This window comes from Dendrobates tinctorius, unplaced genomic scaffold (genome assembly GCF_039654945.1).
Source record: "Dendrobates tinctorius isolate UK_male_01 unplaced genomic scaffold, ASM3965494v1 ptg000111l, whole genome shotgun sequence".
In the NCBI taxonomy this organism is placed as follows: Eukaryota; Metazoa; Chordata; class Amphibia; order Anura; family Dendrobatidae; genus Dendrobates; species Dendrobates tinctorius.
This window is the reverse complement of record NW_027361779.1, coordinates 20,010,416-20,154,594: the sequence shown is the minus strand read 5'-3', so window position 1 is coordinate 20,154,594 and position 144,179 is coordinate 20,010,416.

Sequence of the window (144,179 nt, the reverse complement as noted above, 5' to 3'; positions counted from 1 at the left end):
TGCTGCAGTGATCATATGCTGACCGCTTGTAAATGAATTTGGGGAGGACCGTTGGAGCATTAATGCTGGAATGTTGGAAAAAAAATTTTTTATTTTTGATGTTCCATAACATTTTGATCTGTTCTGTTAAAAATTTTAAAAGTTGGATACCACTGGGATTTTTCTTGGGATATTTATTTTTGGACTTTTCTACGGAACCCTCAGAGTATATTCACACAGAGATTTTTTTTCATGAGCATTTTGAAGTGGATTGTGCTTCAAAATCTACATTCAAATACTTTTTGAATAAGGCCATATTCAGACACCCATGAAGTACAGTTCAAACCATGGTTTCCAGACCCGAACTCAACAGCTATATCATGGGAATAGTCAGGAGACATGCAGACCGTCACGGAGTCATGTCTGTACCTGAGTATCTATTTCCTAGCTAAGCTTCCTATTGACATGAATGGAAAAATGCTTGTATACTGAAAATGGTGCTGTTTTTCTCAAATGTTACTTTGAGCGTTTCTCATTATAATCAATAGGAAGTTTGTTCAGAGAGTATTTCAAGCGCTTTTTTGATGGAGCAGAATCACATTTAAAACCTATGTAAAATCTCTGTGTGAACATATCCTTACTCCTTCAATATATATATATATATATTTATATATATATATATATATATTTACACTGATTTCCATTGGTGAGCTTCTTCCAATCTATTTTTTTCTACATATGAAGGTTTCTTGGCTTGTTGCATGATGTGGTATTGCACCCACAGCATTAGGACTGTTCTGCTATATTAGCTTGATATACACTGCATTAACATACCAGGCAACCGCCCCCTCCATGTATTGGTAGGCTGTGAGCGGTTGTTTCATCGGTATTCTTGCACCTGTGTTGCCATCTTAATTATATGGGTCCACTGCATCCTGATAGTGCATTTGTCTGGAGGCCTGGACAGGTAAACCTTTTTGTTCTTTTGCTGTTTACTCTTGATATACACTGCTCAAAAATAAAGTGAACATTAAAATACCACATCCTAGATATCTCTGAATGAAATATTCCAGTTGCAAAATTTTATTCATTGCATAGTGGAATGTGTCAAGAACAATAAAACATAACAATTGTCAATGTAAATCAAAATGAATATCCCATGGAGGTGTGGATTTGGAATGATACTGAAAATCAAAGTGGAAAATCAAATTACAGGCTGGTCCAACTTCAGTGGAAATGCCTCATGATAAGGAAAAGATGCTCAGTATTGTGTGTGGCCTTCACGTGCCTGTATGAACTCCCTACTGTACAACACCTGGGCATGCTCTTGATGAGGCGGCAGATGGTCTGAGGGATCTCCCAGACGTGGACTAACGCATCCGCAAACTCCTGGACAGTCTGGTGCAACGTGAAGTTGATGGATGGAGTGAGACATGATGTCCCAGATGTGCTCAATCGGATTCAGGTCGGGGGAACGGGCAGGCCAGTCCATAGCTTTAATGCCTTCATCTTGCAGGAACTGCTGACACACTCCAGCCACATTAGGTCTGGCATTGTCCTGCATTAGGAGGAACCCAGGGCCAACCGCACCAGCATATGGTCTCACAAGGGGCCTGAGGATCTCATCTCGGTACCTAATGGCAGTCAGGCTACCTCTGGCGAGTACATGGAGGGCTGTGCGACCCTCCAAAGAAATTCCACCCCACACCATTACTGACCCACTGCCAAACTGGTCATGCTAAAGGATGTAGGCACCAGATCACTCTCCATGGCGTCTCCAGACTCTGTCACGTCTGTCACATGTGCTCAGTGTGAACCTGCTTTCATCTGTGAAGAGCACAGGGCGCCAGTGGCAAATTTGCCAATCCTGGTGTTCTGTGGCAAATGCCAAGCGTCCTGCACGGTGTTGGGCTGTGAGCGCAACCCCCCATCTGTGGACATGGGGCCCTCAGGCCATCCTCATGGAGTCGGTTTCTAACCATTTGTGCAGACACATGCACATTTTTGGCCTGCTGGAGGTCATTTTGCAGGGCTCTGGCAGTGCTCCTCCTGTTCCTCCTTGCACAAAGGCGGAGGTAGTGGTCCTGCTGCTGGGATGTTGCCCTCCTATGGCCCCCTCCACATTTCCTGGTGTACTGGCCTGTCTCCTGGTAGCGCTTCGAGCCTCTGGACCCTACGTTGACAGACAGCAAACCTTGCCACAGCTCGCGTTGATGTGCCATCCTGGATGAGCTGCACTACCTGAGCCACTTGTGTGGGTTGGAGAGTCCGTATCATACTACCACAAGTTTGAAAGCATAACCAACATTCAAAAGTGACCAAAACATCAGCCAGAAAGCATTGGTACTGAGATGAGGTCTGTGGTCCCCACCTGCAGAACCACTCTTTTATTGAGGTTGTCTTGATAATTGCCAATAATTTCCATCTGTTGTCTATTCCATTTGCACAACAGCATGTGAAATTGATTGTCAATCAGTGTTGCTTCCTAACTGGACAGTTTGATTTCACAGAAGTTTGATTTACTTGGAGTTAGATTCTGTTGTTTAAATATGTCATGGTTTGAACAGGGTTCTTGCCCTGCACTCACAGGGTTAAGTGTACGTGGCCTCTTTCTGGATCTGGGAGGGGTATTTATACTCACTCTTTACCAGGGTTCTCTGTCAACTATACTGTTGTACTGGCTGTGTGTCTGACCCCCCTGGTGTGCGTGTATACTGCATTGCTTGTTTGCTTCCCGTGTATGACCTGGTCTGTCCCCTCACTCTGTACTCTGTCTCTCGTTTTGGTACTATTGTCTTCTCCAGTTCTGACCTCCTGGCTTGGCTATCGTTACTCCGTGAGTTTGTCCCTATTGTACCGTCTATTGCCCGTTCTTGTTTCTGATCTATTGCTACGTCCTGACTATCCATTCTGTCTAACCCTTTGGTACTGTCGTGCTTTGACCTCGGCTTTATCTGGTTTCTGTCTCTGTCTGTGCCCCTTGGTAACATTGTCCAGTAGTTACCCTTTTAGGAGTTTTCCTCAGCTCCTAGCTCTCTGGAGTTTAGACCACGCCCTCAGCAGTCACATGCTTCAGGTCCTGTGAGACTGGAGCATGCATCGTCACCACTGCTGCCCTGCTCCACAGGTATCTTTGTGCACAGTTTTTGTACTCAGGACACGCGCACTGGCTCAGTGAGCAAGTGCAGTGCGGTGTTCCTGACAAAGTGTTCCCTTTATTTTTTGAGCAGTGTATATATAGATATATTTATCTATCTATTAAGTTTATTATATATTCATCAAGTTTATATATTAATTCATTTTCTGGAAAAACCTAGTTAGTGAAACCTAAAATCAGAGCTGTTACAAGTTTGATTGGTAAAGTGACACCTATATAAGCTGTTAGGATGTTAAGCTGAGTGGCCCCAAAACACACTTGACATGGACATTATCCTCACCAATCCCAGTGAAACTGCAGAGGTAGATTGTACAGCAGGAAGATGTTTGTGTCATGTGCAAAGTAGGTCAGCTGTGGAACAGTTGGAGGCACAGAGGTCATCTGTCCCACAGGGTCTGGCATCCAGTGCTTGAATGAACCTTATAAAGGCAGATGCAGACAAGGGCAATCCGACAAAACATTCAACCACACTTGGACCAATATTATGCTATGGGGCAGTGTCCTACCAATCAAAAAAATCGCAGCATGCCTGAGTTAATCTTATACTCGGATAGCACTTGGCCATGTAAGTCAATGAGTGCATGGGAAACATCGGACTGCAGTTTCCACGAACTGACACAATGGAGACAATAGAAACATTTTTTTTTTGATCTTCTCTTTATCCAAGAGAATCAGATAGCACTGTCAATGCTAACACATTGTTTAAACTGTGATCAGAGTATAATTTGCTTAATTAGCCTGATTCTGTTGGAGGAGATAATATATGACTGTCTGTAGGAGCCCTAAGAGTGCTATAGAGGGGTCTCAGTACAGGTAGAATTTGATTATTTGCCTTTACAGGTTAGTTTGGATTTAACAAGTGAAGCGGTGCCATGGGACCAGGCTAAGGTGTAATTTTTTTGAGACCTAAAATAATTAAAAAACTGACCAAAGCAATTTCTTTTTGCATAGATGTTTACTTTTATGCCATTTACTTGACAGCACTGCAAACATATCTGTGGACTCAAGAAGGCTACTGTCTTTTGTTCTACATTACATGCATATAATGCTAAATATGCTATATATATATATATATATAATTATCACATATGGATCATTGGTTCAACTTTCTCGACTAACCGCTATCAAATACAACATTTATATGTGAAAGGTTTTCTTTTTTGGGTCTCAGGTAAATTTCTGCAGCTTATGAAATCCTGACAGTGTGGATGATGCATACGCCAAGGATTCTGCTCTTTTGCCTATTTAAATGCTCATCATGTCTGCAAATATGAGATTTGTATTCTTGCAGTCACGTGACAACTAGCATCTTTTCCTGCTGCTATAAGTAGTTTTAATGTTATGGGTGGTTGGATTAGGTACATAGTCAAAAGCTTCTTGGTTATTACTGTGTTAAAATGAAACAAAATTGCTGAAAGAAGGAAATGAAAAAAAGAATCCATGCATCACTTCCTAAATGTGGTTTTTCTGGAATATACTGTGCTCGCTGAATAGTATGCAGTACACAATTAGAACCAGTATGGAATGTATGGTATTGCTTGTGTCTTTGTAAAATCTTTTTTGCATTGTCAGGTATATAAAAGAAAAATAAAAAGGGAACCTGTCATCTCATCCATGCTCCCCAAACTGTGGACAGGATGTATCAGGCCTTGACTGTGTGATCACCGCTATGTATGTTTGTTGTAGCGTTAAACAGAAAAACATACTTTTAATAGCTATTGAATAGTCATACAAGTGGATCCCAGCTGGCTTTTCTCTGCTTGCTGACAGTGGCTGGCAAGTATCGGCCTATACGCGATCACTGATGATCCGAGATCTCAACCTGCATCATCGCCGCCAGTGGCTAGGATGATGCAGGAGCAAACTTTGAATAAGGAAGAGGATAAAGACACCAGATGCAGTGAGGCGCTGTGGCAGAGCAGAAGACCCTAACCTAATGTATGGAGACCAAAACTTTTAATGATGATTTTAAAACAACCAGGCTGTGGATTTCTTCACTGAATGTATGTTTTAAATCAATATGACAACACCATTATGGGCATACCTTTAGGTTAATGAGTAACCCTAAAGACAGGTTCTCTTTTTCACACAGACCAAATGATTTGGAAGTTCAATTTATAAAATGTTAATGTCACTTGGTTACCACAACAATGTGGAGCCAGGAGACCGCAGTGTCTGATTGCTCCTACTCCGGCGCTGAGAAGAAGCACTTCATTTTAATGGTGTTTATTCCTTCTGGCAGAACAGGGGTTAATCGGCCATGTTGGAAATCTCAAGGCTCACAGCTGAGCTAAGGTAACCACTCCTTTCCCCTATATAATCTGGGCTCTGCTGCTTTTCAGAGATAGCATTTGCTGCATGCCTAATGGGGGGAGAGAAGTTCATATGAGAAGGAGAGTTGCAGGAGTTATCTATGACTGTTGTTTAGTTTGTATGCGTGGTAATTCCTTATCCTCTGTTTTGGTTTATTTCCCTACCTTCACACTCCGGTACATTCCTCTGTTATATGTGAGTGAGTTTTCTGTTATCCCTTGTTTGTGTTGCCTTGTTTGTCAGGTTGGTGTACTATGGTTCACAGTAGCCCATCTCTTCCCTGGGTGGGGTAGAGAACAGATGGAGGGCTGCCTCAGGAGATAAGTCAAGGGTTGAGGCCCTGGCATCTTCACCACCAGAAGTATCCTGAGGAATAGGGTGAGCTAGGGCACCCCTAATGTTAGTGACAGGGAAGGAGCCACTGGTCCTGGGTCACCTGACAGCTGTGTCGTGACAGTTAATAAGCCAAATATCAAAGTTTCCTTATTTCAAATTTCCTATTCACACAATTTCCTACTCTCTAATGCATCAATGCATTTATCCTACACCATAATACATTATATGTTTAATTTATATGTATGGGTAAATATTTTCTAAACTTTAGGTACTGGGCATTACACTGTAATGTAATGGACACAGAGCTAACTGACTCCCTACATTAAATTTTTGCTTTGTACCAAGCACATGATTTACCAATAATTCCAAAGCCCTGTATACAGGTGCTTCTCACAAAATTAAATATCATCAAAACATTAATTTATTTCAGTTCTTCAATACAAAAAGTGAAACTCTTATATTATATAGAGTCATTACAAACAGTGATCTATTTCAAGTGTTAATGTTGATGATTATGTCTCAAAGCCAGTGAAAACCCAAAAGTCATTATCTCAGTAAATTAGAATAATTAGCAAAAAGACACCTGCAAAGGCTTTCTAAGCATTTAAAAAGGTCCCTTAGTCTGTTTCACTAGGCTGCACAATCATGGGAAAGATTGCTGACTTGACATGTCCAGAAAGCAGTCATTGATACAATCCACAAGGAGGGTAAGCCACAAAAAGTCATTACTGTTCACAGAGTGCTGTATCCTTCCTGAGTGGAAGGAAAAAGTGTAGTAGAACAAGGTGCACAAACAACTGAACCAAATAAACACAGCCTTGAAAAGATTAAGAAAAGGCCATTCAAAAATGTTGGGCAGATTCACAAAGAGTGGACTGCTGCTGGAGTCAAGAGCCACCATACACAGATGTATCCAGAACATGGGCTACAAGTGTCGCATCCCTTGTATGAAGCCGCTCATGACCAATAGACAAGGCCAGAAGCTTCTTACCTATTCCAAGGAGAAAAAGAACTGGACTGTTGGTGTTCTATTCAGATGAAAGTAGATTAATAAAAAGATTTTCTTGCACGATGAGTGCAGATGATATTTTCATCTTTTGCATTGGACTTCTAAGTCTGTATCATGGTTGGCAGAGCACCTCCTCATTAATGGTAGAACTTATCTATGCAGGTAGCATCCAAATGAATAACCCTTCATCTAAACTTGTGCACTGGATACTAATTGAATAACTTTGTGAGGGTTAGAAGATGGCGTTCCACCTCTCTGACAACTCCCAATTGCTATATATGTATGTAAATGTAGTTCCTGCAGTCAGGGCTGACGAGTTAACTGAAGGGTCTGCCCATGTTGGGGAGGAGGATTTGGGGATCTATGGGTAATGTGAGATATAGGAAGTAAGAGAAGAGGAGGATGAGTGTGAACAGGAAGAGAAAAGGCTCACAAGGGGACTTCATCACTGTTAAGCTGTTACATGTTGGGTTTGTGGAAAAGAGAGAAGGTGGATCCAGGGTAGACAGGTAGCAGGAACAGTAGGGGGGTAGCAGGAGCTCCCTTACGTCAAAGTTACCAGAAGATGGAGTTACCCTTAGTGGCACTGCAGTTTTATGTATTGTCAAAACTGTGTCTGTGATAACTGGAAATGTGCCGCTATACGTGACAAGAAAAGACAAAGAAAAATGTGTTGCATTCTGTTCCTTGTACCTGAATGTGTTTATTAGTAAAAGGCAAAGCAGAAGTGGGTATGGAAGTCTCCTCCACTGAAACACCACAACACACACACTCTGGAATCTAATGGCCCCCGGGTAGTTATATGTCTGAAGTGTGCCAGGATGCCTTGCTACCCATCAAATCTTGATATGATAAATTTATGATTTAGCATTTTTATGACAAAGTGAGGATTCGAAAAACTCCACACAATGGTGTATCATGTTCACTTTCCAGAATGGATTCTTCAGGGTTACACAGAGCTCAACATTCAGATTATTGGTAAAGCTACAGCAGGAAAAAAAACAGGGATTTTAGCAAAATGACAAAAAGCAGTCCAGTAAGTGAAAAATTACTGGAATTAGGGAAAATGACAGAATGCAGTCCAGTAAGTGATACATCACAGGAATTAGGGAAATTGACAGAAAGCAGTCCAGTAAGTGAGACATCACTGGAATAAGGGACTCTCACCCTTTTTTTGCACCAGCTGCTGATATTGACATCAGGGGCTTATCTACAGCATTCTGTAATGCTGTAGATAAGCCCCCGATGTAACCTGAAAGATAAGAAAAACACGTTAGATTATACTCACCGGAGGGGGCAGTCTGGTCCAATGGGTGTCGCGGTCCAATCCAGCGCCTCCCATCTTCATACGATGCCGTTCTCCTCTTCCCTTCCTGTAGAGGCGCAGGCGCACTGCTCTGTCCTGTTGAGGGCAAAACATAATACTGCAATGCGCAGGCGCCAGACATCTCCCGACGCCTGCGCACTGCAGGACTTTGCTCTGCCCTCAGCAGGGCAGAGCAGTGCGCCTGCCAGAATGCTGTAGATAAGCCCCTGATGTCAATGCCGGCAGCTGAAAAGCAAAAAAGGGTGACAGACTCACTTTAAGTAATGCTGCTCTCAGATGAGGTAGCCACAACCTGGTGACTGATTCCCTTTAAGCAAATTCAGCAAAGTATGTTAATAGTATTTTTTTCTCCTTCGTCTCATAGGGGGACACAGGTACTGTGGGTGTATGCTACTGCCGTCTGGAGGCTAACACTAAGTATACAAAAAAGTTAGCTCCTCTGCCGCATACACCCTCGCCCCGATTGTGGGCGGAAACCAGTTTTATGCTTAGTGTCTTTAGAGGCACACATGTCTGGGTTTCTCCAGCCTGTTTTTTTTTCCATGAAGATAAGACAGGGGCGTCGGACTCGATCTCCCCAAACCATCAACGGACAAGCACGCGTTGAGTATCGTCTCCGCATATCCTTTCCCGCACTGAGGGACATCGCTGGGACTTTTCCCCGGACATCTATTTTTCTTTTTTATCTTATGAAGATAAGACAGGGGCAAAACATCCTATTGAAAGGATCCGATTTCCCCAAACCATCAATGGGCGAGCACGTGCGAGTGTCCCTCCACGTATCCTTTCCCGCACCGTGGGACATTATGCCATACTTAGCCCTGTCTACCCCTAGGTATTAAAACTATGGGCTTGCACAGAGGCACAAGACTAGTCTGTGCGGCCCCCACTGCTCCACCAACACAAGACGGCGGTGCTGCATGGCGGCGGACAGTTCCTCTCCTTGCCCCTGCAAGGCGGATGGAGCTAGGGTGCCTGCACAATCCAAAATGGATTACCTCATGGCTCTATTGAATGGAGCAGGTATGGATGGCTGGGGAGGGCCCTGGGCAGGAGAGGCTCCAGGTCAGCGGCAAGGATTGTCAGGCAGGTTTTTTGGGGGGGCTAGGGCTGTAATCCAGCAGTCTCCATTCCACTCCCTCCCCTCTTCTCCCCCCTCCCTATACCTGTATGCGGAGGCCGCAGATGGAAAAGACACCCAGCGGTGGTGAAGGAGAGAGGTTCAGGGAAGTGCCGGTGGGATCGCTGGGATAACGGCCGCCAGTGCACGGGCGGGCGGGCAGTGTCTAATTTAGCCTGCGGCTTTGGCCTAAGCCACGGGTGGAAGTTCCGCCCCCGGCGTGACGTCACATCCGGCGCCACCCCCATGGCTAGGGCAGGCGCCGGACAAATTGAGGCCGCGGCTTCAGTAAGGGGTAGGCTGCGACCAGGAGAGCATCATCGCCGCCAACCCAGAGGTGAAGGAGCGCAGCAGAGGCAGGGCAGAAGCGCGGGAGGGATGCAGGAGCAGGGTAAGTGCGACCCCGTCCCTGGTGCCACACTACATGCAATAAAAGGTTACCCTCCTCCTCCTCCTTTCCCCTCAGAATCGCATAGATTGGGCCCAAGCAGCAATATGTCCGGGAAAGGAAAGACGCACACGTTCCTTTATGCCGCATGCGTCTCCTGTGGGGTTATGTTCCCACGAGCGCACACTGTTAAGTTATGTGAAGCCTGTGACTCCGAACGCGCCCAGGAGCCCTCCCCTGCGACGGAGCCCAGGGGTCTGGACCCCCCGGAATGGGCGTTATCACTCTCGTGGTCCATGGCTTCGCTTACGAAGGCGATCGAGACCCTTCAGGCCCGGATAGGGGCAGAGACAACGGCTCTCCTGTCTGGTAGGGTTCATCCACCTCACAAGAGCCTCTGGCCTGCAGGGGCCGCACTCTCTCTAGGCAGACGCATAGGAAGAGAGCCCACACTGCATCTCCAGGCCCCTCTGGTGCTTCGGCATCCGTGAGTGCGGCGTCTCATTCACCGTCACCATTTTCCGGGAGTGAGCAGAGTTCAGATTATGACGTGGAGTAATCCCTGGACCTGGATACCCCGGGGTGTCGGGAGACCGTAGACAGTCTCATTGAGCTGTCAATCAGACTTTGGGTATTGAGGAGGATGTCCCTCTAAGCTCAGGTCATAAAGTATCCATTAAGAAGGCCAGGTGACCGCATAAAGTGTTTGGCACTCACCCAGAGTTCGAGGACATAATGCAGCGTCACAGGGAACGTCCAGATAAGCCTTTTTCGGGCCAGAAAGTGCTAGAAATGAGATATCCATTTGCACCAGAGCTCTGTAAGAGATGGGCAGAATCTCTGGTTGTGGATCCCCCAGTGTCACGCCTGGCTTCAAAGACTTTACCAGTGCCTAGTGTTTCGTCCATTAAGGACCCCACGGATCGCCTCATAGAGAGCTTGGTCCGCTCGGTATATGAAGCATCAGGATCAGCACTCTCCTTCTTTCGCGGCAACATGGGTAGCCAAGGCCATGATGCCATGGTCAGATTCTTTAAATAAAGTCCTGCAGAATAGAGACCTGCCGACGGAAGTGTCTGAAATAGCAGGTCAGATCGCAATGGCTGGTGACTATTTAATCAATGCATCCTTGGATGCGGCTAATTGCACAGCACTAGCAGCAGCGAATGCAGTCACCATTAGGAGAGCCCTGTGGTTAAGGCTATGGCAGGCTGATTCGATTTCCAAGAAATCCTTGACTTCCCTGCCTTATCAGGGTAGCCGCCTATATGGGGACAAGTTAGACAAGCTCATCTCAGATGTTACAGGGGGGAAAAAGCAGTTTTCTCCCACAGCAGAAGGTTAAGCTGCCATTTCGTCAGCCTCAGGCACGCTTTCAGGCATTTCGCAGCCCCGGGGGATGGCAGCGGCCAGTTCTTCTGTCCCAGCTCGCTACAACCAAGACAAGGATCGTCAGGTCATGTATAGAGCCAACCTGCTGGGCAGGATGCGAGGCCGCCTGCCCAGGTCAAGGGGGGCCAGGTCCCAGAAACCCTCAGCTAAATGACTTGGGGCATCCGTTACCCGAAGACGGCAGAGTGGGCGGTTGTCTACTCCGGTTCTGCCACGTCTGGTCGCGGTAGCACGCGACGCATGGGTGGCGGAATTAGTGTCGTCCGGGTACTAAAATAGAATTCGTCAGTTATCCTCCAAGACAATTTTTTCTTTCCCGGCTTCCCAAAGCGGAATCCCAGGCAGAGGCATTGCTAGGGGCCATCGAGATACTTCAGCGCAACGGGGTCATTGTCCCTGTACCAGAGTGCGAGAGAACTCAGGGTTTTTATTCCAATCTGTTCGCGGTCCCCAAGAAGGACGGGACAGTAAGGCCGGTTTTGGACCTAAAGCTCTTGAACAGGTTCATCAGAATCAGACACTTTCGAATGGAATCCCTCCGTTCAGTTATATCGGCCATGGAGCAGGGAGAATGCTTGGCCTCGATCGACGTCCAGGATGCTTACCTGCACATCCCTATTTTTCCTCCTTATCAGAGGTTCCTGTGGTTCGCAATCAATGGTCAGCAATTCCAATTTGTAGCTCTGCCATTCGGGTTGGCCACTGCCCCCAGAGTATTCACAAAGGTAATGGCGGTCGTCATGGCCATTCTACACTCTCGGGGCATAGTGGTCTTGCCGTACTTAGACGACCTTTTGGTGAAAGGTCCGTCTTTTCGGGCATGCGAGGAAATGTCAACATCATGCTTGATACCCTATTCCGCCTAGGTTGGTTGGTTATCGGGAAGAAGTCATCCCTTGTTCCAGCTCAGAGGATTTCGTTCCTAGGGATGGTTTTTGACACCTCCCGAGGGTTGATAGTTCTCCCTAGCTCAAGCGCTCAGGCAGGGAGTTCGGAAACTTCAACAGCGAGGCCATCACACCATTCGGTTCGGGATGAGGGTCCTAGGGAGGATGGTGGCGGCAATGGAAGCAATACCGTTTGCCCAATTTCATCTTCGTCCCCTGCAGCATGCTCTCTTGGCATCCTGGGACAAGAGTCCAATCACGCTCGATCATCAGTGCAGGTTGTCCTCTCGAGTCAAATGGTCACTACAGTGGTGGACGCGCGACTCCTCTCTTCTTCAGGGGAAGCCCTTTCCCCCAGATCAATGGTTGGTGATCACAACCGATGCGAGCCTCCTCGGTTTGGGGGGCGGTTTTACACCATCACATGACTCAGGGGTGGTGGTCGCAACAGGAGGCACGCCTCCCGATCAACTTGTTGGAGATACGTATGGTGCGATTTGCACTGCAACATTTCCAGCACTTTCTAGCAGGACGACCTGTCCGGATTCAGTCGGACAATGCCACGGTGGTGGCATATGTGAATCATCAGGGGGGCACGCACAGCAGGGCAACCATGCGTGAGATAGAGCATGTACTACGTTGGGCCGAGGGGAACCACTCGGTGATTTCGGCAGTCCACATACCAGGCGTGGAAAATTGGGCAGCGGACTTCCTAAGCCGGCAGGGTGTCATGTCCGGGGAATGGTCACTACACCCCGAGGTCTTCCAGCAGATTTGCCAATGGTCGGGGACACCGGACGTGGATCTGATGGCCTCCAGAGTAAACGCCAAAGTGGCCGTGTTCGTCGCTCGGTCTCAAGACCCGTGAGCGATCGCGATGGGTGCGTTGGTTCTACCATGGAGCCAGTTCCGCCTCCCGTACCTGTTTCCCTCGCTGCCACTGATTCCAAGGGTCATCAGGAAGATCAAAACAGAGGGGGATCCGGCAATTCTGCTGGCCCCAGACTGGCCCCGTCGAGCATGGTACGTGGATCTAGTAAAAAAAGAAAAGAGAAGCCAGCGTTGCCAAGGTCAGAACGCATAACATAAAGTGCATTTGCACATAACATCTAACTGTATTCAAAATGAGATATTTAGCAAAAAAATTGATCAATTCAATTGAGCCACCCCGCCGCTCCAAGGCAATCTCATGTGGGGGGTCCTACTCTACGTTTTTAATAAACACTGTGCCATTACGGCCTCCTAGATACATTAAAAGCAAGACCACTTTAAATGCAATCCGTACCTGAGCATTTCTGGATCGCTCCCATGATGCCAGAAAAGGCAAGTGCGGATGAAGGCCAACCAGGTCTGAATACAGACGTGTCAGGTTTTAGCCTCCACACATTGCCTGACCAGCAAGCATAGATGAAGGGCAATGCAGGTTCAGATACAGGTGCACAATTAAATAAAGCTTGGGGCAGGGTGGGGCTGCTGTGTATGTGTGCACAGCAGCCTAGATCCATCACAGTGAACACAGAAAAAATGGCGAACACAACCCAGCGCGCACGGCAACAGTGGTGGTCAGCCACATACCAATGTACAAAAAAAGAAAAGAGAAGCCAGCGTTGCCAAGGTCAGAACGCATAACATAAAGTGCATTTGCACATAACATCTAACTGTATTCAAAATGAGATATTTAGCAAAATAATTGATCAATTCAATTGAGCCACCCCGCCGCGCCAAGGCAATCTCATGTGGGGGGTCCTACTCTACGTTTTTAATAAACACTGTGCCATTACGGCCTCCTAGATACATTAAAAGCAAGACCACTTTAAATGCAATCCGTACCTGAGCATTTCTGGATCGCTCCCATGATGCCAGAAAAGGCAAGTGTGGATGAAGGCCAACCAGGTCTGAATACAGACGTGTCAGGTTTTAGCCTCCACACATTTCCTGACCAGCAAGCATAGATGAAGGGCAATGCAGGTTCAGATACAGGTGCACAATTAAATAAAGCTTGGGGCAGGGTGGGGCTGCTGTGTATGTGTGCACAGCAGCCTAGATCCATCACAGTGAACACAGAAAAAATGGCGAACACAACCCAGCGCGCACGGCAACAGTGGTGGTCAGCCACATACCAATGTACAAAAAAAGAAAAGAGAAGCCAGCGTTGCCAAGGTCAGAACGCATAACATAAAGTGCATTTGCACATAACATCTAACTGTATTCAAAATGAGATATTTAGCAAAAAAATTGATCAATTCAATTGAGCCACCCCGCCGCGCCAAGGCAATCTCATGTGGGGGGTCCTACTCTACGTTTTTAATAAACACTGTGCCATTACGGCCTCCTAGATACATTAAAAGCAAGACCACTTTAAATGCAATCCGTACCTGAGCATTTCTGGATCGCTCCCATGATGCCAGAAAAGGCAAGTGCGGATGAAGGCCAACCAGGTCTGGATACAGACGTGTCAGGTTTTAGCCTCCACACATTTCCTGACCAGCAAGCATAGATGAAGGGCAATGCAGGTTCAGATACAGGTGCACAATTAAATAAAGCTTGGGGCAGGGTGGGGCTGCTGTGTATGTGTGCACAGCAGCCTAGATCCATCACAGTGAACACAGAAAAAATGGCGAACACAACCCAGCGCGCACGGCAACAATGGTGGTCAGCCACATACCAATGTACAAAAAAAGAAAAGAGAAGCCAGCGTTGCCAAGGTCAGAACGCATAACATAAAGTGCATTTGCACATAACATCTAACTGTATTCAAAATGAGATATTTAGCAAAAAAAATTGATCAATTCAATTGAGCCACCCCGCCGCGCCAAGGCAATCTCATGTGGGGGGTCCTACTCTACGTTTTTAATAAACACTGTGCCATTACGGCCTCCTAGATACATTAAAAGCAAGACCACTTTAAATGCAATCCGTACCTGAGCATTTCTGGATCGCTCCCATGATGCCAGAAAAGGCAAGTGCGGATGAAGGCCAACCAGGTCTGAATACAGACGTGTCAGGTTTTAGCACACACACGGCAGCCCCACCCTGCCCCAAGCTTTATTTAATTGTGCACCTGTGTCTGGACCAACATCAACCTTCATCTATGTTTGCTGGTCAGGCAATGTGTGGAGGCCATTCCTGATATGTCTGTGTTCAGACCTGGTTGGCCTTCATCTGCACTTGCTTCATCTGGCCTCATGGGAGCGATCCAGTAATGTTCAGGTACAGATTGCACTTGATGTGGTCATGCTCTAAATGTATTTAGGAGGCCGTAATGGCACAGCATTTATTAAAAATATATAGAGTAGGACCCCCCATATGAGATTGCCTTGGCGCAGCGGGGTGGCTCAATTGAATTGATCAATTTTTTTGCTAAATATCTCATTTTTGAATACAGCTAGACATTATGTGCATATGCACTCCAATTTATGCGTTCTAACCTTAAGCAGTGCTGGCTTCCCCCTCTATTTTCTTGTTGTTGGTTTGTGGCTCACCACCACTGTTGCCGTGCACGCTTGGTTATGTCCGCCATAATTTTTCTGTGTTCATTGTGATGGATTAGGCTGCTGTGCACACACACGGCAGCCCCACCCTGCCCCAAGCTTTATTTAATTGTGCACCTGTGTCTGGACCAACATCGCCCTTCATCTATGTTTGCTGGTCAGGCAATGTGTGGAGGCCATTCCTGATATGTCTGTGTTCAGACCTGGTTGGCCTTCATCTGCACTTGCTTCATCTGGCCTCATGGGAGCAATCCAGTAATGTTCAGGTACAGATTGCACTTGATGTGGTCATGCTCTAAATGTATTTAGGAGGCCGTAATGGCACAGCATTTATTAAAAATATATAGAGTAGGACCCCCCATATGAGATTGCCTTGGCGCGGCGGGGTGGCTCAATTGAATTGATCAATTTTTTTGCTAAATATCTCATTTTTGAATACAGCTAGACATTATGTGCATATGCACTCCAATTTATGCGTTCTAACCTTAAGCAGTGCTGGCTTCCCCCTCTATTTTCTTGCTGTTGGTTTGTGGCTCACCACCACTGTTGCCGTGCACGCTTGGTTATGTCCGCCATAATTTTTCTGTGTTCATTGTGATGGATTAGGCTGCTGTGCACACACATGGCAGCCCCACCCTGCCCCAAGCTTTATTTAATTGTGCACCTGTGTCTGGACCAACATCGCCCTTCATCTATGTTTGCTGGTCAGGCAATGTGTGGAGGCCATTCCTGATATGTCTGTGTTCAGACCTGGTTGGCCTTCATCTGCACTTGCTTCATCTGGCCTCATGGGAGCGATCCAGTAATGTTCAGGTACAGATTGCACTTCATGTGGTCATGCTCTAAATGTATTTAGGAGGCCGTAATGGCACAGCATTTATTAAAAATATATAGAGTAGGACCCCCCATATGAGATTGCCTTGGCGCGGCGGGGTGGCTCAATTGAATTGATCAATTTTTTTGCTAAATATCTCATTTTTGAATACAGCTAGACATTATGTGCATATGCACTCCAATTTATGCGTTCTAACCTTAAGCAGTGCTGGCTTCCCCCTCTATTTTCTTGTTGTTGGTTTGTGGCTCACCACCACAGTTGCCGTGCACACTTGGTTATGTCCGCCATAATTTTTCTGTGTTCATTGTGATGGATTAGGCTGCTGTGCACACACATGGCAGCCCCACCGTGCCCCAAGCTTTATTTAATTGTGCACCTGTGTCTGGACCAACATCGCCCTTCATCTATGTTTGCTGGTCAGGCAATGTGTGGAGGCCATTCCTGATATGTCTGTGTTCAGACCTGGTTGGCCTTCATCTGCACTTGCTTCATCTGGCCTCATGGGAGCGATCCAGTAATGTTCAGGTACAGATTGCACTTGATGTGGTCATGCTCTAAATGTATTTAGGAGGCCGTAATGGCACAGCATTTATTAAAAATATATAGAGTAGGACCCCCCATATGAGATTGCCTTGGCGCGGCGGGGTGGCTCAATTGAATTGATCAATTTTTTTGCTAAATATCTCATTTTTGAATACAGCTAGACATTATGTGCATATGCACTCCAATTTATGCGTTCTAACCTTAAGCAGTGCTGGCTTCCCCCTCTATTTTCTACGTGGATCTAGTGCAGCTCCTAGCGGACATTCCTTGGCGGCTGCTAGAATGACCAGACTTACTGGCTCAGGGGCTGATCTGCCACCCAAACTTAGGGGCCCTGTGTTTGATGGCATGGCCATTGAATCATGGATCCTCACCCAAGCGGGGTTTGGGCGTGAAGTGGTTGCTACAATGGTTAGCGTCCTGAAGCCTACCCCGGCGAGAATTTACCATCACACTTGGAAGGTTTTCTTTGGTTGGTGTCGAGAGTACGAGGTTGCTCCACTGTCTTTTTCAATTCCCAACATCCTTGCCTTTCTTCAGTCAGGCCTAGACTCAGGGTTAACCCCGAGCTCCCTTAAGAGACAGATATCGGCCCTGTCTGTCCTTTTCCAGCGAAGAATCGCTACCAACATGCTGGTCAAGACATTCATTCAAGGGGTCTCACATTTAGTACCCCCTATAGAGTGCCCCTGGACTCCTGGAACCTTAACCTGATCCTGAGTGTCCTGCAGGAAGCTCCTTTTGAGCCGTTACGAGAAATTTCGTTATCGTACCTTTCCAGGAAGGTCGTATTCCTGGTAGCCATAACTTCCATTAAGTGGGTCTTGGAGTTGGCAGCCCTATCTTGTAGAGCATTGTTTCTTACCTTCTACAAGGATAAGGCAGTTCTTAGACCAGCTCCCCCCTTTCTGCCGAAGGTCGTGTCCTCTTTTCACATTAATGAGAACATTGTCCTGCCTTCATTTTGTCCAGCGCCAGTGCAACAGGTGGAAAAGGAGCTCCACACATTGGACCTAGTGAGAGCGCTCAGAAGGTATGTGTCGCGGACAGCACCATTTCGCCAGACAGACACTTTGTTATCCCCGAAGGGCGCAGGAAGGGACTCGCAGCCTCAAAATCGACCATAGCCAGATGGATCTGTCTAACTATTCAAGAGGCTTGCCAGATTAGAGGCGCACCAATTCTGGCAGGGATAAGAGCGCACTCTACTCGGGCAGTGGGTGCCTCTTGGGCGCTTCAGCACCAGGCTTCGGCAGAGCAGGTATGCAAGGCAGCAACCTGGTCCAGCCGGCACACTTTTTCTAAGCATTACAATGTGCATACTCAGGCTTCGTCAGATGCGAACCTGGGTAGAAGAATTCTCCAAGCAGCAGTGGCGCACCTTTAGCAGCTGGTGCATGTGGCTTGGATCGGTGAGTCAATCTCCCACCCAGAGACTGCTTTAGGACGTCCCACAGTACCTGTGTACCCCAATGAGACAAAGGAGAAACATGGATTTTTGTGAGTACTCACCGTAAAATCCTTTTCTCCGAGATGCTCATTGGGGGACACAGCACCCACCCTATTAGCCAGTTGGCTCTTGTTTATTTAATTATTGTTTCCTTTTTAAACTTAGGGTGGTCCTTTTTCAGACATATTCTGCTTGAAGGCTAGATTGCTTTTTGTGTTCTCCTACTGCTATTGCACTAAACTGGTTTCCGCCCGCAATCAGGGTGAGGGTGTATGCGGCGGAGGAGCTAACTTTTTTTGTATACTTAGTGTCAGACTCCAGACGGCAGTAGCATACACCCACAGTACCTGTGTCCCCCAATGAGCGTCTTGGAGAAAAGGATTTTACGGTGAGTACTCACAAAAATCCATGTTTTTACTACACAAAAACAACCATCCGTTGAGTCTTTGAGTTGAGTTTCCATACACCCATGTTGCTCTCAGATGGTGTAGCAAAAATCTGGGACAGATTCCTTTTAAAAATCTGTGTAATGAAGAACAAGCTGTGAGCAAGATCACGCTACTGAATCTACTGTCATCAAATCAGCAAGACCTTCTTTACTGCTCTACAGTCAAAATAGAATAGCATCCCTGAAAAATGTATCCACAACATTAAAACCTTTCCTCGGGCAGTGCTGAAGGCAAAAGTAATCCTACCAGCTATTCTGTAGGGATGTCTAATAAGATGCGAGCGCGGAACAGACAATGAATCTGCTGACTTTTAGTGATATTGAGACACGAGACAATTCAAGAGACCAGGTCTAAAATTCCTAGCATCTTATAGATAGTGCACACATTATTTTAAAAAAAGTGTGCGTGCATGTTTAAATTTTAAGTAAAAATGGTAGATTTTTAAAGAGCGAAGCAGTAATGCCAAAATTACCATCACATGGTTGATCAGACATTACTGTCTCCGGATGATCAATGGCTCTTTATAACCATTCCGTCATAAAAATTGTATTCTGCAGAAATAATTATGCAAAGAATCCGTGACTGCTACTTTTTCACAGATTAACATTTCACACTACAACCTAATATCATTAACCGTGAGACATGGGCTGTTTTGTTAAAGGCAACACATTATACATCATGAAGTAGTTTTCATTACCCATGCCACGTCTTATCGGTAAAGATAATAATATAGAGAAGGAAAGCTGCATATTTGTGGGGAGAGCATTTTATCCAGTTTGCGAGAATATTTTTTCTTTTAGATAACACTAATATGTGTGTGGGGTAGGGGGACTATAACACTTTGATTGTTGCATGCGGCCAGATCTCTTTATAAAGAACCTAATACTTCTTTGCAGTTGAAGGAGAAAGCCTTTCACATTTTTTCCTTTGGCGGATTTACTTGTCCAGTGAAAATGACCGATGAATAAGAAGCTGGCTATCATAAAAGACAGAACTGTGGGGATCCTCATTAATCTGCTAATAGTTTTTTCTGTCATGCCTCTTCAAAGTTTCATGTCTTGCAAAGAATGCATGTCGTGGCAGCAAAGGCAGGCTGGCCTTCCACTCATCACCAACATCAAGGCACATTACAACAAAGCCAGTATGCCCTTTTAAATTGTCTTCTGCTTAACTTAACCATGGCTGGGGTTAACAGCCTTGAAACAGAAGGAAAAAAAAATAATCTGTTTATTTAACTGTACTCACAATCCGAAGAAAGTACAAAAAGCACCTATTTTAGTGAGTAAGTTAACAAATAAGCTTAAGAAAGTTACTAATTCCATGTAGGATTATGCTTGAGTTTAGAAAGAAGAGCGGAGTGTTCCTTAACTAAGTGCCAGCTGTTTAACTGTCATGGCTTCCGTCATGTTATAATCAAGGATTATTATGATAGCCTCTCTGTAGGCTTATGGTGTGTACAAAGTCATGTAAATCTTATAAAAAAGTGAGTGTTCAATGAAGAGGTCATGTTCAATGAAGTGAGAGGAACCATATGGGTGTGCACTTTAAGAAATTATTACAGTATGAATTAATTTAGTGAACTGAAATATTAAAATGCACTAGCAAATCAAATATAGATAGAAAATACTAAGGCATATGGTAGCAGTCCATTTATATATGTATGTCTGTCCACGGAAACCCCCAGCAAGTAGCAACAGCAAACCAGAAGAATTCCAAGGGACTAGATTCAACGCCAGCAAGTTAAAACTTGTTTTTATTGTAGTCCATGTAAAAACATACACAAGTCTAGCCATTCAGTGCATATAAATTATCTTACAGGAACAACAAATTCCCGGAAAGGCATAAGATTAGGTTGACTTGTTTCGAACTTATACGGTTCTTTCTCATCTTATAAGTTGATGCAATTTGAACCTATACAGTTCTTACTCACTTTATGAGTAAGTAACAAATAGGTTCAAAATGAGTGAATGTTTTCTGTGATACTTGGATGTCACGCCAGTATCTGGGTACTCAGATGTGCTCGTTACTTGGTGAGCATTGGGTGGTATTGATTTAAAACTCGAATCCCCGCCCCACATTTTTGACGCCTGTTACACAGCCAATAAGTATGCGGGGATTGCCTCTGCATCACTATAATGCCGTAGCCATCTTGGTAGTGGCGTTACTGTGATTGGCTTGCCGTGTGACATCATCAGGGGTTATAAAAAAACTCAGCACACTAACACCATTGCACAGTTTTGTGACAATTCATATTGGAGGGAGAGAGTGCTTGTCTAGGCCTGTGCGTGCACATTATAATGAAACGGAGTTCTGTAGTGTTGATACTGGTGCTGAAACTGAACCATCATACTAACAACCCTTCTAAGGGCTAATCATTTGCTTTGCTGTTTGTATCACATACATTCTGCATTTAGTCTAGGGAGAGAGAGTTGCAGGAGCAGGGACAGTGGCAGAATACAGTCAGTAGATAGGGATTAGGGCTTTGCAGTCCCTTGCAAAATATATAGCTGCAGTATTTTTTTTGTAGTGTGTAAAAATTAATATATTGTATGATCAGTTAAATATTACATGCTTTGTGTCACATTTTGGTGTTATACAATGCTCCAAAATACTATTTTTTTTTCTAAATTAAGTCTATCACCCATACAGTATTCCGTGGTCTGGGGTACATTACTGTGATATCTATCACTGCAAGAAAGAGTTAAAAAATTTTGCTTGGTTAACGTTCCCACTCATACAGTATTCCATGGTGTGGGGTACATTTTTCTGATATTTAACACTCAAAAAAGTGTATCTTTTTTGGCTGGGTTAAATTTTTTAGCTTGCAGTATTCCGTGGTATGGGGTACATTTATGTGATATCTAACACTACAAAAAATCATTTACAAATTTTTCTGTGTTCACTCACCCATACAATATTCTGTAGTGTGGGGTACATTTCTGAGATAACTAACACTTCCAAAAAGCGATTACATTTTTTCTGGGTTAAATTACTTACACACACAGTATTCCGTGGTCTGCGGTACATTACTGTGATATCAACCACTTCAAAAAAGTGTTCAAAAATTTTGCTGTGTTTAAGTTTCTCAGCTATACAGTATTCCATGGTTTGGGGTACGTTTTTGAAATATATAACACTTAAAAAAAAAAGTAAAATATTTTGCTGGGTTAAATTACTCACCTATACAGTGTCCTGTGGTCTGGAGTACATTATTGTGAAATTTATCACTCCAAAAAAGTGCTAACATTTTTTGCTGTATTCAATTAGTTATCCATAAATGGCAGAGCCACGCGAGACTCCAAAGGGACTGACCGGAGGAATAATGGAACCAGAGAAATCTAGCACAACAACAGAGGTGGCAGAAACCTGTGGTCCAGATACGGATGATTTCCCAGACCACCAAGGTCCAAACTCAGGCCGCATCCTTTCCCGCTGGGGTTCATGCAGACTGCGGATGGGACAGCGAGGATACAGGAACTGGTGAGCAGACTGCGAGGCCTACGCTGGTCGGAAGAGACAAGGAGGCAAGCCAGGACTAGGTCTGGAGAAATGTTATCGGGCCCGCTAGGCTCAAGGTACCTGTAGTTTGCCTCCCTGGGTGTGGTCATTACTTATGGCCATCAGCATAAAAGGGGGTCCATTGAAAAGTTTGGGATCAGTCATCACATCTCGTTCAACCATCTGCAGTAATGACAGAACACTTGCCTCAAAGGTACCAAGAGCTGATGGCTGTAATCAGGGTAATGCTTCTCAAAATGGAGGTGCAACATTGCTGATATGCAGTGGGTGTGATCTCAGAAGGAAGGGAGCAGGATGAACCCTTCTTGAGGAATAAATGGGCCTGGGAGAGGCTCCTTGAGGTGACTCAAGGTAGGACTACTACCATTCCCAAGAGAGTGTACTTTCCTTGGAACTCCCCATCTCCTATGAGGGAACAGCCAATAGTGCAGGTGACACAGGGGGCTGTTGCCCATTTCTATATGTCGGGAGCTCAGGCGCTACCAGAAGCCAGGTCACTTACAGCCCAGGCACTTGGAAATCTAGCTCCAGGAAGATGGTGTATGCAGTCTTCCCAGCCTCCCGAGGAAGGAGAAAAAGAAGCGGACACCTAACAAGGGCTATTGTATTATCTTCCTTATAATTTTATCCTGGCTTTGCATTTTCTGCAAAGCCTTTATGAGTGTAGAAGTACAAAAACTACACTTTCAAAATATTTATTTATTGATTCAGTTAGTCATGTATACAGTTTAGCATGGTTTTTGGTACATTACTATGCTAAAAGTAACCAAAACAGTGATAAAATATTTGGCTGGGTTAGATTTTTCACCCATACACTATAAAGTGGTCTGGAGTACTATTCTTTGATGTATACAGCATACAAAAACTAAAAAATTTTGCTGGGAATAAAGATTGCCGAGTGCAGTGAATACCGGCGGAAGTTAATGAGCAGCCTTGGAAGCAGATGCGGCCGGGAGACAGCGGGACAGGAGGACGCGTCACTGGACAGGTAAGTATAATTATGTTTATTATTAACTTTCTGCTTTTTTTTACAGCTCCCCTGCCCCATGCCATATCTGTAAAGTTCGAGTTCAGGGTTCGGACGCAAGTTCGTGTCATCTTCAACCCCGAACTTGAACTTTACAAAAAAACTAGGGTGAACCCGCCGATCCCAAACATCAGGGAGTTCGCCCATCACTATTTATAACCCTCCAAAAAATTGATCAAAAATGTATTGGTATTATCATGCTCACCCATATAGTATTACATCTTCTTGGGTGCATTTCGGTGGTATCTAACCCTCCCAAAAGTTGTTCAAAAATGTATTGGTATTATATTGCTCATCCATAAAGTATTATGACTTCTTAAGTACATTATGGTCATATCTAACCCCCCCAAGAAATTGTAAAAAAAAGTATCGGTATTATATTGCTCATTTATAGAGTATTACATATTCTTGGGTAAATTTTAGTGGCCTATAGCCCTCAAAACAAGTTTATATTGCTCATCCATAGAGTATTACACCTTCTTGAGTACATTTCAATTGTATCTAAGCCTCCAAAAAATTATTCAAAAACGTATTGGTATTATTTTGCTCATCCATAGAGTTTTATGTTCATGGGCAGATTTTGGTGGTATGTAACCCTTAAAAAATTATCGGTATTATGTCGCTCATCCATAGTTTTTCATGTTCTTGAGCATATTTTGGTGGTATCTAACATTCAAAACAAGTTGTCTAATTTTTTTTGGTATTATATTGTGCATACATACAGTACTACGTATTATGTATTCTTGGGTAAATTTCAGTGTGTATACAGTAACCCTCCAAAAAAAGTCAAATGTATTGGTTTTACATTACTCATCCACAGATTATTATAAGTTTTCGGGTACATTTTGGTGGTATCTAAACCTCCAATACTTTTCCAAAAATTTACCAGTATAATACTGCTCATCTCTAGAGTATTATGTCTTTTTGGGTGCATTTCAGTGGTACCTAACTCTCCCAAGAATTGTTACAAAATTTATCGGTATTATACTGCTCATCCATAGAGAATAGCGTCTTCTTTTTATATATTTCAGTAGTATCTAATCCTTCAAAAAATTGTTTGAAAATGTGTCGGTATTATATTGCTCATCCACAGAGTATTACATGTTCTTTGATAGATTTCGATGAAATATAACCCTCCAAAAAATTGTTAAAAAATGTATCTGTGTTATATTGCTCATCCATATAGTTTTACGTGTTATAATGCTCAAAACAAGTTGTCTAATTTTTTTTGGTATTATATTGGTCATCCATGCAGTATTACAGTGGACCTACACCAGCAGATGACATGGCTCCCCAAACCATAACTGATTGTGGAAACTTCACACTAGACCTTGGAAATCAAGGTTCCAGAGTCTGGAGGAAGAGTGGAGTGGCACACAATCCCAACTGCTTGAGGTCTAGTGTGAAGTTTCCACAATCAGTGATGGTTTGGGGAGCCATGTCATCTGCTGGTATAGGTCTACTGTGTTTTATCAAGACCAAAGACAGCCATCTACCAGGAAATTTTAGAGCACTTCATGCTTCCCTCTGCCGACAAGCTTTTTGGAGATGGAAATTTCATTCTCTAGCAGGACTTGGCACCTGTCTACACTGCCAAAAGTACCAATACCTGGCTTAAAAACAAGAGTATCACTGTGCTTGATTGGCCAGCAAACTCATCCGACCTTAAACCCATAGAGAATTTATGAGATAATGTCAAGAGGAAGATGAGAAACACCAGACCCAACAATGCAGACAAGCTGAAGGCAGCTATCAAAGCAACCTGGTCTTCCATAATACCTCAGCAGTGCCGCAGGCTGTAATTGCATTGATGCAGTAATTGATGAAAAAAGGGCCCCAACCAAGGCCCTTATTGAGTCCACTTCCTAAACATATATTTCAGTAGGCCAACATTTTGGATTTTAAAATAATTTTTCAAGCTGGTGTTATAAAGTATTCTAATTTACTGAGATAATGACTTTTGGGTCTTCATTGGCTGTAAGCCATAATCATCAACATTAACTGAAATAAACACTTGAAATAGATAACTCTGTTTGTAATGACTCTATATAATGTATGAGTTTAACTTTTTGTATTGAAGAGCTGAAATAAATTAACTTTTTGATGGTATTCTAATTTTGTGAGAAGCACTTGTATTACATCACAAATCTCCAACCATACAGTGAACTGTGATTAACCCTTACAAATGTGCAATTGTACCTGGCGACACTTATCCAAATTCCTATTATAGCTTTTCTAACTCAGAGTAAAAACAAGATACACTAGTATGTTCCGAATTCTTCAGCAGCTAAAGAGTTTAGGAAATTTGCATTAATAAATCCATAACTGAGGATTTCAGCAGTAGGGGATTCACTATTCACATCACAAAGAAATCTGAGGATTGAGTAATTATCATTAGTATGTATTGAACCTGATCTTTTTCTCTGTGTGAAACAGTTCACAAATCCATATTAGGTGAGACAGGTGCAGTAAAAACAGGGATATGCAAAGGTTTGATAACTCTATATCAGTTTATATTTGAAATAAAAAAAATCTAAGAGAAGTCAGTATTACTAGAGTTATGGGGTTGTGAGGGATCAACAAAGACAGGCCAAAGAAGAGAGGGGTTCTCTCAAGAGACACATCTCTGGGAATAGCAAACTTCAGTTCCATCTGACATCTGACCACCAGTGAGTGAAGAGGTGGCACAATTTACCCTTTGATGCTCTGGAACTCAATGGGCTTGTTCTGAGACCCTTGGCCTTCTGTATGACAAACCTCACTGTAGCATTTGCAGATGGTAAACTCAGTCTTACTCCAAGAGCAATGTACTACTGAGGAATAATAGACTGATTTTCGGTGCTTGTCCATATACTTACAGTCAAATGACCATGACCTTCACCATCAGTTTCATACTGAACTTTCTGTCCAAGTCAAGGTCATATGAGTACACTTCATTCCTCCTCCTTGACTAGACTGGATCAGTATAGCCACTGTGGTGAGTCTGCTCACCAAATATGTGCCTGCACATGAAAGCTGATGCAAGAGAAATCTCAGTGCCAAGGTGGTTCTGGGAATGCTAGTATAGTTGCACAGGTATTTTCCTCTTTTTCTGTAAAATTATTGCATCCTATTTGTATATCTTACCTTGAAAAATCTGTTTTGCTTAAGGCCTTTATTGATTGTGGTTCCAATGCAAATTTTATTGATGCCAAAGTGGCAAAGATCCTGGTTTATCTTTGCTAAATTGTTTTAATATACAAATTACAGCTATTGACAACAATACACCTCCTATCCAGGTTGTAGTGAAGTATATTATTAAAGGGAATCTGTCATCACCTCATTTTCAGCTTATCAGATAAAAATATCATTGTATTGATTGTTTTCTATACATTTTCCACCTAGTTTTGAATTCCCCTGACTCCCCATGTATCACCCAAATATACCTTTTTTCTTGGGGTCCAGCACGCAAGCATCCCATAAGCAAAGCATCACTGAAGATAAGCATCCAGCAAAACGGCAGTTATACATGGCATGGAATTAACATTCATCTTCTCTCTTCACACAGGTAATCAACTGAGCCACCCTGCATGTATTTACTCCATTCACTGCTAGCAAGCAGCCTGAATGATACAACTTCCCACCTCTGCTGCCTCTATTCTCTGCTGCTATATATCCAAATGGTAATCAACTGAGCCACCCTGCATGTATTTACTCCATTCACTGCTAGCAAGCAGCCTGAATGATACAACTTCCCACCTCTGCTGCCTCTATTCTCTGCTGCTATATATCCAAATGGTAATCAACTGAGCCACCCTGCATGTATTTACTCCATTCACTGCTAGCAAGCAGCCTGAATGATACAACTTCCCACCTCTGCTGCCTCTATTCTCTGCTGTAATATATCCAAATGGTACAACTCCATACTTCTGCTGCTTTACCATTTTGCTGCATATTTAAATGTGCTTGCTAAAGCTTTGGTATAATTCATTTGTTGCACTGTATGTAATACTTACTGCTTTAGATCTGTGACTGGGGCCTTTCTAGATCTTATCAGGTGGAAGGTGCTATAGCATATTGCCACATCTTGGTCTAGTGCCTTTGATCATCTAACCATCCCCTGGTGTGCTGTCCCCAGCTGCCAAATTATACCCAACCAGCTCCCACAATCCCTTTCTCCTGACCCTGTAGTGTGGCCTATATATGTAGTAGTTGCTAAGGGGAAGCACGCAGTGTGGGGTCCAGCACGCAAGCATCCCATAAGCAAAGCATCACAGAAGATAAGCATCCAGCAAAACGGCAGTTATACATGGCAGTTAGTCAGGGCAGGAGTCAGGTAACCCACACTTTGCCTTCCCCTTTAACCATGTGCTTTATTTTTATCCTCCTGTGTTCCCTTGCCATCCACATTCATCACCCTATCCCCCCTCCATCACGGCTCATACACATCAGCCCCTCTATACTTCCTTCTCCCATGTACAGCTCCCACACACTCCTCACCTTCCTGAGAAACCTCAGCCCATCTTGCCCAAACACATCGCAGAAAAAAACTACTTACAATTCCAACAACTATTGGCTCTTTATCTTCCTTCTCCTACTGATTTCAGGGGACATCTTCCCCAACCCTGGTCCACCATCCCCCAACCTCAACCCTTACCCTACCTCATATCGAAACCACAATAATCTGATTAACATTACTTGCACTCCCTCATCTCAATCTTTTAATTGTGCCCTCTGGAATCCACGGTCTGCTTGTAACAAGCTTCCTTTCCTACACAACTACTTTCTGAACAACTCTCTTAATCTGTTGGCCCTCACTGAAACCTGGATTCAGGATTCTGACACTGTCTCTCCTGCTGCCATTTCCTACGGTGGCTTACAATTCTCTCACTCCCCGAGACCCACAAATAGACCTGGTGGTGGAGTTGGCATACTCCTGTCCCCACAATGCACTTTCCAGGTCATCCCCCCAGTCCCATCACTCTTATTCCCTTCTTTTGAGGTCCACACCATCAGGCTCTTCCGTCCCCTCTCCCTCAGGGTAGCGGTCATATACCGGCCCCCAGGCTCACCCACCCACTTCCTTGACCACTTTTCAGCCTGGCTGCCACACTTCATGTCCTCAGAACTACCAACCCTCATCCTGGGAGACTTCAACATCCCCATTAACAGCCCTAATTCCACATCTGCATCCCAGCTTCTATCACTAACCACCTCTCTAGGCCTCTCACAGCTTTCAACCTCTGAGACACATAAGGACGGTAACACCCTTGATCTGGTCTTCTGCCGGCTCTGTTCAATCTCCCACCTAAACAACTCACCGCTTCCACTCTCTGACCACAACATTCTCTCCTTCATGCTCACAAATCCTCGCTCACCCCAGCTCATTCCTACCTACCACACAGTCAGAAATCTACAAGCTATTAACCCTCAGACACTTTCAGATTCCCTACACTCATCTCTGTCCCCAATCTCCTCTCTTTCCTGTCCTAATCTGGCTGTTCATCACTACAATGACACTCTTAGAAGCACCCTTGACCAAGTAGCTCCCCTCACCCTCAGAACCTCCAAACACAGAGTAAAACAGCCCTGGCTCACATCGCAAACTCAACTTCTCCAGCGATGCTCCAGGAGTGCTGAACGCCTATGGAGAAAAACCCGCACACCAGAAGACTTCATCCACTTCAAATTTATGTTAAGAACCTATAACGCTGCCCTTCACCTTGCCAAACAGACCTACTTCACCACCCTGATCTCCTCACTAACCAACAACCCCAAGAAACTTTTTGACACTTTTCACTCCCTCCTCCGGCCAAAAGCACAAGCCCCGATCACAGACATTTGTGCTGATGACCTGGCCTCCCACTTTACAGAAAAAATAGATAATATCCGTCAAGAAATCTGCTCCCAACCACCAAGTGCTGTGACTCCCATCCCTTCCTGCATCTCCCCTGGCTCACTCTCCACATTTGATCCCATCACAGAAGAAGAAGTCTCCAGACTCCTCTCTTCTTCTCGTCCGACTACATGCACTACCGACCCCATTCCCTCACATCTCCTCCAGTCTCTCTCTCCAGTCGTCACAACCCACCTAACTACAATCTTTAATCTCTCCCTCTCCTCGGGCATTTTCCCATCCTCCTTCAAACACGCCATCGTTACTCCATTACTAAAGAAACCTGCTCTCGACCCATCCTGCACAAACAACTACAGACCAGTCTCCAATCTCCCCTTCATCTCTAAACTTTTGGAACGCCTAGTTTACTCCCGCCTTACCCGTTACCTCTCCATTCACTCCCTTCTAGACCCTTCACAGTCCGGCTTCCGCCCCCTACATTCGACTGAAACTGCACTCATCAAAGTGACCAATGACCTTCTGACAGCAAAACGTAATGGTGACCACTCTCTGCTCATTCTTCTTGACCTATCTGCAGCTTTTGATACTGTTGACCACCATCTCCTACTCTCTAGGCTCCAGTCACTAGGCATTAAGGACACTGCACTCTCCTGGTTCTCTTCCTATCTCTCTGACCGCTCCTTCAGTGTTTTGTTCTCTGGCTCCACGTCATCTCCTCTTCCTCTTGCTGTCGGGGTACCTCAGGGCTCAGTCCTTGGCCCCCTTCTTTTCTCTCTCTACACGGCCCCAATTGGACAGACCATCAGCAGATTTGGCTTTCAGTACCATCTTTATGCTGATGACACACAACTATACACGTCTTCCCCGACCTTACCCCCGCTGTACTACAGAACGCCAGTGACTGTCCGCAGTCTCCAATATCATGTCCGCTCTCTATCTGAAACTCAACCTCTCCAAAACTGAACTTCTTCTGCTCCCGCCGTCTACTAACCTCCCTAAATCTGACATTTCCCTCTCCGTGGGTGGTACCACAATAACACCCCGGCAACAGGCGCGCTGTCTGGGTGTTATGTTTGACACCAATCTCTCCTTCACATCCCATATACAATCCCTTGCCCGCTCTTGCCGCTTACACCTAAAGAACATCTCTAGAATCCGCCCTTTTCTCACTATGGAAACAACAAAAACCCTCACTGTTGCATTGATCCACTCTCGCCTGGATTACTGCAACGCTCTATTAATTGGCCTCCCCGTCACTCGACTATCCCCTCTCCAGTCCATACTTAATGCAGCGGCCAGGATCGTCCATCTGGGTAATCGGTACTCAGACGCGTCCGCTCTTCGCCAGTCCTTACATTGGCTGCCCATTCATTATAGGATCCAATTCAAAGTACTTGTTCTCACCCACAAAGCTCTCCACAGTGCGGCACCCCCTTACATCTCTTCTCTCATTTCTGTCTATCGGCCTAGCCGATCGCTGCGCTCTGCAAACGACTTTCGACTAACCTCTGCACTAATCCGTACCTCCCACTCCCGACTCCAAGACTTCTCCCGTGCTGCTCCTATCCTCTGGAATGCTCTACCCCAAGAAATCAGGACTATCCACAATTTGCATAGTTTTAGGCGCTCCCTCAAAACACACCTGTTCAGAGTGGCCTATCACATTCACTAATCAAAGTCATTCTCTGTGTAAGTGTGCGTGTGTAGCCCATTCACTATCTCCATCCATCCTTCACTCCCGCAAGATGGCTGGACCTTCATTGTAAATACACCATTGTAAATACACACCTGTACTCTGTATCTCCCCCACCTCATTGAAGATTGTAAGCTCTCACGAGCAAGGTCGTCTTATTTTGCTTTAATTATTGTATTGTTAGCGTTGTTACTTATGACTTGTGTTTTGAAACTGTTAAACTGTAAAGCGCTGCGGAATATGTTGGCGCTATAAAAATAAAGATTATTATTATTATTATTATTATTTCACCCGCGCTGTATGTAAGTTAGTTGGGTCTGGTCCAATGGGCGGTGTTTTTGCTCCTTCCCTCCACCCCTCCTTTGCCGCTGTACGCAATATTTCATGTAACTTCTGTAGTTTCCATCCTTATTTCCCTCGTGCACATTGCAATGTCCATTCGCGCGTGCGCAGTATGCTTTGCCCAACTGCGGGCAAAGCCGAAAAGCATTAGTGCGCATGCACCGGTGAACTATGTCCCAGAAATATTTCACTGCCATTTCTGTATTACGGGACATAGTTCACCGGTGCATGTGATTGCGCACTAATGCTTTTCGGCTTTGCCCGCAGTTGGACAAAGCATACTGCGCACGCGCGAGAAGAGATTGCAATGCGCACGCATGATATATGGACAAGAACTACGGAAATTACCTGAAATATTGCATACAGATGCCAAGGAGGGGTGGAGGGAAGGAGCAAAAACACCGCCCATTGGACCGGACTCGACTAATTTACATACATTGCGGGGGAAAGAAAAAAGGTATTTTTGGGTGATACATGGGGAGTTAGGGGAATTCAAAACTAGGTGGGAAATGTATAGAAAACACTCAATACAAAGATATTTTTTATCTGATAAGCTGAAAATGAGGTGACAGATTCCCTTTAAGAAAATGTATCTGGTTATTGCCAAAGAGAGTAATCTTCCCCTATGTTCATTAGCCTGGTCATGAAAGCCCATCTAAGAACCACCAAGCTACTATGCATTGAGCCCCTGTGACAATATCCTATAAGTGTGTTGTAAATATCTCTCATGATTGAAAACCCTTTAACTCTCCTAATGCTCTCATTCCTACACCACATTCCAAATAGTTATGCAAATGCAATTTTTCTCTGATTTTCTGAAATGGTTGATGCGAATGATTATAGTGTACCCAACAGAATTTACAAACATTTTATAGGTTGTAAAGAACTGAAAAGGTAATTTGTTGAATTTGCAGAATTAAGAGGTCACATTTACTGAAATCAAAAGCTTTCTCAATCAAAAACATCTTAACAGGCCAAATTACATGTTATCGTAGATCCTCTTCTTTGATATATGCTTCACAATTCTTGCATCCATTGAACTTGTGAGTTTGATAGTTTCTGCTTGAAGTACTTTGCAGAATGTCAGAATAGCCTCCCGGAGCTGCTGTTGTGATGTGAGCTGCCTCTCACCTTCAAAAATCTTTTGCTTGGTGATACTCCAATGGTTCTAAACAGGGTTGAGATCATAGGAGGAAGGTAGCACAGATCTTCTTTTTGTACCATGATAGAAAGTGGTCAGTCAGAAAGTTTATATAATTTGCCAAAGTCATTTTCACATCTTCAGGGACCTTAAAGGGGTCTACCAGCGCTCTCCCGATGACTCCACCACTTCCTTGCTGATGTCAGAGCCTTGTTGGGACATGGTGGCTATCCACTAACCACTCACCACTCCATCTATCTGGACCATCCAGAGTTGCAAGGCACTCATCAGTAAATAAAACTGTTTTTAAATTAGTCTTCATATATGTCTATGTCCACTGCAACCATTTATTCTAGTGGGGACTATTTAGGCTATGTGCACACGTAGATTTCGGTCCTGCGGATTTTTCCATGCGGATTTGGAAAAATCCGCAGGTAAATTCTCAGGTCAAAAGACCTGCGGATTAGCCTGCGGTTTAGCCCTGCGGCTTCACACCTCTACAATGGAGAAGGTGTGAAACCGCAGCGGAATCCGCACAAAGAATTGACATGCTGCGGATTGTAACCCGCGGAAAAATCCGCAGCATGTGCACAGCGTTTTTCAATTTACCATTGAAAACAATGGTACTGTACAACGCACCTAAATCTGCTGTGGACCTGCAGAGCCTGAAACGCTGCGGATCCGCAGCAGAATCCGCACCGTGTGCACATAGCCTTAGTGGTGGCTAAAAAGTAGGTTTATGCACAACTACACCATGAGGTTCACTGTACTCCAGAGGCAGAAGCAGCTTCAAAAATACCAGTTTGATGCTTTGTAATCGTATTTAGGTAGCTATTCTCTTAATCCGATGAATTATTCTAGCAAAAGCCTTCCTCTTTATGCCTTTATCCGCATGAACCAATTTGAGTTCTGTATCAGCCACAACTCTTTTCACAGTATGATGATCATGCTTAAAGCGAATCTGACATCAGGATTTTGCTAAGTAAACTACAGGTTGGTGCTGTTACTCTGATTAATATGATACTTGGGTTGTAGAAATCTGTCTTGTTGTTCTTGTTTAATCTGTGTTTGCAGTTTTGAGTTACTGAGATGCTCGTGCTTTGGGGCATGCCTATGGGCGGGTCTTATTTTGGTGCTCTGGCCTCATCATCATTCTGGGCTTTAATGGCAGGTCACTGAACCCTCAGTGACCTGCCTCCTATTTTAAATATTGCGCTCACATATTTAATATTGTGGTCTAAAAAAAAATGTTTTCTTCAACAAAATGGCACCTGCGGCAGTGCATGCACAGATTGAAATCATTGCTTGCCGATAGCTGCTACTGCCCACTGTGTTCTGAGAACCAGCACACAAGAAGAGGAAATCGTCACCACTGGACATAGCAACATTACCGCACTGGTCGTTAAAAGAGATTGGGTGGCACATGCGCAAATTGAGAGCATGGCCAGCGCCATTTTGTTGAAGCTAAATTTTTTAATCACTCATTGGTCCTGACTTAGGGACTGGAAAATCACAGGTAAGAAGACCATGCTGACATGTATGTCGATGTGATTTTTTAAAAATAATTTGTTCATTGGTTACCACACAGATTTCTTGATAACTGTATGCCCATTAACAGTCAACATTAAATTACAAATTATTTTTTAGAATGAATTTGAAAACCTTACTGACTGTTTGGTTTCCTTTCTATATTCTAACACTTGCTGCTCCGTTGCTGTGGAAAATGAATTGGTATGTCAAATTTTCACCAGATCCATCATTAATGACATGTCATTAGGTCACAATTGTTAATCCTCTGCAGCAGGTGGCTCACCATTCTTATCTTGAAGGCTTACATGAAAGTTTAATGCTTTGTGATACCATACTTTCCGATGCTTACAGCAAGTATGATTCTACATGTAGACATTTGAACCATCAAGTTATTCATATTGTTTTTACATTTTAAAGAGATTCTCTAAGATTAGATAAAAAATAAGGAATGAAAATAAATGTAATTAAAAATAAATTCCTAAATACCTTTAGTTAGCAAAATCACAATCATTTCATCTAGGGAGGTAATCACCATAGAATTAAAATAGCTGCCATCTTGATACACTGAAATAAACCTGTCCAAAAAAGCCTGTGAATATGTGCAGTAGGAATCTCCTCCCTTCATCCTGCATGTACAGAGAAATATGCCCTGTATATTTGCTGAGGGTAGAAGATGCTGCTCATACTACTGTCCTAACTATTTTTCTAATCTAACACTGGAGCTAGCAGGGATGTTAAGTTAAGGAGAGGCCACTCTTCCCTGTCTTTAAGATGTAAGACTTGAGATACCATGGGCGCTGAGGTAAGAACAAAATGCTCACAATACTGTTCACTCTATCTTTTTTTTTATCTAACTCTAGAGATACAATGATTATTAAGATAAGAATAGGCTGATCACACTGCTGTCCGCCTCAGTAAGAGTGAAAGATGCCTAAAGGTCCTGTCACACATAGCGACTCACCAGCGATCCCGACAACGATATCAACGTGTCAGGATCGCTGGTGAGTCGCTAGATGATCGCTGGTGAGCTGTGAAACAGACAGCTTCACCAGCGATCAGGACCAGCGACGCCTAGCGCGCGGCATCGCTGTGTACTTAGTTACCAGCGCGCTGATGCAGGGAGCTGGTAACTAAGGTACACGGTACACGTGCTTCACTTAGAAACCCGATGTGTACCTTAGTTTCCAGCTCCCTGCATCAGCACACTGGTAACTAAGGTACACAGAGGGTTTTAAGCACAGCACCGTGCTTAGAAACCCTGCGTTTACCTTAGTTACCAGCTGATCGCTGACCTCCCGCCTGTCACACGCAGCGATGTGTGCTGACCAGCGACCAAAAAAATGTCCAGGGCTTTCCAACAGCGATCAGCGATACCGGCAGGGGGGGCCGGTCGCTGATCGCTGTCACACACAGCGATCTCGCTGGTGAGATCGCTGTTACGTCACAAAACTTGTGACTCAGCAGCGATCTCGCTAGCAAGATCGCTATGTGTGATGGGGCCCTTAGCCCTGTATGAGTTACCCTTGAGACATCCATGTCTCTGGCTATCCGGGTTGATTGCTGCTTTGCCAGAGACATAGGGAGACATCACAAAGTACGGGAGATCCAGGGCCAAGGGAGATCAAGTCTGAGTCATCCGAGGAACCCATGCAGGTGGGTGCGGTATCTGAACCTGGAAAACAGTCTGTTGTTCGATGAAAAGGGGGAGTGTGCTTGTACTGCATTAAAAAGGGCCATTTCTGGGGCACGTGTCCTTCCTGATCTGGCAGTAAACAGCCGCTGGAAAACTAAGACCTCTAACCTCCCCACAACCCGGGTGTTCTTATCACCTTTGTGGGTAGGACAGAAGGTTTTCTGCCAGCCGCGTTTCACAGTAGAGGAGATCACTTTTCTAGGATATGTGTTATTGTCCACCTGTTTTCGTATGGATCCGGCAAAAGTCTGGGCGGTACTGTATTGGGATCGTCCTGAGGATTTGAAGGCGTCACGAAGGTTATTAGCCTTCGCCAACTACGACCGTAAGTTCATAAAAATTTTTTCGGAAGTAGTCAAATCACTGACAGATATGACTAGGAAGGGGACAGCATTTTCCAGGTCGTCCAGTTCAGCCAGGGAGGCATTCGATACTTTGAAGAGGTGTTTTGCATTTGTGCTGATCCTCATACAGCCTGACGTCACTCAGCCTTTTATCGTCGAGGATAACATGTCTGAGGTGGGAGTGTGGGCTGTATGGTCGCTCCTGCTGCCTGTCCGTTAGGTAAACTGTTTGCACCTGTGGATTTTCATCTATGAATCTTTAGTGAACCTCATGATTCGGTCTTGGATGGACATCCTGGTAATAAAATCATCACTGATCATTTTACTCAGCGTTTTTGGTGCCAGAGGTTCATCAGGATGCCTAGGAGTGTTGTAAGTTCATTTTCCCCTTCACTACTGAGGCCCGAGTAACTCCCTCTTCTGGTAGAGAAAGGTAGTGAGCCTGATTATCAAACACCTGAGTTTGATGATGATGACTGGCTGAGTGGAGTTACTGACTGGATATAAGGCTGCCGACGCCCTTCTGTCCTGCAGGTGATTTCTCTGTGGGATCCTTGGAGACCAGTCTGAATTCCTGCTCTTCTAAAGCTAAGTTTTCTGCTCGGCTTTTTGCATTGGTGCTTTGACTTTGTTTTGCTTTGTTTTTCTGGATTTCTGCCATTCCCTGCTGGGGTGAGCTGAATTCCTTTAGCTTGGTCTTCTGAAAATACCTGAGTGCTGATTTAGTTTTTGAAGCCTAGCTGCTTCAGGGTCTTTTTCCATATCAGCTGTGGCTTATGTCTTTGATAGGGTTTTGGCAGATTGCAGACAGCAACCTTCCTTTCCTTTTCTGTTTAGTTAGCTTGGGCCCCATCGTTTGCTCAGCCTATCTTTCTATCTGTGTGAGTGTTTTTTCATCTTGCTTCACCGTCATTATATGTTGGGGGCTTCCTTTTACTTTGGGGTCTGCTCTGGGGCAGTTTAGATTTCCTTTTCTGTCTTTAGGCTATTTAACGCTCCGGCTGTGATCGAGGGGTCTAGGGCATCGCAGAAACCCCCCACGGCTACTGCTAGTTGTGTTGATAGGTTCAGGGGTCTGCAATCTGATAGTTGCCAACTTCTCTGGTTTTCTGGACGTAGCTTCTATTTTTGTGTCTGCCTCCTACGGTGACTCAGTCATAACAGAATCACCCGCCATACCGCAGATCCTAGGGTACTCAATAGCAGGAAAGAATTGTAAAAAAAAAAAAAAGTGTGTATATTTTTTCCTCTATATCACTGAGGCCGTAGGGGGAATTTTTTTTTCTCTCAATGGAGATAAAGCAATTGTCTGATCGTGTGGAGCAGCTCGCTGTGGAAGTGCGGGGAATTTCCGCCTACCTTGCTCATTCACATGCTGCTGAACCAAAGATTCCTACACCTGATGTATTTTTTGGGGATCGGTCTAAATTTTTGAATTTCAAAAATAATTGTAAATTATTTTTTGCCTTGAAGCCTAACTCGTCAGGGAGCTCCGCGCAGCAGGTTAAAATTGTCATCTCTTTGCTGCGTGGCGATCCCCAGGATTGGGCGTTTTCTTTGAAACCAGATGATCCTATTCTGACTAATGTGAACGCATTTTTTCAGGCCTTGAGGTTGTTGTATGACGAACCTAATGCCATTGATCAGGCTGAAAAGACCCTGCTGGCATTGAACCAGGGTCGTGATTCTGCAGAATTGTACTGTCAAAAATTCCGAAAGTGGGCAGTACTTACTACCTGGAATGATAATGCCTTGGCTGCTATCTTTCGGAAGGGGTTGTCAGAAGCCGTAAAAGATACTATGGTGGGATTTCCTGTTCCCTCTGGTCTGGATGATTCTATGTCATTAGCCATTCAGGTTGATCGGCGTTTGCACGAACGCAAAGCTGCACGAGAGGTGTTGCCACCTGTTGAACAAATGTCTGAACCTATGCAATGTGATAGAGTTTTTTCCAGAGAGCAGCGTTCAGGAGTTCAGAAGGCGTAATAAGTTGTGTTTTTTCTGTGGAGATGCCTCGCATATTATTTCTGTCTGTCCTAAACGAGAGAAATGCTTTGCACACACGTTTTCTGTTGGTGGTGTTCAACCTAAGTTTCTTCTGGCTATTACTCTGATCTGCTCCCTGTCCACATTTTCCGCCAAGGCTTTTGTGGATTCGGGAGCAGCCCTAAACCTAATGGCCTTGGATTTTGCTAAACGTTGTGGATTTCCAATGACACCTCTGCAGACGCCTATCCCTTTGAGGGGGATTGATGCTACTCCTTTGGCTAAAAATAAACCTCAGTTTTGGACCCAGGTGGTAATGCGGGTCGCCCCAGACCATCAAGAAAATTGCAGATTTTTGGTGTTGCATAATCTGCATGATACTATTGTTCTGGGGTTTCCCTGGTTACAAATTCATAATCCAGTTTTGGATTGGAAATCTGTGTCTGTGGTGAGTTGGGGTTGTCGGTGTGCCTTTAGTGAGGCTCCAGTGTTTTCCACCTCTCCTCAGTCGCATGATGTTCCTGATTATTTGGCGGACTTTTATGATGTATTTAGTGAGAATGAGTCTGCGTCTCTGCCTCCTCATAGGAGTTATGACTGTGCAATTGAACTGAGCCCGGGGTGTAAATTTTCCAAGGGTCGGCTCTTCAATTTATCTGTACCCGAGCACGAGGCTATGCGATCCTATATTAAGGAGGCGTTGGAGAAGGGTCATATTTGACCATCCTCGTCACCCTTAGGTGCCGGTTTTTTTTTGTAGCCAAAAAGGATGGATCATTAAGACCTTGTATTGATTATCGTGCCCTCTACAAAATTACTGTTAAATATCAGTATCCGTTACCCCTGATTTCTGATCTATTCTCCAGAGTTAAAGGTGCTTGCTGGTTTACCAAGCTTGACCTCAGGGGGGCGTATAATCTTATTCGCATTAAGCATGGGGATGAATGGAAGATGGCGTTTAATACTCCGGAGGGACATTTTGAGTACCTGGTGATGCCTTTTGGGCTCACTAATGCCCCTTCTGTCTTCCAGGGCTTCATGAACGATATTTTCCGAGATTTTGTCGATAAATTTTTGATTATATATCTGGATGATATTTTGATCTTCTCCAAGGATTGGGATTCTCATGTGGAACATATTCGGACTGTGTTCCGGATCTTGAGGAAGAATTCCCTGTATGTCAAAGGATCTAAATGCCTTTTTGGAGTACAGAGGATTTCTTTTTTGGGATTTATTTTGTCCCCGTCTACTATTGAAATGGACCCGGCCAAGGTACAGGCCATTTACGATTGGGTTCAGCCCACTTCTTTGAAGGCCCTCCAGAAGTTTTTGGGTTTTGCTAATTTTTATCGGAAATTTATAGCAAAATTTTCTAGTATTGCCAAGCCATTGACTGATTTGACTAAGAAGGGTGCTGATGTGTTAAATTGGTCTCCGGAGGCTGTTTCTTCCTTTCAGGAGCTGAAGCGAAGATTCACCTCCGCCCCGGTTTTGCGGCAACCTGATGTCTCACTTCCGTTCCAGGTAGAGGTGGATGCTTCTGAGATTGGGGCAGGAGCTGTTTTGTCCCAAAAGGATCCTGTAACATCTAAAATGAATCCCTGTACTTTCTTTTCCCGAAAGTTCTCTCCATCTGAACGTAACTATGATGTGGGGAATCGGGAACTGTTGGCAATGAAATGGGCATTTGAGGAGTGGAGACATTGGTTGGAGGGAGCTAAGCATCAAGTCGTGGTCCTCACTGACCACAAGAATTTGATTTACCTAGAGTCGGCTAAGCGCTTGAACCCTAGACAGGCTAGGTGGGCCTTGTTTTTTACACGTTTTGATTTTGTGGTTTCTTTTCTTCCTGGAACTAAGAATGTCAAGGCAGACGCCCTCTCTAGGAGCTTCTGTGCTGATTCTCCTGTGGTGACCAAGCCTGCTACCATCTTAGGCGAAGGGGTGGTTCTTTCTGCCATCTCGCCCGATTTGAGACGTGCTCTGGTATAGTTCCATGAGGACAAACCTGAGCGTTGTCCCAGTGGAAAGTTGTATGTTCCTGACCAGTGGAAGAAGAGAGTGATGTCTGAAGTTCATTGCTCTGCTTTGGCTGGTCATCCAGGTATTTTTGGTACTAGAGATCTGGTGAGTCGGTCTTTTTGGTGGCCCTCCTTGTCTCGTGATGTCAGGAATTTTGTACAGTCCTGTGGGACGTGCTCCCGGTCTAAATCGTGTTCTCGCTCTAGTGGGTTGTTGATGCCTTTGCCTGTCTCCAAGAGGCCATGGACCCATATTTCAATGGATTTCATCTCTGATATGCCTGTCTCTCAAAGGATGACTGTTATTTGGGTGATTTGTGATAGGTTCTCTAAGATGGTTCATCTTGTACCACTCCCTAAGTTGCCGTCTTCCTCTGAGTTGGTGCCCCTGTTTTTACAACAGGTGGTTCGCTTGCACGGGATTCCTGAAAACATTGTATCTGACAGAGGAGTCCAGTTTGTGTCTAGATTTTGGAGAACTTTCTATTCCAAGCTGGGAATTCAGTTGTCCTTCTCCTCTGCTTTTCACCCTCAGACCAATGGGCAGACAGAGAGAACAAAGCAGACCTTGGAGTCATATTTGAGATGTTTTATTTCTGCTGATCAGGATGATTGGGTTTCATTTTTGCCCTTGGCCGAATTTGCTTTAAATAATAGAGCTAGTTCTGCCACCTTGATGTCACCTTTTTTTTGTAACTTTGGGTTTTATCCTCAGTTTTCTTCAGGGCAGGTGGAGCCCTCTGCCTGCCCAGGTGTTGACACTGTGGTGGAGAGAATGCACCAGATCTGGGGCCAAGTGGTGGATAAGTTATCTCTCTCCCAGGAAAAGGCCCAGCGGTTTTCCAACTGACATAGGACCATTGGTCCCCAGTTTAAGGTTGGTGATATGGTGTGGTTATCATCAAAAAATATTGCTATGAAGGTGGCTTCTCCTAAGTTTAAGCCTAGATTCATTGGACCTTACAAGATTTTGGAGATTATTAATCCGGTCTCTTTTCGTTTGGCTCTCCCTGTCACATTTAAAATCCATAATGTGTTCCATAAATCTTTGTTGAAGAGGTTTGTTGAACCTGTTGTTCTGGGGGTGGCACCTCCAGACCCCGTATTGGTTGAAGGTAACATGGAATATGAGGTAGAGAAAGTACTGGATTCCCGTCTGGCTAGACGGAGACTCCAGTATTTGGTTAAGTGGAAGGGTTATGGTCAGGAGGATAATTCCTGGGTCTCTGCCTCTGATATTCATGCCAAAAGATTGGTGCGTGCCTTTCATCGGGCTCACCCTGATCGCCCTGGTGGCATGGTTGAGGGTTCGGTGACCCCTCCTCAAGGGGGAGGTACTGTTGTGAGTTCATTTTCCCCTTCACTACTGAGGCCCGAGGAACTCCCTCTTCTGGTAGAGAAAGGTAGTGAGCCTGATTATCAAACACCTGAGTTTGATGATGATGACTGGCTGAGTGGAGTTACTGACTGGATATAAGGCTGCCGACGCCCTTCTGTCCTGCGGGTGATTTCTCTGTGGGATCCTTGGAGACCAGTCTGAATTCCTGCTCTTCTAAAGCTAAGTTTTCTGCTCGGCTTTTTGCATTGGTGCTTTGACTTTGTTTTGCTTTGTTTTTCTGGATTTCTGCCATTCCCTGCTGGGGTGAGCTGAATTCCTTTAGCTCTGTCTTCTGAAAATACCTGAGTGCTGATTTAGTTTTTGAAGCCTAGCTGCTTCATGGTCTTTTTCCATATCAGCTGTTGGCTTATGTCTTTGATAGGGTTTTGGCAGATTGCAGACAGCAACCTTCCTTTCCTTTTCTGTTTAGTTAGCTTGGGCCCCATCGTTTGCTCAGCCTATCTTTCTATCTGTGTGAGTGTTTTTTCATCTTGCTTCACCGTCATTATATGTTGGGGGCTTCCTTTTACTTTGGGGTCTGCTCTGGGGCAGTTTAGATTTCCTTTTCTGTCTTTAGGCTATTTAGCGCTCCGGCTGTGATCGAGGGGTCTAGGGCATCGTAGGAACCCCCCACGGCTACTGCTAGTTGTGTTGATAGGTTCAGGGGCCTGCAATCTGATAGTTGCCAACTTCTCTGGTTTTCTGGACGTAGCTTCTATTTTTGTGTCTGCCTCCTACGGTGACTCAGTCATAACACAGGAGTATGAAGACACCTCCATTGTCTGTGCACGTTCTAAGACCTCTCATACTAGTCTGTTGGGGTCTCTCCAACCATTGGAGATTCCTAGTTGACTTTGGACTCACTTGTCCGTCGAATTTATCACTAATCTACCAGTGTTTGCGGGGAATACTGTAATTTTGGTTGTAGTGGACAGATTCAGTGAGAAGTCTCATTTTATTGCATTACCAGCTTTACCGAACACCAAGTCCTTTGCGCAAATTTTCATCAGGTAAATTGTAAAATTACACGGAATCCCGACTGATATTGTTTCTGACCGGGGGGGGGTACAGTTTGTTTCCAAGTTTTGGAGAGCATTTTGCACCAGTCTGGGGATCCATCTGTCATTCACTTCTGCATTTCACCCGCAGTCTAATGAGCAAACTGAATGGGGTAACCAGAATCTGGAGACTTATCTTAGGTGTTTTGTGTCTGAGAATCAGGAGGATTGAGTTCCTAACTTACCGCTAGCCAAATTCACAGTAAATAATCATTGTCATGAGTCTACTGGTAAGTCCCCATTCATCAGGGCATAAGGGTTTCATCCTCGGTTCAGCTCATTTAATAAAAAACGTTCTTCTGTATTACCTGAACAAGAACGGTTTTCATCATCTATTACGTCTGTGTGGCAGGGGGTTACTAATAATTTGAAGAAGATGGGGTCCAAATATAAGAGTGTGACTGATCAGAGAGGTTTGGTGGGTCTGGACCTGCATGTTGGTGATTTGGTGTGGTTGTCCCCTAGGAACATTAAGTTGAAGGTTCCAGCTTGGAAAATAGGTCCCAAGTTTATCAGTCCTTATAAGATCATAGCCATCGTCAATCCCGTAGCATTCCGCCTTGCTTTGCAACCTACCTTTAGAATCAATAATGTGTTTCATCAATCTTGCCTCAAAAAATACATTGTGTCTTCTATACCATCCCCGCTACCACAATCTCCTGTCATTGTGGATGGAAACTTAGAATTTAAGTTAGCAAAAATTATGGATTCTCAATTATTTTGTTGGTTGTTGCAGTTTCTGATACATTGGAGGGGTTGCAGTCCTGAGGAGAGGATGTGGGTACCAGCATCTGTCATCCATGCGGCCAGTCTGATCCATTCTTTTCACATGGCACACCCTGATAAACCTGGTCCTGAAGTTTCAGAGGTTCCGCGTATAAGAGGGGGTACTCTCACAGGGTTACTGCCACAGAGACTAGCCAGAAGACCTCAGTGTCTGATTGCTCCTACTCCTGCATTGAAAACAAGCATTTCACCTTTTTAAATGGTGAAATTTCTTTTGGCAGTACATATAGAGAGCTCTGGGAGTCTGAGCTCTCAGCTGAGCACGATTAGCCACTCTTATCCCCTATATAATCTGATTCCTGACTCACACACATCGTCAGAGCTCGCTTATGCTGCGTGGCTGAGAGGATAGGAGTTAGTGGTTATATGAGAAGGCATATGGTGGGTTTATCAGTGACTGTTGCTTGGATTAGTAAGTGTGATAATTCCCTTTCCTCCTCCTACTTTGTTTTTACACCATCCTTCTCTCCCCACTGCATTTCTCTGTTGTAATTGAGTGAATATTTGTATGCCTAGTATTTTTCCATTGCCCCTGTGCGTGTTGCCTTGTTCGTCTGGCTGGTGTACAGTGGTGCACAGCTGCTCCCCTCTTCCCCGGGTGGGGGAAGGAGAAGGGTACAGACAGAGGGCGGATGCAGGAAATAAGGCAAGGTATGTGGCCCTGGCATCTTCACCTTCAGAAGTAACCCGAGGAACAAGCTAGGGCGGCCCCTAGTGTTAGGGACAGAGAAGGAGCCCCTGGTCCCGGGTCACCTGACAACCGAGTCGAGACACTGATTTTCTGATCTAATGCTGGAGATTCCATGAGTGCTGAGGTAGAAAGAGGCCACTCCAACTGCTGTCCACCATGTATTTCTGCGCTATCATTGAAGATACAGTGGTGCTAACGTAAGAAGAGGCTGCTCACACTGCAATCCACCCTGTCATTTGGAATAGCAATGTATTGTATAGTTTTCACCAGGTGACAGCTCAGGACCTACCTACCGCACATGCTTTTTGGCACCTGTACTAACACTGTAGGACAGGTTTTTATCAGTGTAACAGGATGGTCTCCATTTTAATTCTATAGTGATTACCTCCCTAGATTAATCTATTGTGATATAAGGATTTATTTATAATGATAGTTTCTGCAATTATGTTTTTCTTTTTCCATAAAATAATTTTAAGAATATTCAGAGTTTTACAATTTATGGTCCATCAGGCTTCTACGGGTTATTGTGTTATGAATAAAAGAAATTGCACTATACATATTTTAAGAAATGTAAATAGCAGATGAGCATGTGTCCAAAAATTAATGCATTATAGCATGTTGCTTTTTTTTTATGAAGCGCTAAATATTTTAGGGCTCAAACCACATGTGATAAGACTAAGAAGTATTGATATCTGTTGTATTGTTAGGAATGTTGAACATAGCAGCATATTTAATATCCATCTGTTCTGTTTTAGGGAAAGATATATCGGTTTTGACAAGCCCTTAGTTTGATGAATCATAATGTGAAAAGAAGGGAGTTGAAACAGTGGTCAACAAATAGTGCACACCTCATGTTTTCATCCCCAACTGTCAGTTGTAGCTTACATCATACTCTATGTATGTTTCTATATGTGTGTGCAGATATGTAGATATCACTTTATCATGCATGCTTCTTTCCCCATGTGCATTCTCTTATCTAAATATGGGTAGTTATCCCTGCTAACCAAAGAAACAGACGGTTGACTGAAAATCAAAGCAAGCTAAGTTATAAGGTGCCAAAACATATGTGATGATGTTTTTACATGCTGTTGTAGTGTAACTCTAATTTCTTAGTCATCAGTCTAAAATAATTGATATCAGGTCAATGGTTGTATGCAACATACCTTATTTTATGCATTATAAGATGCATTTTTCCCCAAAAAATTTAGGGGGGAAATGGGGGTGCATCTTATAATGTGTATATACCTTACAGGTACCATTGCTGCAGGCTGGGATGAGGGGGTATCTGCCACTGCTGCTCCGAGTGTCCAGTGCTGCGGGGTGGTTCTGCCAACATTTCATGAAAGGCCAGAGCCCCCCACAGTTCCGTGGTTTCCTGTGCGGTGGACTCCGGGAAAATGGCCGCTGGGGGGCAACACATGCACAGATGGAGATCTTGGCATCAAGATCTTGGGAGATGAGATTTCAGCGCTTAGATCTCTTCTCCCGAGATCTTGATGCCGAGATCTCCATCTGCGCATGAGCCGCCCCCGGCGGCCATTTTCCCATAGTCCACTGCACAGGAAACCACGGAACTACAGGGGGCTCTAGCCTTTCACAAAATGTCGGCAGTGCCCCCCTGCAGCACCAGACACCCCTAGCAGCAGTGCCGAGCACCCCAGCAGCACCGTCAGGGACACCCACAGCACCGGACACCTGCAGCGGTGCACTGCACAGCGGACACCCCTTCATCTCAGCCTGGGGCCTGCAGCATCACCCCACGCCTGCCTCCTCCAGCAGCGACCTTGGGACCCCATTTCACTGCAGCCACCACCCCTGGTAAGCAATAAGATGCATGGATTATAAGAAGCACCACCATTTTATTAAAAAAAAAGTTTCCTATTTTCCTCAAATTTGGGGTGTGTCTTATAATCCGGAGCATCATATAATCCGAAAAATATGGTAATTAAAATAAATCTAAGGATATAAGGTAACACTGTACATTTTACATTAAAAAAAAAAATGCTTTACTTGGTAAAATTTGCAGATCATGCTAAACCAACTTTACGCAGTGTTCCCCAACTCCAGTCCTCAAGAGCCACCAACAGGTCATGTTTTCAGGATTTCATTAGTATTGCCCAGGTGCCTGTGCAGGTACTGCAATTATCACCTAGGCTGTCACGTCTCCGTCAGATTTGGGGCCTGCTGTTCCGGTCGCAGCCACTAGGAGGCGCCGGGCCGCCACTTCGCCGTCAGACTCGGGGACGGCTGTTCCTGCCTCGGCCACTGGGAGGCGCCGTGGTTCTATTACGTCGCCGTCAGACTCAGGGCCTATGATCCCAGCTTTAGCCACTAGGAGGCGCCGGTCTGTCACGTCACCGTTGGATTCAAGGCCTGCTGTTCCGGTCACGGCCACTAGGGGGCGCCAGACCGCCACTTCACTGTCAGATTCGGGGACGGCTGTTCCTGCCTCGGCCACTGGGAGGCGCCGTGGTCCGCCCGTGAGTTATGGTGGTGACAGAGAAGTGGCTCCTGCGCAGGCATCTGGTGGGCGCAGGCTCCGCCCCTCTGTCAGTCATCAGGGGGTTACTGCAACTCCATCTGGCCTGGTCTTGGGGGCGGCCCTAATGACATCACCAGCCCAGGAACCTGTGAGGGATGACCTGATCCCTCAAATACCTTGGGACTGGTCTTGCAAGCCGCCGGATATATTCTTGGTTCCCCTGTGTGTTACTTAGTGATTGATTTCTGTTTGACTCTGACCTCAGCCTGGATTTCTGACCCCTCTTTTGCCTGACGATTCTGTACTTCTGCTACTCTCCTGTTTTGTGACCTTGGCCTGGATATTCTGACTCTGCTACTTCCTAACGATTCTGTACCTCTGCCGCCCTCCTGGTTTTTGACTCTGACCTTGGCCTGAAATTGACTCTGCTATTGCCTGCCGTTTTTGTACTTCACTCTGACGACCGTCCTGCTCTGGCCGCTGCTCCTATTCAGACAGTACCTCCTGGGCTCTGTTGTAAATCCAGATCCCTGTATAGGGGTAAAGGGTATCAGTGTTTCTCGGGGTGTTGCCTGGCTGCAGCCCAGAACCGCAGACGGACGTTACATTATATCCGGCCATAAAATTAACTGCTTCTTGTGTATATACCCAACATATACAAAAGCAGTCTCCCTGAACTTTTTTTTTTTTTCTCTTCTTCTGACTGAGCTGATTTTTGGCCTGAACACCTGTTGCAGTGCACAGCCTGGAAGATCTCTCTCATTTTCTTGGACAACTATGCGGCAGTCTGGAGTCTTCAGGGAGAGAGCTGCACCTCAGAGATCCATGCTCCTGGCACGTCGACCTCTGGGCAACTACTCTGGCTATGGTTGCCCAGAGGTTCAGGTATTGCCCGCAGATGCGGCTAAAGTTTTATTACCCATTTCAGTTTCATGTGGTCAGAAATCGCTGTGTTTAAACGCGTATGTGGATAGTGGTTCTGAAGGAAATTTTATGGATTCCTTGACTGCTAGGAATTTGGGTGTAACTCTACTAAAACTTAATGCCCCTATTAAAACCACGGCTATTAATGGCACGTCCATTATTCAGGAGGGGGTTAAGTTTGTTACTGCCAAGGTTGCCATGTCTGTGGGAGCCTTACACACTGAGCTGGTGTCATTTTTTGTGATGGACAATTTAACCTCTGCAGTTATTCTGGGTATGCCATGGCTACGCCAGCACAATCCTGTCATCGACTGGCACTTGGGTGACGTTGTACGCTGGAGCCCACAGTGTCAGAAAAATTGCATATCCTTGGCAGTAAACCAAGTTAAGGTTAAAACCCCCCGCATACCGTTTGCTTTCAGAGATTTTGAGGATGTCTTTTCTATTGTAGAATCTGAAAAGCTACCCCCTCACAGAGAGTATGATTGCCCTATTGATCTGATTCCGGATGCCCGTCTCCCTAAGGGAAGAATATTTAATCTCTCTGGCCCAGAGCGTCAGGCCATGAATGACTATATTGCAGATAGCCTAAGAAAAGGGTTTATCAGACCGTCCATTTCTCCAGTTGGGGCTGGGTTCTTCTTTGTGGAGAAGAAAGATGGTGGTCTCAGACCCTGCATTGATTATCGGGAGTTGAATGCAATCACTATAAAAAACCAGTATCCGCTTCCACTCATCCCTGATCTTTTTAATCAGCTAACAGGAGCCCGTTGGTTTACTAAACTTGACCTCCGGGGGGCATACAATCTAGTCCGCATAAGAGACGGGGATGAGTGGAAAACGGCCTTCAATACACCCCTTGGCCATTTTGAGTACCTGGTTATGCCGTTCGGACTCAGCAACGCACCTGCCGTATTTCAGCACTTTGTTAACGATATTTTTAGAGACATTTGTGGGGTGTATGTCGTGGTGTATTTAGATGACATTCTGATTTACTCTGCTGACCCAGTGACACACTCTCAACACGTCTGTTCTGTGCTACAAAGACTACGTGAACACTCCTTGTTTGCCAAACTGGAGAAATGTGTATTTTTTGCTGAGGAGGTACAGTTTTTAGGATACATGGTTTCAGGTAAAGGCTTCCGCATGGATCCTGCCAAGGTCCAGCCTATTAAGGCTTGGGTGCAACCAAAATCGCTGAAAGCGCTGCAGCGATTTTTGGGGTTCGCTAATTATTACCGCAAGTTTATTAGAGGTTTCTCAGAGATTGCCAAGCCACTCACGGATCTGACCCGGAAAGGGGCGGACGTGGCCAACTGGAATCCTGAGGCAATTCAGGCGTTTTCTACGTTAAAAGAGAGTTTTGTGGCCAACCCAGTTTTGGTTCAGCCGGATCTGGACCGTCCATTTATTGTGGAGGTGGATGCCTCTGAAATCGGAGTGGGAGCAGTGCTATCACAAGGCACTACATCCCTCACTCAGCTTCGTCCATGTGCGTTTTTTTCCCGCAAATTCTCTCCCACGGAGAAAAACTATGATATTGGGAATCGGGAACTATTGGCAATTAAATGGGCCTTCGAGGAATGGCGTCACTTCCTCGAGGGCGCCAAACACAAGATCACGGTAATTACCGATCATAAGAATCTGACATACCTAGAATCAGCAAAAAGGTTAAATCCTAGACAAGCAAGGTGGGCATTGTTTTTCTCTAGGTTTAATTTTATAATCACCTTCCGCCCTGGTACAAAAAATGTGAGGGCCGATGCCCTCTCTCGCAGTTTCTGCCCCTCACAAGCCGAGGACTGTGAACCAGTTCCGATATTGGCCACTGGGATCATTGTCTCCGCAGTGTCATTGGACCTTCTGGAGGAGATCCGTAAATCCCCAGAACAAGCCCCTGACACTACGCCACCCAACAAATTGTTCGTTCCACCTGCGTTTCGCCTACAAGTGCTTAGAGAATCACATGACTCTGTCTTGGCAGGCCATCCTGGTCTCAATAATACCGCCAGATTGATAACTAGGAATTTTTGGTGGCCGACGGTGGTTAAGGACTGCAAAGAATATGTCTTAGCATGTGAGGTCTGTGCCCGCGCCAAGTCCTCCCATACTCGCCCTGCCGGCTGGCTCCAGTCCTTGCCCACCCCCGAGAGTCCATGGACCCACATCTCCATGGACTTCATTACGGACCTACCGTCCTCAGATGGAAAGACGTGTATCTGGGTGGTGGTGGACAGGTTCAGTAAACAATGTCATTTTGTCCCCCTGTCGGGGTTACCTAACTCGGAAACGTTGAGTAAACTGTTTATTGTACATGTGGTACGTTTACACGGTGCCCCGGTCAATATTGTGTCTGACAGGGGTACCCAATTCGTGTCAAAGTTCTGGAGGGCGTTCTGTAAACGCATTGGTATTGAGCTATCTTTTTCCTCGGCTTACCACCCTGAAACCAATGGGCAAACCGAACGTGTCAACCAGGCTCTGGAGCAATACCTTCGTTGCTACATCTCAGAACACCAGTCCGATTGGGCAGAACATCTGCCACTAGCCGAGTTTGCCCTAAACAATCAGTATCAGGACTCCATTAAGTCTACCCCCTTTTTCTGCAACCACGGGCTGCATCCGCGCTTTGGCTCATTCTCGGCCAGAATGTCGGAGCTTCCTGGGGTAGAGAAAAATATACATCGTTTAAAAACCATTTGGTCTGAGGTAAACTCTAACTTGAAAGGGGCCCGGGTTAGACAGACCTCGGCAGCGAACAAACGGCGATCCAAAGGACCGCACCTGGGAGTTGGAGACAAGGTTTGGCTCTCCACCAAAAACATCAAGCTTAAAGTACCGTCTGCCAAACTGGGTCCCAGATTTATTGGTCCATACGAGATTATAGAGGTGATTAACCCGGTGGCCTTCCGTTTAAAACTCCCTCAGTCTTTCAAATTTCCCAATGTCTTCCACAAGTCTCTCCTCAAGTTGTATCGCTCCCCAATTCACCCTGTCCCGTCCCCTCCTCCTCCCATTTCGGTCGGAGGGTCCTTGGAGTATGAAGTCCAGGGTGTCCTTGACTCCCGCCTTGTAAGAGGGTCCGTACAGTATCTGGTACACTGGAGGGGCTACGGCCCGGAGGAGAGGTCCTGGGTCCCTGCGCGGGACATCCATGCAAAAGCACTAATTAGAAGGTTTCACCTCCTCCACCCTGACAAACCAGGTTTTGAGGGTCCGGAGGCCCCTCTTGGAAGGGGGGGTACTGTCACGTCTCCGTCAGATTTGGGGCCTGCTGTTCCGGTCGCAGCCACTAGGAGGCGCCGGGCCGCCACTTCGCCGTCAGACTCGGGGACGGCTGTTCCTGCCTCGGCCACTGGGAGGCGCCGTGGTTCTATTACGTCGCCGTCAGACTCAGGGCCTATGATCCCAGCTTTAGCCACTAGGAGGCGCCGGTCTGTCACGTCACCGTTGGATTCAAGGCCTGCTGTTCCGGTCACGGCCACTAGGGGGCGCCAGACCGCCACTTCACTGTCAGATTCGGGGACGGCTGTTCCTGCCTCGGCCACTGGGAGGCGCCGTGGTCCGCCCGTGAGTTATGGTGGTGACAGAGAAGTGGCTCCTGCGCAGGCATCTGGTGGGCGCAGGCTCCGCCCCTCTGTCAGTCATCAGGGGGTTACTGCAACTCCATCTGGCCTGGTCTTGGGGGCGGCCCTAATGACATCACCAGCCCAGGAACCTGTGAGGGATGACCTGATCCCTCAAATACCTTGGGACTGGTCTTGCAAGCCGCCGGATATATTCTTGGTTCCCCTGTGTGTTACTTAGTGATTGATTTCTGTTTGACTCTGACCTCAGCCTGGATTTCTGACCCCTCTTTTGCCTGACGATTCTGTACTTCTGCTACTCTCCTGTTTTGTGACCTTGGCCTGGATATTCTGACTCTGCTACTTCCTAACGATTCTGTACCTCTGCCGCCCTCCTGGTTTTTGACTCTGACCTTGGCCTGAAATTGACTCTGCTATTGCCTGCCGTTTTTGTACTTCACTCTGACGACCGTCCTGCTCTGGCCGCTGCTCCTATTCAGACAGTACCTCCTGGGCTCTGTTGTAAATCCAGATCCCTGTATAGGGGTAAAGGGTATCAGTGTTTCTCGGGGTGTTGCCTGGCTGCAGCCCAGAACCGCAGACGGACGTTACACTAGGCCATACTAAGGAAATCCTGAAAACATGAACCGTTGGTGGCTCTTGAGGACTGGAGTTGGGGAACACTGCAGTAGAGGAATAAAATGATATGATGCTTAGGACAGAATTGCAATACTTTATAAAAAAAAAATATAAAAAATAAAAAACAGATTTGTGAACCCATAAAACACAACTAATCCTAACACAGAAAATCTGCCACAATGCCATCATGTAACACATATACAGTTAGGTCCATATATATTTGGACAGAGACAACATTTTTCTAATTTTGGTTCTAGACATTACCACAATTAATTTTAAACAAAACAATTCAGATGCAGTTGAAGTTCAGACTTTCAGCTTTCATTTGAGGGTATCCACATTAAAATTGGATGAAGGGTTTAGGAGTTTCAGCTCCTTAACATGTGCCACCCTGTTTTTCAAGGGACCAAAAGTAATTGGACAATTGACTCCAAGGCTATTTCATGGACAGGTGTGGGCAATCCCTTCGTTATGTCATTCTCAATTAAGCAGATAAAAGGCCTGGAGTTGATTTGAGGTGTGGTGCTTGCATTTGGAAGGTTTTGCTGTGAAGGAAAACCAGCGGTCAAGGAGCTCTCCATGCAGGTGAATCAAGCCATCCTTAAGCTGCAAAAACAGAAAAAACCCATCCGAGAAATTGCTACAACATTAGGAGTGGCAAAATCTACAGTTTGGTACATCCTGAGAAAGAAAGAAAGCACTGGTGAACTCATCAATGCAAAAAGACCTGGGCGCCCACAGAAGACAACAGTGGTGGATGATCGCAGAATAATCTCCATGGTGAAGAGAAACCCCTTCACAACAGCCAACCAAGTGAACAACACTCTCCAGGAGGTAGGCGTATCAATATCAAAATCTACCATAAAGAGAAGACTGCATGAAAGTAAATACAAAGGGTTCACTGCATGGTGAAAGCCACTCATAAGCATCAAGAATAAAAAGGCTAGACTGGACTTTGCTAAAAAACATCTAAAAAAGCCAGCACAGTTCTGGTAGAACATTCTTTGGACAGATGAAACCAAGAACAACCTCTACCAGAATGATGGAAAGAGAAAAGTATGGCAAAGGCGTGGTACAGCTCATGATCCAAAGCATGCCACATCATCTGTAAAATGGCGGAGGCCGTGTGATGGCTTGGGCATGCATGGCTGCCAGTGGCACTGGGTCACTAGTGTTTATTGATGATGTGACACAGGACAGAAGCAGCCGAATGAATTCTGAGGTATTCAGAGCTATACTGTGTGCTCAGATCCAGCCAAATGCAGCCAAACTGATTGGCCATCGTTTCATAATACAGATGGACAATTACCAAAAACATAAAGCCAAAGCAACCCAGGAGTTTATTAAAGCAAAGAAGTGGAATATTCTTGAATGGCCAAGTCAGTCACCTGATCTTAACCCAATTGAGCATGCATTTCACTTGTTAAAGACTAAACTTCAGACAGAAAGGCCCACAAGCAAACAGCAACTGAAAACCACTGCAGTGAAGCCTGGCAGAGCATCAAAAAGGAGGAAACACAGCGTCTGGTGATGTCCATGAGTTCAAGACTTCAGGCAGTCATTGCCAACAAAGGGTTTTCAACCAAGTACTAGAAATGAACATTTTATTTACAATTATTTAATCTGTCCAATTACTTTTGGTCCCTCGAAAAACAGGGTGGCACATGTTAAGGAGCTGAAACTCCTAAACCCTTCATCCAATTTTAATGTGGATACCCTCAAATGAAAGCTGAAAGTCTGAACTTCAACTGCATCTGAAGTGTTTTGTTTAAAATTCATTGTGGTAATATCTAGAACCAAAATTAGAAAAATGTTGTCTCTGTCCAAATATATATGGACCTAACTGTACATCTAGGCAGTCAATTTGAACTCCTTATAGTCCTGTGAAAATTATGCATAAAATAATTTGTTAAAAAAAAGAGTCACTAATTTTACTGGGACTAGCCGACCATTTGTTATTTGTTTTTCAGCCTACTTTTAGGTGTTGGGGAGAAAATGATACATCATTTTGAACATGTACAAGCCCAATTTCTTGTTCTAAAAAGAAATAGGCAATTGCACAGTTGGACACTTAACCAAACATCTTATCCTCCCTAAACATTGTTAACAGTTATTAAAAGTGCATAGTCACCTCAAACAAGTTTTCCCCTTCTTTAAAACTGTACTCACCTCCCATACTGGTGGCTTGCCTCTGCACTGGCTACTATGTCCTACATTCGTCTCCTGGCATAAATAATTTCCTGTGATGGCTGTAGTTTTTTATTTTGTCTACATCGGGTCTATAATTTTTAAAGGAAACCTGTCATCTATTCCATGCTGCTCAAACTGCTAGAAGTTTGAATCCTATCCTGTCTGCACAATTGCAATAAAATATTTTCTTATCTGAAAGGGTCTAAGTTTTCAGATAAAGTATAATTTAGAGGTCCAGCCAGGGACCATAGCTGGAGACGAGTCTAGTTCAGCTTAGCTTTGCTTCCTCCCAGTTTTTCCCAGTACCTCGACTGAAAGGTCTCCTCCATAGCGAGAAACCTGTCAATCCCCTTTAGCAGCACTGTAAAAGAGTCGGCTGGGGTCAAAGTTGAACTAGTCTCGTCTCCGGCTATGACCGGTTCTAATTTTTCTCTGAAACTTAAAAGACATTGTCCTTATAAAAGTATGCAGTTTATGTGACTGCAGACTTCTGAATCCTGGCAGTGTCTGGTACGCACGCTGTCATAATGCACAGTACTGCTAGTGAGAGCACTTCACGGAAATTCAGAGCACTTTATGCATTTTGTATATTTGTGGTCATGTGCACACCTAGTTGTAATGTGGCCAAAAGTATATAAATCACCTGACCGTCCACTCTCATTGGCATTATCAGATTGCATCAGGATTCAGAAGTCTGCAGCCATATACAGTGATTTCAGACTTTTATTAGAAGACCAGACAACCCTTTTAATCCATTATTAGTACAGGTTTACTCATGGCTAAGGCTTCAGGTTCTTAATATAACTGGAGCATCTTCACCTTCCCTTGTACAGTGATGCTCTCTAGTGCTGTCCTTGCAGCTTTTGTCCCCATGATTGGAGCTTGGAGACAGTTTTGAAAACAATAGTATATTAATAAGTTGTAACACACTTTCTGCTCTTTGCAGCAAATGTGATTAATGCATTTCAGAAAAGTCCTTCAGAATAAACAAAGATCAGAAGTAACTAAGGAAAAGTACCGAGATGTAAAATGTGCTCACAAAACGAAGGTAACAGTGTTATCGTGTTTTCTGTTCTCATTTCGCACATGGAAATGATTGCAGCATCCATTATTGTGACAAACAATTGTCCTTTATGATATGCTGCTCGAGTATTGTTTGCTTTTATATCTCTGAGACAGAACAAATGAAGCTGCAGGCCCTAAGACAATGCAGAATATGGAATAAATTTACGACGCGTTATTGTCTGATATATTTGCAAATAAAACAAGTTAGAAAGATTTTATTTTGAGCTGTCGGCAAATTTGGTAATTTTTCTTTTTTTTTTTTTTTTTTCACCTATTGTCTACGTGCAAGCTGCTCACGAACAGTGTCAAGAACAGTATAATCTTTATGCTGAAACCCACCTGAGCGGATGGTGTTGAGAAGCACTTTTGAATTGTGGAGATGTCCGGGTTTCTGACAAGCTTTCTTCTCTTGAGTGGTCCAAAGGGAGCTGACGACTCAGATGAAAAGAGGAAAGAAACACTTGATTTTCATTATAAAACCAAAAATGAATATACAGAAGAAATAGAGACTTAACACAAAACAAGTCAATTCATGTGGGAATCCCTTTAAAGGGTGATTTTCCAAAGATTGGTGATTCAGAATAACTTATTTACTTGTTAATTAGATAAAACATTATAATACAACACTGAGATATCTTAAAAATGATAAGAACAAAAATTATTCAGCTGACTGCGTTCAACATTGATAAGCTTTGTATGTAAAAGATCACCTGGATAATGGAAATGATGGCTTAATTCACCACAGGGTATATCGCATGCTCCAAAACATCAAATATGGAACATATTATGTTGTTATAAATTCATTGTGAAAACAGGAAAGTTAATGGTTTAAAAACAAAAAAATATTTAATGGTCAAAGTGGGGCAGCGTGTATCTCTACACCTGTTTTAGCTTATAAGCAAGGTCTGACAAAGTCCATCTGTATCTGCCACAGGCCAGGAGTGGAAAGGTTAACTCCCCTAGTGGAAAGAAAAGCAGACATTGCTGGCAGAAGCCTCCTGGCCGCCCCCTCTCTCCATTGCAGAGCTATACTTTGGGGAGATGAAGTTTTCAAATCTCTAGCCAAAAGTTTCTTCAGTTTAACAATTTCTTAGAATGAATAGGATACTTCTTTGGTTTCAGCAGTGATTTTGCATAATGGAATAGCTATTTGCTCATTTTCTAATATATTAAAGGAAAGAAGTTCTGGAATTCTTTGAATATGTGACAGACTTTGTAGGAGGTGTTGCTCTTATTGTATTACAATCCATTTTTCTATTGTACTGATGTCACTGTTAATTTCCGCAGAGCATCATTATGAATTTAGTCATCATTACTGATCATATAATTCACCACTTAGGGCTCAAGTAGATGTCTAAGGATCTCGGTCTGCAATACACAGACTGGCCGCGGGTCTCCCGACCCGAGTATGACTGTCTCAGAGAAATACATGAAGCTGTCATGCTCCCATCGGAAGACCTCTGACCAATCTATGCATTAGCTGTCCATTCTTGGATCAATTTGCATGGATTTCTGCAAAGGTGTATCTAGGTTTTCTGGCACCTGGGGTAAGAATTCAGTTTGGCACTGCCCCCAAGCACATATGCGATTTGCACACTTAGTCATGTGGAGACGACCTGCTCGCCCTAATTCAGTGTTCACTGAAAAACTGAGAAAAGCAGGAGACCGTATGGAATTCGCCAGCACAAGATTGTCCTGAGAGCATGCAGTGCGTACTGTGAGAATTCAGAAGTCTGCAGTCACATTGAATGACTGGACTGCAGACACTTCAGAAACTTGGACAACTCCTTTAATGCTCCTAACATAAATAAAAAAAAAGGAGAATTAGTCTGTATCACAAAAAACATTTACATCCAGGTACCTGATAGATGACGTTACCTCTGGAGCCGTTCTCTTTCTTTTCTTCTTCATCCTGTCCAGACCCTATGATGATTTTTTCCAATCCTCAACTCATCTCTGCAGACTGCCATGTTCTGTGGTCTTCTGCAGCACATCCCTACATGATGCCCTTAAAGTTAGTAGTGTCATTATAATGCTCCTGAATAAAAAATATCTGCCCTACGCTGACCCCCTGAATAAATAATTGACCCTCACTATATTCCCTGCACAAAATATGACCCCCCCTCTTATGGTACATGTCATCCACACAGCCCTCTCCTTTCCATACTGGACCCCTTCTTCACGCAGGGTCCCCCTATAGGGTCCAGTCTCTATACTATACCCCCTCACCATACTTTCCCGCCTTGGAATGTTGTACCCTTACACTGTTCCTCCCTGCTACCCACCACACAACTCAGTTTCTATTCTGTGCCCACTCACACTTTTCTTTCCCCATACTGCCTCCTCTCACTATTCCCCTCAATAGTCTCCTTACAAATTTTCTCCTCCCTCCTCATACATTTACCCTCTCACTTTCCTTACTGTCTCATCAGTCCTCACACATCCCTTCGACTCCTAATACTATACTATGTTTGCACACATCTCAAAAGCCTCGCTCCCCATACTGTGATCCATACATTTTCACCTCACACCTCATACTATGTCCGCACCCATACTCCAACTCAACAAACTGTCTGCACTCATCCCCCATATATAACCCCCATCTCACCCCTTCCTCCTCATATTGTTTCTTTAAATTTCTACCGCTCGACATATTGTGTCTGCACCTCTCCCCTCTTTGTTCACCAAACTTGTTTCCTCAAATTATCCCCTATTACACTAAATCTCCAGCCCCGTTACACTGAATATCCCATCACAGGAAATCTCCCCAGGCACATTATAGTAAATCTCCCCCACACACAGTAAATACTCCCCCAGTAGTAAATACCCCCAGCCCTGTTACCCCCATCTTTGGTGTCTTCATAGTAACAGTTAGCAAGGTCGCAAAAAAGACATTTGTCCATCCAGTTCAGCCTATATTCAGTCAGAAAATATCCTCAGATCTGCATCCTTCTAAAGAATCTTATAACTGTAAGATACAATATTGTTACGCTCCAGGAAGACATCCAGGCCTCTCTTGAGCTCCTCGACTGTGTTTGCCATCACCACCTACTCAGGCAAGGAATTCCAGATTCTCACTGCTCTAACAGTAAAGAATCCTCTTCTATGTTGTGGAAAAGCCTTCTCTCCTCCAGACGCAGAGAATGACCCCTTGTGACCATCACATTCCTTGGTATAACAGATCCTCAGAGAGATATTTGTATTGTCCCCTTACATACTTATACCTGGTTATTAGATTGCCCCTCAGTCGCTTTTTTCTAGACTAAATAATCCTAATTTTGCTAATCTTTTTTGGTATTGTAGTTCCCTCATCCCCTTTATTAATTTTGTTACTCTCCTTTGTACTTGCTCTAGTTCCATTATATCCTTTCTGAGCACCGATGCCCAAAACTGCACACAGTACTCCATGTGCGATCTAACCAGGGATTTGTACAGAGACAGTATAATACTCTCATCATGTGTATCCAGATCTCTTTTAATGCACCCCATGATCCTGTTTGCCTTGGCTGCAACTGGCTGCTCCAGGTAAGTTTATCATAACTAGGATCCCCAAGTCCTTCTCCATGTCAGATTTACCAAGTGGTTTCACGTTTAGTGTGTAATGGTGATATTGATTCCTTCTTCCCATGTGTATAACCGTACATTTTTCATTATTAAACAGCATCTGCCACCTTTCGGCCCAAGTTTCCAACTTATCCAGATTGATCTTTTGCAGAATACTATCTTCTCTTGTATTGACTGCTTTACATAGTTTTGTATCATCTGCAAATATTGATATTTTACTGTGTAAACCCTCTACCAGATCGCTAATAAATATGTTGAAGAGAATAGGTCCCAACTAGAGATGAGCGACTTTGCCTTTTTTCGGGTCGAGTCGGGTTTCATGAAACCCGACTTTCGCAAAAATCGGGTCGAACGAAATCGGCTGACTATAGGGAAAAGTTGGAGGCCGACTGAAACACGAAACCCAATGCAAGTCAATGGGGAAGCAAAGTCGGCAGGGAGTGGAGGACAGTAAACATACCTACAGTGCCCATTTCAATGCCAAAAACATCAATTCTTATTACTAAAGCTTGTCAACCTTAATTTACTTCATAATAATAGTTGGCCATTGAAAACTGGGGGTTATTTGGCTAAAGTTGTGGGGGTAGGGCTGGTTCCAGGTTTTCGTGTGCCCTGGGCCAAAGAGTGTCAGTGCGCCCCTTTAACACATACCACAACTCATGATGCTCCGATACGGCACAGAAATATAGGTATAGTACAATGACAAATACTTCACTGCTTACATGACATGACTGATCTATTTTAAATTGTACAATAGCTCAAAAAAGGACAGTATATTACTCCATACAGTATCATGGCCACCACATTGTGCGCCATAAAGAATAATGAGCCCCATATATTTCTCCATACAGAATAATTGGTCACATATAATGTTCCATACAGTATATTATGAGCTCCACATAATGCTACAGTATATGATGGTCCCCATGGATGATGCTCCAGTGTCTTATGAGCCCAAATAATGCTCCATATATAATGGACTCCATTTCTAATGCTCCATTGTATAATGGGCCCCATAAATGCTGCTCCAGTGTCTGATGTCTCCCCATTTGGAATGCTCCAGTATATGATGGGCCTCATGGATGATGCTCCAGTGTATGATGGGCCCTAATAATGCTCCATATATAATGGGCTCCATTTCTAATGCTCCAGTGTATAATGGGCCCCGTAAATGCTGCTCCAGTGTCTGATGTCCCCCATTTGGAATGCTCCAGTATATGATGGGCCCCATTTTTAATTAACCCAGGCATGGTATGTGAAAAGAGCTCCATGGAGTAATCTGAAGTGTGTGCTGCTGCATCCTTCACTTTTGGTGTGGGTGAAGGACACAAGGAAAGGGGTTGCTCCTGACCAGAAGCCTGCACTGACGACTCAGTGCTTGCATTTTTTCAAACTTCAGAAGAGGAGGCGATAGAGCTGGAGGCTGTTACAGCAATGTAAGCCAAAAACAGTTCCTGATGCTCCGGCTTTAAAAGTAGTCTACCTACTCCCAGAAAAGGGAGCCTTACAGGCCTTCCAGAGCTACACCATGATGCAGGCTCAACGCCTCCTGCCATAGCTGCTATTGTGTATTTGGCACTACCAGCAGATGCACCACCACCACCATCAGTACCAGGTGGCCCCCCAAGCCCACATACGCGTCCTCTTCCACCATATTTCCTCCTGTTTTGGAAAATGGACCCAAAATACCAGCAGATATATGGTACTGTATCAGAAGCGTACAGCTCTATACAGTCTAGGGATAACAGGAAATCTCCATATATATTTCATGAGTCATACACAGACGCTCACAGGATCAGTGTGGATTACACAATAAAATAAAAACTTGAAAAAGGGTACAGTATCACCAGATACAAGGTATATATAGTATAGTGTAAACATTATCAATCTCCGTATATATTTCAGGAGGCAGACACAAATGCTCTCAGGCCCAGTATGGATTACACAAGAATATGAAAAGCTGTAAATGGGTAATGTAACACAAGCGTACAGCTGGATACAGTGTTGGAGTAATCTTAAAGCTCCAAATATATTTCCGGAGTAACACAGACGTTCACAGGCTCATTATGGATTACACCAGAATCTAAATAGCAAAAAAGGTTAATGTATCAGAAGCGTACAGCTGTATACAGTGTTGGCCAAATTTGAAATCTCGGTATATATTTCCGGAGTCACCCTCAGACGCTCACTCAGTCTGGGTTTGACCATAATAAAAAATGTTGTTAAAAAGGTACTGGGTAACAAGATAGCACGTATATATATTATAGGGTACAATTGAAATCTCCTTATACATAGTCCCATAGTCACTCTCAGATGCTTACTCAGTATGGATTTGACCGTAATACTAAATGTCAAACAAAGGTACTGTATAACAAGATACAAGCTGTATCGAGTATAGGGTAAAAATTGGTATCTCCGATTCACCGTATATATAGAAGGCGTAAACCACACACGCTCACTCACAATGGATGATACCGTGATAAAAAATTTTGAACAAAGGTACTGTATCAGTACATACCAGGTGTATCCAGTCTAGGGGTAATTGTAAATTTTCATCTATACTTCCGAAGTCAGACACAGACACTCACAGGCTCACTATGTATAACACCAGAATTTAAAAAGTAGAAAAAGGGAAAGGCATTCGAAGCGCACAACAGTATACAGTGTTGTGGTACTTTTAAATCTTCATATATATTTCATAGTAACATAGTAACATAGTTTTGAAGGCTGAAGGAAGACCTTATGTCCATCTAGTTCAGCGTATTTTTAGTGCAGCTGTTCTGCATTGTTGATCCTGGGGAAGGCAAAAAAAACCCCCAGAGTAGAAGCTAATTATCTCTATAGTGAAAAAAATTCCTTCCCCTAAGCCAGTCCAGACTGTCCGCTACTGGAAACTACATGGATACAAGTACAGACGGAAAGTCAAGTGTTAGCAGAAATTTGGGAATTACTCATCGCGGGAAAACCTCCCGGTAGATGTTGCAGAGGCGATGCAGACCCTCAATTACTGTGTCTGTGGAGACAGCGAAAACAGTTCTTTGTGAAGAAAGGATTGCTTTATCGCAGTAGCATGGATCACATCACCGTTACTCGTCTCCATCAAATTGTGATCACAGGGTGAGATGTAGACATGGTCCTCTCTGCCTATCATGATGTGTCTGGTCATTTTGGAGTGCAAAAGACAGAAGCCACAGGCCGTAGGTGATTCTATTGGATTGGCATGAGAGGAGACATTGAAAAATGCTGGCAGGAATGTCACACGTCTGTGACTATCACAACTGTGAAAGGTGATCATAAAGCACCACTGCATCCGCTTGTAAGTTGACGTCCATTTCAAATGGTAGCCATTGATCATCTGAAGGTAGAGGCTAGCAGGACAGGCCATAGCTACATCTTAACCATCATCGATCAATACACCAAATTTCTAGTGGCCGTCCCTGTGAAGGATTTAACTGGCCAGACTACACAGCGGTGGAGGAGGGAGAGGTAAGTATTGCAACTTGCAAGTGCTGTGGCCATGACCAAGCAGGGGGGCACACTTGTGGGCGACGGTACTGGCACAGGGCCCCTCATAGTACACTGGTGTGTCTGACGGCGAGTGGGCCCCTCCACCGTCAGAGACACTGTATTGTACTATGAGGGGCGCTGTGCCAGTGCCGTCAGCCATCAGTGGGCCCATCCACCTGTTCAGAGCAACGGCACTTGCCCGGGTGTGCCAGGTGTTGACCCCAGCCCTTGGGGGGTGGGCAGCCCAGTTAGGGAGGTTTAAAAAATGGCATATGTTGATGTGTAGGCTGGACATTCAGCTGCTGCAAATGGCGGAATTGGGCAAGTCCGAGGAAGAGGAGGACAAAAGCGAGGCAGTTTTCTGTCAACCTATGTCTCATCAGGGGAAGGTGGGACAAAATCCTTTGAAACCCATGCATGGTTCATTTTAATGAAGGTTAGATCATCAACATTTTGGGTCGACAGACGGGTCCTTTTTTCTGTCAGGATTGATGCAGCAGCACTGAAGACTCGTTCAGATAACACACTAGCAGCAGGGCAAGCAAGCTCCTGTAAGGCATAGTGTGCCAATTCAGGCCAGGTGTCCAGTTTAGAGACCCAATAGTCAAAGGGGAATGACCTGTGAGGGAGAACATCGATATGGGAAGAGAAGTAGTTTGTAACCATAGTTGACAACTGCTGTCTCCTGTCACTTAATCTATGCAGTATTAGCAGTCGTGTGAGCGGTACTTGAGAAATCATTCCACAACATGGTCATTAAACCTCTGTCTTCCATGCCACTTCGGCTGTGTGCACCATGAACACCTCTTCCATTGTGCCCACTACGGCTCATGGGAGAACCAGCACCGATGCTGTGTGCTGGGAAAGCCTCAAACAAACGATTTACCAGAGTTGCTTGTTTGTTAGCCAATATTATCTCTAGGTTCTCCTGTGGCATGATGTTGTGTAATTTGCCTTTGTAGCGTGGATCGAGGATGCTGGCCAGCCAGTAGTCGTCATTAGAGTTGAGCGAAACGGGTCGAAAAAATTCAAAAGTCGCCGACTTTTGGCAAAGTCGGGTTTCATGAAACGAAACCCGACCCTAGGATGAGGTCGGCCACGAGGTCGGCGACTTACGCGCCAAAGTCGCGTTTCAAAAGTTTGTTTTGCGCTCTTTTTCAGCCAATCAGGATCCACGGACACTGTGGGCAACGTGATGACATATGCACGGGTCACCACCATCTTTCAGAAGGGCATGCAAGTGATTGGCTTGCTTTGGTGGGCGTCACAGGGGGTATAAAAGGGCGTGCACACCGACCGCCATCTTACTTCTGCCGATCTTAGCATAGGGAGAGGTTGCTGCTGATTCTGTAGGGAGAGCGTTAGGCAGGGAAGAAGACAAAAAAACTGCTTCTGCTGCTAGCGATTTGGCCTGCACAACACACCAGTCACTGTGTGTGCAGTGCAAGGGGAGGCTATATAGTGGTGTATCAGTGGTGTTGGTTGTTGGGCTGCCTTCTAAGGCTTCCTGACAGGCTGGCATTGCTGTTTACCCACTGCTCCACAAACTGCTTTTTTAAAAGCAATCCAATCTCCCTTATCCTCTAGTCACTTTGGTCACAGCTGCGCCATCGAGCCTGTCACATAGCGCTCAGATATTCATTGGGCCTCAAACTGCTTAAGCAATCCCAATTTTTTTTTTTGTCCTGCTGAGAAGAAAAAAAAACTGCTTCTGCTGCTGATAGCAATTTGGCCTGCACAACACACCAGTCACTGTGTGTGCAGTGCAAGGGGAGGCTATATAGTGGTGTATCAGTGGTGTTGGTTGTTGGGCTGCCTTCTAAGGCTTCCTGACAGGCTGGCATTGCTGTTTACCCACTGCTCCGCAAACTGCTTTTTTAAAAGCAATCCAATCTCCCTTATCCTCTAGTCACTTTGGTCACAGCTGTGCCATCGAGCCTGTCACATAGCACTCAGATATTCATTGGGCCTCACACAATCCAAAAGTGTCCAGTGTCCAAAAGTGTGTGCAGACATTCAAAATCTCACTTATCCTCTAGTCACTTAGGTCACAGCTGTGCCATCGAGCCTGTCACATAGCGCTCAGATATTCATTGGGCCTCACACAATCCAAAAGTGTCCAGTGTCCAAAAGTGTGTGCAGACATTCAAAATCTCACTTATCCTCTAGTCACTTAGGTCACAGCAGTGCCATCGAGCCTGTCACATAGCGCTGAGATATCAGTGGGCCTCACACAATCCAAAAGTGTCCAGTGTCCAAAAGTGTGTGCAGATATTCAAAATCTCCCTTATCCTCTAGTCACTTTTGTCACAGCAGTGCCATCGAGCCTGTCACATAGCGCTCAGATATCAGTGGGCCTCACACAATCCAAAAGTCAACAGCCGCGGAGACACCATCACATGTTTCCCGTGGTTGTTCCTTCCCGGGGAAAGACCTGGCTAGTCATTGCTTGCGTTGAGAAACATGTGATGGTGTCTCCGCGGCTGTTGATTTACATGCTTTTGCATATTTCCCATAAGGGATGGGGGCATTGCTCTAGATCACTGCGTTGAGAAACATGTGATGGTGTCTCTGCAGTGTTGGATGTTGATCTCCATGAGGTCACTCATCCTTATGTTCATAGCCTTTCACTAGGCATTGCTCCTACTAGCCAGTTTCCTACTCCACACTGATGAGGGGCAATACCCCGAAACAGCTGTCTGTGGATGGATACCATGTTTTGGCATAGGTGGTTTCCTTCATTGGAGACTGCCCTTCCCGTGGTTGTTCCTTCCCGGGGAAAGACCTGGCTAGTCATTGCTTGCGTTGGGAAACATGTGATGGTGTCTCCGCGGCTGTTGATTTACATGCTTTTGCATATTTCCCATAAGGGATGGGGGCATTGCTCTAGATCACTGCGTTGAGAAACATGTGATGGTGTCTCTGCAGTGTTGGATGTTGATCTCCATGAGGTCACTCATCCTTATGTTCACAATCCAAAAGTGTCCAGTGTCCAAAAGTGTGTGCAGATATTCAAAATCTCCCTTATCCTCTAGTCACTTTTGTCACAGCAGTGCCATCGAGCCTGTCACATAGCGCTGAGATATCAGTGGGCCTCACACAATCCAAAAGTGTCCAGTGTCCAAAAGTGTGTGCAGATATTCAAAATCTCCCTTATCCACTAGTCACTTAGGTCACAGCAGTGCCATCGAGCCTGTCACATAGCGCTGAGATAACAGTGGGCCTCACACAATCCAAAAGTGTCCAGTGTCCAAAAGTGTGTGCAGATATTCAAAATCTCCCTTATCCTCTAGTCACTTTTGTCACAGCAGTGCCATCGAGCCTGTCACATAGCGCTGAGATAACAGTGGGCCTCACACAATCCAAAAGTGTCCACTGTCCAAAAGTGTGTGCAGATATTCAAAATCTCCCTTATCCTCTAGTCACTTAGGTCACAGCAGTGCCATCGAGCCTGTCACATAGCGCTGAGATAACAGTGGGCCTCACACAATCCAAAAGTGTCCACTGTCCAAAAGTGTGTGCAGATATTCAAAATCTCCCTTATCCTCTAGTCACTTTTGTCACAGCAGTGCCATCGAGCCTGTCACATAGCGCTGAGATATCAGTGGGCCTCACACAATCCAAAAGTGTCCAGTGTCCAAAAGTGTGTGCAGATATTCAAAATCTCCCTTATCCTCTAGTCACTTTTGTCACAGCAGTGCCATCGAGCCTGTCACATAGCGCTGAGATATCAGTGGGCCTCACACAATCCAAAAGTGTCCAGTGTCCAAAAGTGTGTGCAGATATTCAAAATCTCCCTTATCCTCTAGTCACTTAGGTCACAGCAGTGCCATCGAGCCTGTCACATAGCGCTGAGATAACAGTGGGCCTCACACAATCCAAAAGTGTCCACTGTCCAAAAGTGTGTGCAGATATTCAAAATCTCCCTTATCCTTTAGTCACTTTTGTCACAGCAGTGCCATCGAGCCTGTCACATAGCGCTGAGATATCAGTGGGCCTCACACAATCCAAAAGTGTCCAGTGTCCAAAAGTGTGTGCAGATATTCAAAATCTCCCTTATCCTCTAGTCACTTAGGTCACAGCAGTGCCATCGAGCCTGTCACATAGCGCTGAGATATCAGTGGGCCTCACACAATCCAAAAGTGTCCACTGTCCAAAAGTGTGTGCAGATATTCAAAATCTCCCCTGTCCTATAGACACCTTGTACCTTGTTTTACATTACTATATAGTTTGTTGGATTTTGTCTACATTTCTACCAAAAATGAGGAAGGCTGGTGGAAGAGGCCGTGGAATTGGGCGGGGGTTGGCAGCTGGTAATGATGGTGTTGGTGGTGGATCTGATGGTAGTGGCAAGAGCAAAATAGGACCGAATGCAGGAGGTGCTGACCCTGCGTCATCGTCTGGCTGCATAAGGCCTCGAACGCTTAGTTTTCTAGGAGTTGGCAAACCGCTTTTAAAGCCAGAGCATCAGGAAAAAGTTTTGTCTTACATTGCTGACTCAGCCTCCAGCTCTATCACCTCCTCTTCTTCAGTTGTAAAAAGTAAAAGCACTGAGTCGTCATTGGAGGCTCATGTTCATGAACCACACCTTTCCTTGTGTCCTTCACCCCAACCAAGATTGAAGGATGATGCAGGCCATACTACTGATTACTCCATGGAGCTGTTTTCACATACCATGCCTGGATTATCAAGTGAAATGGTGAATTACCCAGGCCAAGATGAATCTGACATGGAGTGCACTGATGCACAGCCGCTGATGGATGATTCTGCTGGTACATTCACTCAGAGCACTACATTGTCCTCGCAGTGTACAGAGCCAGATTCTGACCCTGATGAGACTCAGGTGCCCCTTCCCGCACACTATACCACCATACACGGTGACACAGAGGAAGGTGCACATGACATAGAAGAGGAGGTGATGGATGACCCAGTTGTTGACCCAGATTGGCATCCATTGGGGGAAGAGGGTGCTGCTTCCAATAGCTCAGAATGGAGCATCCACAGCAGACATCGACATCGCAACAGCTGTTATCTGGCAGGCCCGGAGCACTCCAAAGACAGGTTCCAAACATCAAAAGAGTTGCTGGACAGCTTGTCCAGAGGGTCAAAAGATCACAGCGTGCTAGGCCGCAAAATGTCTGCCAAAGTAGGAAGAGTGCAGTGTGGCACTTTATTGAACAAAATCCTCATGATCAGGCCAAGGTTATCTGTAAGAAGTGCGCAAAGACCTTTAGCTGAGGGAAAAATCTGAAAAATTTGAATACCAGTTGCATGCTTAGACATTTAACCAGCATGCACTTGCAAGCGTGGACACAACACCAAACCTCAAGTGCCACATGTGCAACTGATCACAACGAAGGTAGTCAGCAACGCTACATTGTTTCCCCCACTGTAAGCCCACCGGTTAGCACAGCAGCAAATGTTGAGGTGTCGTTGCAAGACCACAGCAGTCAGGGAATCCCACTGTTATATCAACGAAAGGCTGATTCTAGGCCATCAGAAAGAACACCAACTCCATCACCATCATCAACCCTCTCTCAGTCCGCCCTGTCCACCGCTACTTCCACCATATGCAGCTCTCAAGTCCAGCTCACCCTCCCAGACACTATGAGTAGGTCAAGAAAGTACTCAGTCTCTCATCCGCGTACACTGGGTTTGAACGCCCACATTGCCAAACTAATCTCGTTTGAGATGATGCCCTTTCGGTTGGTGGAAAGCACAGCTTTCCGCGAACTCATGGCCTATGCAGTACCACGCTATGACCTACCCAGTCGCCACTTCTTCTCTCGCAAAGCCATCCCAGCCCTCCACCATCATGTGAAAGACCGCATTGTCCATGCACTCAAGCAGTCAGTGAGCGGAAAGGTGCACCTCACAACTGATGCATGGTCCAGTCGGCATGGCCAGGGCCGTTACGTGTCCATCACTGCGCACTGGGTTAATGTGGTGGATGCAGGGTCCACAGAGGAAAGTGGTGGTGGGACAGTGCTGCCTAGCCCACGGTATAGGGAACAGTTGGCTGTAGGCGTTTGACCCTCCTCCTCCTCCTCCTCCTCCAGAAGCGAAAGCTCGTCCACAGAGCGCAGTCGTACAAGCACTCCATCTGCAGCTGCCACTGTTGCACACGATGTGTCCCCCTATCGAGCAGCTAGTGGAAAGCGTCAGCAGGCTGTGTTGCAGATGATGTGTTTGGGCGACAGACACACCGCCGAGGTGCTGGCCGAGTACTTGAAGCGACAAACTGAGTCATGGCTGGGCAGTGTACATCTTGAGGCAGGCAAGGTAGTTAGTGATAACGGCCGTAATTTTGTGGCAGCCATAGCCCTTTCAAAACTCAGCCACATACCTTGCTTGGCTCACACCTTGAACCTGGTGGTGCAGTGCTTCCTCAAAAATTATCCGGAGTTAACAGCCCTGCTCCATAAGGTGCGAAGACTGTGCGCGCACATCCGCCGGTCGCCTGTACACTCCGTTCGTATGCAGAAGCTGCAGCGATTGCTCCACCTTCCCAACCACCGCCTCATTATCGACATTGCAACAAGGTGGAACTCCACCCTGCACATGGTGGAGCGGCTGTGCGAGCAGAGGCAGGCCATAATGCATTTGTGGGAGGATACACGGCCAGGCACTTTGAGAGCAGACATGGAGTTGACAGGTGTGCAGTGGTCGAAGCTGAAAGACCTTTGTAAAGTCCTTCAGTGTTTTGAGGAATGCACACGGCTGGTAAGCGCAGACGACGCCATCCTAAGCATGAGCATCCCACTTATGCGTCTGCTCATGCAAACTTTGACGCACCTTAAGGAGCAGACGTCTGCAGCCAATGTTGATGAGGAGGAAGAGGAGGAGGGAATCCTTGATGACATTCAGCCATTGTCTGCTCAGGGACCTCTCCTGGACGAGGTGGAGGAAGAAGAGGAGGAGGATGATGATGGGGATGATTACTTAGGGGAGGAGGATGCATCTCGTGGGGCAAGTGAAAATGTTGGCGTGGCAAGGTCTGGTACAGGGTTTGTGCGTGACTGGAGGGATGTGGATTTGCCAGAAAGTGCTCCTCCACCCAGCACTCGCAGTGCATCATTGACACCGGGAACATTGGCCCACATGTCAGATTATGCCTTGCGGATCCTAAAAAGTGACCCCCGCATTGCCAAAATGATGAACGATGACGACTACTGGTTGGCCAGCATCCTGGATCCACGCTATAAAGGCAAATTACAAAACATCATGCCACAGGAGAACCTTGACCTAATATTGGCTAATAAACAAGCAACTCTGGTAAATCGGTTGCTTGAGGCATTCCCAGCACACAGCAGCGGTGATGGTTCTCACACGAGCCGTACGGGCCGGGGTCCGCTTGGCAGAGGTGTTCGTGGTGCACACAGCAGAAGTGGCGTTGGAGACAGGGGTTTCATAACAATGTTGTGGACTGATTTTTCAAATACCGCTCACACAACTGGTAATACTGCATCGATGGAAAGTGACAGGAGACAGCAGTTGTCAACTATGGTTACAAACTACTTTTCCTCCCATATCGATGTTCTCCCACACAGGTCATTCCCCTTTGACTATTGGGCCGCTAAACTGGACACCTGGCCTGAATTGGCCCAATATGCCTTACAGGAGCTCGCTTGCCCAGCTGCAAGTGTGCTATCGGAAAGAGTCTTCAGTGCAGCTGGATCAATCCTGACAGAAAAAAGGACCCGTCTGTCAAGCCAAGATGTGGATGATCTAACCTTCATTAAAATGAATCACGCATGGGTTTCCAAGGATTTTGTCCCACCTTCCCCTGATGACACATAGGGTGACAGAAAAATGGCTTGCTTTGGTCCACCTCTTCCTGGTACTTCACCTATTTCGCCTTTTGCATCAGCTGAATGTCCAACATCAACATATGCCACTTTCTAAAACTCCCTAACTGTGCTGCCTCCCCCCCCATGGCCGGGGTCACCACCTAGCGCACGACACCGTGCGAGTGCTGTTGCCCTGGACAGGTGGGTAGGCCGACTCTTGGGCGCGGGCACTGGCACAGGGTCCCTCATAGTGCAGTCAAGTGTCTCTGACGGTGGTGGTGCACACCCGCCGTCAGACACACCGCTGTACTATGAGGGGCCCAGTGCCAGTACCGACGCCCACGAGTGGGCCCCCCTTGCTTGGGCAGGGCCCCAGCATTTGCAATCTTTACCTCTCCCTGCTCCTCCGCTGTGTAATCTGGGCCGTCAAATCCATACTGTGCCTGACACCGTCTGATCCTACCTCCTGATGTATAGACATATATTTTGAATGTGTACGCTATCCATACATGTTATCTGGGGATACGGTACCCTTTCTAACCTTTGTGCAATCACGTGCAATCCATACTGGGCCTAACACCGTCTGAGCCTGCCTCATGCTGTATAGACATATATTTTGAATGTGTACGCTATCCATACATGTTATCCGGGGATACGGTACCCTTTCTAACCTTTGTGCAATCACGTGCAATCCATACTGGGCCTGACACCGTCTGAGCCTGCCTCATGCTGTATAGACATATATTTTGAATGTGTACGCTATCCATACATGTTATCCGGGGATACGGTACCCTTTCTAACCTTTGTGCAATCACGTGCAATCCATACTGGTCCTAACACCGTCTGAGCCTGCCTCATGCTGTATAGACATATATTTTGAATGTGTACGCTATCCATACATGTTATCCGGGGATACGGTACCTTTTCTAACCTTTGTGCAATCACGTGCAATCCATATTGGGCCTGACACCGTCTGAGCCTGCCTCCTGAGACATATATTTTGAATGTGTACGCTATCCATACATGTTATCCGGGGATACGGTACCCTTTCTAACCTTTGTGCAATCACGTGCAATCCATACTGGGCCTAACACCATCTGAGCCTGCCTCATGCTGTATAGACATATATTTTGAATGTGTACGCTATCCATACATGTTATCCGGTGATACGGTACCCTTTCTAACCTTTGTGCAATCACGTGCAATCCATACTGGGCCTAACACCGTCTGAGCCTGCCTCATGCTGTATAGACATATATTTTGAATGTGTACGCTATCCATACATGTTATCCGGGGATACGGTACCCTTTCTAACCTTTGTGCAATCACGTGCAATCCATACTGGGCCTAACACCGTCTGAGCCTGCCTCATGCTGTATAGACATATATTTTGAATGTGTACGCTATCCATACATGTTATCCGGGGATACGGTACCCTTTCTAACCTTTGTGCAATCACGTGCAATCCATACTGGGCCTGACACCGTCTGGGCCTGCTTCCTGAGACATATATTTTGAATGTGTACGCTATCCATACATGTTATCCGGGGATACGGTACCCTTTCTAACCTTTGTGCAATCAAGTGCAATCCATACTGGGCCTAACACCGTCTGAGCCTGCCTCATGCTGTATAGACATATATTTTGAATGTGTATGCTATCCATACATGTTATCCGGTGATACGGTACCCTTTCTAACCTTTGTGCAATCACGTGCAATCCATACTGGGCCTAACACCGTCTGAGCCTGCCTCATGCTGTATAGACATATATTTTGAATGTGTACGCTATCCATACATGTTATCCGGGGATACGGTACCCTTTCTAACCTTTGTGCAATCACGTGCAATCAATACAGGGCCTAACACCGTCTGAGCCTGCCTCATGCTGTATAGACATATATTTTGAATGTGTACGCTATCCATACATGTTATCCGGGGATACGGTACCCTTTCTAACCTTTGTGCAATCACGTGCAATCCATACTGGGCCTGACACCGTCTGAGCCTGCCTCCTGAGACATATATTTTGAATGTGTATGCTATCCATACATGTTATCCGGGGATACGGTACCCTTTCTAACCTTTCTGCAATCACGTGCAATCCATACTGGGCCTAACACCGTCTGAGCCTGCCTCATGCTGTATAGACATATATTTTGAATGTGTACGCTATCCATACATGTTATCCGGTGATACGGTACCCTTTCTAACCTTTGTGCAATCACGTGCAATCCATACTGGGCCTAACACCGTCTGAGCCTGCCTCATGCTGTATAGACATATATTTTGAATGTGTACGCTATCCATACATGTTATCCGGGGATACGGTACCCTTTCTATCCTTTGTGCCATCACGTGCAATCCATACTGGGCCTGACACCGTCTGAGCCTGCCTCCTGAGACATATATTTTGAATGTGTACGCTATCCATACATGTTATCCGGGGATACGGTACCCTTTCTAACCTTTGTGCAATCACGTGCAATCCATACTGGGCCTAACACCATCTGAGCCTGCCTCATGCTGTATAGACATATATTTTGAATGTGTACGCTATCCATACATGTTATCCGGTGATACGGTACCCTTTCTAACCTTTGTGCAATCACGTGCAATCCATACTGGGCCTAACACCGTCTGAGCCTGCCTCATGCTGTATAGACATATATTTTGAATGTGTACGCTATCCATACATGTTATCCGGGGATACGGTACCCTTTCTAACCTTTGTGCAATCACGTGCAATCCATACTGGGCCTAACACCGTCTGAGCCTGCCTCATGCTGTATAGACATATATTTTGAATGTGTACGCTATCCATACATGTTATCCGGGGATACGGTACCCTTTCTAACCTTTGTGCAATCACGTGCAATCCATACTGGGCCTGACACCGTCTGGGCCTGCCTCCTGAGACATATATTTTGAATGTGTACGCTATCCATACATGTTATCCGGGGATACGGTACCCTTTCTAACCTTTGTGCAATCAAGTGCAATCCATACTGGGCCTAACACCGTCTGAGCCTGCCTCATGCTGTATAGACATATATTTTGAATGTGTACGCTATCCATACATGTTATCCGGTGATACGGTACCCTTTCTAACCTTTGTGCAATCACGTGCAATCCATACTGGGCCTAACACCGTCTGAGCCTGCCTCATGCTGTATAGACATATATTTTGAATGTGTACGCTATCCATACATGTTATCCGGGGATACGGTACCCTTTCTAACCTTTGTGCAATCACGTGCAATCAATACTGGGCCTAACACCGTCTGAGCCTGCCTCATGCTGTATAGACATATATTTTGAACGTGTACGCTATCCATACATGTTATCCGGGGATACGGTACCCTTTCTAACCTTTGTGCAATCACGTGCAATCCATACTGGGCCTGACACCGTCTGAGCCTGCCTCCTGAGACATATATTTTGAATGTGTATGCTATCCATACATGTTATCCGGGGATACGGTACCCTTTCTAACCTTTCTGCAATCACGTGCAATCCATACTGGGCCTAACACCGTCTGAGCCTGCCTCATGCTGTATAGACATATATTTTGAATGTGTACGCTATCCATACATGTTATCCGGTGATACGGTACCCTTTCTAACCTTTGTGCAATCACGTGCAATCCATACTGGGCCTAACACCGTCTGAGCCTGCCTCATGCTGTATAGACATATATTTTGAATGTGTACGCTATCCATACATGTTATCCGGGGATACGGTACCCTTTCTATCCTTTGTGCAATCACGTGCAATCCATACTGGGCCTAACACCTTCTGAGCCTGCCTCATGCAGTATAGACATATATTTTGAATGTGTACGCTATCCATACATGTTATCCGGGGATACGGTACCTTTTCTAGCCTTTGTGCAATCACGTGCAATCCATACTGGGCCTGACACCGTCTGAGCCTGCCTCCTGAGACATATATTTTGAATGTGTACGCTATCCATACATGTTATCCGGGGATACGGTACCCTTTCTAACCTTTGTGCAATCACGTGCAATCCATACTGGGCCTGACACCGTCTGAGCCTGCCTCATGCTGTATAGACATATATTTTGAATGTGTACGCTATCCATACATGTTATCCGGGGATACGGTACCCTTTCTAACCTTTGTGCAATCACGTGCAATCCATACTGGGCCTAACACCGTCTGAGCCTGCCTCATGCTGTATAGACATATATTTTGAATGTGTACGCTATCCATACATGTTATCCGGGGATACGGTACCCTTTCTAACCTTTGTGCAATCACGTGCAATCCATACTGGGCCTATCACCGTCTGAGCCTGCCTCCTGAGACATATATTTTGAATGTGTACGCTATCCATACATGTTATCCGGTGATACAGTACCCTTTCTAACCTTTGTGCAATCACGTGCAATCCATACTGGGCCTAACACCGTCTGAGCCTGCCTCATGCTGTATAGACATATATTTTGAATGTGTACGCTATCCATACATGTTATCCGGGGATACGGTACCCTTTCTAACCTTTGTGCAATCACGTGCAATCCATACTGGGCCTGACACCGTCTGAGCCTGCCTCCTGAGACATATATTTTGAATGTGTACGCTATCCATACATGTTATCCGGGGATACGGTACCCTTTCTAACCTTTGTGCAATCACGTGCAATCCATACTGGGCCTAACACCGTCTGAGCCTGCCTCATGCTGTATAGACATATATTTTGAATGTGTACGCTATCCATACATGTTATCCGGTGATACGGTACCCTTTCTAACCTTTGTTCAATCACGTGCAATCCATACTGGGCCTAACACCGTCTGAGCCTGCCTCATGCTGTATAGACATATATTTTGAATGTGTACGCTATCCATACATGTTATCCGGGGATACGGTACCCTTTCTAACCTTTGTGCAATCACGTGCAATCCATACTGGGCCTAACACCATCTGAGCCTGCCTCATGCTGTATAGACATATATTTTGAATGTGTACGCTATCCATACATGTTATCCGGGGATACGGTACCCTTTCTAACCTTTGTGCAATCACGTGCAATCCATACTGGGCCTGACACCGTCTGAGCCTGCCTCCTGAGACATATATTTTGAATGTGTACGCTATCCATACATGTTATCTGGGGATACGGTACCCTTTCTAACCTTTGTGCAATCACGTGCAATCCATACTGGGCCTAACACCGTCTGAGCCTGCCTCATGCTGTATAGACATATATTTTGAATGTGTACGCTATCCATACATGTTATCCGGGGATACGGTACCCTTTCTAACCTTTGTGCAATCACGTGCAATCCATACTGGGCCTAACACCGTCTGAGCCTGCCTCATGCTGTATAGACATATATTTTGAATGTGTACGCTATCCATACATGTTATCCGGGGATACGGTACCCTTTCTAACCTTTGTGCAATCACGTGCAATCCATACTGGGCCTAACACCGTCTGAGCCTGCCTCCTGAGACATATATTTTGAATGTGTACGCTATCCATACATGTTATCCGGTGATACGGTACCCTTTCTAACCTTTGTGCAATCACGTGCAATCCATACTGGGCCTAACACCGTCTGAGCCTGCCTCATGCTGTATAGACATATATTTTGAATGTGTACGCTATCCATACATGTTATCCTGGGATACGGTACCCTTTCTAACCTTTGTGCAATCACGTGCAATCCATACTGGGCCTAACACCGTCTGAGCCTGCCTCATGCTGTATAGACATATATTTTGAATGTGTACGCTATCCATACATGTTATCCGGTGATACGGTACCCTTTCTAACCTTTGTGCAATCACGTGCAATCCATACTGGGCCTAACACCGTCTCAGCCTGCCTCATGCTGTATAGACATATATTTTGAATGTGTACGCTATCCATACATGTTATCCAGTGATACGGTACCCTTTCTAACCTTTGTGCAATCACGTGCAATCCATACTGGGCCTAACACCGTCTGAGCCTGCCTCCTGAGACATATATTTTGAATGTGTACGCTATCCATACATGTTATCTGGGGATACGGTACCCTTTTTCACCTTTGTGCAATCACGTGTAATCCATACTGGGCGTGAGAACAGCTGGCGAGCTGTTAAGCAAGCTACAGCACCTGTCCAGACAAGTACAGGGATTCCCTAGCGAGGAGACTTATTTGATTGTTTTCAATGTTGGGACAGCAATTTTTGGGGAGCACTATACTCTGGAGAATGATAGATGGGGCCCACCATACAGTGGAACATTCCAAAGGTGGACATCAGACACTGGAGCAGCATTTACAGGGCCCATTATACACTAGAGCATTAGAAATGGGGCCCATTATGTTTGGAGCATTATTTGGGCCCATAAGACAGTGGAGCTTCATCCATGGGGACCAACATATACTGTAGCATTATGTGGAGCTCATCATATACTGTTTCAAACATTATATGGGACCAATGATTCTGTATGGAGAAATAGATGGGCCTCGTCATGAGATGTAAAAAGTGAGGTATTTTTCATTCGACTATACCGCTATTTCTCTGCCGTATCGGAGCATGATGAGTTGTGGTATGTGTTAAAGGGGCGCTCTTTCGCCCAGGGCACATGAAAACCTGGAGCCAGCCCTCCCCCCCACAGTTTGTAGCCAAATAACCCCCATTTTTCAGTGCGTAACTTGTATTATGAAGTTAATTAAGGTTGACAAGCTTAAGAAAGAATAATTGATGCTTTTGGCTTTCAAATGGGCACTGTAGGTGTGTTTCCTGTCCTCCTCTCACTGCCGACTTTTATTCCCCATTGTCTTACATTGGGTTTCGTGTTTCGGGACGACCCCGACTTTTCCCTATAATCGGACGATCTTGCTTGACCCGACTTTTGGAAAAGTCGAGTTTCACGAAACGAAACGCGACCCTAAAAAAACAAAAGTCGCTCAACTCTAGTCGTCATCCTTCATCATTTTGGCAATAAAGCAGGGATGTGGAAATCACAGAAATATGACCAATAGATCCGAAAATAGCAAAAAATAATTCTTTTATTAGTGAATATAGACAGAGACGGGGAAAATGGGGAACATGTGCAAAAAGACAAGCAAGGTGCAGCAGTGCTAGAGGACACGTAACCTAACCCTGGCCAAAGATATATTGCAATGTATTGATATTCAAGATCAAAATACCATCATATACTAGAAATATACACATCCTGATAAACTCTCCGGTGCAGTATAGGGGAATTAAAGGGCAACATGCTATTGATACATGTAGGTGCCGGTTTACAATTAAATGCAAATGTGGCCAATTAACAGACCTCAACATGGCTTCAAAGATAAAGCTTGGTAATGAGGCATCCCATGTAAAAGAGCAAAATGCCCACCCCAAGAAGTAGTAAATAAGAATGCCCACTCAAATAGAAGTGAACAGTATCGGATAAAAAAACATTACCTCAGGAGACGAAAATTCGGATGGCTGGGCGGTCAGCGCGTGACCAGACCCGAACCCTGCACTCCGTGCTTGCAGGTTTCGAACGTTCAGAAGAGGAGGCAATAGAGCTGGTGGCTGTTTCGGCAATGTATGCCAAAACCTGCTCCTGATGCTCCGGCTTTAAAAGTGGTTTTCTTACTCTAAGAAAAGGGAACCTTACAGGCCTTCTTGGGCCAGATGATGATGCAGGCTCAACACCTCCTGCCTTAGCTGCTATTGTGCTTTTGCCAGAACCAGCCGATGCACCACCACCATCAGTACCAGCTGCGCCCCCCTGCCCACATCCGCGGCCTCTTCCACCATACTTCCTCATGTTTGGGAAAATGTACCAAAAATACCATCAGAGAGATGGTACTGTATGAGGAGCGTCCAGCTGTGTAAGGTGTATTAAAAAAATTAAATCTACGTATATATTTTGTTAGTCACTGACGCTCTCTCAGTATGTATTTGACCGTAATCCAACAAGCAGATATACAGAACTGTATCATAAGTGTACAGCTGTATATGTTTTTTGTGTAACTAACAATCTCCATATATGTATTTAGGGAGTGTCACACACAGACTCTGACTCTGTATAGATGTGACTGTAATGCGAACGGCAGATATACAATACTGTTTGAGAATCAGACAGCTCTATACGGTGTCTGTATGGAAAATTGTCAGTCTCCGTCTATTTTTATACGGAGTGACACACGCTGTCTCTGTATAGTTTTGACCGTCATCAAACAGCAGATATACAAAACTGTTTGAAAAGCGGACAGCTCTATAAGGTGTAGGTCAGGAAAAATGGAAAATCTCCTCGGTTTGTTTTTCCAGAGTCACACACAGATATCTTGTATTTGTCCTTGATACCAGCCGGTACACGGTAGTGTGTGAGGAGCGTACACCACTATACGGTGTCTGTATGGAAAATTGTCAATGTCCGTCTATTTTTATACGAAGTGACATACACTGTCTCTGTATAATTTTGACCATCATCAAACAGCAGATATACGAAACTGTTTGAAAAGCGGACAGCTCTATAAGGTGTAGGTCTGGAAAAATGGAAAATCTCAGTTTGTTTTTCCAGAGTCACACACAGATAGCTTGTATTTGTCCGTAATACCAGCCGGTACACGGTAGTGTGTAAGGAGCGTACACCGCTATACGGTGTCTGTATGGAAAATTGTCAATCTCCGTCTATTTTTATATGGAGTGACACACACTGTCTCTGTATAGTTTTGACCGTATCAAACAGCAGATATATGAAACTGTTTGAAAAGCGGAAAGCTCTATAAGGTGTAGGTCTGGAAAAATGGAAAATCTCCTCGGTTTGTTTTTCCAGAGTCACACACAGATAGCTTGTATTTGTCCATGATACCAGCGAGTACACGGTAGTGTGTGAGGAGTGTACACGGTATACGGTGTGTGAAAAAATGAATGCTCGGTAGCTCACCAGAACAAAATAATAAAAGTTGGAGTGCTTTGAAAAAAGCAGTTTGAACAGCATTGTGCACACAGCAATGCAGCTATCAGGTAGCCTTAAGAGGCAGCCTAATCACCGCCAGCGCTGCTGCACACAACAAAAATCCTCCCCTTTCACTGCACACTAACTGTAGAGCGAAAAGCGCTATCAGCAGAAGCAATTTTTTTTCTTGTTACCGGCCTAACGCTCTCCCTTATTCATAATCAGCAGCAACACCTCTCCCTATTCTAAGATCAGCAGAAGTAAGATAGCGGTCGGTGGTCACGTCCTTTTATAGCCACTGTGATGCCACACAAAGCCAGCCAATCACTTCAGTGCCTTTCTCTAAGATGGTGGTGGCTGCTGCCCATGTCATCGCGTTGCCCACAGTGTGCGTCCTCCATCATTGGCTGAGAAAAGGCGCTGGAAGCATTATTTGAAACGCGACTTTGGCGCTCAGCGACCTCAAGGCCGATCTCACGCTATGGTCAGGTTTCGATCGGCGAAACCCGACTTTAGCTAAAGTCAGTGATTTTTGAATTTGACCGACACGTTTCGCTCAACTCTAGTCCCAACACAGACCCATATACACCACTGGTTACAGTGACCCAGTTAGAGAATATACCATTTATAACCACCCTCTGCTTTCTATCGCTAAGCCAGTTACTTACCCAATTACACACATCAGCTCCACCAACGTGGAGCACATACCACCAATGCTGTCCAAGCCGGTGAGTGACAGCAGCGTAATCATATGACCTGACCTAAAAGACGCAAGTACAATTGGTCACTGGGAGCCGGCGATCTGCAGCTCCTCTGAGCCAGCTGTCAGCTTGACAGTCAGCTCAGAGAACTGCCGACTCCCAGGAACTGGAGACTTTTTGCCAAGAAGTGGGTAGCTTTACCATGTTTTCATCAGGGTCATTTGGATGTTTTGGGTTGTCATTATGATTTAAAAAGAGAAAACACAGTAGTTTGACAATAAATGGCTTCACCCAACCACTAATCATGAGTGGAGAAAAAGTTTTGGTGTTATCATTCATATTTCTGAAATAGGCAAAAAAAGCAAACATTCAGCAGGGGTATGTAAACTTTTGAGCACAACTGTATGGCTAAATGGGCTGTTCTCCCAGAAGTCTGTGTTACTGTTTGTGTTCGGCAGCCTGAGCAATAAACTTTTCTGATGTGTTCACGTCCAGCTCCATCACAGCCATGCAAAATATTGGCATGGCTGTGATTTGCTGGTGCAATATGTAAAAAAAATAAATAAATAAAAAAATAAATTGGAGTCCCCTCTGTTTTTGATAATGATCAGGTATAAAAATAAAGGGACACTTTTGCTGTTTTTTAAAATTATTTGAATAAATAAAAAAAGGCGTGGGGTCCCCCATTTTTGATAACCTGCCAAGTTAAAGCAAACAGTTGGGGGCTGGTATTCTCAGGCTGGGGAGGTCCATGGATATCTAGCCCTTTCCAGCCTAAAATAGCAGCCCGCAACCACCCCAGAAAAGGGGCATCCTTTAGATGCACCAATTCTGGCACTTTTCCAGCCTGACTCTTCCTGCTTGCTCTGGTGCATTGGCAAGTAGGATAATATTTTGTGGTTGATGTCAGCTGTGTAATGTCACCTAACATCAAGATCAGGTGTTAGTAATGGAGAGGCATTTATAAGACACCCCCATTACTACCCCATTGTCAAAAGCAATAAACACACACAGAGAAAATTCCTTTAATTATACAAAACACTCCCAAACCCTCTTTCACCTATTTATTACATTTAAAAACTAAAATAATCTGAAGGGGTCCACTGTATATCCATTTCATGTACCACGACAATCCCCGACTCTACTATATCCAGATGCAGTGCTGAGCGGTGACATCAGTAATGCGGCCGCTCAGCACGGCTGCCAGAACAAACTAACAGTAGAATGTGAATCCGACTGCTATAATGAGTGCTGACGTCAATAAGGTTATCTCAGGTCACAGGAGATGAACTGCGGTAACCTTACTGACGTCACCACTCGCAGCGTGAGAAATTTCTCATGTTGCCAGCACAGATGTCAGTAAGCTTACTGCAGTTCATTTGCTATGAATAGGATGAGCTTACTGACATCAGCACTTGTAGCAGTAGCAGGATTCACACGATGCTGTCAGTGTGTTCCAGCTACCATGCTGAGGGGTCACATTACTGATGTCACCGATCAACAATGTTTCCAGATGCAGCAGAGTCAGGGATAATCATTGAATGTGGGATGACATCAACCCCAAAACCGTTACCCCACTTGCCAAAACACCAGGGCAAGCAGGAAGAGCTGAGGCTAAGCACCAGAATTGGCTCATTTAATGGATGCACCATTTCTGGGGCAGCTGAGGCTGATGATATAGTCTGGGAGGGGGCCAATATCCTAGGCACCTTCCCAGCCTATTAGTATCAACCATCAGCTGTCTGCTTAGCCTTTGCTGGATACTAAAAATAGCAGGGACCCAACGCCATTTTTGTCTTGTATTTATTTATTAGCTAAATACATGTACAGTAAGCTGCACACAAGTAATGGCTACGCAGATGGCTGTGAGCTGATAATAATAGCCTGGGAAACTTCATGGACATTGGCCACTTCCCATAATAAAAACACCAACCACAACTGTCTGCTTTCCCTCAGCTGGGTATTAAAAATAAGGGGGACCCCACACCATTTTTTTCTTTTATTTTTTTATTAGCTAAATACATGTACAGTATGCTACACACTTCACTAATTTTATATTAGCAGGCGATGCTGATGGGAGTAGAATTCATCAGTGGATTCGTGACCGGCGGTAAACTTGTTACAGCCACTGGCTCACACGCTGTTCTCTATGTGGGAACCGAAATACCCTGTGGCTGTGAGTGGCAGTGACTTCAGTAAGGTTACCTCCGGCCAGATCTGGTGTTTGCCACTTTGGGAACTGCCAGATATTCAGGCCCCCCATTCACTCGAATGGGGTTCTGATTCGGGATTAAGTTCTGGTAATGTTAATAAGTTGAGTAGATACTATATGGATGCCTGGATAGATTAGATAGATATATAGACAAGCTATGATGTGTTGATTTATAACATATTGATCTTTGAACACTTTTATATATTTAGTTGAATATCAGATCAGTTTCCTAAATTGTATAAGGCACAGTTTTCTTTTTACTAAAATATTGCAGTAGTATTCATGTTTCAAATCACAGCTTGAGAGTCTGTCATTATCTGAAAAAAATGCACAAAATGGTTATTGATGAGATCTTGATGCAGATTGAAGAGCATTTGGAAATCCTGGATTTTGTATCACAACAGTTGCTGCAAAAACCTGGTGGTGGTGTGACAAAAACACTTCTTATAAAAATCAACTCATTGATTTGACATAAATACCTGACATATTATTAATATACTACTTCTTAGTGATTCTTTATATAATGTAGGATTAACAAAACCCTTAAAAAGTCCTTTACATGTGAAAAGTTCACATATCTACCATGATAGCTACATTGTTTTACCACAAAACAAATACATTTATTTTTTAATATCAGATTATAATTTATAAAATTGTTAATTTATAATTTCTAAATGATGGGATTGTTATACCACCTGTCCCATTGAAATAGCAGGTTAGTTTCAATTATACTGAGAAGCATAGAATTCAGATTGGTGCTAGAATAGAAAGTAATTGTCAGATTTTTAAAAATTTCAAATTTCCCAAACTTACAGATTGATTTTTTTGGGGAACAGTTTACAGTCTAATGTATACAGTCATGGTCAAAAGTGTTGCCACCCTTGAATTGTTCCAGAAATTGAAGGTTCCTGTTGTTTTTTTTACACTTGATAAAGATACCACTGTGGCATTGAAACACATATCAGATAATGAAGAACCTTCTAAAAATATGGCAGCAAATGACTTCTTTCCAGCATCACAGCCAATATTTAAACATAATTTTATCCTGTTTTTTGGTAAACCCAAAAAACAATGGTGGAATTACATTTTTTCCAACATTTCCTCATGCTTTGAATTTTTATTTGTTTTTTAGTATGTTAACTGGTCAAATGAATTATGTCATTTGAAGTGCCGTTGCCACATAATGTGGGACGATCTGCGGTGTTCTGCATGTTCAAAATTAAATTGTAAATTTCAAATTCGTGCACAGAAGAGCTCATTAAGAATCAAAGCAGATCTCTTTTTATTTCATACCTTGGTAAGGCGTTATATAGGTTACTAGGGGGTCGCCCGATTCTAACGCATCAGGTATTCTAGAGTCAGTCTCTCTCTCCGCACCACAGATCTCCCGACGGAGGCGTGCGTCGTTCGAATGTGCTGAATGGTCGCGGCTGGCCGGGCACGACCAATCAGCACCGCAGGATTTCCGTTACAGACAGAAAGACAGACAGAATAAGATGATTATATAGTAGACTAGATGATGGCCTGATTCTAACGGATCGGGTATTCTAGAATATGTATGTAGTTTATTTATGAAGTTTTAATAATAATTCAATAATGCATCCCCAATCCTGATATGCATGGTCCTCTCACCCCCCAATCCTGATATGCATGGTCCCCTCACCCCCCAATCCTGATATGCATGGTCCTCTCACCCCCCAATCCTGATATGCATGGTACCCCTCACCCCCAATCCTGATAAGCATGGTCCCCTCACCTCCCTTTCCTGGTATGCATGGTCCCCCTCACCCCCCTTTCCTGGTATGCATGGTCCCATCACCCTCCTTTCCTGGTATGCATGGTCCCCCTCACCCCCCTTTCCTGGTATGCATGGTCCCCCTCACCCCCCTTTCCTGGTATGCATGGTCCCCCTCACCCCCCTTTCCTGGTATGCATGGTCCCCTCACCCCCCTTTCCTGGTATGCATGTTCCTCTCACCCCCAAACCTGGTATGCATGGTCCCGTCACCCCCCTTTCCTGGTATGCATGGTCCCCTCACCCCCCTTTGCTGGTATGTATGGTCACCCTCACCCCCCTTTCCTGGTATGCATGGCCCCTCACCCCCAATGCTGGTATGCATGTCCACTCACCCCCCTTTCCTGGTATGCATGGTCCTCTCACCCCCCCAATCCTGGTATGCATGGTCCCGTCACCCCCCTTTCCTGGTATGCATGGTCCCCTCACCCCCCTTTGCTGGTATGTATGGTCACCCTCACCCCCCTTTCCTGGTATGCATGGCCCCCTCACCCCCCAATCCTGGTATGCATGGCCCCCCTCACCTCCCTTTGCTGGTATGTATGGTCACCCTCACCCCTCTTTCTTGATATGCATGGTCCCCTCACCCCCTTTTCCTGCTATGCATGGTCCCATCACCCCCCTTTCCTGATATGCATGGTCCCGTCACCCCCCTTTCCTGGTATGCATGGTCTCTGTTAAAATGAAAAAAAGGTTATACTCACTTTCCGACGGCCCGCGATCTCCACTCCACGCGCCCGGCCTCGCGGTCCCAGTAATGCTTTGCGCAAAACACCGCTGATGACGTCGCACTCTCGCAAGAGTGACATCATCTCCGGTCTAAGGCGCAAAGCATTACTGGGACCGCGAGGCCGGGAGCGTGGAGTGGATATCGCGGGCTGTCGGAAGGTGAGTATAACCTTTTTTAAATTTTAATTCTTTTTTTTCACAGAGCCCTGCGCCCAATTGAGCGCTGCACCCGACTGCGCCTGCCGCTGATTGGTCGCAAAGACTTTCACAAAGACATTCCTAAGACCCCTTATCTGATCATGGACTCCATCTTGGAAGGAAAGAAATACATGTAGAAAGAAACTAAAATGAAGTCAGGATAGATAAATATAAATTCTGCTCTCACAGAAGCAAAAGCTTGTTCTGAAAATAATAAGCTCTCATATGTCTATTTTGACAAAAAAAATAAAAAAAGTTATTAGCTGGGGGGAAGCTGACAGCTGTTTAGATGTGTGACCATTTCGACTAGTGACAACATCAGTTTATAGAGCTTAGCAAAGAGCACCAGTTAACTCCCAGAAGGACTAAAATTGGACTGTTGCCATAAAATAATAGTGTATAAGTGTGAACACTGTGCTCTGAGTAAATAAGTAAATTAAAGTCTACAATCTGTCCTCATAATAAAGCCAGATGAAAGGGAAAAAAATCAGCACACTTCCTCACTCACTCTTATGGGAACTTTAGTTTACACTGCGTGCAGAATTATTAGGCAAGTGAGTATTTTGATCACATCATCCTTTTTATACATGCTGTCCAAAGCCCCCTTTACATTTAGCGATGCACCAGCGATCCCGACCACGATATGACTGGGTCAGGATCACTGGTGCATCGCTAAATGGTTGCTAGTGAGCTGCCAAACAGGCAGATCTCACAGCGATGCAGCGACGCAGCAGCGGTCGTTACTTACCTTTCAGATGCGGCGATGAAGACGTCCTCCCGCCCGCGTCCACGCATCGCTCGTCGGTGCCAGCAGGAAGCCCAGCAGGAAGCAGCCGACGAGAAATGGAACTGGATGATCTCACGTGATCAGCGATAGGAGCGGGGGAGCCGGTCGGAGGTAAGTATCACACATAGCGATATCGCTAGCAATATCGCTGCTGCGTCACAAAATCGGTGACGCTTTAGCGATATTGCTAGCGATATCGCTATGTGTAAAGCCCCCTTTACTCCAAGCTGTAAAGGTTTGAAAGCCAACAGTCAATTATGTAAATCAGATGATTTGCATCTCACCCCCCAATCCTGGTATGCATGGCCACTCACCCCCCTTTCCTGGTATGCATGGTCCCGTCACCCCCCTTTCCTGGTATGCACGGTCCCCTCACCCCCCTTTGCAGGTATGTATGGTCACCCTCACCCCCCTTTCCTAGTATGCATGGCCCCCTCACCCCCCAATCCTGGTATGCATGGCCCCTCACCCCCCTTCCTGGTATGCATTGTCCCCTCACCCCCCTTTGCTGGTATGTATGGTCACCCTCACCCCCCTTTCCTGATATGCATGGTCCCCTCACCCCCTTTTCCTGGTATGCATGGTCCCATCACCCCCCTTTCCTGATATGCATGGTCCCGTCACCACCCTTTCCTGGTATGCATGGTCTCTGTTAAAATAAAAAAATGGTTATACTCACTTTCCGACGGCCCGCGATCTCCACTCCACGGGCCCGGCCTCGCGGTCCCAGTAATGCTTTGCGCAAAATACCGCTGATGACATCGTGCTCTCGCAAGAGTGACATCATCTCCGTTCTAAGGCGCAAAGCATTACTGGGACCGCGAGGCCTGGAGCATGGAGTGGAGATCGGGTCTGAAGGAGAGTATAACCTTTTTTTTATTTTAATTCTCTTTTTTTTACAGAGCCCTGCGACCAATTGAGCACTGCGCCCAACTGCGCCTGCCGCTGATTGGTCGCGGCCAGGCCGAGACCAATCAGCGCAGTGGGATTTCGGTTACAGACAGACATGATTAGACGATTATATATATATATAGACTGGAGGTGTGCCTGATGCTATCGCATCAGGAGGGAAGTGTGTGTGGGGGCTGTGTTTGTGTGTGTGTACATATGTGTGTGTGATTACATGTGTGTGTGAGTACATGTGTGTGCGTACGTGTGTGTCCCGCAGCTGCCTGCCCACCCACCTCCATGCAGTCTCAGCTGGCAGGAAAAAGGGTGGTCTGCGGCCTGTGCTGGAGATGTGAGTAAATATGTGTGTGTATATGTGAGTACGTGTGTGTATGTGAGTATGTGTGTATGTGAGTACATGTGTGTGTATATGTGAGTACGTGTGTGTGTATGTGAGTGTGTGTATGTGAGTATGTGTTATGATTGAGTCACCGAGGAGGAAAAAACAAAAATGCAAGCTCAGCCCAAAAAATCAGAGGTTGGAAACTAGCGGATTGCAGACCCCTAATCCTATCACACAACTAGCAGTAGCCATGGAGTGTTCCTACGGTGATCCTAGACACCTCGTCACAGCTGGAGATCTAAATAAGCCTAAAGAGAGAAAAGGGAAAAACTGACTGCCCCAGAGCAGACCCCAAAGCAATAGGCAGCCCCCAACATATAATGATGGTGAAGCAAGATGAAAACACTAACACAGATAGAAAGATAGGATGAGCAAACGATGAGGCCCAAGCTAACTAAAAAGGACAGGTGTTGTGAGTTCATTTTCCCCTCCGTCACTGAGGCCTGGTGAACTCCCTATTCTAGTGAAGGAAGGTAGTGAGCCTGATTATCAGGCACCTGGGACTAATGAAGACGATTGGCTGAGTGGAGTCACTGACTGGATTTAAGGCAGCCTACGCCCTTTCTGCCCTGCGGGTGATTTCTCTGTGGACTCTTGGACACCAGTCTGATTCCTGCTCTCCTAAAGCTAAGTTTTCTGTTTTGCCTTTTTGCATTTAAGATTTGTTTTTGTTTTTCTTGCTTTTTGGATTCTGCCACTCCCTGCTGGAGCGTGTAGTGTTCTGTTAGCTCTGTCTTCAGAAAGTACCTGAGTGCTGATTTAGTTTTTGAAGCTTAGTTGCTTCAGGGCCATTTTTATATCAGCTTGTTGGCTTTTGTCTCTGATAGGGTTTTGGCAGATTGCAGACAGCAGCCTTCCTATCCGTTCCTATCTAGGTAGTTTTTGGGCCCCGTCTTTGCTCAGTCTGTCTTTCTGTCTGTGTAAGTGTTTTCATCTTGCTTCACCGTCATTATATGTGGGGGGCTGCCTATTGCTTTGGGGTCTGCTCTGGGGCAGTTAGATTTCCCCTTTCCTTCTTTAGGCCTATGTATCTCTCCGGCTGTGATCGAGGGGTCTAGGTCATCGTAGGAACCCCCCACGGCTACTGCTAGTTGTGTTGATAGGTTCAGGGGTCTGCAATCTGATAGTTGCCAACTTCTCTGGTTTTCTGGACTTAGCTAGCATTTCTGTTTTTGCCTCCTACGGTGACTCAATCATAACAGAATCACCCGCCCAAACCGCAGATCCTTGGGTACTCAATAGCAGGAAAGAATTGTGTTTAAAAAAAAAAAAAGTGTGTATATTCTTTCCTCTATATCTCTGAGGCCGCAGGGGGAATTTTTTTTTTCTCAATGGAGATAAAGCAAGTGTCTGATCGTGTGGAGCAGCTCGCTGCTGAAGTGCGAGGAATTTCCGCCTATCTTGCTCGTTCACATGCTGTTGAACCAAAGATCCCCACACCTGATGTATTTTTTGGGGATCGATCTAAATTTTTGAGTTTCAAAAATAATTGTAAATTATTTTTTGCTTTGAAGCCTAACTCGTCGGGGAGCCCCGCGCAGCAGGTTAAAATTGTCATCTCTTTGCTGCCCGGCGATCCCCAGGATTGGGCGTTTTCTTTGAAACCAGATGACCCTATTCTGACTAATGTGAACGCATTTTTTCAAGCCTTGGGGTTGCTGTACGACGAACCTAATGCTATTGATCAGGCTGAAAAGACCCTGTTAGCATTGAACCAGGGTCGAGAATCTGCAGAGTTGTACTGTCAAAAGTTCCGAAAGTGGGCGGTCCTTACTACCTGGAATGATAGTGCCTTGGCTGCTCTCTTTCGGAAGGGTTTGTCAGAAGCCATAAAAGATACTATGGTGGGATTTCCTGTTCCCTCTGGTCTGGACGATTCTATGTCTTTAGCCATTCAGGTTGATCGGCGTTTACGTGAACGCAGGATTACACGAGAGGTGTTGCCACCGGTTGAACAGACATCTGAACCTATGCAATGAGTTTTGTCTAAGGCGCAACGTCAGGAATTCAGAAGGCGTAATAAGCTGTGTTTTTTCTGTGGAGATGCCTCACATATTATTTCTGTTTGTCCTAAACGTGAGAAACGCTTTGCACACACGTTTTCTGTTGGTGGGGTTCAGCCTAAGTTTCTTTTGGCGATTACTCTGATCTGTTCCCTGTCCACATTTTCGGCCAAGGCTTTTGTGGATTCGGGAGCAGCGCTAAACCTAATGGACTTGGATTTTGCTAAACGTTGTGGATTTCCGTTGACACCTCTGCAGACGCCTATCCCTTTGAGGGGGATTGATGCTACCCCTCTGGCTAAAAATAAACCTCAGTTTTGGACCCAGTTGGTCATGCGGGTAGCCCCAGACCACCAAGAAATAGAGTTGAGCGAAACGGGTCGAAAAATTTCAAAAGTCGCCGACTTTTGGCAAAGTCGGGTTTCATGAAACGAAACCCGACCCTAGGATGAGGTCGGCCACGAGGTCGGCGACTTACGCGCCAAAGTCGCGTTTCAAAAGTTTGTTTTGCGCTCTTTTTCAGCCAATCAGGATCCACGGACACTGTGGGCAACGTGATGACATAGGCAGGGGACACCACCATCTTTCAGAAGGGCATGAAAGTGATTGGCTTGCTTTGGTGGGCGTCACAGGGGGTATAAAAGGGCGTGCACGCCGACTGCCATCTTACTTCTGCCGATCTCAGTATAGGGAGAGGTTGCTGCTGATTTTGTAGGGAGAGCGTTAGGCAGGGAAGAAGACAAAAAAACTGCTTCTGCTGCTAGCGATTTGGCCTGCACAACACACCAGTCACTGTGTGTGCAGTGCAAGGGGAGGCTATATAGTGGTGTATCAGTGGTGTTGGTTGTTGTGCTGCCTTCTAAGGCTTCCTGACATTCCTGCATTGCTGTTTACCCACTGCTCCGCAAACTGCTTTTTTAAAAGCAATCCCAATTTTTTTTTTTGTCCTGCTGAGAAGAAAAAAAAACTGCTTCTGCTGCTAGCGATTTGGCCTGTACAACACACCAGTCACTGTGTGTGCAGTGCAAAGGGAGGCTATATAGTTGTGTATCAGTGGTGTTGGTTGTTGGGCTGCCTTCTAAGGCTTCCTGACATAGCTGCATTGCTGTTTACCCACTGCTCCGCAAACTGCTTTTTTAAAAGCAATCCCAATTTTTTTTTTTTGTCCTGCTGAGAAGAAAAAAAAACTGCTTCTGCTGCTAGCGATTTGGCCTGCACAAAACACCAGTCACTGTGTGTGCAGTGCAAGGGGAGGCTATATTGTGGTGTATCAGTGGTGTTGGTTGTTGGGCTGCCTTTTAAGGCTTCCTGACAGGCTGGCATTGCTGTTTACCCACTGCTCTGCAAACTGCTTTTTTAAAAGCAATCCAATCTCCCTTATCCTCTAGTCACTTTTGTCACAGCTGTGCCATCGAGCCTGTGACATAGCGCTCAGATATCAGTGGGCCTCACACAATCAAAAAGTGTCCAGTGTCCACAAGTGTCTGCAGAAATTCAAAATCTCCCTTATCCTCTAGTCACTTTGGTCACAGCTGTGCCATTGAGCCTGTCACATAGCGCTCAGATATTCATTGGGCCTCACACAATCCAAAAGTGTCCAGTGTCCACAAGTGTGTGCAGAAATTCAAAATCTCCCTTATCCTCTCGTCACTTTTGTCACAGCTGTGCCATCGAGCCTGTGACATAGCGCTCAGATATCAGTGGCCCTCACACAATCCAAAAGTGTCCAGTGTCCACAAGTGTCTGCAGAAATTCAAAATCTCCCTTATCCTCTCGTCACTTTTGTCACAGCTGTGCCATCGAGCCTGAGACATAGCGCTCAGATATCAGTGGGCCTCATCCAAAAGTGTCCAGTGTCCACAAGTGTCTGCAGAAATTCAAAATCTCCCCTGTCCTATAGACACCTTGTTTTACATTACTATATAGTTTGTTGGATTTTGTCTACATTTCTACCAAAAATGAGGAAGGCTGGTGGAAGAGGCCGTGGAATTGGGCGGGGGTTGGCAGCTGGTAATGATGGTGTTGGTGGTGGATCTGATGGTAGTGGCAAGAGCAAAATAGGACCGAATGCAGGAGGTGATGAGCCTGCGTCATCGTCTGGCTACATAAGGCCTCGAATGCTTCGTTTTCTAGGAGTTGGCAAACCGCTTTTAAAGCCAGAGCATCAGGAAAAAGTTTTGTCTTACATTGCTGACTCAGCCTCCAGCTCTATCGCCTCCTCTTCTTCAGTTGTAAAAAGTAAAAGCACTGAGTCGTCATTGGAGGCTCATGTTCATGAACCACACCTTTCCTTGTGTCCTTCACCCCAACCAAGATTGAAGGATGATGCAGGCCATACTACTGATTACTCCATGGAGCTGTTTTCACATACCATGCCTGGATTATCAAGTCAAATGGTGAATTACCCAGGCCAAGATGAATCTGGCCAAGGCCAAGATGAATCTGATGCACAGCCGCTGATGGATGATTCTGCTGGTACATTCACTCAGAGCACTACATTGTCCTTGCAGTGTACAGAGCCAGATTCTGACCCTGATGAGACTCAGGTGCCCCTTCCCGCACACTATACCACCATACACGGTGACACAGAGGAAGGTGCACATGACATAGAAGAGGAGGTGATGGATGACCCAGTTGTTGACCCAGATTGGCATCCATTGGGGGAAGAGGGTGCTGCTTCCAATAGCTCAGAATGGAGCATCCACAGCAGACATCGACATCGCAACAGCTGTTATCTGGCAGGCCCGGAGCACTCCAAAGACAGGTTCCAAACATCAAAAGAGTTGCTGGACAGCTTGTCCAGAGGGTCAAAAGATCACAGCGTGCTAGGCCGCAAAATGTCTGCCAAAGTAGGAAGAGTGCAGTGTGGCACTTTTTTGACCAAAATCCTCATGATCAGGCCAAGGTTATCTGTAAGAAGTGCGCAAAGACCTTTAGCTGAGGGAAAAATCTGAAAAATTTGAATACCAGTTGCATGCTTAGACATTTAACCAGCATGCACTTGCAAGCGTGGACACAACACCAAACCTCAAGTGCCACATGTGCAACTGATCACAACGAAGGTAGTCAGCAACGCTACATTGTTTCCCCCACTGTAAGCCCACCGGTTAGCACAGCAGCAAATGTTGAGGTGTCGTTGCAAGGCCACAGCAGTCACGGAATCCCACTGTTATATCAACGAAAGACTGATTCTAGGCCATCAGAAAGAACACCAACTCCATCACCATCATCAACCCTCTCTCAGTCCGCCCTGTCCACCGCTACTTCCACCATATGCAGCTCTCAAGTCCAGCTCACCCTCCCAGACACTATGAGTAGGTCAAGAAAGTACTCAGTCTCTCATTCGCGTACACTGGGTTTGAACGCCCACATTGCCAAACTAATCTCGTTTGAGATGATGCCCTTTCGGTTGGTGGAAAGCACAGCTTTCTGCGAACTCATGGCCTATGCAGTACCACGCTATGACCTACCCAGTCGCCACTTCTTCTCTCGCAAAGCCATCCCAGCCCTCCACCATCATGTGAAAGACCGCATTGTCCATGCACTCAAGCAGTCAGTGAGCGGAAAGGTGCACCTCACAACTGATGCATGGTCCAGTCGGCATGGCCAGGGCCGTTACGTGTCCATCACTGCGCACTGGGTTAATGTGGTGGATGCAGGGTCCACAGGGGACAGCGGTGGTGGGACAGTGCTGCCTAGCCCACGGTATAGGAAACAGTTGGCTGTAGGCGTTCGACCCTCCTCCTCCTCCAGAAGCGAAAGCTCGTCCACAGAGCGCAGTCGTACGAGCACTCCATCTGCAGCTGCCACTGTTGCACACGATGTGTCCCCCTATCGAGCAGCTAGTGGAAAGCGTCAGCAGGCTGTGTTGCAGATGATGTGTTTAGGCAACAGAAACACCGCTGATGTGCTGGCCGAGTACTTGAAGCGACAAACTGAGTCATGGCTGGGCAGTGTACATCTTGAGGCAGGCAAGGTAGTTAGTGATAACGGCCGTAATTTTGTGGCAGCCATAGCCCTTTCAAAACTCAGCCATATACCTTGCTTGGCTCACACCTTGAACCTGGTGGTGCAGTGCTTCCTCAAAAATTATCCGGAGTTAACAGCCCTGCTCCAGAAGGTGCGAAGACTGTGCGCGCACATCCGCCGGTCGCCTGTACACTCCGTTCGTATGCAGAAGCTGCAGCGATTGCTCCACCTTCCCAACCACCGCCTCATTATCGACATTGCAACAAGGTGGAACTCCACCCTGCACATGGTGGAGCGGCTGTGCGAGCAGAGGCAGGCCATAATGCATTTGTGGGAGGATACACGGCCAGGCACTTTGAGAGCAGACATGGAGTTGACAGGTGTGCAGTGGTCGAAGCTGAAAGACCTTTGTAAAGTCCTTCAGTGTTTTGAGGAATGCACACGGCTGGTAAGCGCAGACGACGCCATCCTAAGCATGAGCATCCCACTTATGCGTCTGCTCATGCAAACTTTGACGCACCTTAAGGAGCAGGCGTCTGCAGCCAATGTTGATGAGGAGGAAGAGGAGGAGGGAATCCTTGATGACATTCAGCCATTGTCTGCTCAGGGACCTCTCCTGGACGAGGTGGAGGAAGAAGAGGAGGAGGATGATGATGGGGATGATTACTTAGGGGAGGAGGATGCATCTCGTGGGGCAAGTGAAAATGTTGGCGTGGCAAGGTCTGGTACAGGGTTTGTGCGTGACTGGAGGGATGTGGATTTGCCAGAAAGTGCTCCTCCACCCAGCACTCGCAGTGCATCATTGACACCGGGAACATTGGCCCACATGTCAGATTATGCCTTGCAGATCCTAAAAAGGGACCCACGCATTGCCAAAATGATGAACGATGACGACTACTGGTTGGCAAGCATCCTGGATCCACGCTATAAAGGCAAATTACAAAACATCATGCCACAGGAGAACCTTGACCTAATATTGGCTAATAAACAAGCAACTCTGGTAAATCGGTTGCTTGAGGCATTCCCAGCACACAGCAGCGGTGGCAGAGGTGTTCGTGGTGCACACAGCAGAAGTGGCGATGGAGACAGGGGTTTCATGACAATGTTGTGGACTGATTTTTCAAGTACCGCTCACACAACTGGTAATACTGCATCGATGGAAAGTGACAGGAGACAGCAGTTGTCAACTATGGTTACAAACTACTTTTCCTTCCATATCGATGTTCTCCCACACAGGTCATTCCCCTTTGACTATTGGGCCGCTAAACTGGACACCTGGCCTGAATTGGCACAGGGCCCTTCATAGTGCAATCAAGTGTCTCTGACGGTGGTGGTGCACACCCGCCGTCAGACACACCGCCGTACTATGAGGGGCCCAGTGCCAGTACCGACGCCCACGAGTGGGCCCCCCTTGCTTGGGCAGGGCCCCAGCATCTGCAATCTTTACCTCTCCCTGCTCCTCCGCTGTGTAATCTGGGCCGTCAAATCCATACTGTGCCTGACACCGTCTGAGCCTGCCTCCTGATGTATAGACTTATATTTTGAATGTGTACGCTATCCATACATGTTATCTGGGGATACGGTACCCTTTATAACCTTTGTGCAATCACGTGCAATCCATACTGGGCGTAACACCGTCTGAGCCTGCCTCCTGATGTATAGACATATATTTTGAATGTGTACGCTATCCATACATGTTATCCGGGGATACGGTACCCTTTCTAACCTTTGTGCAATCACGTGCAATCCATACTGGGCCTAACACCGTCTGAGCCTGCCTCCTGATGTATAGACATATATTTTGAATGTGTACGCTATCCATACATGTTATCTGGGGATACGGTACCCTTTCTAACCTTTGTGCAATCACGTGCAATCCATACTGGGCCTAACACCGTCTGAGCCTGCCTCCTGATGTATAGACATATATTTTGAATGTGTACGCTATCCATACATGTTATCCGGGGAAACAGTACCCTTTCTAACCTTTGTGCAATCACGTGCAATCCATACTGGGCCTAACACCGTCTGAGCCTGCCTCCTGATGTATAGACATATATTTTGAATGTGTACGCTATCCATACATGTTATCCGGGGAAACGGTACCCTTTCTAACCTTTGTGCAATCACGTGCAATCCATACTGGGCCTAACACCATCTGAGCCTGCCTCCTGATGTATAGACATATATTTTGAATGTGTACGCTATCCATACATGTTATCTGGGGATACGGTACCCTTTCTCACCTTTGTGCAATCACGTGTAATCCATACTGGGCGTGAGAACGGCTGGCGAGCTGTTAAGCAAGCTACAGCACCTGTGGTTTGCACACGTAAGTTTTTCATTTTTTCAGGAATGACGGTTAGGCCTAATTCCGGAACTGCGGTTGACCTGCACTTACTGGGAAATCATTGTTCGCGGGTAATAATTGTAATCAGCGATCCCCATCACTAACGTTGTTCAGCGGGTTATCTGCACCTGTAAGCGACAAACGCTGGCCTTTTCAGTGTAGCGCACATGCAGCCACGGACATGTAAGGGCATGACACACCAGTTATTGGCCAATCTCATGTGCCAGAGCCTCACGTGTCCCTCTAGTAAGCCGGACTCGGACCGCGGGGCATGACGGAGTCTCGTTCGTTAACGGAATTAAGCTTGCAATGTGTGCATCTGTTCTGTAGCTGGCATGGTTGAGGTTTCCCAGGTGGAGTCGAATTTAACCGTAGGCTCCACTCCTGGTGGTGCCCTTCTGGACATTCCTTTAAGGTTCAGCTTTGCAACCATACTGCCCACGTAAAACAAACACTTTGCCTTCATGAACGCTGTTTGGAGGGTCATGACTCGTGGGAATAACGCCGCCCAATCAGTTAACCTGCTAGAGAGATCGTTCGTTGCTCCCAAGCATGACATCACACTCCCTAGGAAGAAGGTAATGCCACTGTGGCGACCGTACTCCTGGGGGCGACACAAGTGCACTGATGCCCAGCCACTGCTCGATGAATCTGCTGGTACATTGACCCAGACCACTACATTCCCCTCGCACGCTACACGACCTGAATCTGACCCTGATGAAACTCAGGTTACCCTTCCCATATACAGTTCCATCTTACACGGTGACAAAGAGGAAGCTGCAGATGAAAGTGCAGGTTCGGCCCACCCGCCATCAGACACACCACCGTACTATCAGGGGCCCTGTGCCAGTGCCATCGCCAACGAGTGGGCCCCCCCTGCTTGCTCAGGATCACAGCACTTGCAAAGTTGAAATACTGTGCAGTGAGATGGAAGATGGGGACGACGAGGAGTCCAGACAAGTACAGGGATTCCCTAGCGAGGAGACTTATTTGATTGTTTTCAATGTTGGGACAGCAATTTTTGGGGAGCACTATACGCTGGAGAATGATAGATGGGGCCCACCATACACTGGAACATTCCAAAGGTGGACATCAGACACTGGAGCAGCATTTACAGGGCCCATTATACACTAGAGCATTAGAAATGGGGCCCATTATGTTTGGAGCATTATTTGGGCCCATAAGACAGTGGAGCTTCATCCATGGGGACCAACATATACAGTAGCATTATGTGGAGCTCATCATATACTGTTTCAAACATTATATGGGACCAATGATTCTGTATGGAGAAATAGATGGGCCTCGTCATGAGATGTAAAAAGTGAGGTATTTTTCATTGGACTATACCGCTATTTCTCTGCCGTATCGGAGCATGATGAGTTGTGGTATGTGTTAAAGGGGCGCTCTTTCGCCCAGGGCACATGAAAACCTGCAGCCAGCCCTCCCCCCCCACAACTTTAGCCAAATAACCCCCATTTTTCAGTGCGTAACTTGTATTATGAAGTTAATTAAGGTTGACAAGCTTAAGTAAGAAGAATTGATGCTTTTGGCATTCAAATGGGCACTGTAGGTGTGTTTCCTGTCCTCCTCTCACTGCCGACTTTTATTCCCCATTGACTTACATTGGGTTTCGTGTTTCGGGACGACCCCGACTTTTCCCTATAATCGGACGATCTTGCTCGACCCGACTTTTGGAAAAGTCGGGTTTCACGAAACGAAACTCGACCCTAAAAAACCAAAAGTCGCTCAACTCTACCAAGAAAATTGCAGATTTTTGGTGTTGCATGGTCTGCATGATGCTGTTGTTCTGGGGTTTCCCTGGTTGCAGATTCATAATCCAGTTTTGGATTGGAAGTCTGTGTCTGTGGTGAGTTGGGGTTGCCGGTGTATCTTTAGTGAGGCTCCGGTTTTTTCCACCTCTCCTCAGTCGCATGAGGTTCCTGACTATTTGGCGGACTTCTATGATGTATTTAGTGAGAATGAGTCTGCGTCCTTGCCTCCTCATAGGAGTTATGACTGTGCAATTGAACTAAGCCTGGGGTGTAAATTTCCTAAGGGTCGGCTCTTCAATTTATCTGTACCCGAGCACGAGGCTATGCGGTCCTATATTAAGGAGGCATTGGAGAAGGGTCATATTAGACCATCCTCTTCACCCTTAGGTGCTGGGTTTTTTTTTGTGGCCAAGAAGGATGGTTCTTTGAGGCCTTGTATTGATTATCGTGCCCTCAATAAAATTACTATTAAATATCAGTATCCGTTACCCCTGATTTCGGATCTATTCACTAGAGTCAGAGGTGCTTGCTGGTTTACCAAGCTTGACCTCAGGGGGGCGTATAATCTTATCCGCATTAAGCAGGGGGATGAATGGAAGACGGCGTTTAATACTCCGGAGGGACATTTTGAGTACCTGGTGATGCCTTTTAGGCTCACTAATGCCCCTTCTGTCTTCCAGTGCTTCATGAACGATATTTTCCGAGACTTTGTCGATAAATTTTTGATTATCTATCTGGACGATATTTTGATCTTCTCCAAGGATTGGGATGCTCATGTGGAACATATTCGGACTGTGTTCCGGATCTTGAGAGAGAATTCTCTGTATGTCAAGGGATCAAAATGCCTTTTTGGAGTACAGAGGATTTCTTTTTTGGGATTTATTTTGTCTCCGTCAACTATTGAAATGGACCCGGCCAAGGTACAGGCCATTTATGATTGGGTTCAGCCCACTTCTTTGAAGGCCCTCCAGAAGTTTTTGGGTTTTGCTAATTTTTATCGGAAATTTATAGCAAAATTTTCTAGTATTGCCAAACCATTGACTGACCTGACCAGGAAGGGTGCGGATGTGTTGAATTGGTCTCCGGAGGCGGTTGCTTCCTTTCAGGAGCTGAAGCGTAGATTTACCTCTGCCCCTGTTCTGCGGCAGCCTGATGTCTCACTCCCGTTTCAGGTAGAGGTGGATGCTTCTGAGATTGGTGCAGGAGCGGTGTTGTCCCAAAAGGATCCGGTAACATCTAAAATGAATCCCTGTGCTTTCTTTTCCTGAAAGTTCTCTTCATCTGAACGTAACTATGATGTGGGGAATCGGGAACTGTTGGCCATGAAATGGGCATTTGAGGAGTGGAGACATGGGTTGGAGGGAGCCAAACATCAAGTTGTGGTCCTCACTGACCACAAAAATTTGATTTACCTAGAGTCGGCTAAACGCTTGAACCCTAGACAGGCTAGGTGGGCCTTGTTTTTTACACGTTTTGATTTTGTGGTCTCTTTCCTTCCTGGAACTAAGAATGTCAAGGCAGACGCCCTCTCTAGGAGTTTCTTTGCTGATTCTCCTATGGTGACCAAGACTGCTACCATCTTAGGCGAAGGGGTAGTTCTTTCTGCCATCTCGCCTGATTTGAGACTTGCTCTGCAAGAGTTCCAGGAGGACAAACCTGAGCGTTGCCCCAGTGGAAAGTTGTATGTTCCTGACCAGTGGAAGAAGAGAGTGATGTCTGAAGTTCATTGCTCTGCATTGGCTGGTCATCCAGGTATTTTTGGTACTAGAGATCTGGTGAGTCGCTCTTTTTGGTGGCCCACCTTGTCTCATGATGTCAGGAATTTTGTGCAGTCCTGTGGGACTTGCTCCCGGTCTAAATCTTGTTCTCGCTCTAGTGGGTTGTTGATGCCTTTGCCGGTCCCCAGGAGGCCATGGACCCATATTTCAATGGATTTCATCTCTGATATGCCGGTCTCTCAAAGAATGACTGTTATTTGGGTGATTTGTGATAGGTTCTCTAAGATGGTTCATCTTGTACCACTCCCTAAGTTGCCATCTTCCTCTGAGTTGGTGCCCCTGTTTTTGCAACAGGTGGTTCGCTTGCAAGGGATTCCTGAGAACATTGTATCTGACAGAGGAGTTCAATTTGTGTCTAAATTTTGGAGGACGTTCTGTTCCAAGTTGGGAATTCAGTTGTCCTTCTCTGCTTTTCACCCTCAGACCAATGGGCAGACAGAGAGAACAAACCAGACCTTGGAGTCGTATTTGAGATGTTTTATTTCCGCTGATCAGGATGATTGGGTTTCATTTTTGCCCTTGGCCGAATTTGCTTTAAATAATAGAGCTAGTTCTGCCACTTTGATGTCACCTTTTTTTTGTAACTTTGGGTTTCATCCTCGATTTTCTTCAGGGCAGGTGGAGCCCTCTGCCTGCCCAGGTGTTGACACTGTGGTGGAGAGAATGCACCAGATCTGGGACCAAGTGGTGGATAAGTTATCTCTCTCCCAGGAAAAGGCCCAGCGGTTTTCCAATCGACATAGGACCATTGATCCCCAGTTTAAGATTGGTGATATGGTGTGGTTATCATCAAAAAATATTGCTATGAAGGTGGCTTCTCCTAAGTTTAAGCCTAGATTTATTGGACCTTACAAGATTTTGGAGATTATTAATCCGGTCTCTTTTCGTTTGGCTCTTCCTGTCACATTTAACACATTTTCCATAATGTGTTCCATAAGTCCTTGTTGAAGAGGTTTGTTGAGCCAGTTGTGCCTGAGGTGGCACCTCCGGACCCTGTATTGGTTGAAGGTAACTTGGAATATGAGGTAGAGAAAATTCTGGATTCCTGTCTGGCTAGACGGAGACTCCAGTATTTGGTTAAGTGGAAGGGTTATGGTCAGGAGGATAATTCCTGGGTCTCTGCCTCTGATATTCATGCCAAAAGATTGTTGCGTGCCTTTCATCGGGCTCACCCTGATCGCCCTGGTAGCGTTGTTGAGGGTTCGGTGACCCCTCCTCAAGGGGGGGTACTGTTGTGAGTTCATTTTCCCCTCCGTCACTGAGGCCTGGTGAACTCCATATTCTAGTGAAGGAAGGTAGTGAGCCTGATTATCAGGCACCTGGGACTAATGAAGATGATTGGCTGAGTGGAGTCACTGACTGGATTTAAGGCAGCCCTACGCCCTTTCTGCCCTGCGGGTGATTTCTCTGTGGACTCTTGGACACCAGTCTGATTCCTGCTCTCCTAAAGCTAAGTTTTCTGTTTTGCCTTATTGCATTTAAGATTTGTTTTTCTTGCTTTTTGGATTCTGCCACTCCCTGCTGGAGTGTGCAGTGTTCCGTTAGCTCTGTCTTCAGAAAGTACCTGAGTGCTGATTTAGTTTTTGAAGCTTTGTTGCTTCAGGGCCATTTTTATATCAGCTTGTTGGCTTTTGTCTCTGATAGGGTTTTGGCAGATTGCAGACAGCAGCCTTCCTATCCGTTCCTATCTAGGTAGTTTTTGGGCCCCGTCTTTGCTCAGTCTGTCTTTCTGTCTGTGTAAGTGTTTTCATCTTGCTTCACCGTCATTATATGTGGGGGGCTGCCTATTGCTTTGGGGTCTGCTCTGGGGCAGTTAGATTTCCCCTTTCCTTCTTTAGGCCTATGTATCTCTCCGGCTGTGATCGAGGGGTCTAGGTCATCGTAGGAACCCCCCACGGCTACTGCTAGTTGTGTTGATAGGTTCAGGGGTCTGCAATCTGATAGTTGCCAACTTCTCTGGTTTTCTGGACTTAGCTAGCATTTCTGTTTTTGACTCCTACGGTGACTCAATCATAACAGACAGGACAGAAAAGCTGCTGTCTGCAATCCGAGAAAACCCTGCTAAAAATATTACCAACATAACTGATAAGCAAAAAGGACCCTGAAGTCACTAGACTTCAAACCCTATATCAGCACTCAGAATATTCTGAAAGCAGAGCAAAAGAGAACACTGATCAAGGAATAAGAATCCAGCACACCCCCAGCCGGGGATGGCTGAACTCCAAAACAAGGTAAACAAAACCAAAACTAATAAGTTCAATAGCAGAGCAAAAACTTATCTTTGGGAAGCAGGAAACAGACTGGTCTCCAAGAATCCAGCAGAGAAATCACCAGCCACTCAGAAGAGTGTCGGCTGCCTTATATCCAGTCTGAAGTTCCTGTTACCCAGTCACAATCCACCTGATCAGGTGTTTGGTTTCTTTCATCCAAATCAGCCTCACTACCTTCCTTCACCAGAAGAGGGAGATCCTCGGACACCAAAGGTGAATGAACAGATGAGCTCACAACAAGTATGTGTGTGTATATGTGAGTACGTGTGTGTGTGTATATGTGAGTACGTGTGTGTATATGTGAGTATGTGTGTGTGTATTTAAGTATGTGTGTGTGTGTATGTGAGTACGTGTGTGTGTATATGTGAGTGTGTGTATGTGAGCATGTGTGTATGTGAGTACGTGTGTGTTTGTGTATATGAGTACATGTGTGTGTGTATATGTGAGTATGTGTGTGCATATGTGAGTACGTGTGTGTTTGTGTATATGTGTATATGTGTGTGTGTGTCCTGCAGCTGTCTGCCCACCCACCTCCATGCAGTCACAGCCGGCAGGAAAGAGGGTGGTTTGCGGCCTGCCCTGAAGATGTGAGTACACGTGTGTGTATGTGAGTACGTGTGTGTATGTGAGTACGTGTGTGTATGTGAGTACATGTGTGTATGTGAGTAGGTGTGTGTGTGTATGTGACTACGTGTGTGTGTATATGTGAGTACGTGCGTGTTTGTATATGTGAGTACGTGTGTATGTATATGTGAGTACGTGTGTGTGTGAATATGTGAGTACATGTGTGTTTTTGTATATGTGTGTACGTGTATGTGTCCTGCAGCTGCCTGCCCACCCACCTCCGTACAGTCACAGCCAGCAGGAAAGAGGGTGGTTTGCGGCCTGAGCTGGAGATGTGAGTACATGTGTGTGTATATGTGAGTACGTGTGAGTATGTGTGTATGTGAGTACGTGTGTGTGTATGTGAGTACGTGTGTGTGTATATGTGAGTAGGTGTGTGTATATGTGAGTACGTGTGTGTGTATATGTGAGTACGTGCATGTGTGTATATGTGAGTACATGTGTGTGTATATGTGAGTACGTGTGTGTGTATGTGAGTGTGTGTATGTGAGTACGTGTGTGTGTATGTGAGTACGTGTGTGTATGTGAGTATGTGTGTGTGTGTGAGTGAGTACGTGTGTGTGTGTATGTGTATGTGAGTATGTGTGAGTACGTGTATGTGTATGTGAGTGTGTGTGTGTGAGTACGTGTGTGTGCATGTGTGTATGTATGTGTGTGTACGTATGTGTGTGTTTGTACATGTGTGGGTGGGTGTGTGTGTATGAACATGGTGGGCAGGCAGCGGCGGGTCCAGTGGGGGTCCGGCAGCATGGCCAGCAGCAGCAGGTCCAGGGGTGGCGGTGGGGGGGTCCAGCGGCGGCGGGGGTCCTGGCGGCGGCAGGCAGCCGGCAGGAAAGACCGTGGCTTGCGGCCTGTACTGGAGATGGGGTGCGGCGCCACCAGAGGGCGCCCGCACCCCATCTCCAGCACAGGTCACAAGCCGCTGTCTTTCCTGCCGGCTGTGAATGCACGGAGGTGGCGGTTGGCGTACTTCCGATGCAGCTCGGTGGATTGTGGGATTCGGGGACATCCAGATGGAAATGGATGGCAGACAATTTAAGGCAATTATATATATAGATTAGTATACTTGCATAGTGACAATATAATTGGCTCATCTTATCTCTAACTACTGTATGTGCTGGCCTTAGCATACATACTTCTAATTGTCTAAGTTAACACTGTTAACACCCTGCTTGTGGTCTAGGGGTTGTAGTAGCCTCTATGGGTACCATTACACTTAGCGATGCACCAGCGATCCCGACAAGGATATGGATCGCTGGTGCATCGCTAAGTGGTCACTAGTGAGCTGCCACACAGGCAGATCTCACCAGCGACATAGCAGCAGTCGGGGGTCGCTACTTACCTGTCAGACACAGCGATCCTGACGTCATCCCGCCCGCGTCCACGCGTCGCTCGTCGGCGCCACAGGAAGCCCAGCAGGAAGCTCCCGACGAGAAATGGTCCAGGACGTTCTCGCGCAATCAGCAATAGCCAGCGGGGGGAGCCGGTCAGAGGTAAGTATTACATGTAGCGATATCGCTAGCAATATCGCTGCTGCGTCACAAAGCAAGTGACGTTACAGCGATATTGCTAGCGATATCGCTTTGTGTAGCGGGCCCTTAAGTTTTGTTTCTCTCACTTTACTATGTTTTTTCTAAGTCCATTACACAAAGACATTCCTAAGACCCCTTATCTGATTGTGGACTCCATCTTGGAAGGAAAGAAATACATGTAGAAAGAAACTAAAATGAAGTCAGGATAGATAAATATAAATTCTGCTCTCACAGAAGTAAAAACTTGTTCTGCAAATAATAAGCTCTCATATGTCTATTTTGACAAAAAAAAAAAAAAGTTATTAGCTGGGGAGAAGCTGACAGCTGTTTAGATGTGTGACCATTTCGACTAGTGACAACATCAGTTTATAGAGCTTAGCAAAGAGCACCAGTTAACTCCCAGAAGGTCTAAAATTGGACTGTTGCCATAAAATAATAGTGTATAAGTGTTGTGGTGTAATGACCACTGTGTCCGCTAGGGGGTGCTGTGTGGGTGTCCCAGGACGAGTGTACAGGCACATTCAGTGTGGTAACAGGAGCAGGGTCCTAAATAACCATTATGGGTCTCAAGGTGGGTGGCCTTGGGATGCAGGCTCCAGGGTGTATTGATCAGCAGAGGTACTGCTGATATTTCTGTTACACTGTGTCAAGGAAGCCTGTGTGGGTCTATGTGCAATAGAACCTTTAGTGATGTTATAGCCATGTGATCACCTGTGGGTGTGGTTACAGGGCTATGTAATTGGGGTGTTTGGCACATGTGAGAGAGAGAGTGAGAGGGAGTCTGTCAGAGTGTGGACAGACTTCCCTGTGTCCAGGTGGGACACTACAGAGAGTGGCCGGTGTGCTAAGGAAGGAGAAGCCTTTTCTGTGTCTGCGGCTGCAGAGAGAGCGCTGCTCGGGACATTGCCCTGGCCGGTGTATTAGTTGTATATGGGGAGGACTGCACCTCCCAGCATGTATTGAGACTCTCGGTCCGAGTCTGAAGCCAAGGACGTTTATGTTCTTTTGGCCTAAGCTAGAGGCTATGTTGGTGATATGCTGAGTTATGGTTTATGAAGCAAATAAACCTCATGGACTTTGGGAAAACCTGCCTCATAATTGTCTCCCGCTGCACCTGAGCGAGTAGAAATCCCTACAATTGGCGGAGAATGCGGGCAGTGATTCCCAGAAGCACGTGTGGCAGTGCTGGCGATTCTGAGCCAGGAGAGCAGACGGTCTGACAACCGTGAGTAATACTGACCGAGGTCAGAGAAAGTGACTGTTTGAATATTGTTGGGATACCTCTGAGGAGAAGAGGCAACCAAGAACCTGTGTGGCCGACACAGGCAACGGACTGGTGTTCGTGTGGAACTGACCTGGTTCAGTGAGCAAGGTCCTGGAGGGTCAGTGTTGGGGAGGTTCTGGGAGAGGCATCGGATCCCTTGAACACATGATATGACCTTGGACCTGGTGAGGCGTGTGTTGGGCAGTCTCAGGCGGAGACGGTGCTTGCTGTGGCTCAGTGGGGTCACGAAGGTCTCGCAGCACAGGGACCTGGTGTTTTCTTTTTGGGATCTGCCCTGGGAGCATTGGTAGCAGACGCTGTCTGTCTACACCATCCTGCTGCAGCTTTATTGCGTGTAACTAAGCGGATACAGTAGTTGTGGCTTTACACAATTATTAAGGGTGAGTACCCTGCATTATTTCTTTATACCCATTATACCTGCACTGGTAAGGCCCTATGGGCGCGCTTTTGTGTTTTTTTTAATCTTTGAGGGTGACAAGCGGCTTCCGGTAACCCGGCGCGGTTACGAAGGGGACAAGCAGCTTCCGGTGGACGGACCAGACATCTCGTGACAAAACTGACGCTGACATGGTGGATAAGACGGCTGAAGTAGTCGCACGGTTAATGGGTAGCTGGAAGGAGTACTCGGCAGGTCGGGGTGACTCAGACTCTGGGGGTGACTGTGGCTCTGAGAGAGACAGGGAGCACAGACTAGAGGAGCTAGAGAAAGAAGTCTCTGAGCTCAAAGGTCACATGGTAACGTGGCAAGGACTGAATCAGCCCCTCAGAGAAGAGGTGGATGAACTTGTCAAACGAGAAAGCGTACTGAGACAAACGGCCGAGCACAGGGTCGAGGAGCTCGAGAAAGAAATCTTGGAGCTCAGAGGTCACCTGTCCACCTGGCAAAGTGTGAACAAGAACCTCAAGGAAGAGATGGAGGAACTCAGAGGAGTAGTTAATAGTCTTCTGCGGGAGAAATTGGGCGAAGACTTACCGTGGGTGAGCGCGAGTGAGAATAAGACAGAACTGCCAGTAGCCATCTTAGAAAAGGGTCCTGAAGACTGTAAATCTCAGGAAGAGGGTGAGCCAAAAGATGCACAAGACAGTCACCCGGTCTTGGCAGATACCTTGAGGGAAGTGTCCGTGGGGAACCCAGAGCCATCTGTCCAGGATGAGAGCAAGTCCATGGCCTTCAAGTGCGTGATGGAGGTACCCGAAGACGTGCGAGAAGCGTGTGCCAGCGAAGGTGTGCATGAGACCTTTAAAAAGGCAGTAAAAGCCTATAGTGTGAGCTGGGCACCAGAAACAAACCAGTTGGTGATACTGGCAGAAACGGAAGACACAGAGAGAAGGGTGGCTGTCCTGAAGGAGATGCACCTACAATGTCTCCGCATAAAACAGATGCTCGTGGAGCGTAATAGGAAAGCCGCTCGACGTCTGGAACTTGCAAGGGAAGCTCAAAGTCGGCTGGGCTTTGTGGAAGACATAATTGCGGTACCCAGAAATCTGGTGGGGAAAGTCGTTGGCAGACTTGGAAAGGTGATGCAGGAGATGGTGAATCGATCCAGTGTGAAGAGAGTGAGGATCCCACCTGCTGGTGAAATCCCAGTCGCTGTTGAAGATGACATGGTTTCTGTCATTGTGGTTGGTTCGGTGGAAAGCATTGGGAAGCTTCGCATGCTCCTGGAATATCGGGTAGCGTACCTGAAGGAGATTGAGCAGCTAAGACAGGATCTACTGCAGGTGAATAAGCAGATACAGAACGTCAGGTGGCATCCACCTCCAACCCAAAATGTAAGGACCCGAAGGGATTCTCCAAGGAATGAAAGGACAGGTAGTCGAAGGCAAGAACGTCGAGAGTCCGCAAGTGGCCGTTCTAATCTTAGTGACATAGGCACGAGACCCGGTGGTGGACATAGCGACAGAGGGTCAGACTCAGACCAGCCAGTAAGCCCAACTGGACGTGGGACTCATGACCGTACGAACTGGGAGAGCCGGCCAGTGAGAGAAAAGTCGGGTGACGGAGCGCACTGCAGACAGGTGGAGACTAAAGAGTGTCTGGTCACACTGACGGACGTTGACGAGAAGGCCAAAGCCCAAGGCCGAGATACTGACCGCTGGGGGCGGGGGAGGCCTAGCGTAAATATGATGCAGAATGACTACCGAAACAGACGGAGATGGTCCTCTCGACTTGTAGGACAGGGTGACATGGGTGCCCGGTCTCAAGATCCCTGGGTGATGTCATGTGTTTAACCCCACAAGTTTGAACAGAGGGGCGGGGTATGTGGTGTAATGACCACTGTGTCTGCTAGGGGGCGCTGTGTGGGTGTCCCAGGACTGGTGTACAGGCACATTCAGTGTGGTAACAGGAGCAGGGTCCTAAATGACCATTATGGGTCTCAAGGTGGGTGGCCTTGGGATGCAGGCTCCAGGGTGTATTGATCAGCAGAGGTACTGCTGATATTTCTGTTACACTGTGTCAGGGAAGCCTGTGTGGGTCTATGTGCAATAGAACCTTTAGCGATGTCATAGCCATGTGATCACCTGTGGGTGTGGTTAAAGGGCTATGTAATTGAGGTGTTTGGCACATGTGAGAGAGAGAGTGAGAGGGAGTCTGTCAGAGTGTGGACAGACTTCCCTGTGTCCAGGTGGGACACTACAGAGAGTGGCCGGTGTGCTAAGGAAGGAGAAACCTTTTCTGTGTCTGCGGCTGCAGAGAGAGCGCTGCTCGGGACATTGCCCTGGCCGGTGTATTAGTTGTATATGGGGAGGACTACACCTCCCAGCATGTATTGAGACTCTCGGTCCGAGTCTGAAGCCAAGGACATTTATGATCTTTTGGCCTAAGCTAGAGGCTATGTTGGTGATATGCTGAGTTATGGTTTATGAAGCAAATAAACCTCATGGACTTTGGGAAAACCTGCCTCATAATTGTCTCCGGCTGCACCTGAGCGAGTCGAAATCCCTACAGTGTGAACACTGTGCTCCGAGTAAATAAGTAAATTAAAGTCTACAATCTGTCCTCATAATAAAGCCAGATGAAAGGATAAAAAAAATCAGCACACTTCCTCACTCACTCTTATGGGAACTTTAGTGTACACTGCGTGCAGAATTATTAGGCAAGTGGGTATTTTGATCACATCATCCTTTTTATACATGCTGTCTAAAGCCCCCTTTACATTTAGTGATGCACCAGCGATCCCGACCAAGATATGACCGGGTCAGGATCGCTGGTGCATCGCTAAATGGTCACTAGTGAGCTGCCAAACAGGAAGATCTCACAGCGATGCAGCGACGCAGCAGCGGTCGTTACTTACCTTTCAGACGTGGCGATGAGAACGTCCTCACGCCCGCGTCCACGCGTCGCTCGTCGGCGCCAGCAGGAAGCAGCCGACGAGAAATGGAACTGGATGATCTCACGCGATCAGCGATAGCCAGCGGGGGAGCCGGTTGGAGGTAAGTATCACACATAGCGATATCGCTAGCAATATCGCTGCTGCGTCACAGAATCGGTGACGCTTTAGCGACATTGCTAGCGATATCGCTATGTGTAAAGCCCCCTTTACTCCAAGCTGTAAAGGTTTGAAAGCCAACTGCCAATTATGTAAATCAGGTGATTTGCAACTCTTTAATGAGGAGGGGTGTGGTCTAATGACATCAACACCCTATATAAGGTGTGCTTAATTATTAGGCAACTTCTTTTCCTTTGGCAAAATGGGTCCGAAGAAAGATTTGTCAGACTCTGAAAAGTCAAAAATTGTGAGATGTCTTGCAGAGGGATGCAGCAGTCTTGAAGTTGCCAAAGCTCAAGGTGTGCCACCTTTGAACAAGAAACATAAGATAAAACGTCAAGACTGGGCTAAGAAATATATATATTTGGGGGGTTTTGAATGTCAGAAATGTTTATTTCTAAATTTTGTGTTGTTATATTGGTTTACCTGGTGAAAATAAATAAGTGAGATGGGTATATATTTGGTTTTTATTAAGTTGTCTAATAAATCTGCACATTAATAGTTACCTGCACAAACAGATATCCTCCTAAGATAGCCAAATCTAAAAAAGCTCACTCCAACTTACAAAAATATTAAGCTTTGATATTTATGAGTCTTTTGGGTTGATTGATAACATAGTTGTTGTTCAATAATAAAAAGAATCTTCTCAATTACAACTTGCCTAATAATTCTGCACACAGTGTAGATGTACACTGTGTGCAGAAATATTAGGCAAGTTAGTATGTTGACCATATCATCATTTGTATGCAGATATTCCAACTCCTAAGTTGAATAAACTTGAATGCTTATTGTATGAAACAGATCAGGTGATGTGTATTTCTGTAATGAGGGAGGGGTTCGGCCTAAGAATTAGAGATGAGTGAATATATTTGGAAAATGATTGCCGAGTCCAAATTTGCCATATTCGTGTCATATTGATACCCTATTCATGTTGAATTTATACTTGACGATCATTTCCGAACATATTAACTCATTTCTGCTCCCATTGACTCCAATGTTGTTCGGCTACTTTGTTTGGCGAATATTGCAAATACAACATTCGCCGGTGATCGTCATCCGAACTGAATATTGAAAAATTTGCTCAACTCTACTAAGAATATTAGCACCCTTTATGAAGGTGTGCAGGATTATTAGGCAGCTTATTTTCCGCAGGAGAAATGGCCAACAAAAAGAATTAACTGACTCTGAAAAGTCGTAACTTACTACAAGCCTTACAGAAGGATGCAGCAACTGGAAAGATATTGGGGCGTAATTATAGAACCATCAAAAGCTTTGCTGCAAATGGTCAACAGATGTGCAAAAAAAGTTGTGAAAATAAGACTCACATTATTTGTCAAATATTTGAGAAGATTCAAATGTGAAGTGACGAGGAACCCATTATCCTCCAGTCCTGTCATGTTTCAGAACTGCAACCTCCTTTCTGCAGCTGGAATTCAATAAAAATGCCTTAGTTCAGCACAAAACTGAAGAACTATCCAACACAAAGCAGTTTTGTTTACAGCATGATGTACCAAAATAAATCAGAAACTGTAGCTGAAAATAACTTGATAAAATCAAATGTAAAAAAAAAATATACAGAAAATTGTAATGAAAATAATGCAAGTAACTTAATTTAGCTAATTGGTAAAAAAAAATCTGTAGCATCAAAAATCCACCAAATATTCAATATGCGAACATAATCTTAAAACGAAAGGGCTCATTCACATGTCAGTTTTAATCATATTAGTTCTAGCCGAGTGTTTCATGGATAGAATTCATCCCTATTATAGTCTATGGGGCCGTTCACATGTCTATATTTTTGCTGACCGAGTGGTGTGCACAAAATCATAGAGACATTTCTGTCTCGGATACGAGTCTCGAATCAAACTCACCAATGCGATGCGGTCTGTGATAAAGCCTGACAACACTCGGATGTCTGTGTGCTGTCCGCTTTTTACAGGAGGTTTCATAGGAGAACCTTGAGAAACCTCTAAGATTTCATTTTTGTATCCAAGAAAAATTCATACAACTCTGACCAAACTCAGATGGTAAAAACTGACACTCACCAAACTCAAATGGTAAAAACTGATACCAATCTCAGATTGTAAAAACTGACACACACCAAAGTTAGATGGCAAAAATTGACACGCACCAAAGTTAGATGGCAAAAATTGACACTCAGCAAACTCAGATGGTAAAAACTGACACTCTGACCAAACTTGGATGGTAAAGACTGACACTCTGACCAAACTCATGGTGAAAACTGACACTCACCAAACTTAGATGGTAAAAACTGACACTCACCAAACTTAGATGGTAAAAACTGACACTCACCAAACTCAGATGGTAAAAACTGACACTCTGACCAAACTCAGATGGAAAAACTGACACTCTGACCAAACTCAGATGGTAAAAACTGACACTCTGACCAAACTCAGATGGTAAAAACTGACACTCACCAAACTCATATGGTGAAAACTGACACTCACCAAACTCAGATGGTGAAAGCTGACACTCACCAAACTCAGATGGTAAAAACTGACTCTCTCCAAACTCAGATGGTAAAAACTGACACTCTGACCAAACTCAGATGGTAAAAACTGACACTGACCAAACTCAGATGGTAAAAACTGACACTCACCAAACTCATATGGTGAAAACTGACACTCACCAAACTCAGATGGTAAAAACTGACACTCTGACCAAACTCAGATGGTAAAAACTGACACTGACCAAACTCAGATGGTAAAAACTGACACTCACCAAACTCATATGGTGAAAACTGACACTCACCAAACTCATATGGTGAAAACTGACACTCACCAAACTCAGATGGTAAAAACTGACACTCACCAAACTCATATGGTGAAATGGTGAAAACTGACACTCACGAAACTCAGATGGTTAAACTGACACTCTGACCAAACTCAGATGGTAAAAACTGACACTCTGAATAACCTCAGATGGTAAAAACTGACACTCACCAAACTCACATGGTGAAAAGTTACACTGACCAAACTCAGATGGTAAAAACTGACACTCACCAAACTCAGATGGTAAAAACTGACACTCACCAAACTCAGATGGTGAAAACTGACACTCTGACCAAACTCAGATGGCAAAAACTGACACTCTGACCAAACTCAGATGGTAAAAACTGACACTGACCAAACTCAGATGGTAAAAACTGACACTCACCAAACTCATATGGTGAAAACTGACACTCACCAAACTCAGATGGTAAAAACTGACACTCTGACCAAACTCAGATGGTAAAAACTGACACTGACCAAACTCAGATGGTAAAAACTGACACTCACCAAACTCATATGGTGAAAACTGACACTCACCAAACTCAGATGGTAAAAACTGACACTCACCAAACTCATATGGTGAAATGGTGAAAACTGACACTCACGAAACTCAGATGGTAAAACTGACACTCTGACCAAACTCAGATGGTAAAAACTGACACTCTGAATAAACTCAGATGGTAAAAACTGACACTCACCAAACTCACATGGTGAAAAGTTACACTGACCAAACTCAGATGGTAAAAACTGACACTCACCAAACTCAGATGGTAAAAACTGACACTCACCAAACTCAGATGGTGAAAACTGACACTCTGACCAAACTCAGATGGCAAAAACTGACACTCTGACCAAACTCAGATGGTAAAAACTGACACTCTGACCAAACTCAGATGGTAAAAACTGACACTCTGACCAAACTCAGATGGTAAAAACTGACACTCACAAAACTCAGATGGTAAAAAGTTACACTGACCAAACTCAGATGGTAAAAACTGACACTCACCAAACTCAAATGGCAAAAACTGACACTCTGACCAAACTCAGATGGTAAAAACTGACACTCACCAAACTCAGATGGCAAAAACTGACACTCTGACCAAACTCAGATGGTAAAAACTGACACTCACCAAACTCAGATGGTAAAAAGTTACACTGTGACCAAACTCAGATGGTAAAAACTGACACTCTGACCAAACTCAGATGGTAAAAACTGACACTCACCAAACTCAGATGGTAAAAAGTTACACTGACCAAACTCAGATGGTAAAAACTGACACTCACCAAACTCAAATGGCAAAAACTGACACTCTGACCAAACTCAGATGGTAAAAACTGACACTCTGACCAAACTCAGATGGTAAAAACTGACACTCACCAAACTCAGATGGCAAAAACTGACACTCTGACCAAACTCAGATGGTAAAAACTGACACTCTGACCAAACTCAGATGGTAAAAACTGACACTCACCAAACTCAGATGGTAAAAAGTTACACTCTGACCAAACTCAGATGGTAAAAACTGACACTCACCAAACTCAGATGGTAAAAAGTTACACTCTGACCAAACTCAGATGGTAAAAACTGACACTCTGACCAAACTCAGATGGTAAAAACTGACACTCTGACCAAACTCAGATGGTAAAAACTGACACTCACCAAACTCAGATGGTAAAAAGTTACACTGACCAAACTCAGATGGTAAAAACTGACACTCTGACCAAACTCAGATGGTAAAAACTGACACTCTGACCAAACTCAGATGGTAAAAACTGACACTCACCAAACTCAGATGGTAAAAAGTTCCACTGACCAAACTCAGATGGTAAAAACTGACACTCTGACCAAACTCAGATGGTAAAAACTGACACTCACCAAACTCAGATGGTAAAAAGTTACACTGACCAAACTCAGATGGTAAAAACTGACACTCACCAAACTCAAATGGCAAAAACTGACACTCTGACCAAACTCAGATGGTAAAAACTGACACTCTGACCAAACTCAGATGGTAAAAACTGACACTCACCAAACTCAGATGGCAAAAACTGACACTCTGACCAAACTCAGATGGTAAAAACTGACACTCTGACCAAACTCAGATGGTAAAAACTGACACTCACCAAACTCAGATGGTAAAAAGTTACACTCTGACCAAACTCAGATGGTAAAAACTGACACTCACCAAACTCAGATGGTAAAAAGTTACACTCTGACCAAACTCAGATGGTAAAAACTGACACTCTGACCAAACTCAGATGGTAAAAACTGACACTCACCAAACTCAGATGGTAAAAAGTTACACTCTGACCAAACTCAGATGGTAAAAACTGACACTCTGACCAAACTCAGATGGTAAAAACTGACACTCACCAAACTCAGATGGTAAAAACTGACACTCTGAGCAAACTCAGATGGTAAAAACTGACACTCACCAAACTCAGATGGCAAAAACTGACACTCTGACCAAACTCAGATGGTAAAAACTGACACTCTGACCAAACTCAGATGGTAAAAACTGACACTCACCAAACTCAGATGGTAAAAAGTTACACTCTGACCAAACTCAGATGGTAAAAACTGACACTCTGACCAAACTCAGATGGTAAAAACTGACACTCACCAAACTCAGATGGTAAAAACTGACACTCTGACCAAACTCAGATGGTAAAAACTGACACTCTGACCAAACTCAGATGGTAAAAACTGACACTCACCAAACTCAGATGGTAAAAAGTTACACTGACCAAACTCAGATGGTAAAAACTGACACTCTGACCAAACTCAGATGACACTCTGAGGAGAATGAAGCACACCTCTCTAATAAGAAATATTACAAAGTTTCTTATGTTCATGTGTTCTGTTTATTTATGGGAAAGCAAAAATAAAATGATGGTTACAATGTGGTTACTGAAGTAAAACATATATAGCACAGTTATCTGGTGGATAGGAACTGAAATGATACAAAAAAAAATAAAAAATGCACATCAAACAATGCCGGCTTGAAACATTTCGCAGGATCATTCAACAATCTATGCCAGGCCTGAATTTGCATAAACAGAATGAAATTGTACATAGAAACAGAATAAAGTTCATATATAAAACAATTTTGAACATGATATTTGCGATTAGCATCAATTAGGTGAACAATACAAGAATAAACAGAAATAATTAGAATACATACACCTGACTATTAAAAATCAGCAATGGTTAAAATATTGCTATTATTATTTATTTATGTGTATAGTGCCATCAAGTCCTAGATCGCTGTACGTCGCCCTATACATTAGGTGTACAAGATTACTGTATACTCTATAAGGATATGGGATAAAATGCTGCAGTTCTAGAACAGATTCTTCAGTATTCTTTTCATGTCATCCACTAAGTACAGATGTAGAAAGGTGCAGCCATGAATTATCTTTAGCATTACACTCTCAGGTTTACACTGTGCCATTGGCTGCCAACTTTCCCCTTTCTATTATCCTATATTCCTGGAAGGACATAAAACTTATTGCCCTTTTCTGTTCTCGAGTTGTTAAATGATTGAGCAGTGTAACATTTCTCTGCTTTTCTTATACCTACTAAACTTTCATTCGCATTCCATTCAATTCAATATAAAAATTATATTTCATAGTATTTTGGCAAAACACATTTTAATTAAATATAATTCACCTAATGCTCTTAATACTCTAAAATAATACCATTTTACAATTTTTAACGCCTTCACTGTTGAATTTCACTAATTGCAAAGTTCATAAATGCCGTAGTTGTTTTGTAGTAAATAGGTTACTTCGTATTCTGCTAAAATTATGCAATCACTCTATGTGACTGAAGACTTCTGAATCCTTACAGGGCATGCAACATCCCGCATTGCTCTTGAGACCTGGTTGTTACATGACCACAATTATGCGATTTGCATACTTCCAACCATATTCCTACTTGACATGCTAGACCTCGCTCATTTCACTTGTATTGAGCAAGGCCAAGCACTTCTAGTCTGAATGTGGCTGGAAATATTGAAATCGCATACTTTCAGTCATGTGACCGCTAAGTCACAGCAGTAATATCGGAGAATCCTGACAGTGTATGGTGTGCGTTGTAAGGATTCCGAAGTCGTATAGTGTGACTGCAGAATTTTAGCAGAAGACCTGACAACCTCTAACTATTCAGAGTCAAGTTTCTATGGTTGCTATTGACAACTAAATCTAAGGGGTTAAATGACCAGAATTGGAATTACAGTTATGTTTAATTATAGCCATTGTAGAGCTATGTCAGCTGTATATAGATGGAGGAACAGAGCATTAAAGTGGCTGTCCCACAGTTACAACTTGTGTTTGTAGAAGTGTGAATCAAATTGATGCCAACTAATTATGACATTTAGATTTCTCCTCTATATGGTCTGTAAGGTCTCTTTCACACATCCTGTTATTTTCGGTACTGGAAAAAACAGTACCCGAGATAGTGTCCGGGTGTCAGTGTGCGTAATACTTGTGGTATACATGTGGCAGCCATGTGCTACCTGTGTGCCGCATCAGTATCACACGTACCAGCACCTGGGAATTAGCAGTACAGTTCGCACTGTTTACCGACGCTGAGGACTGCTCTCATCATTCTTCCCTACTCGCACTGCGATCAGCACTAGCAGGGATGAATGTTGAGAGTTGTATTCAGATGATAACAGTGAGAAAAGGCAGTGGCTGATGGGAGTATTCATAAGCTGCTGCCTGCGCTATAAATAAAAACAGTGTAGGCTCCTCTGTATTTTTGATAACCAGCCGCCCAGAAAAAGTACATCTATTAGATGTGCCAATTCTGGCACCTTGCTCTGCTCTTCCCACTTGCCCTGTGGCAGTGGAAGCACCTTTTCTGGGTGGCTGTGGACTGCTATTTTAGCCTTGGGGGCAATATCCATGGCCCCTTACCATCCTGAGAATACCTGACCCCAGATGTCTGCTTTAGCAAGGTTGGTTGTCAAAAATGGGGGACCCCACCCCTTTTTTAAAATTATTTATTTAAATAATATAAAAAAACAGCATGGGGGGCCCCTCTATTCTTGATAGCTAGCCTTGCTGAAACTGACAGCTGAGGGTTGCACCCTGCAGCTGTCAGTTTTGCCAGGCTAGTTTTCCAAAATACAGGGGAACCACACCATTTTTTTAACTTTATTTGCTTATAACGTATGCAGCAGCTGATGAATACTCCCATCAGCTGCCACCTGCACTGATTATTATTAGCTGCAGCAGGTATAAGCTGATGGGAGTAGTAGTTCCATCAGCAGCCGCCTGCTCTTGCTGTTATCCGTTGAATATAAAAATACTGTCACACTTAGCGATGCACCAGAGATCTCGACCAGTGATATGACGCGGTCAGGATCGCTGGTGCATCGCTAAGTGGTCGTTAGTGAGCTGCCACACAGGCAGATCTCACCAGCGACATAGCAGGGGTCGGTGGTCGCTACTTACCTGTCAGACGAGGCGATCCTGCGTCCTCCCGCCCGGCTCCACGCGTCGCTCGTTGGCGCCACAGGAAGCCCAGCAGGAAGCTGACGACGAGAAATGGTCCAGGACATTCTCGCGTGATCAGTGATAACCAGCGGGGGAGCTGGTCGGAGGTAAGTATCAGACATAGCGCTATTGCTAGTAATATCGCTATAACATCACAAAAACCAGTGACGTTATAGCGATATTGCTAGCGATATCACCTAGTGTGACAGGCCCTTTATACTCAACATTCTCCCCTGCTAGCGCTGATCGCAGTGCGAGCAGGGGAAAATGATGAGAGCTGTCTTCAGCAACGAGCACAGGGGAACAGCGCTAACAGTACTGCTGCTTCCAAAAGCTACATACAGGTATGCTGCAAACCCTGTCAAACATGTGCAAACTTAAAAAAGATACACTCAAGTAGCAATAAATAAGTTTACACCTTTGTCCATCCCAGTAACACGTAGGACCCACAGCAAGTGTGCTAAATTGCAAAAAAAACTTTATACATCAACAGCACAATAGGTGTATATATATAAATTAGCATAAAAAACACAATTAAAAGTAGTATATGTGCACTGTACACTGAATAACAAGCTTTGGGGTAATGACAAACCAAGCTGCAAATAGGTGAGTTATAAAAATTGAAGTATGGAGATCAGCTTAATTTGCCCACCCTGACATCATAGCCTGTGTGTCAATATGTATCTAGTTACAAACTCAACAAACATAGTGAAAACATTATACAGTAATGAAGTCCAGCAAAGTTCTTAGTTCTTTTGTCCTGGCACTGACATACTAGCACAAAGGAATATACCTATTTATGGTTACTTGAGTTTATGTGATTAAAACTTTCATCCACAGACAATGCTTTCACATTTTCCCCAGAGAAGTTGATTAAAAATTTCACCCACAGAGCATGTTTTTACATTTTCCCTAGAGAAGTTGATTCAAAATATCACAACCAGACAGTGGGGCACTTTACCCCCATAGGCAGGGTTGCAGAGATCTGACAACGGATTAAGGGTGCAGTACTCCTACAGATATGGGTTAAAGAATACACACAGCAGCTTTTGACAACAAGCATGAGGTAAAGAGTACACACAGCGGCTTTGGCACAGTAATCCCACAGATATGGGTTAAAGAATACAAACAGCGGCTTTTGGCACAATACTATAACAGACAAGGTTGCAAAAGAGTAGAAAATATGTTTAGACACACATCGTTCCCACCAACACAGTTGAAGAGTATAAAAACTTTTGGTTACATACGATACTATCATAGGCAAGGGTGCAGAGTACACATAGAGAGTGTTTTTGGAAAACTGCGCCCATGCAAATCCTACCACTGTCCCTCACTACAGGTGCGAGGTGTCACTACGCTAAGCAGAGCAGAAATAAAAATAAGAATTATGAACCAGGAGGAACAGATCCAAGTGGAGGAGGTGGCAGTATTGGTGGAAGAGGCAAGGCAACACAGTGGCTCAGTTGTTGTTATTGCAACTTTACAGCGCTGGGGTTCTTGGTTCAATTCCAACAAAGGACAACATGTGCAAGGAGTTTATATTTTCTCCCTGTTTGCGTGAATTTCCTTCAAGTGCTCAGATTTTCTCCCACACTCCAAAGACATATTGATAGAGAAATTAGATTGTGAGCCCCAAAGGGGACAGTGCTGATAATGTCTGTAAAGCGCTGTGGAATTAATGGTGCTATATAACTGAGGAAAATAAGAAAACAGAGTCAACTAGCATAAAACAGCTAAGAATTTACGCAACTAAAACACGCAATTTATAACCAGGAGACATAGGTCCAAGTGGAGGAAGAGGTAGCTGATGCCAATTATTTATTTCACAGACTACTGGAAAACACACACTAATTTAGTAGAACTATTTATTTGACCGAGAAATGGCAACAAGAGGGCTGATGCCAGTTATCTATTTGCAGCACTAACAAAAAACACAGTGGTTCTCAGAAATTATTTCTTTGGCTTATAAATGACAATGAGGTTGCTGATGCCAACTATTTATTCCCCAGACTGCTAGAAAACACAGCGGCTTAAAGACACAGTACTCCCACAGGCGGAGGATGAGGGATAGGTGGCAGAGTACCTACAGCGGCTACAGATGGTTGTGATGACTCCAGAAGTGCCCAAAGTCTAAAGCTTGTTAAGTGGCTGTGCTGCAGCCTTTCAACAAGCTTTATTAGACTTGCATACCCAAACAGGAAACCAGACGTACATTGAAAAGTCCGTGTTTGGTAAAGGACCCCAAACTTTACTGTTCGGGTTCACTCATCCCTGCTGGTGAGACCTCATAGCATAATAAAGCAGAGTTTGCTTTTAGGCAGGTTCATTCATCTCTACTTATGATCTATAAAGAGACCTATGCAATGCAGGATATGTGTGAAATCACTGAGAGTCCCACCATTGTCTGGACATTGAGTCAGCTATTTAGAGTTCCACGAATAAAATAAAACTGAATTATTTATTTTCTTTAAAGAATGGAATAGTATTTCAGAAGTCTTCCTAAGTAAATTCAGAAACCAGCTTAAAAAGCACATTTGGCATATGTGGGAAGATGGCAGAGCTGTGATTAATTCTGCCAAAAATATTATATAACAGTCTCACACGTAAACATGAAACTGTTCTCTGCTCTCATTGCTAAAAGTATACACTCAATTTAACATATAGTAAAGGGATGTTGACTAATTAAAATATATCATCTATAAGATTAGGTGCTACTTTAGTTAAGTTGCTCTTTAATTCCCTGTGAGGTGTGCTCCATAATTATTGCTGGGCTATGCCAAAGAAAATTCAAGTGTGCACAATAATGTTCATCTTCTGACTGCAGCGCCTAATAACAGTTATTACAGTCATGGCCGAAAGTGTTGGCACTTTTCAAATTTTTCCAGAAAATGAAATATTTCTCCCAGAAAATTATTGCAACACATGTTTTGTTATGTTTATTTGCTTTGTGTGCATTGGAACAACAAAAAAAACCACAGAGGGTAAAAAAGTCAAATTGGACATAATTTCACACAAAACCCCAAAAATGGGCCAGACAAAATTGTTGGGACCCATAGCTTAATATTTGGTTGCCCACCCTTTGGAATAAATAACTGCAATAAATCGCTTCCTTTAACCATCAACAAGCTTCTTAAACCTTTCCACTGGAATTCTGGACTACTCTTCTTTTGCAAACTGCTTGGGGTCTCTCATATATGAAGGGTGCCTTCTCCCACCAGCAATTTTAAGATCTCTCCTTTGGTGTTCAAAATATCCAGACTCATTGATTGCCACTTCAGAACTCTTCAGAGCTTTGTTTCCATCTATTTCTGGGTGCTTCTTGTAGCATGTTTTGGGACATTGTCCTGCTGGAAGACCCATGACCCAGGACACAATCCAAGCTTTTTGACACTGGGCACTACATTACCACCCAATATCCTTTGGTAATCTTCATATTTCCTGATGCCATTCACACTGTCAAGGCACCCTATTCCAGAGGCAGCAAAATAACCCCAAACCATCTTTGAGCCTCAACCATATTTGACTGTAGATACTGTGTTCTTTTCTTTGTCAGCAGTGGGGTCCTAATGGGTTTCCTGAAATAGCATTTAATTTCATTCAAATGTTGACGGATAGCTTTCGCTGACACTGATGCACCCTGAGCCTGCAAGATAGCTTGAATATTTTTTGGAACTTGATTGGGGCTGTTTATCCACCATCTGGACTACCATGCTAAACCAGATTTCATCAATTTTTCTCTGCCGTCCACGTTCAGGGAGAGTCCCTGGGTTGTAAACTTCTTGGCTAGTTTGCACATCATGGACAATGGAACATCAAGATATCTGAAGAAGGACTTGTAACCTTGAGATTATTAATATTTTTCACAATTTTGGGTCTCAAGTCCTCAGACATTTCTCTACTCTGTTATTCATTAGTGTTGCTCACTCAGACACAAAATACAAAGATTGAGTCAACTTCTCCCCTTTTTATCTATTTTCAGGTGTGATTTTCATATTGCCTTACATGATTGAAACAAAGTGGTTTTCCCACATTTTTGGAAAGGCACAAGCAATTTTCAGCAGCCCATTTTTGAGGTTGTGTGTGAAATGTCCAATTTGCCTTTGTTCTTTTTTTCTATGTTATTCCAATACACACACAGGAAATAAACATGTGTATAACAAAACATGTGTAATTGCAGTAATTTTCTAGGAGAAATACTTCATTTTCTGGAACAATTTCAAGGATGCCAACACTTTTAGCCATTGCTGTAGGAAATAAACCATTAAAAATGTTTTATACTGATTAACTATAATTGTCTTCAATTTGGGTTTTCTTCCCTTTGGATCATACCTGCGAAAGGGGATGAGACCATTAAATGTTGCACAGGCGTGTGGATAATTTTGTTTCTCCACTGTACCGTCTCGACATGAACTCTTACTAGATAGTATGGCTGATTGTATTGTTACAATCTTAATGAATCATGTACAACTCACTGCACCACTCCATCTCATCAAGACCAGTGTGAACAATGGCAGTTTTCATTAATCGGGGGCAAAGTCTATGAGTATTCCACGGTACATAGCTCTTTCTGGTAAGGACCAGTTTGGATGCTCATTAAAGGTTATGCAGCAGATGATCTTTTTAAACTAGTGGCTTCTGTTATCTTAATTAGGTGGATCAATTAAGTGCTTTCATATGTAAAGTTCTAATCAGAGGATGAAAAATAGCATGTGTAAGGGTACCGTTACACCTAGCGATGCACCAGCGATCCGACTAGCGATATGACGCGGTCAGGATCGCTGGTGCATCGCTGGGTGGTCGCTAGTGAGCTGCCAAACAGGCAGATCTCACTAGCGACATCGCTGGGGTCGGGGATCGCTACTTACCTGTCAGACGCGGCGATCCTGAGTCCTCCCGCCCGGCTCCACGCGTCGCACGTCGGCGCCACAGGAAGCCCCAGCAGTAAGTGGCCGACGAGGAATGGTCCAGGAGCTTCTCGCGCGATCAGCGATAACCAGCGGGGGAGCCGGTAGGAGGTAAGTATCACATGTAGCGATATCGCTAGCAATATCGCTGCTACGTCACAAAATCGGTGACTTTACAGCGATATTGCTAGCAATATCGCAGTGTGTAACGGGGGCTTAAAGCAAATCCCAATTTGGTTCAAATAACATATCACACTCTTGACTTAATAAAAAATAACAAGGTATGTTTCATTGGATGTGTATAAGGTCCAGTTCTTCTGACCAGTTTGTTACAATTATTAATTACAATTGTGCCCTATGGCTAAGTGTGGAACTTTGATTTCATTACTGTGAACTTAGGGCCCCGTCACACATAGCGATCTTGCTAGCGAGATCGCTGCTGAGTCACAAGTTTTGTGACACAACAGTGATCTCACCAGCGAGATCACTGTGTGTGACAGCGATCAGCGACCGGCCCCCCTGCCGGTATCGCTGATCGCTGCAGGAAAGCCCAGGACATTTTTTTCATCGCTGATCTCCCGCTGGCCAGCACGCATCGCTGCATGTGACAGGCGGGAGACCAGCGATCAGCTTTTAACTAACGTACACATCGGGTATCTAAGAGATGTGCGTCCCTTAGATACCCGATGTGTACCTTAGTTACCAGCAAGTTACAGGTGCCACCGCCACACGCTCGGGACCAGGAGGCAGCAGGATGCCGCCCCCGGAGAGGCCGGGGATACAGGCGCGCCCTCTGCTGGTGGAGGACTGGAACAGCAGGCGCCTGTATCAGCCCCTGTATCAGCGGAGCAGTGGAGAGATTCTCCCAGTGCCCTGCGCCTGTCACTCATCCTGATCCCAGCTGCACATCAGCTCCCGCCGCTGCATCAGCGCGCTGGTAAGTAACAAACTCACCAGCGATCATGTAGCGATTCACCAGCGATCCTGACACTTTGATATCGTTGTCGGGATCACTGGTGTGTCGCTATGTGTGACAGGGCCTTTAAAGATAAAAGTCTAGATGTAACAATTTACATATTAGTTCTGTCCCAGAAGGAAATGAAGCTATTTTTGCTTGTGTGCTCATGAAGGTCAAGAACCTCCAAATAGCTGCTTCATATCCACAGCCTTATTGAAAAACAAAATGGTGAAATGTTAACCCTTTCACCCCTGTTTTCACCTTCCTTACCAGGCCAAATTTTGCATTCCTGAGAAAATGGACTATAAAACTATACAACTTGTTGTGCAATTTCTCCTGAGTTCACCAATGCCATATAATTGGTGGAAAACTTCCGTTTGGGCACACAACAGGGATCGGAAGAGAAGGAGCACCAACTTAATTCTGGAGCTCAATTTTATCTGGAATAGATTGCAGATGCTAAGTCACATTTGAAGAGCCCCTGACATGCCAAAACAGCCGAAACCCCTCAAGTGACCCCATTTTGCAAACTAGACCTCTCACGGAATTCATCTAGGGGTGCAATGCTTTTTCAACCTTCAGGCAATTTACAGAATTGTATAACATTAGGCTGAGTGAATAAGAAATTACCATTTTTTCCACTAAAATATTGCTTTGGCACCAAATTTTTAATTTTCAAAAGGGATAATAGGAGAAAATAAACAGTACAATTTGTTATGCAATCTCTCCTGAGTATGCTAATACCCAATATGTGGTTAAAAAATACCTTTGAGGCACCGTGCAAAGCTCAGTAGGTAAGGAGAGACACATTAGAGTTCAGATTTTGCTGGAATTGTTTGAGGGTGCCATGTCACATTGGCAGAGCCCCTGAGGTGCCAGAACAGTAGAACACCTGCATAATTGACTCTGGATCAACATGTTAGGGCAAGTTAGGATAGGATGGGTTGAACTAGATGGACTTAAAGTCTCCCTTCAACCTTAATTACTATGTTACTATGTTTTCCTAATTACGCTCGCAATGAATTCATCCAGGGGTGCAGTGAGCAGAATTTTATACCATTGGGCAGTGAAGAAATAATAATTACATTTTTACCACTGAAATGTTGTTTTATCCCCATGTTATTAATTTTTATAATGGCTATTAAGAAAAAACTGACGTCACATTTTGTTCTGAAATTTCCCCTGAATGCACCAATGTGCAATGTAAGCACACACATGCAATGTTCACTACTGAACACTGAGGTGCGTCCAATGAAAATGCCAGTGTCAGGACGTACTTTGTGGGCTTAGTTAGCACGCTATTTGCATGGCCCCTGAATGATGATATAAATATCCAAATGGCCCTTGACAGCAAAAAGGTTCCTCTCCCCTGGCCTAGCCACACAGCGAGACTAAGGCAGGAAGGAGCTCTATTTGACTCTTGAAGAACAAATTATTATAGAATAGTTTGTGGAATCTATATATAAAGCCTTTAACCCCTTCACGACCCATGACGCCTACGTAGGCGTCATGAAAAGCCGTGCCCAAACGACCCATGACGCCCCTGTAGGCGTCATGCTATAAATAGCCCCCCTGCGGGTCGGGTGACCTGGGTTAATGCAAGGTCACCCGACCCGCACACAAAGGACCCTTTATGCTTCACCACGGGGGGGTGGCTTAGCCCCCATGTGGCTACGATCGCTCTGATTGGCTGTTGAAAGTGAAACAGCCAATCAGAGCGAAAGTAATATTTCATCAATGAAATTTGATGAAATATTACAATCCAGCCATGGCCGATGCTGCAGTAGCTGCATGGCTGGAGACACTAATTTAACCCCCCCACACCGGCTGGCAGGGGCGATTGGCCCCCGCCACGGAGTGACAGCAGCGATGGGCTGCTGCTATCACGATCTGCCCCCCTCCCCTTCCTTCCACTCCCCCCGAAGTCCGATTCCCCCTCACCATCCCCAGTACTTGTCATGTCCCGCTCCGGCTCCCGATGTCCCGCCGTCCCTCCTGCATGGGCGCTGCCATCTTTGAAAATGGCGAGCGCATGAGCAGTACGATTGCAATATTTCACCAATTAAATTTGGTGAAATATTACAATACATCCATGGCCGATGCTGCTATAGCGTCGGCCATGGCTAGAGACGGCAATCAGATCTCCCACCCACCGACTGATGGCGCTGATCGGCTGCCGTCAACGACTGACGGCAGCGATCAGCAGCCGCAGTCATCATCAGGTCCCCTCCCCCTTCCCTCCGCTCCCCCCAGCCATCCGATCCCCCCCCACTGTCCTCGATATCTCCTGTCCCTCCGGTACCTCCTGGCCGTCCCGGTGTCCTGCGTCATGGGCGCCGCCATCTTGGAATTAGGGTTAGGGCTGGAATTAGGGTTAGGGTTGGAATTAGGGTTGGGATTAGGGCTAGGTTGTGATTAGGGTTGGAATTAGGGTTAAGATTAGGGTTAGGGGTGGGTTGGGGTTGGGATTAGGGTTAGGCTTGTAGTTAGGTTTAGAGTTGGGATTAGGGTTAGGGGTGTGTTGGGGTTAGGGTTGTGGTTAGGATTATTAGGGTTGGGATTAGGGTTAGGGGTGTGTTGGGTTTAGGGTTGGAGTTAGAATTGAGGGGTTTCCACTGTTTAGGCACATCACAGGGTCTCCGAACACGACATGGCGCCATTTATTCCAGCCAATTTTGCGTTTTAAAAGTCAAACAGCGCTCCCTCCATTCCGAGCCCCGAAATGTGCCCAAACAGTGGTTTACCTCCACATATGGGGTATCAGCATACTCAGGAAAAATTGAACAACATCTTTTGGGGTCTAATTTCCCCTGTTACCCTTGGGAAAATAAAAAATTGGGGGCTAAAATAATTATTTTTGTGGAAAAAAAATGATTTTTTATTTTCATGGCTCTGCGCTATAAACTTCTGTGAAGCACTCGGGGGTTTGAAGTGCTCACCACACATCTAGATAAGTTCCTTGGGGGGTATAGTTTCCAAAATGGGGTCACTTGTGGGGGGTTTCTACTGTTTAGGTGCATCAGGGGCTCTGCAAACGTAACATGACGCCCGCAGACCATTCCATGAAGTCGACATTTCAAAACGTCACTACTTCCCTTCCGAGCCCCGACGTGTGCCCAAACAGTGGTTCCCCCCACATATGGGGTACCAGCATACTCAGGACAAACTGTACAACAACTTTTGGGGTCCAATCTCTCCTGTTACCCTTGTGAAAATAAAAAATTGTGGGCTAAAAAAAATCATTTTTTGAGGAAAAAAAATATTTCTATTTTCACGGCTCTGCGTTATAAACTTCTGTGAAGCACCTGAGGGTTCAAAGTGCTCACTATCCATCTAGATAAGTTCCTTGGGGGGTCTAGTTTCCAAAATGGGGGAATTTGTGGGGGAGCTCCAAAGTTTAGGCATGCAGGGGCTCTCCAAACACGACATGGTGTCCGCTAACGATGGAGCCAATTTTTCATTCAAAAAGTCAAATGGCGCTCCTTCCCTTCTGGGCCCTGCCATGCGCCCAAACAGTGGTTTATGACCACATATGAGGTATCGGTGTACTCAGGAAAAATTTCCCAACAAATTTTAGGATAAATTTTACCCTGTTGCCCATGTGAAAATGAAAAACCTGAGGCTAAAAGAAAATTTTTGTGAAAAAAAAGTACTTTTTTTTTTCTACGGATCAATTTGTGAAGCACCTGGGGATTCAAAGTGCTTATTATGCATCTGATAAGTTCCTTGGAGGGTCTAGTTTCCAAAATGGGGTCACTTGTGGGGGAGCTCCAATATTTAGGCACACAAGGACTCTCCAAATGCAACATGGCAATGCTAAATATTCCAGCATATTTTCCATTCAAAAAGTCAAATGGCGCTCCTTCCCTTCCGGGCCCTGCCATGCGCCTAAACAGTGGTTTGTGACCACATATGAGGTATCGGTTTACTCAGGAGAAATTTCCCAACAAATTTTAGGATCCATTTCACCCTGTTGACCATGTGAAAATGAAAAACCTGAGGCTAAAAGAAAATTTTTGTGAAAAAAAAGTACTTTTTTTTTCTACGGATCAATTTCTGAAGCACCTGGGGGTTCAAAGTGCTCATTATGCATCTAGATAAGTTCCTTGGAGGGTCTAGTTTCCAAAATGGGGTCACTTGTGGGTGAGCTCCAATGTTTAGGCACACAGGGACTTTCCAAACGCGACATGGTAACCGATAAATATTCCAGCATATTTTCCATTCAAAAAGTCAAATGGCGCTCCTTCCCTTCTGAGCCCTGCCGTGCACCCAAACAGTGGTTTATGACCACATATGAGGTATTGGGGTACTCAAAAGAAATTCCCCAACAAATTTTAGGATCCATTTTATCCTGTTACCCATGTGAAAATGAAAAATATGATGCTAAAAGAAAGTTTTTGTTGGAAAAATTAAAATGTCCATTTTTTCCTTCCATGTTGCTTTAGTCACTGTGAAGCACCTGAAGGTTTAAAAATCTCCTTGAATGGAGTTTTGAGTAGCTTGAGGGGTGCAGTTTTTAGAATGGTGTCACTTTTGGGTATTTTCTGCCATATAGACCCCTCAAAGTGACTTCAAATGTGAGGTGGTCCCTAAAAAAATGGTTTTGTAAATTTTGTTGTAAAAATGAGAAATCGCTGGTCAACTTTTAACCCTTATAACTTCCTAACAATAAAAAATTTTGTTTCCAAAATTGTGCTGATGTAAAGTAGACATGTGGGAAATGTTTTTTATTAACTATTTTGGGTCATTTACCTCTCTGGTTTAACAGAATAAAAATTCAAAATTTTCACCAAATTTCCATTTTTTTCACAAATAAACGCAAAAATTATCAACCTCAATTTACCACTAACATGAAGCCCAATATGTCACGAAAATCTAGATGCGTTGAAGCGTTCCTGAGTTATTACCTCATAAAGGGACACTGGTCAGAATTGCAAAAAATGGCCAGGTCATTAAGGTCAAAATAGGCTGGGTCATGAAGGGTTTAAGCGTCATAAGAGCAGAATCCACTCTCAAGTGCCCCCAGTTTGGAAGTTACACCATTGTTGGAATTTCTCTACAGGTGTAGTAATGATTTTGACTCCATGGGTGTTTTCCAGAAGCAAACAGCAGTGGACTTTGTTTAGTGATAATTACAAATCTGTCAGTGTATTGTCCAGTATGTTGAGTTCCTGTACATTATGCCAAGCTCATGCTTCTTCAGACAGGCACCTGTAAATTATGCAGGGACTCATTGCTACAGAAATGCCAAATATGTGGACATTAAATATGGTTCAGGCAAACTGGGGCTCAGAAGGGAAGAGTGCATTTGGATTTGTGAGTGCAGAATTCACTGAATTTCTTTTGGGGCGACAAGCTATAGTGCTTTTCCAAAGCCTTTGTGCTACCAGTAATGGGGAAGCCCCCTATATTTCCAATAACAGATGATGAACCTGAGTGGGGGTTTGCTTTTTTGTGAATTGATTTGACGCTTTTGCTGGGAATATTTTACATAACATTTGGGATCAAATCCTGCACTCCAAGCTGAGCATCAGGGTTTACATCTAGATATCCGAGTGACATGATTCAGATGAAAACTCCAATGGGTCCCTTCACTATCATGAGGCAGCAGAGTTACTCTGGACTAAGTTTTGCCTCTGTTCAGCAGTGTCCTTCTTTTCAGAGATGTACAAAGCTATGGCTGACCACACTTTTGTGAACACTTAAAAAGACTGCTGAATTATACAGTGGGGAAAAAAAGTATTTAGTCAGTCAGCAATAGTGCAAGTTCCACCACTTAAAAAGATGAGAGGTGTCTGTAATTTACATCATAGGTAGACCTCAACTATGGGAGACAAACTGAGAAAAAAAAATCCAGAAAATCACATTGTCTGGTTTTTTTTCATTTTATTTGCATATTATGGTGGAAAATAAGTATTTGGTCAGAAACAAGCAATCAAGATTTCTGGCTCTCACAGACCTGTAACTTCTTCTTTAAGAGTCTCCTCTTTCCTCCACTCATTACCTGTAGTAATGGCACCTGTTTAAACTTGTTATCAGTATAAAAAGACACCTGTGCACACCCTCAAACAGTCTGACTCCAAACTCCACTATGGTGAAGACCAAAGAGCTGTCAAAGGACACCAGAAACAAAATTGTATCCCTGGACCAGGCTGGGAAGACTGAATCTGCAATAGCCAACCAGCTTGGAGTGAAGAAATCAACTGTGGGAGCAATAATTAGAAAATGGAAGACATACAAGACCACTGATAATCTCCCTCGATCTGGTGCTCCACGCAAAATCCCACCCCGTGGGGTCAGAATGATCACAAGAACGGTGAGCAAAAATCCCAGAACCACGCGGGGGGACCTAGTGAATGAACTGCAGAGAGCTGGGGCCAATGTAACAAGGCCTACCATAAGTAACACACTACGCCACCATGGACTCAGATCCTGCAGTGCCAGACGTGTCCCACTGCTTAAGCCTGTACATGTCCGGGCCCGTCTGAAGTTTGCTAGAGAGCATTTGGATGATCCAGAGGAGTTTTGGGAGAATGTCCTATGGTCTGATGAAACCAAACTGGAACTGTTTGGTAGAAACACAACTTGTCGTGTTTGGAGGAAAAAGAATACTGAGTTGCATCCATCAAACACCATACCTACTGTAAAGCATGGTGGTGGAAACATCATGCTTTGGGGCTGTTTCTCTGCAAAGGGGCCAGGACGACTGATCCGGGTACATGAAAGAATGAATGGGGCCATGTATCGTGAGATTTTGAGTGCAAACCTCCTTCCATCAGCAAGGGCATTGAAGATGAAACGTGGCTGGGTCTTTCAACATGACAATGATCCAAAGCACACTGCCAGGGCAACGAAGGAGTGGCTTCGTAAGAAGCATTTCAAGGTCCTGGAGTGGCCTAGCCAGTCTCCAGATCTCAACCCTATAGAAAACCTTTGGAGGGAGTTGAAAGTCCGTGTTGCCAAGCGAAAAGCCAAAAACATCACTGCTCTAGAGGAGATCTGCATGGAGGAATGGGCCAACATACCAACAACAGTGTGTGGCAACCTTGTGAAGACTTACAGAAAACGTTTGACCTCTGTCATTGCCAACAAAGGATATATCACAAAGTATTGAGATGAAATTTTGTTTCTGACCAAATACTTATTTTCCACCATAATATACAAATAAAATGAAAAAAAAACAGACAATGTGATTTTCTGGATTTTTTTTTCTCAGTTTGTCTCCCATAGTTGAGGTCTACCTATGATGTAAATTACAGATGCCTCTCATCTTTTTAAGTGGTGGAACTTGCACTATTGCTGACTGACTAAATACTTTTTTTCCCCACTGTATATGAGACAGAGTCCACAGTGTCTCCATCTGCCTCATTATAGAGAATCTTCCATTGAGGGTTCCGTCTCAATCATGTATTTCAGAGATTTACATGGAAACCCTGCTGTAAGCGCTCAGCATGGAGTGCAGGATAAATGTAAGTTGAGCCTTGCTGCAAACTTTGAGAGGCAGAATGAAATAATCAACATCAGGTGGAGAATCACCTTTATTTATTTTTCATGCATTTCCTCATGCATTATAAGTGATTAGACAGATTCATTCTTCTGGCCGATGCAATTTCAGTGATACCAGATTTATATTTTTTTGACAAGGCTTGGCTGCTGTCACACACTAAAAGACATTTTTTTGCAAAAAAAAGTTTTTGCATTGCCTAATTTTGAGAGCTATATTAAATATGTGTATTTTTTTGTTTATTTTTTTACATAAATATACAGTTTAAATTATTGTTTTTTTCATTTGTTTTGTTTATGTATTTTAAGATTTTTTTACAATTATTTTACAATTTTTTTTAACTTTTTTACTTAGTCCCTCCATGGAACTTTAACTTTTTTCATTCTGATTCCTGTATAATCCATTCCAATGCATAAGCATTGCAATGCATTAACCCCTTAGTGACAGAGCAAATTTGGTACCGGGTGTAGCTGAGACCCCAGAGAAATTCCGACTGTGGGGAGTGCTATACACTTATTTCTCAACGCCATTAAAAAGCGGTGCTGAGGCATAAGTACCCTTAACTGCTGCAGTTAAAAGGCGCATTGGTGATCATTAAGGGGTTAAAACTGTCAATGCTATACTGACAGAAACCTCTTAGACCATGCTTTCAGTATGGTCTAACAGGCTTGCCATAGTTGGCTGACCCATAGGTCATCATGATAACCTTAGGTTGACATGGCAACAATTGGTCCCTTGCAATATCATCACGGGGCGCCAATCTGAAGAGAGAGGGAGCCTTCTCACAGCCTTCTAAATGCTGTGATCTTTATCCATCGTGGCATTTAGGGGATTAAATTGCCCAGGGTCATGCAGTAATTGCTCCTGCAGTGACAGCCTCAGCTTGGCTATAACTTATCCCGAGCTCCCGGCTGCGATCGTGCGAGCATACCTCCTGTGTCCATATGATCGCCATGACATAAGTGTACATAATTTTGCGGGAATCCGTTCCCGTTCATGAGGTAACCTTACATCAAATGTCAGGAAAGGGTTAAAATAGCTAAATAAGCTTTAATTACCTGTTGAAGCCTTTGTTTCCATATCACATTGCCAATGCTCCCTGCCAGCCTGTGATTGAAGTCTTCATCGATGATGTTCTGCCTATAGTGAAGGATTGTGGAAACCATATGCTGGCCTCATTAGTAATGCTGAGGTTTCCATTCCTTCTTGTGAAAAGCTAAGATGAGCTATTCATCTGCAAGAGGCCCATATTTTGTTGTGGACAGTCTTTCTTTGGCCTCTGGTTAAGGGTATCACATTCAGTCAGTGAAAACCATGCTTTGCACTGATGAGAGGCAAATGTCTGACATAGCTTACTTACATCCTAGGCCAAATTGCAAGAATCAGTTGTGGTTTGAAAGTAAAATTTAGGGACAAATAAATTAGACCATACACAATACACAGAATTTTATGAGGCTCATACAGTGTTATATACTTCATTGTTGTGTATGATTATGTTAAATATCTACTTTGTAAAGGTAACAGTTTTTAAACATGGTAATAGATGGAGATGTTTTCGGCATCAGTGGGGTGAACTATGATTTGTAGTTAATATATAAGATATGGCATTCTTGTCAAAAGAAATTTGTTGAATGAGCTACCAGAGCATTGAAAGTTTTTAGCATGGAGCATATCAAATTTATCAATAGAATAAGCTGAACATTTACAAATAGGTGCACACAATGACAGCTAAGGGCATTTTCATTTTTCAGTAATAGACTTCAGTATGGCAGCAAGTTATATAATTAAATTCCATTAAATATTTGCTTATCTACCTTAGCATACATAATGAGTAGAGATGAGCGACTTTGCCTTTTTTCGGGTCGAGTCGGGTTTCATGAAACCCGACTTTCTCAAAAGTCGGGTCGAACGAAATCGGCCGATTATCGTGAAAAGTCGAATGCCGACTGAAACACAAAACCCAATGCAAGTCAATGGGGATCCAAGGTTGGCAGGGAGTGGAGGACAGGAAACACACCTACAGTGCCCTTTTTAATGCCAAAAACATCAATTCTTATTACTGAAGCTTGTCAACCTTAATTTACTTTATAATAATAGTTAGGCATTGAAAACTGGGGGTTATTTGGCTAAAGTTGTGGGGGGGGTAGGGCTGGCTCCAGATTTTCGTGGGCCCTGGGTCAAAGAGTGTCACTGGGCTCTTTTAACACATGCCACAATTCATGATCCTCTGATACGGCAGAGAAATAGCGGTATAGTACAATGAAAAATACTTCACTTCTTACATCTCATGACTAATATCCATTTTAAATTCTCCAATAGCTCCAAAAAACGGACAGTATATTACTCCATACAGTATTACGGCCACCGCATAGTGCGCTATACAGAGTAATGAGGCCCATATATTTCTCCATACAGAATCATTGGTCCCATATAATATTTGAAACAGTATATGATGAGCTCCACATAATGCTACAGTATATGTTGGTCCCCATGGATGAAGCTCCACTGTGTTATTGGCCCAAATAATGCTCCATAAATAATGGGCCCCATTTCTAATGCTCCAGTGCATAATGGGCCCTGTAAATGCTGCTCCAGTGTCTGATGTCCACCTTTGGAATGCTCCAGTGTATGGTGGGCCTCATATATCATTCTCCAGAGTATAGTGTTCCCCAAAAATAGCTGTCCCAACATTGAAAACAATTAAATAAGTCTCCTCGATGGGAATCCCTGTACTAGTCTGGACTCCTCGTCGTCCCCATCTTCCATCTCACTGAACTTGGACTGTTTAGGCAGAGGGCGTACAGACGTGATGTCATCGCGCTCTCTGACCAGAATGTCACTGTCAGGAAATGCGGAAGACATCACGGCGGTGGAGCAGGGAGAGGTTAGTATTTCAACTTTAAAAGTGCTGTGATCCTGAGCAACTAGGGGGGGCCTACTCGTTGGCGACGGCACTGGCACAGGGCCCCTCATAGTACGGCGGTGTGTCTGACGGCGGGTGGGCTCTCCCACCGACAGAGACACTTTTGTGTACTATAAGGGGCCCTGTGCAAGTGTCGTCACCCATGACTATGCCCCCCCCTCATCTGCTCAAGGAACCTGCACTTTCATCTGCACCTTCCTCTTTGTCACCGTGTGAGGTGGTATAGTATGTGAGAAGGGGAAACTGAGTTTCATCAGGGTCAGATTCTGGCTGTGTAGAGTGCGAGGGGAATGTAGTGGTCTGGGTCAATGTACCAGCAGAATCATCTAGCAGTGGCTGGGCATCAGTGCACTTGTGGCGCCCCCAGGAGTACGGTCGCCACAGTGGCATTACCTTCCTCCTAGGGAGTGTGATGTCATGCTTGGGAGCAACGAAGGATCTCTCTAGCAGTTAAACCAACACACAACACAGTTCCCACTCCAGACCAGCAGGGAGATCTCTGAACCTGACTGCTGAGGAGCTGCTCTCTGTGGTCGGGAGGAGGTAAGTTAGGGCAGTCTGTGAAGGGAAGGGGAAGTGTGTAGATGTGAGAAGGGGAGCTGGAGGATGAGCAGAGTTAAGGCTCACTCCTAGCTGGAGCGCATGGTCGGGATTCCGGTCTCCGAGTTTGTAGGGACACTGACGGTCCTGCAGCAGAAACCGGAGGAAGTAGCAGCTGTAAATGCTCTGTTCCCAACTAAGGCTCGGAGGCCTCAGCAGCGACGTGTGTGAGCCAGAAGGAAAAGGCTATGGCTGCCTGCTGTACAAGAAAGTTCCAAAAGAGATTAAACAGGGGGAACTTCAGTGAACTCAGTACTGCGAGTACCTCAGATAAGCGCTAGAGCGGAGGTCACACTACTTATCTGCAGAGAGAGAATTCCAATTTTGCTTCCAGGCTGACCAACTCCTTCTCCATCTGTACTCTGGATCCTGGACGGCACTTACCAAGTACAGGTAAAGGAACTGCACGACGGTGTCTGTCATCTTTCTCCTGCGCCTGTCGCACGGCTCTGCTACATCCTGCACTGCACACCATCTACCAACTCTTTCATCTGCCCTGCGACTACGGCCCTATCTGTGCAGGGCTTCTACATCTTAGCTGCACCACAACATCTGTCCCAGAGAAGCGACACTGCAGCATGGGTCAATCTGATCAGAAACCACAGGTGGCGTCACATATCATTCACCTATAAACGTTATTCACCCCTTTGCATGGACGCCCAGGGCCACGGAACGGGTCATCACCACCAACGTGACACATCCCTCTGAGACACCGGCCTGGTACCGACTAACCCCACTGCCCTGGCTGGCCACCCACACTCCATGCCAGATTCATCTTGGACTAGGGAATTCTACTCCCAGAAAAGGTAGCCTTCCAGACCATGACGCAGGCTCAACACTTCCTGCCTTAGCTGCTATTGTGCTTTTGGCACTACCAGCAGATGCACCACAACCATCAGCACCAGCTGGCCCCCCCATGTCCACGTCCACGGCCTCTTCCACCAAACTTCAAAATGTTGCAGAAAATGAACCCAAAATAACATCAGATATATGGTACTGTATCAGAAGCGTACAGCTCTATACATTCAAAGGATGATTGTCAATCTCCCTATATATACCGTCAGTCACACAGAGACGCTCACAGGCTCAGTATGGATTAGACAAGAATATAAAAAGTAGAAAAAGTGTACAGTATCATCAGATAGTGCGTTACGCCTCCTGAGGAAGCCACGGCATAATGCGCGTAGGGGCGGCAGGCCAGGGCAGCGGTCTTATTCACAACATGTAAGTGCAATTTGACTATGATGTTATATTCATTTATGTTTCCTTTACTAGGGCATTAGTGTGAAGCACTTTATTCAGTCAGACGGGCGTTTACAATTAGAGCTCTTATCTGTATGCACATATTCACAAGTCTATGGCAGCAGGAAGCACTGGCTTTTTATGTCAGCTTCTTAATAGACTGCTGACCAATGATGATTTATTTATATAGATAGTCTGACTATGTTGTTTTTGCATACCCCTGGCCGTTTAGGTGTATATACTTTGTATTTTATTCTTGATTAAATAAAATATGTGATTTTAGCTTTAAAAACTCTCTGATCTCCTCTTCTTAATTGAATTGTGGGATTTTTTGTGCTATATGTTCTTTGAGTTGTGCTATTTCCTGTGAATAGGGGAATTTGTATCTAATTAGTATCATCAGATAGCAAGTATACAGTGGGGAAAAAAAGTATGTAGTCAGTCAGCAATAGTGCAAGTTCCACCACTTAAAAAGATGAGAGGCGTCTGTAATTTACATCATAGGTAGACCTCAACTATGGGAGACAAACTGAGAAAAAAAAATCCAGAAAATCACATTGTCTGTTTTTTTTTCATTTTATTTGCATATTATGGTGGAAAATAAGTATTTGGTCAGAAACAAGCAATCAAGATTTCTGGCTCTCACAGACCTGTAACTTCTTCTTTAAGAGTCTCCTCTTTCCTCCACTCATTACCTGTAGTAATGGCACCTGTTTAAACTTGTTATCAGTATAAAAAGACACCTGTGCACACCCTCAAACAGTCTGACTCCAAACTCCACTATGGTGAAGACCAAAGAGCTGTCAAAGGACACCAGAAACAAAATTGTAGCCCTGCACCAGGCTGGGAAGACTGAATCTGCAATAGCCAACTAGCTTGGAGTGAAGAAATCAACTGTGGGAGCAATAATTAGAAAATGGAAGACATACAAGACCACTGATAATCTCCCTCGATCTGGTGCTTCACGCAAAATCCCACCCCGTGGGGTCAGAATGATCACAAGAACGGTGAGCAAAAATCCCAGAACCACGCGGGGGGACCTAGTGAATGAACTGCAGAGAGCTGGGACCAATGTAACAAGGCCTACCATAAGTAACACACTACGCCACCATGGACTCAGATCCTGCAGTGCCAGACGTGTCCCACTGCTTAAGCCTGTACATGTCCGGGCCCGTCTGAAGTTTGCTAGAGAGCATTTGGATGATCCAGAGGAGTTTTGGGAGAATGTCCTATGGTCTGATGAAACCAAACTGGAACTGTTTGGTAGAAACACAACTTGTCGTGTTTGGAGGAAAAAGAATACTGAGTTGCAACCATCAAACACCATACCTACTGTAAAGCATGGTGGTGGAAACATCATGCTTTGGGGCTGTTTCTCTGCAAAGGGGCCAGGACGACTGATCCGGGTACATGAAAGAATGAATGGGGCCATGTATCGTGAGATTTTGAGTGCAAACCTCCTTCCATCAGCAAGGGCATTGAAGATGAAACATGGCTGGGTTTTTCAACATGACAATGATCCAAAGCACACCGCCAGGGCAACGAAGGAGTGGCTTCGTAAGAAGCATTTCAAGGTCCTGGAGTGGCCTAGCCAATCTCCAGATCTCAACCCTATAGAAAACCTTTGGAGGGAGTTGAAAGTCCGTGTTGCCAAGCGAAAAGCCAAAAACATCACTGCTCTAGAGGAGATCTGCATGGAGGAATGGGCCAACATACCAACAACAGTGTGTGGCAACCTTGTGAAGACTTACAGAAAACGTTTGACCTCTGTCATTGCCAACAAAGGATATATCACAAAGTATTGAGATGAAATTTTGTTTCTGACCAAATACTTATTTTCCACCATAATATGCAAATAAAATGAAAAAAAAACAGACAATGTGATTTTCTGGATTTTTTTTCCTCAGTTTGTCTCCCATAGTTGAGGTCTACCTATGATGTAAATTACAGACGCCTCTCATCTTTTTAAGTGGTGGAACTTGCACTATTGCTGACTGACTAAATACTTTTTTTCCCCACTGTATATAGTATAGTTTAAACATTCTAAATCTCCATAGATATTTCAGGAGGCAGACACAGACGCTCTCAGGCTCAGTATGGATTACAACACAATATAAAAAGCCGTAAAACGGTAATGGATCTGAAGAGTAGAGCTGTACACAGTGTAGGGGTCATTGTTGTCAATCTCAGTATTTATTTCCACAGTCAGAAAATAACTCTCACTTGGTCAGTTTGGATTAGACCAGAATATAAAAAGCAGTAAATGGGTAATGTATCACAAGCGTAGAGCTGTATACACTAGTGTTGGGTTAATTTTTAAATGTACATCTAAATTGCAGGAGTAACCCACAGACTGTCACACGCTCAGGTTGGATCACACCACAATATAACAAGAAGATCCGCAAGAAATAATCACACATGTGGGACAATGTTCCAGGTGTCAATGATACACCTAGAGTGGTGGAGGAGGACTTCCTGGCAGAAAGGGTACAGTATCACCAGATACCAGGTATATATAGCATAGTTTTAACATTAAAAATGTATGTCTATATATTCAGGAGTAGTGTTGAAACACCCCGCTAGTGTTCCAGTTCGTTTTGGTTCGTCGAACACGAGGCAAGTTCGACGAATGTTTGTCGAACGTTCGACAAACAACGTCGAACACCATTGAAAACAATGGCAGGCAAACACAAACACATACAAACACATAGAAAACAATTACAAAACACCTTAAAAGGTGTCCCAAAGCAGACAAAATGCTAAGAATACAAAAATAACATATGGAAAACGGCAACTACATATAGAAAAGAGGTGGAGGAGTAAAAGGAGGAGGAGGAGACACAGGTATAGGCATGTCATGCCCTTATGAAGTCAAGAAAGGCTGGAATAAAAATGTAAAATACCAAAAAACAGTAAAAATCTGAAATCGAAGACGATCATATACCGTCGGACTTCTCACCATAAATTAGGCCAATTGCTGATCGGGCAGCGTTATTCCCACGAACCTCCGAACAGCGTCCATGAAGGCAAAGTGTTTGGTTTCCGGGGTAAGTATGATTGCAAAGCTGAACCTTAAAGGAATGTCCAGAAGGGCACCACCAGGAGTGGAGCCTGCGGCTTAATTCGACTCCACCCGGGAAACCTCAGCCATGCCAGCTACAGAAAAGATTGACAGATTACAAGCTTTGTTGATTCTGTGGGTGGTGGTGGATGTCTGTTTTTAGTTGTGCTAGCGATTTGTAAGCTTAATTCCGTTAACGAACGAGACTCCGGCTTGCCCCCGTGGTACGCGTCAAGCTTGCTAGAGGGACACGCAAGGCTCTGGCATGCAAGATAGATCAATAACAGGTCTCTCATGCCCTTACATGTCTGGGACTGCATGTGCACTACACTGAAAGGTCCAGCGTGTGTCGCTTACAGGTGCAGAAAACCCGCTGAAACCCGTTAGTGATGGGGATCTGGGATTACAATTCTTCCCCGCGAACGAGGATTTCCCAGTAAGTGCAGGTCAACCGGAATTCCAAAATTAGGCCTAACCAGCATTCCAGAAAAAATGAAAACATTAAGTGTCCAAACCACAGGTGCTGTAGCTTGCTTAACAGCTGGGCTCCTATGCTGAGTAGCACGCAGTTCTTACATTAACAGGCGGCATAGCTTGGTTCACTGGTGGGCTTCTCTGCTGAGTAGCAGACAGTGCTACAAGGTCCAAAAGGATTTTCTGGACAAGATGCAGTAAAAAATAAGTAGAAGCACACACGATGTAGCTCCTTGACAGGTGTACTACACCGCTTGCTACCACACACCGCTACTATGCCATGAAACAGTCTATTAACATTGAAAATCATTATTAATGTGAAAATGAAGTTACGTTTTTGGTGAACGAACCGTTAAAGAAACGAAACCTCGAACAGCCGAATTTTTAGCAAAGTGTTCGAGTTCGACGAACGGCTCGAACACCGCCCAAAACAGCTGGAATTTTAACTTGGCGAACAGGTCAACTCGAACACCGCTCATCTCTAATCAGGAGGCAGACTCAGACGTTCTCAGGCCCAGTATGGATGCGACAAGATTGTAGAAAGTTGAGAAAGGGTACAGTATCACCGGATAACAGGTATTTATATAGCATAGTGTACACCTGAAAAACCTATGTCTATATATCAGGAGGCAGACTCAGAGGGTCTCAGGCCCAGTATGGATTTGACGTGATTGTACAAAGTTGAGAAAGGGTACAGTATCACCAGATAACAGGTATATATAGAATAGTTTAAACATTAAAAACCTATGTCTATATATCAGGAGGCAGACTCAGAGGGTCTCAGGCCCAGTATGGATTTGATGTGATTGTACAAAGTTGAAAAAGGGTATAGTATCACTGGATAGCAGGTATATATAGCATAGTGTAAACCTGAAAAACCTATGTCTGTATATCAGGAGGCAGACTCAGAGGGTCTCAGGCCCAGGATGGATTTGACGTGATTGTACAAAGTTGAGAAAGGGTACAGTATCACCGGATAACAGGTATATATAGCATAGTTTAAACATTAAAAAGACGGTCTCAGGCCCAGTATGGAATCGACGTGATTGTAGAAAGTTGAGAAAGGGTACAGTATCACTGGATAGCAGGTATATATAACATGGTTTAAAAATCTGCGTGTATATTTCCGGAGTCCGACAAAGACACTCACAGCCTCTGAATGGATTAGACAAGAATCTAAAAAGTAGAAAAAGGGTTATGTATTCGAAGCGTACACCAGTATACACTGTTGGGGTATTTTTCAATCTTCATATATATTTCAGTCTCAGTAAGACAGTCCAGACTCTCCGCAAGAGGAAACGAGATGGATACAAGTACAGACGGAAAGTCGACTGATTGCAGAAATTTTGGAATTACTAATCACGGTTTTGGAATTACTAATCACGGTAAAATCTCCCTGGAGAATTCTCAGAGGTGATGCTGACCCTCAATTACTTTGTCTGTGGAGACAGCGAAAACAGTTCTTGTGAAGAAAGGTTTGCTGTATCGCAGTACCGTGGAACCCATCACCGTTACTCATCTCCATCAAATTGTGATCACAGGGACAGATGTAGACATTGCCCTCACTGCCTATCATGATCTGTCAGGTAACTTTGGAGTGCAAAAGACACAAGCCACAGGCCGTAGGTGATTCTATTTGATTGGCATGAGAGGACACATTTAAAAATGTGGGGAGGAATGTCACTCGTCTGCGAGTTGGAAAACCGTGAAAGCTGATGATAAACCACCACTGCATCTCATTGTGAGTTGACGTCCAAAACAAATGGAAGCCATTGATCATCTGAAGATAGAGCCCAGCAGGACAGGGCATAGCTACATCTTAACCATCATCTATCATTTCACTAAATTTGTATTGGCAATCCCAGTGAAGTATTTAACAGGCCAGAGTACACAGTGGTGGAGCAGGGAGAGGTAAGTATTGCAAGTGCTGGTGCCCTGAGCAAGCAGGGGGGGCCCACTCATGGGTGGCGGTACTGGCACAGGGCCCCTCATAGTACGCCAGTGTGTCTGACGGCGGGTGTGCACCCCACCGTCAGAGACACTTGATTCTACTATGAGGGACATTGTGCCAGTGCCGTTGCCAAAGAGTGTGCCCACCCACCTGTCCAGGGCAACGGCACTCGCACGGGTGTGTGCACCAGGTGGTGACCCCGGCCCTGTGGGGGGAGGCAGCCCAGTTAGGGAGGTGGAAAAAATGGCATATGTTGATGTTGGACATTCAGCAGCTGCAAATGGAGTAATTGGAGAAGTCCACAGAAGAGGAGGACGAAAGCAAGCCATTTTTCTGGCAACCTACTTGTCAGCAGGGGAGGGTGGGACAAAATCCTTTGAAACCCATACATGGTTCATTTTAATGAAGGTTAGATCATCAACATTTTGGGTTGACAGACGGGTCCTTTTTTCTGTCAGGATTGATCCAGCAGCACTGAAAACTCGTTCAGATAACACACTAGCAGCAGGGCAAGCGAGCTCCTGTAAGGCATATTGTGCCAATTCAGGCCAGGTGTCAAGTTTACTGGTCCAATAGTCAAAGGGGAATGACCAGTGAGGGAGAACATCGATATGGGAGAAGTAGTTTGCTACCATAGTTGACAACTGCTGTCTCCTGTCACTTTCGATCGATGCAGTATTACCAGAGCGGTACTTGAAAAATCAGTCCACAACATGGTCATGAAACCCCTGTCTCCAACACCACTTCTGATGTGTGCACCACGAACACCTCTTCCATGTTTCCCCCTATGGCTCGGAAAAACATTACTGCCGCTGTGTGCTGGGAATGCCTCAAACGGTTTACCAGAGTTGCTTGTGTGTTAGCCAATATTATCTCTAGGTTCTCCTGTGGCATGATGTTTTGGAATTTGCCTTTATAGCATGGATCCAGGATGCTGGCCAACCAGTAGTCGTCATCGTTCATTATTTTGGCAATGCGGGGGTCCCTTTTTAGGATCTGCAAGGCATAATCAGACATGTGAGCCAATGTTCCAGGTGTCAATGATGCACTGCGAGTGCTGGGTGGAGGATCACTTTCTGGCAAATCAACATCCCTCCAGTCACGCACAAACCCTGTACCTGACCTTGCCACTCCAACATTTTTTCTTGCCCCCTGAGAAGCATCCTCCTCCCCAAAATAATCATCCCCATCATCCCCCTCCTCCTCTTACTCTTCTTCCTCCACCTAATCCACGAGACTTCCCTGAGCAGACAATGGCTGACTGTCATCAAGGCTTCCCTCCTCCTCTTCCTCCTCGGCTGCAGATGCCTGCTCCTTAATGTGCGTCAAAGTTTGCATGAGCAGACGCATAAGTGGGATGCTCATGCTTATGATGGCATCGTCTGCGCTTACCAGCTGTGTGCATTCCTCAAAACACTGAAGGACTTTACAGAGGTTTTTCAGCTTCGACCACAGCACACCAGACAACTCCATGTCTGCCTGCAAACTGCCTGCCCATGTATCCTCCCACAAATGCATTACAGTCTGCCTCTGTTCACACAGCCTCTGAACCATGTGTAGGGTGGAGTTCCACGTTATTGCAACTTCGATAATTAGGCCGTGCTTGGGAAGGTGGAGCAATCGCTGCAGCTTCTGCATACGACTGGAGTGAACGGGCGACCAGCGGATGTGCGAGCACAGTCTTCGCACCTTATGGAGCAGGGGTGTTAACTCCGGATAATTATTGAGGAAGCACTGCACCACCAGGTTCAAGGTGTGAGCCAGGCAAGGTATGTGTCTGAGTTTTGATAGGGCTATGGCTGTCTCAAAATTCTGGCCGTTATCACTGACTACCTTGCCTGCCTCAAGATGTAGACTGCACAGCCATGACTCAGTTTGTCACTGCAAGTAGTCGGCCAGTACCTCCGCGGTGTGTCTGTTGTTGCCCAAACACATTATCTTCAACACAGTCTGCTGACGCTTACCACTAGCTGTTCGATAGTGGGACACCTCGTGTGCAACACTGGCAGCTGCGGATGGAGTGCTCGTGCGACTGCGCTCTGTGGACGAGCTTTCGCTTCTGGAGGAGGGTCGAACGCCTACAGCCAATTGTTTCCTATACCATGGGCTAGGCAGCACTGTCCCACCACCGCTGTCCCCTGTGGACCCTGCATGCACCACATTAACCCAGCAGGCAGTGATGGACACGTAATGGCCCTGGCCATGCCTACTGGACCATGCATCTGTTGTGAGGTGCACCTTTCCACTGACTGATTGCTTGAGTGAATGGACAATGCAGTCTTTCACATGCAAATGGAGGGCTAGGAAGGCTTTTCGCGAAAAGAAGTGCTGACTGGGTAGGTCATAGCGTGGTACTGCGTAGGCCATGAGCTCACGGAAAGCTTTGCTTTCAACCAACAGGTAGGGCATCATCTCTAACGAGATTAGTTTGGCAATGTGGGCGTTCAAACCCAGTGTACGCGGATGAGAGGATGAGTACTTTCTTGTCCTACTCATAGTCTCTGGTAGGGTGAGCTGGACTTGAGAGCTGCATATGGTGGGACTAGCGGGGGACATGGCGGACTGAGAGATGGTTGATGATGGTGATGGAGTTGGTGTTCTTTCTGGTGGCCTAGATTCAGTCTTTCGTAGCAATAACATTGTGACTCCCTGACTGCTTTGGCCTTGCAACGACACCTCAACATTTGCTGCTGGTGGTGTGCTAACCAGTGGGCTTACAGTGGGGGAAACGATGTAGCGCTGCTGACTACCTTCATTGGGAGCAGTTGCACATGTGGTACGTGAGGTTTGGTAGTCCATCCACGCTTGCAAGTGCATGGTGGTTAAATGTCTAAGCATGCAACTAGTATTCAAATTTCTCAGATTTTTCCCTCGGCTAAAGGTCTTTGTGCACTTCTTACAGATAACTTTTGCCTGATCATTAGGATTTTGATAAAAAAAGTGCCACACTGCACTCTTCCTACTATGGAAGACATTTTGAGACCTTGCACCCTGTGCTAATTTGACCATCTGGCCAAGCTGTCCTGCAACTCTTTTGGTTTTTGTAACACGTTTTTGGACTGCTACGGTCATGCCAGATAACAGCTGTTGCGATGTCATTGCCTGCTGCGGATCCTCCTCCTCCTCTTCTGACCTATTGGCAGCGATACCCTCTTCCCCAATGGATGCCAATCGGGGTCAACAACTGGGTCATCCATCACCTCCTCTTCAATTTCATGTGCACCTTCCTCTGTGTCACCGTGTAAGGTGGTATAGTATGCGGGAAGGGGCACCTGAGTTTCATCAGGATCTGATTCTGTCTCAGTACACTGCGATGACAATGTAGTGCTCTCAGTGAATGTACCAGCAGAAAAATCTAGCAGTGGCTGTGTATCAGTGCACTCCATGTCAGATTCATCTTGGACTGGGGAATTCACGATTTGATTTGCTAACCCAGGCATGGTATGTGAAAAGAGCTCCATGGAGTAATCGGTAGTGTGGCCTGCCACATCCTTCACTTTTGGTAGGGGTGAAGGACACAAGGAAAGGTGTTGTTCCTGACCAGGAGCCTCCACTGACGACTCAGTGATTTTATTTTTTGAAACTTCAGAAGAGGAGGCGAGAGAGCTGGAAGCTGTGTCAGCAATGTAAGCCAAAATTGTTCATGAAGCTCCGGCTTTAAAAGTGGTTTACCTACTCCCAGAAAAAGGAGCCTTCGAGGCCTTGTGGAGCCAGATGATGATGCAGGCTCAACACCTCCTGCCTTAGGTGCTATTGTGCTTTTGCCACTACCAACAGATGCAACACCACCACCACCACTATCGGGACCAGCTGGCAACCCCCGCCCACTTCCATGGCGTCTTCCACCATACTTCCTCATTTTTGTGAAAATGTACCCAAAATACCACCAGCTATATGGTACTGTACAACAAGGTAGAAGGTGTATCTACTATTGGTGAGAATTTGAATCTCACTATAGATTAGTCCAATATAATAGTGTGGCTATAGCACTACTAGTTAAAGTGGATGATATTAGTTCACATACATACTTTTAGTCCCACAACCTTATAGGTTTGATTCTGGTATGAGAAGTTTTTTTTTTCTTTAAAAATTAAAAAAATTTTTTTTTTGTTTTTTCTTTTTAATCTAGTCCAATTTGTGATTTATGGGGAGTAAGTTATTGTGTCTTTTAATATTGGTTCATTTTGTAATGAAATGTTAATGTATTTGCATTTGGTTACTCCACCCCACAGCTTTCTCTTTGTGAGCAGTGGGGTAATTAACCCTGATATGATATAAACTGTCAACCTTTGATTTGTCTTCATCCTTGTACATCCAACCTGAGGAAGAGGTCATGGAATGGACCTCAAAACGCGTTGTCTTTGTATGTACCATGAAATAGAGCATTGATATTGGAACCTAGTCCTAGAATCGACTGGATTTCCTCCATTTGAGGGTTGAAGTATAGCAGCGCGGGAACCATTTATTTTTTTTTCCCTTTTGGGATCTCCTCTTTGACTATAGATTTGAGGACGCAGAACTATTGTCTCAGGCCCAGGAGAGATTACACCTCAATGTAACAGGCTGAAATTGGATGGTGTATGACAAGGTGGAGGGTGTCTATAGGATTGGTGAGATTTTGAATCTCACTATAGATTTGAGGACGCAGAACTATTGTCTCAGGCCCAGGAGAGATTACACCTCAATGTAACAGGCTGAAATTGGATGGTGTATGACAAGGTGGAGGGTGTCTATAGGATTGGTGAGAATTTGAATCTCACTATAGATTTGAGGACGCTGAACTATTGTCTCAGGCCCAGTAGAGATTACACCTCAATGTAACAGACTGAAATTGGATGGTGCATCACAAGGTGGAGGGTGTCTATAGGATTGGTGAGAATTTGAATTTCACTATAGATTTGAGGACGCAGAACTATTGTCTCAGGCCCAGGAGAGATTACACCTCAATGTAACAGGCTGAAATTGGATGGTGTATGACAAGGTGGAGGGTGTCTATAGGATTGGTGAGAATTTGAATCTCACTATAGATTTGAGGACGCTGAACTATTGTCTCAGGCCCAGGAGAGATTACACCTCAATGTAACAGGCTGATATTGGATGGTGTATGAC